Source organism: Mustelus asterias, chromosome 1, assembly GCF_964213995.1.
Source record: "Mustelus asterias chromosome 1, sMusAst1.hap1.1, whole genome shotgun sequence".
NCBI classification, from domain to species: domain Eukaryota; kingdom Metazoa; phylum Chordata; class Chondrichthyes; order Carcharhiniformes; family Triakidae; genus Mustelus; species Mustelus asterias.
The window spans coordinates 157,470,236-157,595,717 of NC_135801.1; the positions used below are offsets into that span (position 1 = coordinate 157,470,236).

At 42.5% G+C, this 125,482-nt stretch overlaps 1 protein-coding gene across 3 annotated transcripts; it reads left to right on the forward strand.

The window, feature by feature from the left end:
- The first annotated feature begins 13,487 nt into the window (after positions 1-13,487).
- Positions 13,488-102,042, forward strand: zfr (zinc finger RNA binding protein). 3 transcript variants are annotated; one of them, XM_078221532.1, is made up of 21 exons: positions 13,488-13,972; positions 14,274-14,363; positions 14,638-14,719; positions 49,909-50,200; positions 51,226-51,349; positions 52,805-53,023; positions 54,616-54,842; positions 59,874-60,062; positions 63,090-63,360; positions 63,804-63,985; positions 66,581-66,700; positions 66,782-66,927; positions 74,694-74,832; positions 75,966-76,168; positions 78,460-78,628; positions 84,852-84,993; positions 90,043-90,140; positions 91,039-91,134; positions 94,417-94,528; positions 95,234-95,331; positions 100,982-102,042. In XM_078221532.1, exons 2-21 carry the CDS (start codon positions 14,327-14,329, stop codon positions 101,165-101,167), a joined length of 3,132 nt encoding a protein of 1,043 aa, XP_078077658.1. In that variant the 5' UTR covers positions 13,488-13,972; positions 14,274-14,326; the 3' UTR covers positions 101,168-102,042. The 3 variants fall into 3 exon arrangements, 2 of the variants coding, with proteins under 2 accessions (XP_078077658.1, XP_078077667.1); XM_078221541.1 differs by having other exon boundaries at positions 78,463-78,628; XR_013498857.1 differs by lacking the exon at positions 90,043-90,140.
- The last annotated feature ends 23,440 nt before the right edge of the window (positions 102,043-125,482 follow it).

Sequence of the window (125,482 nt, forward strand, 5' to 3'; positions counted from 1 at the left end):
CCAGGGAGCGGCACGGGCTTTGAGGGCCGAAGGGCCTGTTCCTGTGCTGTATTGTTCTTTGTTCTTTGACAAATCTCCAGGTCCGGATGAATTGTGCCCCAGTCTGTTTTGGGAGGCAAGGGAGGAAATTTCAGGGGCTCTGACCCAAATTTTTAATTCCTCCTTGGCCACTGGGGAGAGGACTGGAGAACAGCTGATATGGTCCCACTATTTAAGAAAGGTTATTGGGACAAGCCAGGGAACTACAGACCAGTGAGTCTCACCTCTGTATTTGGGAAACTACTGGAGAAAATTCTGAAGTAGAGAATCTATCTCCATTTGGAGAGGCAAGGTTTGATCAGGGATAGTCAGCATGGTTTTGTCAGAGGAAGGTCATGCCTAACAAATTTGATTGAAATTTTTGAGCATGTAATGAAGTGTGTGGATGAGGGTAGTGCGGTTGATGTAGTTTACATGGATTTCAGCAAAGCCTTTGATAAAGTCCCACATGGGAGACTTATTAAGTAGGCTAATGCACATGGGATACAGGCTGATCTAACAAGGTGGATTCATAATTGGCTTAGCGGTAGGAGACAGAGGGTGGTGACAGACGGCTGCTTTAGTGACTGGAGGCCAGTGACCAGTGGCGTATCACAGGGATCCGTGCTGGGCCTCCTTTTGTTCGTCATTTATATAAATGACATAGATGACTATGTGGGGGGCAGGATCAGTAAGTTTGCCGATGACACAAAGATTGGCCGGGTGGTTAACAGTAAGGTTGAGTGTCCTGGGTTACAGGAAGATATAGACGAAATGGTCAAATAGGCGGATAAGTAGCAGATGAAATTTAACTCTGAAAAGTGTGAGGTGATGCACTTTGGAAAGAGTAATTTAACAAGGAAGTGTACTATGAAAGGTCTGGCACTGGGAAGTTCCAAAGAATAAAGGGACCTCGGAGTGTTTGTCCATAGATCTCTAAAGGCAACAAGATGGGTTAATAGGGTGGTGAAAAAGGACATATGATACACTCGCCTTTATAAATCAGAATATAGATTACAAAAATAGAGAGATCGTGATGGAGCTTTATAGAACTTTGGTGAGGTCACAGCTGGAGTACTGTGTGCAGTTCTGGTCACCACATTATAGGAAGGACATGAACACACTGGAGGGGGTGCAGAGGAGATTTACCAGGATGCTGCCTGGGATGGAACATTTAAGTTATAAGAGAGGTTGGATAGGCTTGGGTTGTTTTTGTTGGAGCAGAGAAGACTGAGGGGTGACCTGATTGAGGTTCAAGATTATGAGGGGCACGGACAGGGTGGATAGGGAGCAAAGGCTGAGCGCCAACTCTCAGATACTTCCTCCTACCCCCTCCTGGACTATGACCACACCACTGAACATCAAGCCATTATCTCCAACATCATCACCGACCTCATTTCCTCCGGATGCCTTCTCCCCACAGCTTCCAACCTCATAGTCTCCCAACCCCGGACAGCCCGCTTCCACCTACTTCCAAAATCCATAAAAAGGACTGCCTTGGTAGGCCCATTGTGTCAGCATTTCCTGCCCCACTGAACTTATTTCCTCTTATCGTGACTCCATCCTCATCCTCTGGCCCATTCCCTCCCCACCTGCATCCGGGATTCCTCTGATGCCCTGCGTCATATTGACAGCTTCCAGTTCGCAGGCCCTAACCATCTCCTATTCACCATGGATGTGCAATCTCTCTACACCCCCATCCCACACCAGGACGGCCTGAGAGCTCTTCACTTTTTTCTTAAAAAGAAGCCTGAACAATTCCCATCCACCACCACTCTCCTCCACCTGGCTGAACTCGTCTATCTCTCAACAACTTCTCCTTGAACTCATCCCAGTTTCTCCAAATCAAAGGGGTAGCAATGGGTACCCACATGGGTCCTAGCTACGCTTGTCTTTTTATGGGATATGTGGAACATTCCTTGTTCCAGGCCTACTTGGGTCCCCTCCCACAACTCCTTTGCCGGTACATCAATGACTATTTTGGTGCCGCTTCATGCTCTCGTCCAGACCGCGAAAAATTCATCAACTTTGCTTCCAGTTTCCACCCCTCCATCGCCTTCACCTGGTCTATCTCAGACACCTCCCTTCCCTTCCTTGGCCTTTCTGTCTCCAATAGACTATCTATCAATATCCATTACAAGCCCGCTGGCTCCCACAGCTATCTGGACTACGGGTCTTTGCACCCAACATCCTGTAAGGACTCCATCCCTTTCTCTCAGCTCCTTCACCTCCATCACATTTGCTCCAATGATGCACTTTCCAAAGTGGTGCTTCTAATATGTGCTCCTTTTTCCTCAACCGTGGATTCCCAACAGGTGTTGCCTGGGCCCTCAACAGCGTGCAGTCCATCTCCCGTGCCACGACCCTCATCCTCGTCCTCCCCGCCCAGAACAAGGATAGAGTCCCCCTTGTTCTCACATTTCACACCACCAGCCTCCGCATGCAAAGCATAATCCTCTGCCATTTTCACCAACTTCAGCATGATGCCACCACCAAACACATCTTCCCTTCACTCCCTCTGTCAGCATTCCACAGAGACCATTCCCTCCGAAATAACTTAGTTCACTCCTCCACTATACCCAACACCTCTCCCATCACTCATGGCACCTTCCCATGCAATTGCAGAAGGTGTAACACCTGCCCCTTTACCTCTTCCATGGTTACCATTTATGGTCCAAAACACTCATTCCAGGTTAAGCAGCGTTTCACTTCCACCTCTTTCAATTTGGTTTATTGCATTCGCTGCTCCCAATGTGGTCTCCTCTATATCGGAGAGACCAAACGTAGACTGGGTGATCGCTTTGCTGAGCACCTTCGGTCTGTGCTCAATCAGGACACTGACCTTCCGGTTGCTTGCCATTTTAACACACGATCCTGCTCCCATGCCCACATGTCTATCTTTTGCCTGCTGTAATGTTCCAGTGAAGCTCAACTCAAACTGGAGGAACAGCATCTCACCTCCCGGCTGGGCACTTTACAGCCTTCCCGTCTCAACATCGCATTCAATAACTTCAGATGATTAGCTCTACCCCATCTCGACCCCTTGTTTTCATTTTATTTAATTTTTTACTGTTCTCTACCTTTTATTTATTGTCTTTCTTCATTGTTCTTCCCCCCCACTCTTTCTCCCTACTTTATCCACCCTTTCCTTACATTTTCTCCCCCTTTGCTTCCTCTTTCCCCCTTTTTCTTATTTTACCTCTCTCCCCCCACATCTTCATCTGTCACAGTTTACCCTCTGATTTTAGCTTCTCTGCCGTTTGGCCATTCACACACTTTATTCTCTTTATGGACTGCCATTAGCAGCCTTTTCCCCTGGTTTCTGTGCCTATGACTCATCTTTCATTCCTCACCCTGCAGTATAAATATCTCCCACTTTCTATGCCTTTTAGCTTTGACAAAGAGTCATCTGGACTCGAAACGTCAGCTTTTTTCTCTCCTTACAGATGCTGCCAGACCTGCTGAGATTTTGCAGCATTTTCTCTTTTGGATAGGGAGCAGCTGTTCCCCTTAGTTGAAGGGTCAGTTACGAGGGGACACAAGTTAAAAGTGAGGGGTGGGAGGTTTCGGGGGGATTTGAGGAAAAATGTTTTTACTCAGAGGATGGTGACAGTCTGGAATGCGCTGCCTGGGAGGGTGGTGGAGGTGAGATGCCTCACTTCTCTAAAAAGTACCTGGATGAGTATTTGGCACTCTATAACATTCAAGGTTGTAAGCCAAGTGCTGGCAAGTGGGATTAGGTGGGCAGGTTAGGGCATTTCATGCATTGGTTCAGACTCAATGGGCAGAAGGGCCTCTTCTGTACTGTGGTATTCTGTAATTCTCTGATTTTGGAACACATGGACAAACTCCAAACAGATGCACTCCAAAGGTGACCACATCTTACTTCAACACTGACCAAACACAGTTACCCAAAATGTGATGTCAAAGTAATGGCGAGGCTAGTTATTTATGCACAAATGCCACAGCAACTTCAGGCAAGGGTAGATGCATAATTAAACGCAGAAAGCCATGAGTTGCTGCATCAGATATGCCAATAGGCCATTAGCTTCATGAAAATGTTATGTCACTGTCTAACTTTTTGTTCAAATGCATCGAGTAGTGTAAAATTCCTGTATGCTACAACTGCACAGGGCATTGGTGAGAATGCACTTGGAGTGCTGTGTATAGTTTTGGTTTCCTTAGTCAAAAAAGAATGCACTTGCATTGGAAGAAGTTCAGAGAAGGTTCACTCGACCGATTCCTGGGATGAAGGGGCTGTCTTATGAGGAAAGGTTGAGCCGGTTGGAGTTTAGAAGAATGAGAGGTGACAGTGAAACATTTAAGGATCTGAGTTTCCTTTCAGGGGGAATCTAGGATTTAAAATAAGGGGTCTCCTATTTAAGATGGTGATGAAGAAGAATTTCTAATTCCCTGAGAAGGCCACTACTCTTTGGAATTCTCCTCCACACAGAGCAGAGGAAGCTGGGACATTGAATATATCCAAGTCTGGGTTAGACAGATTTTTGATTGACAATTGGAATGAAGGGTTATAGACGGCAAGCGGGAAAATGGAGTTAAGGCCAAAATCAGATCGGCTAAGATCTTATTGGACGACTCCATGGGCTTCTGCTCCTACAGGTATTTTTTCTGATTTTATTTGGTAGATATGGTACAAACTAAACTCGATGTGGAGATGCCGGTGTTGGACTGGGGTGAACACGGTAAGAAGTCTCACAACACCAGGTTAAAGTCCAACAGGTTTATTTGGTAGCAAATACCATAAGCTTTCGGAGCACTGCTCCTTCGTCAGATGGAGTGGAAATGTCAAACTACAAACTAAACTCGCCATAGAAAGTTAAGTCAAGTTATTTCACATCTTAAGCACCCCTTTAATGATAGAAGTGTCAATTATTTCAATAGAACCATAGAATCCCTACAGTGCAGAAAGAGGCCAATCGGCCCATCAAGTCTGTACCATTAACCTCTCAGACAATCTCTCTGGAAATTAACTATTACAAGTGTGGTAGTTAATTCCTTCAGGCTTTAATTGTAGGAGGGTTTTTCTGACTTGTGTTTTAATTTTTTTGTGCCTTTTTTCTCTCTGTTAATCCAATCTTTCTTTTCCTTCTTTTATTTCTTATTTGTCCATGATTTCACATGATGTGGAGTTGCTGGCGTTGGACTGGGGTAGGCACAGTGAGTAGTCTCACAACACCAGGTTAAAGTCCAACAGGTTTATTTGGTAGCACGAGCTTTCGGAGCGCTGCCCCTTCAACAGATGATGATAAAGAAGCAGCGCTCCAAAAGCTCGTGCTACTAAATAAACCTGCTGGATTTTAACCTGGTGTTGTGAGACTACTTACGATGATTTCACATTGATTAGTCAATTCTAATTCACAATTACTTTAAGACGTTGTACTGTTAATTTTGCAGTATTTAATTTGATTGATTGAGGAGATACATGTGGCCAGGATTCACCCAAAAAAATTCTAAATGCTGAATTCGCGTAAAAACGAGTAAATCCCGCTGTTTTCTCCAGCGGGAGTTTCAAAAAGAATCTCCCACATTCTGTGCATTGCAAAGTGCACTAGCGTGAATCTTGATAAAACTCAGGGCGCGGGGCCTATGCCCGCTGGAGAGGCTGGCAGCATAGCACTGAGCAGGCCACTGTGCATGCGCTGATCTGTCATAGCGGAGATTGGCGGATGCGCAATAGCCTTGCATTGCTGGCCTCTCAATCGCGGGCCAGCTCAATCGCTAGCCAGCCCCGTGACTATTCAACATTGCCCTTCCGACCCCCCCATTCCCCCTGATTGCTGCCCTCCCGGATCCCTGGCCAGCCCCGACCTACCCCCCATCCGTCTGGCCCACCTCAATCTTCCCCCCCACCCCCGGCACTATTGATCTCCCGATGCCCCCCCCCCCCACAACTGGTAAAGCTGACCCCCCCCCCCCCCCGCCCCGGGCAGGCTGACCCCCCTCACCACCCCCACCCAGATGGCTTGCCCCAATCACTGTCCACCCTCTGCCTGCGATCTTGACTGCAGAGTGGCAGCGAGACGCCCCCAACCAATATCCCCCAATAGGCCCCGTCCCCACTGGCCCCGCTCCCCTGATACTGCCCAATGCCCGGTGGGCAGTGCCAAGGTGCTCCCTAGGCATTGCCACTTTGCCCTTTGGGCAGTGCCAGGGGGCCAGGCTAGCACTGCCAGGCTGGCAATGCCTGGGGGAGCACTCTGGGGGGCCTCCATGGCCTCCCTTCACTCCAGCATGGTCGGGCTGCCACCTCCCCATTAGTGGGGTGCTGTTGTAAACCCCGCTGGAGTGAAACATTCCAAGCGGGGTTGGGAGAGGCGAGCAGGACCGGAGACCACAGTCCCGGGGCTGCAATAAAATTTAAATTTGAATTTAAATATTTTAAACAGTCCCACACTGATTTCCAGCGTGGAGCTGACGGTGCCGGAGATGCACAGAGGTCGTGGCGCCCAGCAGAGAGCCCGCTAAATTGCCTCCGCTTGTGTCCCCCGGCCCACTGCGCTGCTGGAGCAGGCTGGGAGAATTGCCCCTACAGTTACTTGTCCTGTTCACTCATATCCCAGGTGCCTATAGGAGGCACTGCAGTATTTCCATCGATCACTTCCAGCAACTTGAAAGGCAAAATATTGTCAACTTGAAATGGGCATGACAAGTCGAAAAGCTGACGCTATTTGTTGCTATGCCACAAGAACTTTTGGCCCGTTATTAAGCTGAGCACTAGATGAAATGTATCAAATATTCCATGCAGCACATTTAACTGACCATCTTTTACTTTATAGTTTGAGACTGTGGACAGAGTTTTCCTTTTGGGGATGAGCAATGGATGTTTGGGCTATTTTCTGGTTCGGACCCCACCCCCAGAGGAAGCAGTTACTGGCACCAATTTTGATGGCAACACCTTCTTAATTGACTTGCAGATGGGTTCAGTGGCCAATTAGTGGCTGTATGGACAGAACTCTGTGGACCCGAATTCTAAACTGGGGCAAAGCCAATTTTGATGTAATTAGACAGGAACTTCGAAAAGTTGATTGGGGGAGTCTGTTGGCAGGCAAAGGGACGTCTGGTAAATGGGAGGCTTTCAAAAGTGTGTTAACCAGGCTTCAGGGTAAGCACATTCCTCTTAGAGTGAAGAGCAAGGCTGGTAGAAGTAGGAAACCCTGGATGACTCAGGATATTGAGACCCTGGTCAAGAAGAAGATGACATGCATAGGCAGCTGGGATCAAGTGGATCCCTTGAAGAGTATAGAGGGTGTAGGAGTAAAGTCAAGAGGGAAATCAGGAGGGTAAAAAGGGGACACTAGATTGCTTTGGCAGATAAGGCAAAGGAGAATCCAAAGAGCTACAAATACATAAAGGGCAAAAGAGTAACTCAGGAGAGTGTAGGACCTCTTAAGGATCAACAAGGTCATCTATATGCAGATCCACAAGAGATGGATGAGATCCTAAATGAATATTTCTCTTCAGCAATTACTGTTGAGAAAGGCATGGATATTAGGGAATTTGGGGAAATAAATAGTGATGTCTTGAGGAGTGTACATATTACAGAGAAAGAGGCGCTGGAAGTCTTAAAGCGCATCAAGGTAGATATATCCCAGGGACTTGATGAAGTGTATCCCAGGACATTGTGGGAGACGAGGGAGGAAATTGCGGGTTCCCAGAGATATTTGAATCATTGACAGCCACAGGTGAGGTGCCTGATGATTGAAGGGTGGCAAATGTTGTGCCTTTGTTTAAGAAGGGCTGCAGGGAAAAGCCTGGGAACTACAGGCCGGTGAGCCTAACATGTCTGGTGGGTAAGCTATAAGAAGGTATTCTGAGAGACAGGATCTATAGACATTTAGAGAGGCAAGGACTGATTAGGGACAGTCAGCATGGCTTTGTGAGTGGAAAATCATGTCTCATGAATTTGATTGAGTTTTTTGAAGGGGTAACCAAGAAGGTAGATGCAATCAATGTTGTCTACATGGGCTTTAGCAAGACCTAGAAATAGTGCAGAAAAGATTCACTAGGATGCTAATGGAACTTGATGGTTTGAGGTTGGATAGACTTTTTTCCCTGGAGCGTGGGAAGCTTAGGAGTTAAAAGTAGTTTAAAGTTTATTAGTCACAAGTAGACATACATTCACACGGCAATGAAGTTACTGTGAAAATCCCCTAGTCGCCACGCTGGCGTCAGTTCAGACACACTGAGGGAGAATCTAGCATGGCCAATGCACCTAACCAGCACATCTTTAGACTGTGGGAGGAAATGGAGCATCCGGAGGAAACCCACACAGTCATAGAGGTTTACAGCATGGAAACAGGCCCTTCGGCCCAACTTGTCCATACCGCCCTTTTTTTTAAAACCCCTAAGCTAATCCCAATTGCCCGCCTTTGGCCCATATCCCTCTATACCATCTTACCCATGTAACTATCTAAATGCTTTTTAAAAGACAAAATTGTACCCGCCTCCACTACTACCTCTGGCAGCTTGTTCCAGGCACTCACCACCCTCTGTGTGAAACAATTGCCCCTCTGGACACCTTTGTATCTCTCCCCTCTCACCTTAAACCTATCCGCTATCTCTGGGAAAAGATATTGACTATCTACCTTACCTATGCCCCTCATTATTTTATAGACCTCAATAAGTTCACCCCTCAGCCTCCTACACTCCAGAGAAAAAAGTCCCAGTCTACCCGGCCTCTCCTTATAACTCAAGCCATCAATTCCTGGTAGCATCCTAGTAAATCTTTTCTGCACTCTTTCTAGTTTAATAATATCCTTTCTATAATAGGGTGACCAGAACTGTACACAGTATTCCAAGTGTGACCTTACCAATGTCTTGTACAACTTCAACAAGACATCCCAACTCCTGTATTCAATGTTCTGACCGATGAAACCAAGCATGCCGAATGCCTTCTTCACCACTCTGTCCACCTGTGACTCCACTTTCAAGGAGCTATGAACATGTACCCCTAGATCTCTTTGTTCTGTAACTCTCCCCAACGCCCTACCATTAATTGAGTAAGTCCTGCCCTGGTTCAATCTACCAAAATGCATAATCTCGCATTTGTCTAAATTAAACGTCATCTGCCATTCATCAGCCCACTGGCCCGATTGATCAAGATCCCATTGCAATCGGAGATAACTTTCTTCACTGTCCACTATTCCATCAAACTTGGTGTCATCTGAAATCTGCAATCTGATTGCATTATCTGCTGCTGGAATAATGTCTTGGTGACATGGGGAGAACATGCAGGGTCTACACAGACAATGACCCAAGCCGAGAACTGAACCCAGGTCCCTGGCACTGTGAGGCAGCAATGCCAACCACTGTGCCATCGTGCCGCCCCACTGTGGTTATCTTATAGAAGTCTATAAAATAATGAGAGGCATAGATCAGCTAGATAGTCAATATCTTTTCCCAAAGGTAGGGGAGTCTAAAGCTAGAGGGCATAGGTTTAAGGTGAGAGGGGAGAGAAACAAAATCGTCCAAAGGGGCAATTTTTTCACACAGAAGGTGGTGAGTGTCTGGAACAAGCTGCTAGAGGCAGTAGTAGAGGCAGCTACAATTTTGTCTTTTAAAAAGTATTTAAACAGTTACATGGGTAAGATGGGTATGGAAGGATATGCGCTAAACGCAGGCAATTGGGACTAGCTTAGTGGTAAAACTGGGCGGCATGAACAAGTTGGGCCAAAGGGCCTGTTTCCATGCTGTAAACCTCTATGACTATGACCCGATTTAAGTAGAGCAAGTCAACCCTTACTGTGGCTGCAATCTGATTGCATTATCTGTTGCTGGAATAATGTCTCAGGAGAGGCAAAGGCCTGGAACTTGGGGCAGGCCCTCTCATTTTGCAGGTGCAGACTTCAGGTCCTCCATCAGGCCGAGTATATGAGTAAGAAGTGAGATCCTGTTCTGGAGGGTGGGAGGTGGAGGCTACTCCCAGTCCAAAAAAGCCTGAATGTCGCAGACATAGTGTGGTGTGCAGAAACTGGGACCAGTGTAGGAAGAGATTCAATTACCTTATTCACACTGGCAAGGGGAGAGTAAAGCCAACATCTTTGACAGATTGGGTATTCACTCTCCAGCTGAGCAGTGTGTGCCCAGGGGACACAGCTAAGAATAGTTCAGAGCCAAAATACTCTTGAGGACCTACCAGCACTGAAACATGTAGTTTCTAATGAAATTGGCAAGAACCATAGAGGACAGAGGGTACCTTATCTCACTCTCCTTTTCACTTTGATTGAGCAACAGCTGATAATTCCTATGAGAAGGCCCAGAAGGGCCTTCACCAAACAACACCAGTGGAGGACCAACACCAATTAACATGGCCAGGGTCACTGGCAAAGCAAGTCAGGCAAAGCGAAATAGGTATCCTGGTGGAGATAGTGATATCGAGAGTGCAAATCCTTCATTAAAGGGTGCATTGCAAATTAAAGTCTGAGATGCCTTGGGAAGCCTCAGCACATGCTTCTGCTCTCCAAGGCGAGTCCTCATGATGTATTTTTGTGTCTCTCAAAGGTGCAATTAGATAGTCCTCACTATCGCTGAACCAAGTGCAGCAACATCATAGCAGAAACTAAGAACAGCCACACCATGCAGGCATAAACAACCTTTACCAACACAAAGCAGATAAAGTCACCTTGGAGGGTCCTTGCACATGGTTAGCTAAGTATCACTGAGTGATTAGTATGACACTAATGGGCAGAAGGAGGCACTTGAGGCAAAGTTGTAGACAGTTTCCCCATTGTAAGATGGAGGACAGAGACAGCCCTGCTCAGTTGAGAACTGACGGGCCTCAGGAATCACAGGAAAGGAGGCTCCATCCAGATCAGCAGCAACAGATGTAATCCCACATGCTGGAATTCCCTGACATAGTATTGTAGGGGGGTATTTTGAAAAGGTGGACAATTTATGTCTAAAAACTTAGAGATTGTATTCAAAAGGCAAAGTCTCTGTTCAAAAGACGTAACAAAATGTATTTAAAACACAAAAATCAAACAAGACAAACAACACATTAACGTATGGCTGTTCGGAGGTCTCCAAAGGATAAACAGCTCAGGTGCAGGGCTGTGAAACTTCTCCAAAGATCTGAGGCACTCAGCCAAAATACAGAACAATTATACCTTTTGTTATCTAAAATATACCTCTTCATTAGCTTAAAATCAATATCATTTAATGTTCACATGTCAGTCCAGTTTTTGACAAGAATTTCGGTCAATTCAATCTGCCACTCAGTACAATGATATCTCATTAATCCATTGAATCCGGTCGTCTTCCCATTTTGGCTAAACCCGCTTACTGGTTGCTATGTAACTACGGATGCTTTCGATTGATGAACCTTTCCCACAGCAACATTGCCAAGACAGAAAAATATGCGATTTCTGGGCTCTACAAATGCATTATCTTATGTCTGGACAATGTATGTTACACCATTTGTCCCAAAAACTTGAAACTTCTAATGCTTATTTTTGCTGACTAATGGATTCCCAGCTTCTAGCTCTAACCTTCTGACCTTACCATTACACTTTGCAGCATTTTCTCTTTTTGACTGAGACGAACAATACATGTTTTTGTTATTAAAATACATTCAATACTTTTATATATACTTTAAAATCATATTAATTTGTTTTAATACTGTTATTGCATTCACATATGAACAAACCATCCATATTAACTTGTTATAAACAATCACTTAACCCCTTTTCGCTATCCTGTCACTAAAAAGACTACATCTGTCTGAATCTCACTAGCTGATTTAAAATTCCCTTCTACAATCCCCTCTCCTGGCCGATTGGCTAAGTCAATACTAGGCCATCAAATAAACTTAAGTCCTAAAGTATATGATTGTTTTTTAATTTTGCCCCTCTCCTCCTTGATTATCTTAACTACCCCTATGTTGATTGTGTGTATTGTGTGTAATGGCATCTGAGTTTTGATTCTCATTGATGCTAAATATCAAAAAGTAATGTCATCTTATGTATGGCATTAGAAAGATGTCTTTAAGTAGATGTTCTCATATGTTGGAGCACTCAGTGGTAGGGGCGTCATAGTCTTTGTTTTTGTGGCCTTGGACAGAGCAGGAGCCATACCAAGCTGCCATCTATGGCGCATCTGTAAGAGCTGGTGAGAGTTGTAGCACATGCCAAATTTCCTTAGCCTCCTGAAAAAGTAGGGGCATTTCTTAACTATAGCATCAGCATGGAGGGACCAGGACAGGTTATTGGTGATCTGGACACCTGGAAACTTGAACTCTCGACCATTTTCACTTCATCCCCATTGATGTAGACAGGGGCATGTCCTTCACTATGCTTCCTGAAGTCAATGACAATCTCCTCTGTTTTGTTGACATTGTGGGAGAGATTATCATCATTGCACCAATTCACCAGCTTCTCTATCTCTTTCCTGTACTCCGACTCATCATTGTTTGAGTTCCGACCCACTATGGTGGTGTCATCAGCAAATTTGAAAATCAAGTTGGAGGGGAATTTGGCCACACAGTCATAGGTGTATAAGGAGGATAGAAAGGGGCTGAGGACACAGCATTGTGGGGCACCAATGTTGAGGATGATTGTGGAGGAGGTGTTGTTGCCTATCCTTACTGATTGTGGTCTTTCGGAGAGTCGGTGAAGACTTGATGGGCTGAATGGCCTCCTTTGCACTGTAGGAATTCTGATTAGAAATAGAAGCAGAGTAGTCCATATAGCCTGTTGAACCTGTTCCGTATTCGATTTGATCATGGCTGATCTTCAGCTTCAACTCCTCTATCCTTTCACCAATCCTCTTTCCAACCCCATGAGACCTTATCTTGCATATTAACCTTATGTATGGCACCTTATTGAATGCCTTTTGGAGATTCAAGTATACCACATTCACAAATTCTGCTTTATCCACCCTACTAGTTACAACCCCAAAAAACTCTAATAAATTTGTCAAACATGATTTCCCATTCATGTTGTCTTTGTCTGATTATAGTATATTTTTCTAAGTGCATTGTTAAGACATAATAATAGATTACACCACTCAACTGTTGATGTCACTCGAATTGGCCTGTAGTTCTGTTTGCTCTCTCTCCTTTTCTCGAATGGGGGTGTTATATTTGCTAACTTCCAATCTGTTCCAGAATGTAGAAAATTGAGGAGATTTACATCATAACCAGTGCATCCACTTTCTCTGCCGTTACCAGTTTCAGAACCCCAGAAGGTCAGGTCCTGGGGAATTTTTGGATTTTGGTATCTTGCGCCTCTCCAATACTTTTTTCTCTTCTAATTACTGTACTTTAATTTCCTCACTCTCGTTAGGGTATCAGTTTCTCAAAAACCACCACCCTTCCAGCGCGTATGCAATTAGTTTTACTCCCGTGAGATGGGCATTGCCGAAATAAGACCAATCAATGAATGTGGTGCTGCTGGCGGGCGGTGCAGGACACATTTTACGCAGTGTTTTCCTGCGGGCGGAATAGACTTCCTGGGATATCTGGTGAGGAAAGATAGGGATTGCGCCGAACTGCCGCAAGGTTGGTTTATTGTCGCAGCGAAAGTGGGACACAAAGTCCTTCGCGCCAGTGTTGTAAGAAGAGCTGTTCACAAGCGTGAGCCTTCTGCATTACACTTGACAGGACTGGATTAAGATTGTTGGGTTGCAGCGCAGACTTGCCAAGGTCAGAGCGTTGGCAGCGCAGAGCCGATGAGAAACGACGCCGTCAAGCAGATTGCAAGTCAACTGAGATGAATCTAGCAGCTGTGAGGTGTTTCTGCTCTTACAGACAGGCGCACAGAAACAAGTGGATCTTTATTTTTTTATAAAAAATAGATAAAAGGAACGGTAGGGTTTGTGAAATCTCTGCTCTTTCTGGGGGAAGGGAATCAGACAGAGCAAGAGCATCGAATGGGAATCTGAGTGTACTGCACCAAACCTCCCTGCTTTCTCCCTGTGTGGTGGACTCGATCTAAAGGTTAGGATTTTAAAAAAACAACCCACAACAAAAATATTTTTTTTACCGCGTCATTAATTAGTATGTCGTTCGTGTGAGGGGGGCGGGGGGGTTGTTTAAATAATGCGCTCCCCCCTTACCTTGTTTTTGCCAGCCCGGCCTACCGTTAATTCTGTTTTAAATATGGAAAGGCAAGTTGTTGTTGTTCTTGTGCGGTTTGAGAGTAAAAGACTACAACTCCCAGGCGGCAGCGCGGCGGGAGGGGGCGCCGCCGCATGCGCAGTGCGCGCCCCCCGGCTGATTGTGACGTCTCTCTCCACAGGTTCCAACACTGGAAAGGTGAAAGGTCGCGGTTGGTGGCTCAAAGAAACCCCCATGATTCCTATATGCCCAGTAGTTTCTTTCACCTACGGTAAGTGTAATTGGTGATTTATATGTTTAAAAGAAACATGCCCTTTTTGTATTTATTTATTTAAAAAAATTGATTGAGAGAGAGGGAGGAAAAAAAAGATGGTGGTGGCGGCCCCGCTCGCGGCCTTGGGAGAATGCTGAAGACTTTGATGTGTAGAGAGAGAGAGAGAAAGGAGAGTATTTGTTTTGAAGCTGAACGATGTGATGTGTGATGATGTTTTACTGGTCTCTCCCTTCTCCCTCTTGTTTGTTTGGGCGCTTCGCGTGGTGCTCAGTGCCCGGCCGGCTAGGCGAAGATGCCAAAATGGCTACCAGTAACTACTTTGGATTCGCCCATGGTGGTGCTGCGCAGTACAGGTACGTGTGTCTCCATCGCGCACATTCCGCGGCCTCTCAACACTTTTCATTCAAATCCCCCACACGCCTTCTCCCTTACTCTCACTCTCTGTGCAATTCACCCACCTTATCCTCTTTCAATGTTTGGGTGGGGGGGGGGGGGAGAAATCTCCCCCCGTACCCTCTCTTCTTCCACTTTATTCCCTTCCTGTCCTTTTCCCTTTTTCTCAAAATCATATAATGTCTAAAGTGAGAAACTCCCCCTTTTTTCCAGTCACAAAATGGCGACACGGTATGCGGTCTCTATTATCGATACGATTTTTATTTTTGTCCCCCGGATTTCATTTCCGATGGATGGGATTTAAACGGTCTCTTTTGTTTTGTTTTGAAAACACGTTCGTCTTCTTTTCCTGCCGACTGTTGTGTTTTGATCTCACACTTCTCCCCCGCCCCCCAATTTATTTTTAAACCGTGTGGATTTGTAACGGTCCCTGCGGGAGGACCTTTCAGGGATCGTCAAACAAGTTATCACTGGGCTCTGGAGCCCTTGGTGCAATAAAGAAGGCAGGAGCTAAGATTCAGTGGCCCCGTTTGTCACTTTTATTTATGTAGCTATGTTTTGTTTTTGTCATTGCCATTTCTTAAAAAGAAAACATATGCTGAATGCCCGATGTGCAATCCATTATGTTTATTGACTTAATTAGTCAAATTTAACATATTTTGTATTTGTATCTTCTCCCTGATGGACCTTCCCCATTATTTCCATTAAACATGCCACAGTATCAGTGGAGTAATGGAACCTGATACTGTGGCGTCACTGTTTGGTACTAGATTATTAATATGCCAAGTTTCCAGTAGTTTGAGTGAAATGAATTGCAATTCAAAGAATCATAGAATCCGAACAGTGCAGGAGGAGGTCATCTGGTCCATCGAGCCTGCACTAACAACAATCCCACCCAGGCCCTATCCCATAACCCTGCATATTTATCCTGCTAATCCCCCGATACCAAGGATCAATTGAGCATGGTCAACCCAGCTAATCTGCACTTCTTTGGACCGTTTGAGATCTCCCAGAAAACAAAATTAATTTTCCTGCACACTGGATATAAGATTTTAATGGGGGAGGGAAATTACACTACATAAGATCTTGCTTCAGACCAAGCTCTGCTGCCTCATTTCAAAGCTTAAGCCATCCACAGTGTCAAATTCAGTAAACCTCTACCATTTATATCACTGACCTGCTGGAGGATTTCTCCATTGGATCTTGTGATATGGTCTGTTGATGAAAGAATGCAATTTTAAAATTTGGAATATGAGCAGCTGGGAACATCTCTGGAATTGTTTTTGAAATAAACCTACTCATGTCAGAATCGAATTGAAGATCTGAAATTTGATCCGTATTGTCTCCTATTGGAAGTCTCATGCATCGTTGTTTCAATTCCAGGTCCGGCTTTTTATGACAGGCTGACAGAACTCCAGCCACACACGCATTCACTCACTCATTCATCATTCTGGCTTGTACAACTCAAAAGTAAAATTAAAGCAAAATACTGTAGATGCTAGAGAGTGGAAATAAAAACAGAGTGCTGGGAAAACTGGAGGCATCTGTGGAGAGAGAAACAAAGTTAATGTTTCAAGTCCAAAAGTTCTTTCTGTCAGAAGTAAATTTATAGCATTTGTATCAGTAGTTACTGTGGTCATGTAAAGCAGTAGCAAACAAATCAGTGTTTTGGAAATATCGATCCCGGATACTGATATTATTGCTTTTCTACCTAGAAAGGTGGTGTAATTATATATTTTATTTATATTATATGCATAACTTCTATAGAGCAGCTAATATTTTATCTCTGGAATCGGCATGGGCTTTGTTACATGAGGCAGAGTCTAATGGGTGCAGGCCATGTCCCAGATGAGACTCAGTAGTGCAGTAAGCGTGTATGATTAATCAGCAACTGCTGTATGGGGAAATCAAAAATAACTTGGATTGACAGGAATAGTCTTAGCAAGGATCAATGAGAAGATGTTACCAGGACTCATTGACTTATGACCAGGGGAGGTGATGGCCTAGTTGTCTTATCGCTGGACTATTAATCCAGAAATTTAGCGAATGTTCTGGGGATCCGGATTTGAATCCCACCATGGCAGATGGTGGAATTTGAATTCAGTTTTTAAAAAAAAATTTGGAAATAAGAATCTACTGAGACCATGAAACCATTGTCGATTGTTGGAACCATCTGGTTCACTAATGTCCTTTAGAGAAGGAAATCTGCTGTCCTTGCCTGGTCTGGCCTACATGTGACCCCAGAGCCACAGCAATGTGGTTGACTCTCAACCGCCCTCCAAGGGCAACTAGGGATGGGCAATAAATGCTGTCCAGCCAGTGATGCCCATATCCCACCAATGAATTTTAAAGAAATGCAAGGAAGTTGCCAAGACCACTAATATTTGATTCCTACAAATTCCTACAAATCACGTGAATTGCTATGAATGGATGGATTGACCCTTTGTAAATGTTTGTTTTCTCAAAACCTTCTGATTTTCATGAAATAACCAAATGTCTACTGCAAGACTGCTTATGACAGCTCATTCCAGCAATTTGTAAGGTTTGCCTGCATTTTAATCCCCCCAAAAAATTGTTTTCTAAAGTATTCATGGTGACTGTTAACAGCAATTTTTAAAGAAACACAATTTCTGCAGTTGCATTTAAGAATAAGGGAAAAAAGTCTGATTTTTAAAAAAAGAATATGCCATTATGGATTTCTGCCAAAAAGGAGGTTAGCTAGAAGCAGACATTGTAACAAGGCTGCATAAGTACTTGAGCAGATTATCTTTCACTTGGACGGGTGATACCTAAATCTGGATTGACCATAGGAGAATTAGGCAATTTGGCCCATCGAGTCTGCTCTGCCATTCAATCATGGCTGATAAGTTTCTGAACCCCATTCTCACGCCTTTTCCCCAATTGATGAGAATACTGCCTGAGTGGGTCAGAAATAATGTTTTAAATGCCATGCTGGGTCAGGTGGAAGGAACTCTTTACAATTCATAAAATTACTTTATTGCTAAACTGATTTGGCCTCTTGAACTGAGCTTATTTAAAACAGACTTCTTTCCCTAATAAAAAATTAAAATTCAGCGGCTGACTGTTATGTGGTGTCATCCATCTAAAAGTGCTGGAAAATGGGATGAGAATAGGTGGGTGCTTGATGGCCAGTACAGACACGATGGGCCATAAGGCTTCTTTCTGCACTGTAAATCTATGACCCTAGATTTTGAATGCCTTTATCAAGCCTCCTCTTAGCCTTTTCCTGTCCAAGGAGTACGGTCCTGACTTCTCCAATCTTTGTTCATAACTGAAATTTTTCATCCCTGGAACTATTTTGTTAAATCTCATCTGTACTCACTCCAATGCATTCACATCCTTCTGGAACTGTACAGAGTACTTGGTTTAGCTCGGTTGGTTGGACAGCTGGTTCATGATGCAGAGCAACAGCACAGGTTTAATTCCCATATCGGTTGAGGTTATTCATGAAGGTCCACCTTCTCAACCTTGCCCCTTGCTTGAGGTGTCAATAATCTCCACTTCTCTGAATGAGTGCTCCAACAATACTCAAGAAGCTTGACACCATCTAGGACAAACTGTCTGCTTGATTGTCACCCCATCCACCACCATCAATGTTGACTTCCTCCAATACCGATGCATAATGGCAGCAGTATGTACAATATGCGAGATCTGCTGCAGCAACTGAACGATGCTCCTTTGACAGCACCTTTCAAACCCACGTGGGAGGACATGGGCAATAGATGAATGGGGACACTGCCATCTGCAAGTTTCCCTCCAAGCTACACATCATCCTGACTTGGAACCACATTATTCCTTCACTTACAGGGTCAAAATCCTGGAAAACTCTTCCTAGTGGCACTGTGGAGGTACCTGTTGACTCCACCACCACCACCTCAACGGCCATTAGGGATGGGCAACAAATGCTGGCAGTGCTGTACAATAGACTTGAAAACAAGGGACAGTAGCAATATAGATACAAAATTGGCTTGAGTGACAGGAAACAAAGTGTAGTGGTTAATGCTGGTTATCCAGAAGACGGAAAAGTGTCTTGGAGTTCCCACATACTGGTGGTACACATCTGCACATTACCTTGATGTTGGTGCACATAATATCCATTCTGCGCATGGGTGAAAAAAATTAGAGTGCTTGCCACCATTTTCTTGAGGAGAATTAGGGATAAACTATGAGAGCTACTTTGCCAGCAGCACCCACATTCTGTGAATGAGTTTTTTAAAAAAATGTAAAATTTGTACACACACTCTACCCATGGTTGCACACGTACCAAGAATGTTATTGTACACTACATTCTGAGTTGTAAAATACACTGTACTATTCCAATGTTGCCTTGCATGCAATGATTTGAGCTCATCTAAAGATCTGATGCTCATATCTTAACTTGCATCAAGTCCTGCTCTCCTATCATTCCAGTGCTTACTGATTTGCATTGACTATTTGAAAAATCCCACTCTTGTTTTTAATTCCTTTATGCCTTCATCCTCATCACTCCCTATCTCTGCCCCTACATTCCTTTCTGATCCTCCAATTCTGCACCCCTGATCTTGATCGTCCCAGTGCAGCCTCCGTAATTTGGAATTTGCTCCTTAAATCTCTTAAAATTGTGGAGGATGATTTAGATGCATTTTGCCTAGTTTTTTTGCAAATGGAGATGGAAGTATGAGAGGTTATAGAAAAACCTGCGTTAAAAAGAGTTGATTCTGAAAATGTCATAGAATCATAGAATGGTTGTAGAATAGGAGAAGGCATTTAGAAATTAGTGGGTCATAGAGTGAGCAAAATGTGATAGTCATTTTATCTCTTCAGCAGGGCCTTTCTTCAAAAAATGATGTGTATGCATTTTTGGAAAGTATTTCTAAGAAAATTCAGGTGTGAGGTACAAGAGGAGTTAGAGCAACATGACTAGAGAATTGGTTGTACAAGAAACAGGATCGCGGTAATTAGATGAATTGGTGTTGCTGAAATTGGATAAGACTGAATTGATGTACCCCATTTTGATGGATCTACTTTCTTTCACTAATAATACATTGGTTTTGTTAGGGGACAAAATAGAGAATTTTTATTTTGGCCCATACTGCATCAAGCTAAGGAATACTCAATGATGCAGCCCATTTCAGCATAACCGCCAAAAATGACTTTATTTTGTAGTTTTTGTTTCTTCGTCCACAGGACATGTTGGCCACTGCTGCCAAAGAATGAAATTTTCACATACTGAAACAAGTTAACACAGACCTCATTTAGCTTCCTTATCTGTATCTAATATAAAAGGTAGTCAGCCTGGAACAAAACTGCTAGTGGGGATCAGCCAGGAGAGCAGGTGTACTCGGGTGTTGCAGAAAGAAAATCAGCCAGGGCTTTTAATCCCTGCTGGAAAATGAGTATCCCAAGTTGGCTATTTACCCCTTAGGTCCAGTAACCTTTTAGTATTTGCTGTTGAGGTTCACAGATTTTAAAAAATGATCATTTGGCTAAAGTGCCAGAAAAATTGTGTTCCAGCAAAATTGACCTTCTCGGGAACAAAGAGGAAATGGTCATAAAGAATGTTTAATAAGCCATTTTTTTAAAAAAAGAAAGGAAGTGGTAATTTGTAGTAATGAGTAGTAGATCTGTAGGAACAAGGAGCCAAATACTATTCATTACCTCTAGTTACTATATAAACAATATCTAATTTTCATGCAGACTGGGTACTCTAATCCTCAGCAGAAAAACTTAGATTCTGTTGATGCGCGCGCTTTAAAGTCACTAATATTGTCATCTTACACAAATGCACAAATAAATGTGAAGGTCTGAACTTGTTACTATTTCAAATAGCATTTCTAGTCGTATCAAGGAAACAAAATATTTATAATAATACGTTACATTGCATGGATAGCACAGAAACAGGTCTTTTGGGCTGACTGCTCTGAGCTTGCATTTATGCTCCATTTTAGTCTCCTCTCACCCTATCAGTATAAACAACTTGTTCCTCCATTATGTATTTATCTAGTTTCCCTTTAAATGCATCTATGTTGTTTGCCTGAACTGCTCCTTGTTCAGCATTCTGATCATTGAGTAAAATTTCTCTTGAAATCCCTATTCAGTTTTATTTTTACATTTATGCCCTCTAGTTTTGTATTCTCCCATTTGTATCTACCCTATAAAACTTTTCAAAATTTTAATGAGCTCAATCAAGCCAACCTCTCCGCTTTGTTATAATGAGAAAAGGTCCAAAATGACAGGGCAGACTAAGAAGGACTCTGTAGAATGCAGAGACCGGTTTAGAATACATGTATATAAATGCACAAAGAGGTGAGCTACAAGCACAAATAGCTGTGTGAGAATCTGATTCGGTAGCAATAATGGAAGCATAGCTTCAGAATGCTGAAAATGGGCACATGGCATTCAAGGTGGGGTGGCAATACTGATTAGGGAAGATAGTTGTACTTTTTTGAAAGAGAGATGCCCTTGAGGGAGCATGGGCAGAAATCTATTTTTTTTTGAGTTAGAAGAAAGATATAATCTCACTGATACATGTATTCTGCAGGCCTCCAAATATGGAGGAGTAGATCTACAGGGAAATATGTGAGAACTATTGAATGGTGATATCGGAGGATTTTAATTATCCAATTGTTACTGAGATAATGTTAGAATAAAGGTTAGGGTGGGAGAAGAATTTCTGAAGTGTGTTCTGGAGAGCTTCCTTGATCAGTATGCTCTTGGTCCAACTGGGAAGAAGGCATCGTGACGTCTGGTTCTGGGGAATGAGGTGGGCCATGTGGACAAAATGTCAGTGGGGGGGAAGAACACTTGGATAAATGGGTTATATCATAAGGTTTAGATTAGTAATGGAGAAGTGCAAGGAACAATCTAAAGTAGATCTAAATTGAAAGAGAGCCAACTTCAGTGACATGAAAGAGGATCTGGCCAGCAGAAAATTAAATCAAAGGTTGACTGGAAAAATTGTAACAGATCAATGGGTGATCTTTAAGGAAAAAGTGTTTCAGCTGTAGGCCAGATATATTCCAGCAAGGGTAATGGGTAGAGGAGCCAAAGCCAGGGCTCCTTGAATGATACGGGTGATAGAAAATACGATGAAACAAAAGAAAGAAGGTGTATGATGGATGTCAAGTGAACTCTTCAAGCATGAACCAGGCCATATACAATAGATTGAAAGGGGAAGCGAAGCGTGAAATAAGACTGTCAAAAAGAGAGAATATAAGAATAGAGTAGCAATTAACATGAAAAGAAACTCAAATCTCTTCCACTGTGCTTGGATAGTAAGAGACGGGATGGATCCTATTACGAGACAAAGAGAAAAATTATGCTTAGCGATGCAGGACAAGGCAAGAATATTTAGCAGTGGTGTTTACTAAGGAAGAGTATGTTGACAAAATATTGGTAGATAGGTAGAGGTAATGGATAGACTGAAAATTAATAAACAGGCCTAGAATTTATAAGTCTTCCATTAATGGTATTATAATTGTGAACAACTGTGGTCCCTGCACTGATACTTTGCCCGACTTAAGTAGTTATCCTTAATTTTTACTGTTTTGAATCCAGCTTGCTATCCATTCTGCTACCTATCCCATGAAACCACAGGGCTTGACTCAGTAAACAGAGGAATATCTCCCTTTGCTGCGCAGAATCTCAGGACAAGGATTTGATCGTTTAAGACTGAGATGGGGAGAAACACTTTCACTTGGAGTTGTGAATCTTTGAAATTCTTGAGGTTGTTAATCTTTGGAATTCTTAGGGCTGTGGATGTTCTGATCCATCAGTGAATATATTTAAGGCTGAGAAAAATTTTTTTGTGCTTTGGGGAGCAGGCAGGAACATTGGTTGGGCAAGCTCCTATTTATTTTGTTTCACTCGGTCTGATCCTGGTCAGTAGTCAATCTTATTAAAGACCATTTGAATAATGAAATACATTTAATCTCCAATTCTTTGCTACTCTTGAGCAATTTCTTTGTGTTGAGTATTCATGGGATGTGGCGTTGCAGACTTTTATTCATTGCTGTGGATCTGGAATCCCAGATTCCTACGTGATCCTAGATGGATTTTTACAACAATCATTTCATTAGATTTTTAATTCCAGATTTTTATTGAATTCAAATTTCACCATCTGCTTGCCCTGGGTCTCTGGATTACTAGTCCAGTGACAGTACCACTACACCACGGCCTCCCCATCCGTCATTAAATGGGTTGAAACCACTAACATATGACTAAAATCTGTTCTGTATGTACATGAATATTCAAGTTATGACTAAACACAGTGGCTTTCTCGGTTTACTCAAACTTAAAATGACTATCTCAGTTCCTTGTAGTCCTTCTTACCCTGCCCTATCATGTTAGGTTCCTTTTTATTTGGGGGGAAAAAACCGATCTGCCTGTTCCCTTAATAAAGTAAAATGTTTTTTATTTCTTGAATCTTGGCATGGAATGTTCTGAAGGACAGGCAGGAACCCTGGCTGATGTTACATGCACCAAATGACTGTATTTCCCTGTTTCCCTCCTCATCTGTTCAGGTAGAATAATGGGTGCATCTTAGTATTTTGCGATTGCATTGGAACAGTTTGTCTGCATAGCTATTTTCTGGATTGTTTTCAAATTGAAATGTTGAGAGCCATTTGTGAGTTTGCACATTAAATGCGTTGCCTTAATGAAAAGCTTTCATCAAACCCTTTCCAAATGAGTGAATTAATAATTCCACGTGTGTTTTATGCACCCAACATGAAGGTAGAACTTTTAAAGCCACCTTACTCCACCTCATTCCACTGCTCAATTTTAGATGCTGCATTGTTGGAACTTGATACAAATTCTTGCTTTGGGGTTATGCCAGAAGATAGATTTGGCCAAATACAAATTAATATTTCAAAATGTATAGAGGCATTGTGTAAAATATATACCATAGCCTCAAGTACGTTTTTGTTTAGCGTAGCGCATATTTTCATATATTTAGGTTGCAGAATTTTATGTAATGCTTTTATTAGCTGATTTACTTCTTTAAAATGCTTTCAACATGCTTTTAAAAATATTCTGAAGTGCTGTTGGCGAGTCCATCTTCCCACTCCTTGTTTAAATCATATTTAACCCGTGGGCAGATTTTATTTTTTAATTCGATTTGCAGAGAAAGAAAGTAAACAATTTTGTTCTGTCCCCACAGGGACATAGGCTGCTGATTTTTCAGTATGTGTGTGTCTTGTGGGAAACATGAACACCCTTTATGTTGACATTTGAACATAGAAAAAATACAGCACAAACAGGCCCTTCGGCCCACAAGTTGCGCCGGTCATGTCCCTACCTACCTAGGCTTATATATAGGCTTGGCTATAACCCTCAATCCTATTAAGTCCCATGTACTCATCCAGAAGTCTCTTAAAAGACTATCGAGTTTGCCTCCACCACCACTGACAGCAGCCGATTCCACTCACCCACCACCCTCTGAGTGAAAAACTTACCCCTGACATTTCCTCTGTACCTACTCCCCAGCACCTTAAACCTGTGTCCTCTCGTAGCAGCCATTTCAGCCCTGGGAAAAAGCCTCCGAGAATCCACCTGATCTATACCTCTCAACATCTTGTACACCTCTATCAGGTCACCACTCATCCTTCGTCTCTCCAAGGAGAAAAGACCGAGCTCCCTCAACCTATCCTCATAAGGCATGCCAACCAATCCAGGCAACATCCTTGTAAATCTTCTCTGCACCCTTTCAATCATTTCCACATCCCTCCTGTAATGAGGCGACCAGAACTGAGCACAGTACTCCAAGTAGGAGGGTCTTATAAAGCTGCACCATTATCTCCCGACTCCTAAACTCAATCCCTCAATTGATAAAGACCAGCACACCATACGCCTTCTTAACCACTTCCTCTACCTGCAAGGCCGATTTTAGAGTCCTATGGACCCGGACCCCAAGGTCCTTCTGATCATCTACACTGCTAAGAGTCTTACCCTTGATATTATATTCCTTCATCCCATTTGACCTGCCAAAATGGACCACTACACATTTATTCGGGTTGAAGTCCATCTGCCACTTCTCCGCCCAGTCTTGCATCCTATCTATGTCACGCTGCAGCTTCTGACATCCTTCCAAACTATCCACAACACCACCAACCTTCGTGTCGTCGACAAACTTACCAACTCATCCCTCCACTTCCTCATCCAGATCATTTATGAAAATGACAAACAGCAAGGGTCCCAGAACAGATCCCTGGGGCACTCCACTGGTGACCGACCTCCATTCAGAAAAAGACCAATCTACAACCACTCTCTGCCTTCTGCAGGCAAGCCAGTTCTGGATCCACAAGGCAACAGCCCCTTGGATCCCATGCCCTCTCACTTTCTCGAGAAGTCTTGCATGGGGGACGCCTTGCTGAAGTCCATGTAAACCACATGGACTTGGGTTGATTTTGTGGGGTATATAGGTGCTGCTGCATTTGGATTGGTTCTACTGTGTATCCTGCTGTTGCTACATTTGGATTGGCTCTTTTGTGTATCCGACTGCTACGAACCTTAAGTCTTATTTGACGTGCACAGAATGGCTTTGATGTTGACCTGTAGTCCAGGTCACAGCAAAGCAACTCAAGCATGCCACTTTCCTATGTTTATATATAAGCAGAACCTGTTTCCATGTAGACACACTACTGTTTTATGCAAATGCAGTGCTAGACAGAAAGAACTTGTTTTCACAATTTAAGGTGTCCCAAATTGCTTTACAGCCAGTTAAGTGCTTCTGCGGTATGGTTCCTGTTGTGAAGTAGGAACAAAACAACCCATTTCCATTTAGCAGGGTCACAGACAGCATTTTCTGTTTTTGTTTTGGATTTCAGCATTTGCTTTTATCTTAATGTGTTAGTGATGTTTGAGGAACAAATATAGGCAGGACACTGGTGAAATTTGAAACGGGCATTATTTGGTGCCATGGCAATTGGCATCTTTTACACTTACCTGAGAGAACAGACATTGCTTCTTTTTGACATCTCACCTGAAAGGCAGCATCTCCAACAGTGCAGCCAGTGTTTAATCCTATTTGTCAAGGATATTTCATAGCCCCTTTTAGCCCTTCTAATTCCTTGTTGGAGTACTCCTGTCATGTCTTACCCCTTCATATTAAACTTTTGAAAATGTAACCAGTAGAGTTGACAAGAGGGAGCCAGTCAATGTGGCATATTTGGATTTTCAGAAAGCGTTTGACAGAAGTCCCGCACAAGAGTTTATCGTGCAAGGTTAAAGCGCATGGGATTGGGGGAAGTGTATTGAGACGGATAGAAAGCTGGTTGGCAGAGAGGAAAGAATGAGTAGGAATTAATACGTGCTTTTCAAATTGGCAGGCAATAACTAGTGGGGTGCCACAGGGATCGGTGCTGGGACCCCAGCTACTCACAATATATATTAATGATTTGGATGAGGGAACAAAATGTAACATCTCAAAGTTTACAGATGATACGAAGTTGGGTGGGAGGGTGAACTGTGATGAGGATGCAGAGATCCTTCAGAATGATCTGGATAGGTTGGGTGAGTGGGCTAATCAATGGCAGATGCAGTATAATTTGGATAAGTGTGAGGTTATTCACTTTGGCAGCAAAAACAAGAAGGCAGATTACTACCTGAATGGCTGTAAATTGGGAGAGTGGAGTGTGCAGCGGGTCCTGGGTGTCCTTGTGCAACAGTCACTGAAGGTAAGCATGCAGGTGCAGCAGGCGGTAAAGAAGGCAAATGGCATGTTGGCCTTCATTGCGAGAGGTTTCGAATACAGGAGCAGGGACGTGTTGTTGCAATTATACAGGGCCTTGGTGAGGCCACACCTAAAGTGTTGTGTGCAGTTTTGGTCTCCTTTTCTGAGGAAGGATGTTCTTGCTCTGAAGGGAGTGCAGTGAATGTTTACCAGGCTGGTTCCAGGGATGGTGGGATTGATGTATGAGGAGAGATTGACCAGGTTAGGATTATTTTCGCTGGAGTTCAGACGAATGAGGGGAATCTCATAGAGACTTATAAAATTCTAACATGACTAGACAGGGCAGATGCAGGGAGGATATTCACGAGGGTGAGGGAGTCCAGAACCAGGGGTCCGAGGCTCCTCAGGGAGGCGAGAGATGCAATTGCTGGACCTGTAACAGAAATCTTTGTCTCTTCACTGGACACAGGTGAGGTCAGTAAGAAGTTTAACAACACCAGGTTAAAGTCCAACAGGTTTATTTGGTAGCAAAAGCCACACAAGCTTTCGGAGCTGCAAGCCCCTTCTTCAGGTGAGTGGGAATTCCCACTCACCTGAAGAAGGGGCTTGCAGCTCCGAAAGCTTGTGTGGCTTTTGCTACCAAATAAACCTGTTGGACTTTAACCTGGTGTTGTTAAACTTCTTACTGTGTTTACCCCAGTCCAACGCCGGCATCTCCACATCACAGGTGAGGTCCCAGAGGATTGGAGGATAGCAAATGTGGTCCTGTTATTTAAGAAGGGTAGCAAGGATAACCCGGGTAATTATAGGCCGGTGAGCTTGACGTCCGTGGTAGGGAAGTTGTTGGAGAAGATTCTTAGAGATAGGATATATGCGCATTTAGAACTGAATAATCTCATTAGCGATAGACAGCATGGGTGGAGAACTGGCTTAGCCATAGAAGTGGAGATGCCGGCGTTGGACTGGGGTGAACACAGTAAGAAGTCTCACAACACCAGGTTAAAGTCCAACAGGTTTATTTGGTAGCAAATACCATAAGCTTTCGGAGCACTGTTCCTTCGTCAGATGGAGTGGAAATGTGCTCTCAAACAGTGCAAACAGACACAAAATCAAGTTGCAGAATACTGATTAGAATGCGTTTCCTACAGCCAGCCAGGTCTTAAAGGTACAGACAATATGGGTGGAGGGAACATTAAACACAGGTTAAAGAGATGTGTATTGTCTCCAGACAGAACAGCTAGTGAGATTCTGCAAGCCCAGGAGACAAACTGTGGGGGTTACTGATAATGTGACATAAATCCAACATCCCGGTTTAGGCCGTCCTCATGTGTGCGGAACTTGGCTATCAGTTTCTGCTCAGCGACTCTGCGCTGTCGTGTGTCGTGAAGGCCGCCTTGGAGAACGCTTACCTGAAGATCCAAGGCTGAATGCCCTTGACTGCTGAAGTGCTCCCCCACAGGAAGAGAACAGTCTTGCCTGGTGATTGTCGAGCGGTGTTCATTCATCCGTTGTCGTAGCGTCTGCACGGTTTCCCCAATGTACCATGCCTCGGGACATCCTTTCCTGCAGCGTATCAGGTAGACAACGTTGGCCGAGTTGCAAGAGTAGGTACCGTGTACCTGGTAGATGGTGTTCTCACGTGAGATGATGGCATCCGTGTCGATGATCCGGCACGTCTTGCAGAGGTTGCTGTGGCAGGGTTGTGTGGTGTCGTGGTCACTGTTCTCCTGAAGGCTGGGTAGTTTGCTGCGGACAATGGTCTGTTTGAGGTTGCGTGGTTGTTTGAAGGCAAGAAGTGGGGGTGTGGGGATGGCCTTGGCGAGATGTTCGCCTTCATCAATGACATGCTGAAGGCTCCGGAGGAGATGCCGTAGCTTCTGCCATGGTGAGCAATGGTGAGTCATGGTGAGCAATCACTGAAACAACTATATGATGACATCAACAAGTTCCATGCCACCATCAGACTCACCATGGACTACTCTCCGGAATCGGTTGCATTCTTGGACACACGCGTCTCCATTAAGGACGGTCACCTCAGCACCTCACTGTATCGCAAGCCCACGGATAACCTCATGATGCTCCACTTCTCCAGCTTCCACCTTAAACACGTTAAAGAAGCCATCCCCTACAGACAAGCCCTCCGAATACACAGGATCTGCTCGGATGAGGAGGATCGCCGCAGACACCTCCAGACGCTGAAAGATGCCCTCATAAGAACAGGATATGGTGCTCGACTCATCGATCAACAGTTCCGACGCGCCACAGTGAAAAACCGCACCGACCTCCTCAGAAGACAAACACTGGACACAGTGGACAGAGTAGCCTTCGTCGTCCAGTACTTCCCCAGAGCGGAGAAGCTACGGCATCTCCTCCGGAGCCTTCAGCATGTCATTGATGAAGACGAACATCTCGCCAAGGCCATCCCCACTTCTTGCCTTCAAACAACCACGCAACCTCAAACAGACCATTGTCCGCAGCAAACTACCCAGCCTTCAGGAGAACAGTGACCACGACACCACACAACCCTGCCACAGCAACCTCTGCAAGACGTGCCGGATCATCGACACGGATGCCATCATCTCACGTGAGAACACCATCTACCAGGTACACGGTACCTACTCTTGCAACTCGGCCAACGTTGTCTACCTGATACGCTGCAGGAAAGGATGTCCCGAGGCATGGTACATTGGGGAAACCGTGCAGACGCTGCGACAACGGATGAATGAACACCGCTCGACAATCACCAGGCAAGACTGTTCTCTTCCTGTGGGGGAGCACTTCAGCAGTCATGGGCATTCAGCGTTGGATCTTCAGGTAAGCGTTCTCCAAGGCGGCCTTCACGACACACGACAGCGCAGAGTCGCTGAGCAGAAACTGATAGCCAAGTTCCGCACACATGAGGACGGCCTAAACCGGGATGTTGGATTTATGTCACATTATCAGTAACCCCCACAGTTTGCCTCCTGGGCTTGCAGAATCTCACTAGCTGTTCTGTCTGGAGACAATACACATCTCTTTAACCTGTGTTTAATGTTCCCTCCACCCACATTGTCTGTACCTTTAAGACCTGGCTGGCTGTAGGAAACGCATTCTAATCAGTATTCTGCAACTTGATTTTGTGTCTGTTTGCACTGTTTGAGAGCACATTTCCACTCCATCTGACGAAGGAGCAGTGCTCCGAAAGCTTATGGTATTTGCTACCAAATAAACCTGTTGGACTTTAACCTGGTGTTGTGAGACTTCTTACTGTGTTAGCCATAGAAGACAGAGGGTAGCAGTGGAGGGGTCTTTTTCCAGTTGGAGGTCTGTGACTAGTGGTGTTCCGCAGGGCTCTGTACTGGGACCTCTGCTGTTTGTGGTATATATAAATGATTTGGAAGAAGATGTATCTGGTGTGATCAGTAAGTTTGCGGACGACACAAAAATTGCTGGAGTTGCGGATAGTGATGAACATTGTCACAGAATACAGCAGGATATAGATCGGCTGGAACATTGGGCAGAGAAATGGCAGATGGAATTTAATCCAGATAAATGCGAAATGATGCATTTTGGTAGATCTAATGTAAGGGGGAGCTATACACTCAATGGCAGAACCATCAGGAATATCGACACAGAGGGACCTAGGTGTACAAGTCAACAGATCCTTAAAGGTGGGAGCACAGGTGGAGAGGGTGGTGAAGGCGGCATATGGCATACTTGCCTTTATTGGATGGGGCATAGAATATAAAAGTTGGCATATGATGCTGCAGTTGTATAGAACGATGGTTGGGCCACATTTGGAATACTGCGTCCAGTTCTGGTCGCCACACTACCAGAAGGACATGGAGGCTTTGGAGAGAGTACAGAGAAGGTTTACCAGGATGTTGCCTGGTATGGAGGGTCTTAGCTATGAGGAGAGATTACGTAAACTGGGGTTGTTCTCCCTGGAAAGACGGAGGATGAGGAGCGACCTAATAGAGGTGTATAAAATTATGAAGGGCATAGATAGAGTGAACAGTGGGAAGCTTTTTCCCAGGTCGGAGGTGATGAACACAAGGGGTTATGGGTTCAAGGTGAGGGGGGAAAGGTTCAACACAGATGTCAGGGGGGCGTATTTTACACAGAGTGTGGTGGGGGCCTGGAATGCATTGCCAAGCAAGGTGATTGAGGCGGACACGCTGGGACCGTTTAAGACTTATCTAGATAGCCACATGAAGAGACTGGGAATAGAGGGATACAAAAGAATGGTCTAGTGGGCACATGAGCGGCGCAGGCTTGGAGGGCCGAAGGGCCTGTTCCTGTGCTGTATTGTTCTTTTTTCTTTGTTCACAGTCTGAGGATTCAGGGGAGACCATTTAGGAGGGAGGTGAGGAGACATTTCTTCACCCAAAGAGTGGTGAGCCTGTGGAATTAATTACCACAGGAAGTAGTTGATGCCAAAACATTGAATATATTTAAGAGGCAGCTGGATATAGCACTTGGGGTGAAAGGGATCAAAGGTTATGGGGAGAAAGCAGGATTAGGCTATTGAGTTGGATGATCAGCCATGATCGTAATGAATGGTGGAGCAGACTTGAAGGGCCAAATGGCCTCCTCCTGCTCCTATCGTCTATATTTCTATGTTTAAGTTCTTTCCTGCTTTCTTTATGTTCCTCGAGGGCCAGATGAAGAGTCATCCAGACTCCATAAGACAAAGGAGCAGAATTAGGCCACTCGGCCCATCGAGTCTGCTCCGCCATTCAATCATGGCTGATATTTTTCTCATTCCCATTCTCCTGCCTTTTACCCATAACCCCTGATCCCCTTATTAACCAAGAACCTATCTATCTCTGTCTTAAAGACACTCAATGACCTGGTTTTCACAGCCTTCTGGCTGAAGAAATTCCTCCTCTCTTTTAAAGGATCGTCCCTTTAGCCTGAGGTTGTGCCCTCTGGTTCTAGTTTTTCCAATAGTGAAAACATCCTCTCCACCTCCATTCTATCCAGGCCTCGCAGTATCCTGTAAGTTTCAGTAAGATTCCCCCCATATCCTTCTAAATTCCAACGATTACAGACCCAGAGTCCTCAACTATTCCTCATACGACAAGCTCTTCATTCCAGGGATCATTCTTGTGAACCTCCTCTGGACCCTTTCCATGGCCATGCTCCCTTGGATAAGGGGCCCAAAACTGCTCACAGTACTCCAAATGGGATCTGACCAGAGCCTTATACAGCCTCAGAATTACATCCCCGCTCTTATATTTTAGCCTTCTCGACATGAATGCTAGCATTGCATTTGTCTTCCTAACTGCCGACTGAACCTGCATATTAACCTGAAGAGAATCTTGAACAAGGACTCCCAAGTCCCTTTGTGTTTCTTATTTCCTAAGCATTTTTCCAATTAGAAAATAGGCTGTGCCTCCAGTCCTTCTTCCAAAGTGCATCACCTCACACTTTTCCACATTGTATTCCATCTGCCGCTTCTTTGCCCACTCTCCTAACCTGTCCAAGTCCTCCTTCAGCCCCCACTGCTTCCCAATACTACCTGTCCCTCTACATATCTTTGTATCATCTGCAAACTTAGCAACAGTGCCTTCTGTTCCTTCTTCCAAATCGTTAATGTATATTGTGAAATGTTGTGGTCCCAGCACTGATCCCTGAGGCACACCACTAGTCACTGGCTGCCATCCTGAAAAAGATCTCTTTATCCCCACTCTCTGCCTTCTGCCAGTCAGCCAATCCTCTATATTCATGCCAGGATCTTACCCTTAACACCATGGGCTCTTAGCGGCACCTTGTCAGAGGCCTTTTGAAAATCTAAATAAATCACGTCCACTGGTTCTCCTTTATCTAACTTCCTTGTTACCTCCTCAAAGAACTCCTAACAGATTTGTCATGTATGACCCCTTGACAAAACCGTGCTGACATGGTCCTATTTTATTATGCACTTCCAAGTACTTCGTGATCTAATCTTTAATAATGGACTCTAAAATCTTGCCAATTAGCGAAATCAGGCTGGCTAGCCAGTCTATAATTTCCTGTCTGCTGCCTCCCTCCCTAGACAGCGGTGTTAAATTAGCTACTTTCCAGTCCTCTGGGACCCTCCGTGCCTCCAGTGATTCCTGAAAGATCACCGCCAATGCCTCCACAATTTCCTCAGCTATCTCTTTTAGAACGCTGGGGTGTAGTCCATCCGGTCCAGGTGATTTATCCACCTTCAGACCTTTCAGTTTCCCCAGAGCCTTCTCCATAGTGATGGCTTGAAACATTGGCTCGATTCTCTCTCCACAACGCTGCCAGACCCACTGATATTCGCCAGCATTCCCTGCCCCTGTTTCAGATTCCAGCATCCATAGTATCTTGATTTTATATGCCTACTGCTATATCATTTTCAATAATAAAATTCATACAAAACATATATATTTACATTTCAGCCATATCCTTCCTTTCAATCCAAACCACAATCTTCATTTTTGCAACCTTTCTTCATACCTGAAATTTGAACCCGTACTTGCAGCAGATACCAGGTTGTTTGCAACATTAGTTTTCTCAACCAAATAAAATATGATTCAATGACAATTGGTATGAATTGAGGAGTTGTTGGGACTTAGAATGTTCCCACCAGGAACAAGGCAGGGATAGAATCCATCATATGTTTCAACTTTTTAAAAAATAGGTAAGTATGTGAAATAGGATGATGTGGATAGTTCTTTCTGAGAGCTGTGCAGTGGTAATGATGGGCCAAATAGCTTCCATCATGCTGTGAAATTCTATGCTTTCCGCATGGAAATCCAGGTATCATCAAGAGTACTGCTACTGATTCAATCCAATACTTCCCAAGAACAAAGAACAATACAGCACAGGAACAGGCCCTTCGGCCCTCCAAGCCCGCGCCGCTCCCCGGTCCAGGATTGAATCCTGAATCCAGGATCCCCGCCCAATTTTCCAGCCTATCTACATCCTAATATCCTATCCACCGAGCTGTCCCTCACAGCTACGATGCTTTGTTCATCACAACCTATTAACTCACCCCCACCCCCCCATTCCAGACCATGTGATCTCCAGGGAGAGGCGAAAACCCAGAGTGAAAACCCCAGGGCCAATATGGGGGAAAAAAAATCTGGGAAATTCCTCTCCGACCCCCTGAGGCGATCGAAACGAGTCCAGGAGATCACGCTGGCCCTGATCAGAAAATGCTTCCCAACCCTATTCATTTCCACTTCTGCTTTACGAACACCATCTGAATTCCCTGCCCCCGAGACAGGTTCCCAACTATCTGCAGTCTCGTTCTGTACTGGCACCAGCAAGATGATCATAGAATGAAGCCTTGAAACGAGAAACAAAGAACAATTAGCCCGCGCCGCTCCCTGGTCCAAACTAGACCACTCTTTTGTATCCCTCCATTCCCACTCCGTTCATATAGCTGTCTAGATAAGTTTTAAACGTTCCCAGTGTGTCCGCCTCACCACCTTGCCTGGCAACACATTCCAGGCCCCCACGACCCTCTGTGTAAAATATGTCCTTCTGATATTTGTGTTAAACCTCCCCCCCTTCACCTTGAACCTATGACCCCTCGTGAACGTCACCACCGACCCGGGGAAAAGCTTCCCACCGTTCACCCTATGCCTTTCATAATTTTATACACCTCTATTAAGTCTCCCCTCATCCTCCGTCTTTCCAAGGAGAACAACCCCAGTTTCCCCAATCTCTCCTCATAACCAAGCCCCTCCATACCAGGCAACATCCTGGTAAACCTCCTCTGTACTCTCTCCAAAGCCTCCACGTCCTTCTGGTAATGTGGCGACCAGAACTGGACGCAGTATTCCAAATGCGGCTGAACCAACGTTCTATACATCTGCAACATCAGACCCCAACTTTTATACTCTATGCCCCGTCCTATAAAGGCAAGCATGCCATATGCCTTCTTCACCACCTTCTCCACCTGTGACGTCACCTTCAAAGATCTGTGGACTTGCACACCCAGGTCCCTCTGCGTCTCTACACCCTTTATGGTTCTTCCATTTATCGTGTAGCTCCTCCCTACATTATTCCCACCAAAATGCATCACTTCGCATTTATCAGGATTGAACTCCATCTGCCATTTCTTTGCCCAAATTTCCAGCCTATCTATATCCTTCTGTAGCCTCTGACAATGTTCCTCACTATCTGCAAGTCCTGCCAGTTTTGTGTCGTCCGCAAACTTACTGATCACCCCAGTTACTCCTTCTTCCAGATCATTTATATAAATCACAAACAGCAGAGGTCCCAATACAGAGCCCTGCGGAACACCACTAGTCACAGGCCTCCAGCCGGAAAAAGACCCTTCCACTACCACCCTCTGTCTTCTATGACCAAGCCAGTTCTCCCTTTATCCCATGAGATCCAAAGAAGGAACGAAATTCTTGCCTGCACCCTCAACTATCTTTTCCCTGCCATACTATCTATTGAATAAGGTAACATTGAGTATGCGGTTGATAATTACTGGCAAACTAGATGACTACCCCTGCATGAAGTTGCTAGAGCAAGTTGAACATGTTTGCTTCAGGAACTTAACTGTGGTACCAAGCAACACGCCCAGCTAGCCAATTCAGTTTATTTTGATGCATAGCACTATATCACATACAAAAGAGAAAATTATGCTATGGACGATTCTTTTTGTTACAAAAACATAAATGCTGGAAAATCTCAGCAGTCTGACAGCATCTGTGGAGAGAGAATAGAGCCACCGTTTCAAGTCAGGATGGCCCTTCGCCAGAGCTGAAGACAAGGAAAATAAGATGAAATTTATACTGTGAGGGAGGAGGTGTGGGGCTGTAATTGATGGGGATGGCAGAATCAAAAAGACAAAGGGAATGTAAATGGTGGTGATAAAGGCTTGGAATGGTGCTGATAGCATCCATTAAGAGATCGGAATATGTAAATGGCAGCACAAAGTTGCAGAGTGTAGGAATTTGGCAGATAACCCTGGTGAGTTTGGGGGGGTGAAACAAGATAGGAAAGTGAGATTTTAGAAATGTAAAAATAAGAATATAACGTAATAAAAATGGATTAACAAGGTGAAAAGAAGAAATAAAATGGGTAGCACGGTGCCAGGGACCTGGGTTTGGTTCCTAACTTGGTCTGCGGAGTCTGCATGTTCTCCCTTTGTCTGCATGAGTTTCCTCCGGCTGCTCCAGTTTCCTCCCACTGTCTGAAAGACGTACTGGTTAGGTGCATTGGCCATGCTAAATTCTCCTTCAGTCTATCTGATCAGGCGCCGAAGTGTGGTGTCTTGGTTACTGTGATTTTCACAGTAACTAATTGCAGTGTTGATGTAAGCCTACTTGTGACACTAATGAATAAACTAAGATAAAATAAATGGAGTGGAGGTGGAGTAGAGTGTTCATGCTGTCAAGTTGTTGAACTCGATGTCCAGTCTTGAAGGCTGTAAAATGCCTAATCGGAAGATTAGGTGCTGCTCCTCCAGTTATTGTTGGGCTTCACTGGAACATTGCAAAAGACCAAAGACGGACGTGGGCAGGAGGGCAGGGTGATGTGTTAAAATGGCAAGTGACTGGAAGTTCTGGGTCCTGCTTGTGGATGAAGCAAAGGTATTCTGCAAAGTGATCAGCCAGTTTGTGTTTGGCTTCTCCGATGTAGAGTAGACCACATTGGGAGTGAGTGAAATAGACCAGATTAAAGGAGTACACGTGAAGCATTACTTCACCTGATAAGAGTGTTTGGGCCCTGAGAAGGTGAGCAGGGAGGAGGTGAAGGGGCAGCAAGGGGAATAAGAAAAGTGATAGGCAGAGAAATCAAGGGCCAGAGTCAGTCAGGGATACAGTAAAAAGAAATAGTATGAATGGGACAAGAAACATTGCTCATTCCTCTTTGGCACAAGAGTGGTAAGGGGACTGTGGCCAAACCATGACTTAAAAGGGAAATTAGTGATAGTATTAGATTCAAAGAAGAAACATACAAATTGGCAAGAAAAAGCAATAGACTTGAGGCTTGGGAGCAGTTTAAAATTCAGCAAAGGAGGTCCAGGGATTGATTAAGAAGGGGAAAATAGAGTATGAAAGGAATCTAGCAGGAACATTAAAAACCGCCTGACTGAAAAAGTTTCTATAGGTATGTAAAGTGAAAATGGTCGACAAAAGTAAATGTACGCCCCTCAGTCAGAAAGTGGGGAACAAAGAAATGGCTGAGGAATTAAATTTGTGCTTTGCTTCTGTCTTCATAAAGGAAAACATGAATAATGTACCAGAAGTTCTGATAGAAACAAATTTTAAGTGAGGGGCTGAAGGAAATCAGTATTGGTAGAGAAATAGTTTTGGAGAAATTGATGGGATTGAAGGTGGATAAATTTCTAGAGCCTGATAATCTTCATTCCGGGGTACTTAAGTTTATTTATTAGTCACAAGTAAGGCTTACATTAACACTGCAATGAAATTAATGTGAAATTCCCTGAGTCGCCACACTCCGGTGCCTGTTCGGGTCAATGCACCTAACCAGCACGTCTTTCGGACTGTGGGGGGGAAACTGGAGCACTCGGAGGAAACCTACGCAGACACGGGGAGAATGTGCAAGCACCACATAGACAGTGACCCGAGGCCGGAATTGAACCTGGATCCCTGGTACTGTGAGGCAACAGTGCTAACCACTGTGTCGCTCAGCGAAGTGGCTCTGGAAATAGTAGATCTATTGGTGGTCATTTTCCAGAATTCTTTGAACTCTGGACTGGTTCCTACAGATTGGAGGGTAGCTATTGTAAGCCCGTTATTCAAATAGGGAGGTAGAGAGAAAATGGGCTATAGACCAGTAAGCCTTAAGTCAATACTGGGGAAGTTGCTAGAGTCCATTATGATGGATTTCATAGCTCAGCATTTGGAAAGCAGTGGTATAATCAGATAAAGTCAGGATGGATTTACATAGAAACATAGAAGATAGGAGAGGAGGAGGCCATTTGGCCCTTCGAGCCTGCTCCGCCATTCATTACAATCATGGCTGATCATCCGAATCAATAGCCTAATCCTGCTTATTCCCCATAACCTTTGATCCCATTCGCCCCAAATGCTGTATCCAGCCGCCTCTTGAATACATTCAATGTTTTGGCACCAACTACTTCCTGTGGTAATGAATTCCACAGGCTCACCACTCTTTGGGGGAAGAAATGTCTCCTCACCTCCGGCAATGGTCTACCCTGAATCCTCAGACTGTGACCCCTGGTTCTGGACTCCCCCACCATCGGGAATATCCTTCATGCATCTACCCTGTCTGGTCCTGTTAGAATTTTATAAGTCTCGATGAGATTTCCCCCTCATTCGTCTGAACTCCAGCGAAAACAATCCTAACCTAGTCAATCTCTCCTCATACGTCAGTCCCGCCATCCCTGGAATCAGCCTGGTAAACCTTCGCTGCACTCCCTCCAGAGCAAGAACATCCTTCCTCAGAAAAGGAGATCAAAACTGCACACAATACTTTAGGTATGGCCTCACCAAGACCCGTACAATTGCAGCAACACATCCCTGCTCCTGTACTCGAAACCTCTCGCAATGAAGGCCAACATGCCATTTGCCTTCTTTACCACCTGCTGCACCTGCATGCTTACCTTCAGTAACTGGTGCATAAGGACACCCAGGTCTCGCTGCATACTTTCCTCTCCCTATTTACAGCCATTTAGGTATTAATCTGCCACCTTGTTTTTGCTTCCAAAGTGAATAACCTCACACTTATCCAAATTATACTGGATCTGCCATTGATTAGCCTACTCACCCAACCTGTCCAGATCATTCTGAAGGATCTCTGCATCCTCATCACAGTTCACTCTCCCATCCAAATTAGTACCATCTGCAAACTTTGATATGTTACATTTTGTTCCCTCATCCAAATCAATATATATTATGAATAGCTGGGGTCCCAGCAATGATCCCTGGGGCATTCCACTAGTTACTGCCTGCCAATTTGAAAAGCACCCATTAATTCCTACTCTTTGTTTCCTCTCTGCCAACCAGTTTTCTACCCATCTCAGTACACTTCCCCCAATCCCATGCACTTTAATTTTGCACGATAATCTCTTGTGCTGGACTTTGTCAAACGCTTTCTGAAAGTCCAAATATACCACATCGACTGGTTCCCCCTTATGAACTCTACCCTTACAAAGGGGAAATCATGCTTGACGAATCTGTTAGAATTCTTTGAGAATGTAACTAATAGAGTTGATCAAGGAAAACCGGTGGTTGTGGTTTATTTAGACTTCCAGAAGGCTTTCAACAAGTCTCACAGATAGACTACTATGTAAAGGTAAAGCATATCGGATTACAGTTAGTGTCATGAGATGGATTTAAAGCTGGCTGGCAGACAGGAAGCAAAGAGTTGGCATATTTGGGTCTTTTTCCAATTAGCAGTGACTAGTTGGGTACCACAGGGATCTGTGCTAAGACACCAACTGTTCATGTTATGTAGTAATGATTTGGAAGAGGGAACTGAATGTATTATCTCCAAATTTGCAGTTGATACAAAGTTGGGTGGGCTGTGAGGAGGATGCAGAGATGCTTCAGCATGATTTGGACAGGCTGTGTGTGGGAAACTGCATGGCAGATGCAGGATAATGTGGAGGTTATCCACTTTGATAGCAGTAATAGGAAGGCAGATTATTATTTGAATGGGTGTAAATAGAGGTGGATACTCAGCGAGACTTTGGTGCCCTTTTGCATTAGTCGCTGAAAGTAAGCGCAGGTACAGCAGACAGTAAAGAAGGCAAATAGTATGTTGGCCGTCATAGCAAGAGGATTTGAATTTAGGAATAGGGATGTTTTACTGCAATTGTACAGGGCATTGGTGAGGTCTACACCTGGAGTATTGTGTGCAGTTTTGGTGTCCTTATCTGAGGAAGGATGTCCTTGCAGTTCAGCAAAATTTTACCAGGCTAATTCCTGGGATGACAGATGTCATATGAGGAGAGACCAAGTTGGTTAGGATTATATTCATTGGATTTTAGAAGAGTAAGAGGGGATCTCATAGAAACTTTAAAGTTTCTAACAGGATTGGACATGGTGGATTCAGAAAATGTTTCCCAATGGTGGGGTGAGTCCAGAGCTCGGGGTCATTGTTTGAGGATACGGGGCAAACCTTTTAGGACTGAGGTGAGGAGAAATTTCTTCACCAGAGAGTGATGAATCTGTGGACTTCACCACCACAGCAAGTAGTGGAGGCCAAAACGCTGTGTGATTTCAAGAAGAAATTAGAGGTTGCTCTTTGGGCTAAAGGGATCAAGGAGTATCGGAGGAAGGTGGGATCGGGCTATTGAATTTGATGATCAGCCATGATCAAGATGATGAAGGGCTGAATGACATGCTTTTATTTTCCTTTTGCTTTCTTTATTCTTAATTGTGCTAAAGTCTTTCATTTTTTGCAACCTAGGATTCACAGTTTGTTCACCTAAAATCAGTTACCCCAAATGTTTAACAAGAATATTCCTGGGTTCTGACCTAGAACTCTGTTCTTGCAGATTTGATAATTGAATCTGAGTAGTCCTTGTTTTTTGAAATTATCAACTTGGAGCTTTGTTTTTCCCTCTGAAGTATTTGAATATCTGGAGCATTCAGATTAATAATTTGCCAGTCTTGTAATTTTGACCATCAGAAACTTGTTTGGCCTCCTTTTTTATTTGTCTGCATCGCATCATAAATCACAGTGAATAAAAAGTAAAACATAGTTATATGAAGATTATTGAAATACTATGATCAGTAATATCCTGGTCATGTCTTCAGATTTTACAATGCTATCAATAGAAATAACATAATATGAATGAAATATGATCATTTGCCTTTGTTTTCCCACTTTTTGCTATGTAATCCTGTACCATGCCTTACATTGAATAAAAAAGGATGCCCGTGGAAATATTCTGTTCTCGAGCTAGAAAAGTTAGTTTATTTTTAGGAGTACTCTAATTGTCTTCCTTGTCCCTACTTACAAACCATAGGATGTTGTAATTAATGAATGGTGCCTCCCATGATATTTGTAATTATAGAGGATGCTGGAAACTTTTATCATAGGAGATTGTGGCAGCGAACCCAAATCCTGTTGTTCTGGGAATGTTTCAGTGCTAAAATGTGTTTAGTTATTCTGGAATGCATTTCTATATACTTTGGCTAATATACTTTTGAATAATAAATTGTGAGCTACTTTGAGTAAGGATGGGTTAGGAAGCAGGTATCCTTGATGTATCCAACCATGTTGTCTTATCTACAGGGTTTTAGGTATGAGAAGAGGTTGGATAAACTCAGATTGTTTTCACTGGAAAGATGGAGGCTGAGGGGTGACCTGATAGAAGTCTACAAAATTATGAGAGGCATAGATAGGGGGGATAGTCAGAGGCTTTTTCCCTGGGTGGAAAAGTCAGCTACAAGAGGGCACAGGTTTAAGGTGAGAAGGGATAAGTTTATAGAGTCATAGAGGTTTACAGCATGGAAACAGGTCCTTTAGCCCAACTTGTCCATGCCGCCCTTTTTTTTTTAAAAACCCCTAAACTAATCCCAATTGCCTGCATTTGGCCCATATCCCTCTATACCCATTGTACCCATGTAACTATCTAAATGCTTTTTAAAAGATCAAATTGTACTGCCTCTACTACTGCCTCTGGCAGCTTTTTCCAGACACACTCCACCCTCTGTGTGAAAAAATTGTCCCTCTGGACACTTTTGTATCTCTCCCCTCTCACCTTAAACCTATGCCCTCTAGTTTTAGACCCCCCTACCTTTGGGAAAAGATATTGACTATCTACCTTGTCTATGCCCCTCATTATTTTATAGACCTCTATAAGGTCACCCCTCAGCCTCCTACGCTCCAGAGAAAAAAGTCCCAGTCTATTCAGCCTCTCCTTATAACTCAAACCATCAAGTCCCGGTAGCATCCTAGTAAATCTTTCCTGCACTCTTTCTAGTTTAATAATATCCTTTCTATAATAGGGTGACCAGAATTGCACACAGTATTCCAAGTGTGGCCGTACCAATGTCTTGTACAACTTTAACAAGACGTCCCAACTCTTGTATTCAATGTTCTGACCGATGAAACCAAGCATGCCGAATGCCTTCTTCACCACTCTGTCCACCTGTGACTCCTCTTTCAAGGAGCTATGAACATGTACCCCTAAATCTCTTTGTTCTGTAACTTTCCCCAACGCCCTACCATTAACTGAGTAAGTCCTGCCCAGGTTCAATCTACCAAAATGCATTACTTCGCATTTGTTTAAATTAAACTCTGTCTGCCATTCGTCAGCCCACTGGCCCAATTGATCAAGATCCCGTTGCAATTGGAGATAACTTTCTTCACTGTCCACTATGCCACCAATCTTGGTGTCATCTGCAAACTTACTAACCATGCCTCCTATATTCTCATCCAAATCATTAATATAAATGAGAAATAACAGTGGGCTCAGCACTGATCCCTGAGGCACACCTCTGGTCACAGGCCTCCAGTTTGAAAAACAACTCTCTACAACCACCCTCTGGCTTCTGTCAAGAAGCCAATTTTTTATCCATTTAGATATCTCACCCTGGATCCCGTGAGATTTAACCTTATGCAACAACCTACCATGCGGTACCTTGTCAAAGGCCTTGCTAAAGTCCATATAGACAACATCAACTGCATTGCCCTCATCTACCTTCTTGGTCACCCCTTCAAAACACTCAATTAAATTTGTAAGACATGATTTTCCACTCAAAGCCATGCTGACTGTCCCTAATCAGTCCATGCATCTCTAAATGCCTGTAGATCCTGTCTCTCAAAATACCTTCCAACAATTTACCCACCACAGATGTGAGGCTCACTGCCCTGTAGTTCCCAGGCTTTTCCCTGCAGCCCTTTCTAACCAAAGGCACAACATTTGCCACTCTCCAATCTTCAGGCACCTCACCCGTGACTATCGATGATTCAAATATCTCTGCTAGGGGACCCGCAATTTCCTCCCTAGCCTCTCTCAACGTCCTGGGATATACCTCATCAGGTCCCGCAGATTTATCTACCTTGATGCGCTTTAAGACTTCCAGCACCACCACCTCTGTAATATGTACACCCCCCAAGACATCAATATTTATTTTAGGGGAGGAAAGTTTTTTACACACAGGGTGGTGGGTGCCTGGAATGCACTGCCAGTCAAGGTGGTAAAAGCAGGCACATTAGGAACGTTCAAGGCATGTCTTGGATAGACACATGAATGGGAAGTAAACAGAGGGATAGAGACAGTGTATCAGTGCAGGCTTGGTGGGTCGAAGGGCCTACTCCTGTGCTGTATTGTTTTTTGTAATAAAGGTTCTAAAATAGTTATTCAGAATTAAAGTTTTGGTGTACAACCCTGAGGATGCCCAGACACTTGTGGTGCAATGCTGAAATTTTGTCTGAATTGGCTGAATTAGTGTGTTTTCTGTGTTCATACAATGCGGTATTAACCATGGGAATCCCAGTTAGCTTGTGGTTTGATTTCAGACATGCAATATCACAGCATGGACCCATTTTGAGAGAAGTGGTGGTGAGATGGAGATCTGTATTGTCATACATGTGAAATTTGACCCCATGCTTAAGGATGCTGGAAGACAAACTTTGATACAAAGTGGTGGAGACCTTGGTCAGATTCTTGAGGCGATTGTGGAACATTATATTAAACAATAGTTTGGCCTAAGCTGGAGTATTGTGTCCAATTCTATGCCAAATGCTAAGAAGGACATGAAGACTTTAGGAGGAGTATGGCCGAGATTTACTAGAATGGTTTCACAGATGAGATATTACAATTACGCGGATAGACTGGAGAATCTGGAACTGTTTTTGGAGCAGAAAAGTTGAAAGACTCGAGACGCTGTTCTTGGAGCAGAGAATGTAAAGAAGAAATTTGATAGGATTGCTTAAAATCATGAAGGGTTTAGATCAAGTAAATAAAGATAAACTGCAATAGTTGAAATGATCAATAACCAGAGTGTATAGATTTAAGATGATTGGCCACATAACTTTTTATATATGATTAGAATATGCTGCCTCATTAGGAAGTGCATAGAGATTTGTTAGTAACTTCCAAGGGAACTGGATAAAAACTGAAAGGAGAAAACATTGCAGGGATACAGGTTTGAAGAATTGAATAGCCTCGTGTGATGTGCTATGTTGAATAGCCTCGTATGATGGGCAGTGGTGCAGATGAAGGAAGAGGCACCATTGTTGTAGATATACTAGCTGTGTTAGGAGGAATCAAATCATTAAAAGTGCACTGCTAGTGTGCTGGATGAAGAAGGATGATCACGCTTGTCTGAAACAGGAAGAAGCTGGGGAGAGCTAAGTTACTGTGGTCGCTAGCTCAGACATTATGATTTTGGCTATTGTAGTTTTGGTGGAAATCAGACTAGAGAGATTTGAATGCGAGAGTTTTGTGAAAGACAGCCACAATGAAGGTAGTCGCTAACTTGGCCAAGGATCATGGAAAGAAATGTTAAGTGATGGGACAATATTTGGAAAGAATAGATGTATGTAGGTTTGAATGTTGGTTTGTTAAGGGCTGTGATGATAGCTGTTTTAAAGGGGAGCAACATAGTGCTTGAAGGAAAAATCCTATGATTGATAAGGTGATATATCAAAGGTTATTGTGGAAAATAAAAGGTCAGGATATGGGGGTAACATATGCATAGGTGATCGGCTGGCAGAGGAAAAATTGTATGCATAATAAGGTATTTTTCTTAATGGTGGGATGTGACGAGTGAAGTAAGGAGGATATAGATAGATTGAGTGCTAAAATCTGGCAGATGGAGTATAATGCGGGAAAGTGTGAAGTTGTTCACTTTGGCAGGAAGAATAAAACGGTGTATTACTTAAATGGAAAATGACTACAGAATTCTGAGGTGAAGGCATCTAGGTGTTCTCGTGCATGAGTCACAAAAAGTTAGTATGCAAGTGTACAGCAAGTAATTGATAAGGCCAATGGAATGCTATACTAAATTTAAAGAGGAATTGAATGTAAAATTGGGGATGTTATAGTGAGACCACATCTTTAATTTGTGCAGTTTTGATCTCTCCTTATTTAAGGAAGGATGTGAATGTGTTGGAGGCAGTTCAGAGGAGGTTTACTAGATTGATACTTGGAATGAGTGGGCTGTCTTGTGAGGAAAGGTTGGAGCGACAAGGCTTATTTCCACTGGTGTTTAGAAGACTGAGGGGTGATTCTGAAGGTGTAAGATCATGAACGGTCTCGACAAGGTGGGCATGGAAAGGATGTCCCTCTTGTGGGTGAATTCAGAACGAGTGGGGCAATATTTTAAAATTAGGGGTCACTCTTTTAGGACAGAGATAAGGACAATAGTTTTCTGAAGGCAACTTTGGAACTCTTTGCCTCAAAACACAGCAGAGGCAGGGTCATCAAATATTTTTTTAAGGTGAAGGTAGAAAGATTGGTGTAGGGTAAACAAGGGAATTAAAGGAGGTAGATGGAAGTGTGGAATTCGAGATGCAAAACCGATCAGCTGTGATCTTATTAAATGGCAGATCAGGTTTGAGGGATTGAATGGCCTACTTCTCCTATTTCATGTGTTTGTATGGCGGGTAGATTGGAGGCAAGAAAGAGGACTTGAGGGGGCTGAGGGAGCAAGTAGTGGTAGTCGTAGGCAAAGTGAGCTTTGAGAGGCAGTGGGAAGATAGTTTTCAAGCATAGGGTTCCTAGGTTCGAGCTGGTGGAGGATAGGCAAGGGGGATAGTTGGTCTGCTTTTCGTTTTCTTATTGTTTTGTGAAGATGTGACCTAATGGAGATAGAAATCCAATTTGAAGGGGTTATAACAGCAATAAGATAGATATTTGTACAAAAATAAGAACTGTGTTTCATATGAGACCATTCATCTGTCTTGCCTGTTTGTATACAAATAGCTGTTGCTTCAAAACAAGTATTTTTTATTTTTCTTCCTCTTTATGTCTCTCTACTTTTCTCTTCCAAAATGTAAGTTAATCAAATTATTGCTGTACTGTAAGCTCTTTTCTGTATTCTGTATTCATCGTGATCGTTGTTAAAACTTAATAAACAGAAATGAAAGGAAGTCACATCACTATACAATAACGTACGGAGATGAGATCAAAACATCATATTGATTTGAGGAATTCATATTAGCTGGTTTTGAATCTTCAGAAAGATGGATCTCGCCATCTAGCTCCTTAGCTCCTTTTGTAATATAAGAAAAACAGGCCAAAATATTTACGGCAAAGTAATAGTATAGCAATTGTATTAATTTTCTATCAAGGTTTTTAGTTAGAATCACATTTAAGAGGTTAAATAAAAATATGGTCTTAATGTTGTAATAGATCCCATGGTTATGACAATTTAAAGGTTTTCACTATATTCTGAACTTGATCTCAATAACGTACTATAAATCTGAGCCAGTGAAGGCATTCAGAATCTAAAATATAGGAAGTGGAGAGAAAAATATCCAAAACCATAACTATCCTATAGAAATCATCCTGATAATTGAGCCTAATGATGGCTAACATAACAGCAAGCACTCCAGCTTTAAAAGCAGTTTACACAAGACCTTTGAGATCTCCTGTAATCTCACGTCTTTTCTATTTGTAAATATTTTAAAAAGAACTAGGAGTGCTTGTTTAGTTCATATCAGTACAACAGCACATTAGTGGACAGTGGTTACATTTCTTTGGCAGCATGCTCTGATTCGTCTTATCTGTAATGATGAGAAAGTTTAAACACTGATTAGGCTTGTGGTGTGTAACATGTGTCTGAGCAATTCAGGTCACCCAGGTATGCACTAGGTGGTTTCTGTGGTCCATGTTTCATACCTTGAACCAAGCTATATGGTGGGCATTTTTATTATTCATTCTTGGGATGTGGGCATCAGGTAGCTAGGCTAATATTTATTGCTCATCCTTAATTGTCCTTGAGGAGGTGGTGAGGTGAATTCTTGAACTGCTGCGGCATGTGTCCAGTTGGAGCCTTATTTGTGAATGAGGTAGGCACGCCTTTGTCAAAGTTCCTCATGGGGAAAGCCCCAGGTATGAGATCTGGGTGAAGTAATTAGCAACTAATATGTCTGATATGTGGCATTAGATTTTAATGTCAAGAGTGTTTAATGAGTTTCCATGTGCACTAAGATGAAATCTGTATGTGTAATTGATTAGGAAACCAAGACGAGGGACAACAGATGCTGGGAGATGTCACCTGTCTGGTGTGAAAACAGTTTGTATGCATGCAAGGTTTAAAGCTATCATTGTTAGGCAGAGGAGAGGGGAAATTAACAGATAGGGAGTGTCGAAGCTCTGCTCGACAGTGATGTATTTTAGTAGAATGAGGTGTAGTGTAATTCCATGTTGTGATCAGAAGGCTGCTGGCAGGTGTTCTATTTTGTACCAAGTTGTGCTTCTCATCATGTTATGAAGAGATTCTAACGTCTACTGTCTACCAGATCACTGGTTTAAACCCTTGCTTCTCAATTATCTGACTAAATAATGTCTGTCTTCTTGGAATGGTGGGAGAAACGTATGTGCAAAGAAACAAAGTTGATGTGGGTGAACAATAGATGTTTGGAACAGAGTGAATATTCTAGTTGAGTTGGTAATGTAAATTTGTAGTTCGGGTTGGGTGGCACAGTGGTTTGCACTGCTGTCTGATAGTGCTAGGAAGGGAATAGATAAGATAGAAGCAGGGAAGTTGTTTCCACTAGCAGGTGAAATTAGAACTAGGGGCATGGCCTCAAAATAAGGGGGAGCAGATTTAGGACTGAGTTGAGGAGGAACTTCACCCAAAGGGTTGTGGATCTGTGGAATTCCCTGCCCAGTGAAGCAATTGAGGCTACCTCATTGAATGTTTTTAAGGCAAGGATAGATAAATTTTTGAACAGTAAAGGAATTGAAGGTTATGATGAGTGGGCGGGTAAGTGGAGCTGAGTCCACGAAAAGATCAGCCATGATCTTATTGAATGGCGGAGCAGACTCGAGGGACCAGGTGGTCTACTCCTGCTCCTAGTTCTTATGTGACGCGGGTTCAATTCCAGTCTCAGGCCATTGTCTGTGTGAAGTTTGCACATTCTCCCCATGTTTGTGTGGGTTTTCTCCGGTGCTCTGGTTTCCTCCCACAGTCCAAAGATGTGCGAGTTAGGTTGATCATGCTAAATTGCCCCTTTCCTAATCCCCCCCGATTTTAGAGTAAATACATGGGGTAGCGGGGTTAGGGCCTGGGTGGGATTGTTGTTGGTGCAGGCTGAGTGGCCTCCTTCTGTACTTTAGGGATTCTATGAGGTACTGTTCAAGATCAACTAACTAGTTTGGGACCTGGAGGTATAGATCCATTACTGGACTAAAATTCTTCTCATTCTGCTCCAGGTAATCATGCAAACCAGTTTGCTAGCAATAAGGTGATCCTAAGGTGAAGATGTAACTAGTAGAGTTGACAAGGGGGAATCAGTCAATGTGGTATATTTGGACTTTCAGAAAGCGTTTGACAAAGTCCCGCATAAGAGATTATCATGCAGTATTAAAGCGCATGGGATTCGGGGAAGTGCGTTGAGATGGATAAAAAAACTGGTTGGCAGAGAGGATGGGTGCTTTTCAAATTGGCAGGCAGTAACTAGTAGGTTGCCACAAGGATCAGTGCTGGGACCCCAGCTATTCACAATATATATTAATGATTTGGATGAGGGAACAAGATGTAACATCTCAAAGTTTGCAGATGATACCAAGTTGGGTGGGAGGGTGAACTGTGCCAAGGATGCAGAGATCCTATGGAATGATCTGGTTGGGTGAGTGGGCAAATCAATGGCAGATGCAGTGTAATTTGAATAAATGTGAGGCTTTTCATTTTGAAAGCAGAAACAAGAGGCAGATAACTACCTGAATGGCTGTAAATTGGGAGAGGGGAGTGTGCAGCGGGACCTGGGTGTCCTTGTGCACCAGTCACTGAAGGTAAGCATGCAGGTGCAGCAGGTGGTAAAGAAGGCAAATGGTATGTTGGCCTTCATTGCGTGAGGTTTCGAGTATAGGAGCAGGGATGTGTTGCTGCAATTATACAGGGCCTTGGTGAGACCACACCTAAAGTATTGTGTGCAGGTTTGGTCTCCTTTTCTCCAGAAGGATGTTCTTGCTCTGGAGGGAGTGCAACGAAGGTTTACCAGGCTGATTCTGGGGATGGCAGGACTGATGTATGAGGAGAGATTGACTAGGTTAGGATTGTTTTCGCTGGAGTTCAGACGAATGAGGGGGAAATCTCATCGAGACTTATAAAATTCTAACAGGACAAGACAAGATAGATGCAGGGAGGATATTCCCGATGGTGGGGGGAGTCCAGAACCAGGAGTCACAGTCTGAGGATTCAGGGTAGACCATTTAGGACGGAGGTGAGGCGACATTTCTTCACCCAAAGAGTGGTGAGTCGATGGAATTCATTACCACAGGAAGTAGTTGATGACAAAACACTGAATGCCTTCAAGAGGTGGCTGGATGTAGCACTTGGGGCAAATGGAATCAAAGGTAATGGGAAGAAAGCAGGATTAGGCTATTGAGTTGGATGATCAGCCATGATGGTAATGAATGGCAGAGCAGGCTCAAAGGGCCGAATGACCTCCTCCTGCTCCTATCTTCTATGTTTGTAACTGAACATGCAGAGGGTACTTACTTACCAATGCTGTTTGTTGGTTTTCCTGGCTTTAGTTAGCTAAGTTCAGATTTTATTTCTGCTCACAATTGGTTTCCTCAACTTTACCTCAATGAACTTAGTCCTTGGGATTTGTATAAGTGGGATATAGACCAACAGGAGAGTGTACAGTTCATATCAGGCATACAGAGTCTACATGTGTAGACTTCAGCTTGATTTATAGACTTAAGTATGATGATTTCCTGTGTAACAGACACAGTGCACCTGTCTTCCATACTTCCCCTGCCATATTAATGGGAGGAAAAAATGTATAAACAAACATGCAAGTGATACTGTTTACCCATAAATGTACCTCTTTCTTTCCCTGTCACTCCTGAGGCAGCAACTAAGGACTATGCACGAGCGCCTATTTTTATCTCTTAGCTTTTCGTGATTGTCAGAAGGCACTTCACTTGAGTGATAGTAAGATTAATCTGTCCCCATCCATTATCTGTCCCCACTTCTTACCCAAAAGGCATCTAGGGGATTTTCATAGCAGTTTCATTGCAGTGTTGGTGTAAGCCTACTTGTGATTAATAAATAAACTTTAAATAAGAGATATCATTACTCACAAACCTCTATAGAAAATTGAGTTCTTTTTGACCTGGAACAAACGTTGCAATTTTTCCAAGTTAAACATTTTAAATGCTGTGAATAATATAAAATTAGAAGTAACTACAAAAAACAAAGTATTTCAGCTAAATGCAGTAAATTTAAAAATGTCTTCTGGAATGGGTTACAATTTTCTAACTTAGAGCATCACCACATACCTATAGTTGCAATAAAAAAAACTTGTGGCTTTGTGATGAACTTGATGCAGCATAGCTATTTGAAGGTTTTTCAGTTTTCTAGAGTTTAAAAATATCTTTGTCTTTTTGACTAGCCAACAGCCGGCCACAGGCATTGCATACTCGCATCCAACCACAGCTGGCAGCTACACAGTCCATCAGGCCCCGGTAGCTGCTCATGCTGTGACAGCAGCTTATGCTCCTGCAGCTGCTGCTACAGCAGCCAGACCTGTTCCTGCTGCTGCTGCTGCTGCTGCAGCAGCAGCTGCTGCCACAGCAGCCTATGGAGGATACCAAACAGCACATACTGCAGCAGATTATGGATACACACAACGGCAGCAAGAAGCCCCTCCACCACCACCACCAGTCACATCGCAAAATTATCAGGTATGACCAAAATAATTGTTCTCATATCAACCATTGTTCAGAATTGTATCTATTTCTTATAGCAATACCTCCCTTTTCTTTCCTACTATTTGTTCCTTTGCCTCCAGGAAAACAAAGCCACATAGGTAGTTGGAGAATGACTGATGAACAGTAGTCACTAACAGTTTTGTAGCAATTCTCATGTAATGAAATACCTTGTGGGTTTACGTGCATCAAAAAACTGTTTGTGTTGGTGTGTTGCATCATGATGCAGTTAAATTACATTCCAATTGTTCCACTACAAAGATACAAAAACAATTCTATCGAAGGCGAGGCAGAAAAGACTAGAGGGGATCTAATGAGGTTTTACAATTGAAAGTTTTTGATAGGATAAATCATTTGTTGTTGGTTGAAGCAGTATAACCAGGGGATATAAATTCATCTGTGAATGAAGAAAGAGGTGCATAGAAAGTTTTGAACAGGAACACAAGGCATGCTTTGGCATAATTGTCACTGAGAGCAAAACTTCATAATTTTGATGGAGAATTGGCTAAATATAAAAAATAAAACAATGAAAAGATATGAGAAAAGAGTAGGGAGAATAGGTGGCTTCAAGTATAGAACTGGTACTACCATACCAATAGTTAGTTTGGGCCAAGTTCCTTTCCATGATAATTCTTAATGTTTCTAAGGCTCCCTGTACTTTATTTCATTTAAAAAATCTCATGTAATGTTTATTTTCTGGGCTACAACTATTTTTTACACCGGGCTCGAAACCAGGATCTAGTGTCCATTAAATTCTCATTTGAACAGCAGCCTTCAGTGTATAATGCAGTTGATTCATAAAGCTGTTTTAAGAATTGTGCAGGGTTTTAATGAATATCACATGTATATTTGTTAACTTGATGTATTCTTTGAATGAACAAGTTGATCCTGTGTATTGTGTTTTGTAATGACACAGCCAAAATTGTTCAGCAATGTGGATCTGGGGCACATAACCTACCTAGATGTTATCCAGCAATTCTAATTGATTCTTTTCAATTTAGGATACCTATACATATGTGCGTTCCACAGCACCAGCTATAGCCTATGACAGTAAACAATACTATCAACAACCTGCTGCTGCAGCTCAGCCACAACCGACTGCAGCAGAAGCCTACTATCAAGCTGGTGAGTCTGATGCTTTGAGGAAATAGTAATCAAAATAAATTATGGTGCGGTCTGTAGTCCACGAAAGCAATACATTTTAAGTGTAGGGTTTGCTGGATGTTCTATATATTGATATTGAATCTAAATTATTAATTACTAATCTTGTCCAATAATGTCAATGAAAATGTTGTCTTCACTAAGCTATTTGTGTAAAAGAAAAGCACACAGTTGTGAGCTATTTGATAATGCAAGTGTTTACCTGATTGGATGAGCGTGGTATTATTGCCATGGTCTAACTTTTCAATGCTTTTATTATGTTTAACATGCCAGTCTGTTTCTCATTCTGCACGGACACATGGTAGAAAGGGGAAGGGCATAATTGGACATGACTCCTGTTGGAAGAGGAGAAACATTGCCCCCTTTTCCCCTTTCCCTCAACTGACCCTCTTCTTCTAGTCCACTCCCAGAATGAGACATGGCAGTTGTTGAAGGGTGAACCATGTGAGGTCATGTTGAGTGATTTTTGGGCTCTCCTGATGCCTTCATGCTTCAAAACTGTTCCCAATTGCTAACCCATGATAAGAGGTTTAAAAAATAAAGATGGTTTATTAGTGCAGATTTTCAAGCAGTGTATCATATCTCTAATCTGCGGTCCAACAATCCACCAAAGTACTTGCTTGCATCTAATTCTGGTCTCTTGAGCATTTCAATTTTAACACTCCACCAATGATGACAGTGCCTTAAACAGTCTAGACCATAAGCACTGGAATTCCCTCTCTAAATCACTCCGCTTCTCTATCTCTTTTTCTTTCTATACTCCTCAAAAGCTACCTCTAATTTGGCTTTTGGCCATTTGCCTTAAATCTTGTGTGATTCTGTATCTGATTTTGCTTTATAATAGTATTGAAGTGACTTGAGATGTTATATAGCATTAGAGGTGCTTTGTAATTATGAATAAGTATGGTGAGCAAAAGGATACTGTGGTTGAAGTGAAGTAGTAGATTTCAACTCTATATATTTAAAACATATCATGATATTTAGAAATTTTAAGGCAACAAGTCTCCCTCCATTAAATCATAGAAACCCTACAGTACAGAAAGAGACCATTCGGCCCATCAAGTCTGCACCGACCACAAACCCACCCAGGCCCTACCCCCATATCCCTACATATTTTACCCGCTAATCCCTCTAATCTACACATCCCAGGATACTAAGGGGCAATTTTAGCATGGCCAATCAACCGAACCCGCACATCTTTGGACTGTGGGAGGAAACCGGAGCACCCGGAGGAAACCCACGCAGACACGAGGAGAATGTGCAAACTCCACACAGACAGTGACCCAAGCCGGGAATCGAACCCAGGTCCCTGGAGCTGTGAAGCAGCAGTGCTAACCACTGTGCTACCGTGCCGTCCTTCTTTAGCATTCTTCTAAATCTGATCTCGAGTTAATAAATAATTTAACATTTTTGTTCCAGCTGCCAAGGCAGGATATAGTCAAGCTGCAACACAATACACACAAGCTCAACAAACTCGACAAGTGACAGCGATAAAACCAGCTACACCAAACCCAACCACTACCTTTACTGTTTACCCGGTGTCCACAACAGTGCAACCGGCTGCTGCAGCAGCTGCCACAGTGGTTCCGTCCTATACTCAAAGTGGTACATACAGCTCGACTGCTGTGACTTACACTGGTAAGGAGTAAAGCATTTCTTAGATCTTGGATTTTAAATATAAATATTCTTGAGAGCTTTTTATTCTTGTTTGCTGTTGTGGTCATATCTTTTTCTCCATGTTTCTGTCTGATAGATTTAACTTTATTGGGCAACGTATATACACACAAAGTACCTTCTGAAGAGTTAATTTTCTCTCTCTGCTGCTTGCTTCTAAACTTCTGCTGATGGAAATTTGAGCGAGTTGGCAGGGGGCACACAGGAATGGTATTGAGATGAGATTTGGATTTTTTTATTGTACACGCACGTATACAAAATTTGGAGAACTCCTGATCTCAGCACATTGGTTTCTCAAAGCAGCATTGCTGTAGTTGGAACCGCAGATGCTATGGTAAATTCAAGCTACATCATCTTCCATTGCGCCATCTTTATTTTGGAAATAATTACTGATTTGTCTACTTTGTCTTTATTAGATGTGGTTCCAAGTTACTTTCACTTGTGCAGAAATCAGTATTTAGTGGATTTATGAAATCTAGAGTTGAAGTGAAGCTTCATTTTTGCAGCAGTTTAAACACACAGGTTGAGATATGGTTTGAACTTTGTGTTTTGATAAACTTACGATGATTAATTCAGAAACCAAATTCGCTTGTTCGTTTGAGTGCTTGCCTTAGACTGATGGAAAAACTGCTTTGCTTGAGTGTGTCAATCTGTAAAGCATGGCTGACTGCAGCTCTAGTCTTTAAGGATAGAGCAAATTGTGAGGTGCATCGCATTTTATGTCTACAGCACAAACACGATTTGATACTTCATGTTAAATCAAATTGTATTTCAAGCTTTTTGATTTATATCTTTATCTCAGTGAATTAAAATGGTGGCAGAAATTAATTTTGCATTGATAAGTTGAAGGCATAATGTTGAGTATGAGTGATAAATACTTAACTTGGCTGGCATGACCCCAAATGGATTGACCAAGTAAACTTACTGAGAAATTCTATAAATCTTGCATGGAAGGAAGAACGTGAAGGGATGTGCTGGATATCTTACAAACTGAAGAGGAAAAAGATTTGTAGGGAATGCATGGCTGTAACTCAGCTACCAAATCATTTCGTTGTCTTGTATTTAAAAATTTTAAAATCAAACTAGAAGATGCTAGTGACTGAATTGGAAATGCGCATTTGCACCTGTGAAATTGGGGAGGCGTAGTGTTAAAATATGTAGAATTATACAGCACAGGAATAGCTTTTTCCACCTTTGGCTCACTCTGACAACATATTCTTCTGTTCCTTTATCCTCCACCGCCTTATCTAGCTTCCCTTTAAACATGTGTACGCTATGTGCCTCAACTGTTTTATGAGTGTTTGCTTCAACCCATAAATTGCAGTGGTTCAGAGGCAGCACACCATCACAATCTCAAGGGCAATTAGGGATGGGCAATAACTGCTGTCCTAGCCAGTGACGCAAATGAACAAAACCAAGTTATGGACTTGTACATTCTTGCTGCTCTCTAAAGAGCATGTTTTATTGGGATGGATGGGGGGGAAAATTCAGCTCGGTGAATTTGTTTGAAAAAAGACTGGACAACAGTGTTTTTCCTTTTTTTTTACTTTTTGTAGGAGCTACATATGCTGGGTATGAAGCTGCAGTGTATTCAGCTGCTTCGTCTTATTACCAACAACAGCAACAACAGCAGCAGCAACAACAAAAACAAGCAGCAGCTTGGGCTGGGACTACTTTCACCAAGAAAGTGCCATTCCAGAATAAACAGAAACCAAAGCAGCCACCTAAACAACCTCAGATCCATTACTGTGATGTTTGCAAGATTAGTTGTGCTGGGCCACAGGTAAGAATGTATTGCATTGTGAATTTTTATTATTAGTTTACAGTTTGTTTTCCATATGGACATAACTGGATTGGTGGACTTTGGATATTACATGAATTAATTAATTTCTACGCTTGCTCCTCCAAGCAATACTGTGTTACATTACTTGTGATGCCCAAAATATTTAGGCAATGAATTCAGTATTAGGAGCACAAGATTCAGCTTAAATTATACGTTGCCACTATAGAGATCTGTATGTTAGCTGCCAGCATGAATAGCAGCTAAATATTCCAGGTTATAGGAACCTTAGAAATGAGACACAATGGAAAGAATGGGTGGAATAGCATTGGGAGACATTGCAGAAAGTAGATTTTAGTAAGCATGCCAGACTCATTAGCAAGTTGTCAACAAACATCTAGATAGCAGTGATGTGGTGTGTAAATGTGGAGATCAGAGAAACATGTAGCAAAAGCAGTGATCAGAATGAGAGATTAGCTTTTCATATTAAATGAGCAAAGCAGTAAAGGCAAATAGAAACATAGAAAATAGGAGCAGGAGTAGGTCATTTGCCCTTTGAGCCTGCTCCACCATTCAATGTGATTATGACTGAGCTTCTATCTCAGCAATATACTCCTGCACTCTCCCCATACTCCTTGGCGTTTTTAGAGTCTAGAAATTTCTTAAATGTATTCAGTGACTTGGCCCCCACAGCCTTCTGTAGTAGAGAATTCCAGAGGTTCGCCACCCTCTGAGTGAAGAAGTTTCTTCTCATCTCAGTCCTAAATGGTCTGCCTTGTATCCTGAGACTATGACCCCTTGTTCTAGCCCTCCAGCCAGAGGAAACAACATCTTTGCATCCAGTCTATCCGGCTCTGTCAGAGTTTTATATGTTTCAATTAGATCCTCTCTCATTCTTCTAAACTCTTGTGAATACAAGGCTAGTCTAACCAATTTCTTCAATCGACAATCCTGCCATCCCAAGAATCAGACGAGTGAACATTTGTTGCACTCCCTCCTTGGCAAGTAGTATGTCCTTTGGTAAAGATAAATCTCAAATATTTTGAAGAACATATTTTGTCACATTAATTTAAAACTTGGTGGAACAGCCCACGCTAGATCTAGTGATGAGTAAAAATGTAGAGTTAGTTAACAATTTTATGATAAGGGAACATCTTGTGAATAGTGACCATAATGTGATTTGAATTAAATTTTAGGTTTGATGGAGAAAGAGGAGTTGCAAATCGAGATTTTAAAAGTTTATGCAGGAATGTGAAATGAAATGACCTACTTTTGAGCTCTTAATGGGTTAACCTGCAGACAGGAGGTGGGAAAGCATTCAAAGGTGTTTATGGTCTGATACAAAACCAGGACATGTCCTCAAAACACACCGTTCCACTGACATAGTTAAGCAATCATGGTCAGCAAATGAGATGATAAACAATGTCAAGCCAAGAGAAAAGTCTATATACATGCAAGATAAAGGGGAGCTATAAAAAGCAGAAAAGGTTATGATATTAATAAAATGCATAAAGAAATGACATGCTCATGCATGGAATATCAAACCAAACAGGAAAGGTTTGTACAAGTATAAAGAGAAGCAGTATCGTGAGGGGCAGTCTGCAGATGCAACTGTAATGGACAGTATGGAAACAGCAGACTTGTTGAATTAATATTTGTGTCCATTCTCAGGAAAGGAAAACGACAAAATACCAGCAGTTACAAGGGAACCTAAAATTAGGCCAGGGAAGGAAATTTATGGATTTATTGTGAGGGGAAAAAAATAAAGTTAATGGAGAAAATACTGACTTAAAATAGGCCAGGTCTGTATATTCAAGAATTGTGCCTTGTGGATTGACTGTTATTCTAACGTTAGAGAAGAAACCAGGTAACAAAAGATCTACTGGTTTAACATCATGATATGGAGATGTCAGTGTTGGATTGGGGTGGGCACGGTAAGATGCCTTACAATACCAGGTTAAAGTCCAACAGGTTTATTTGGTAGCACGAGCTTTCGGAGCGCTGCTCCTTCATCAGGTGAATGGAGAGTTGGGTTCATGAACAGGGCATATATAGACACAGACGTAATTGCAAGATAATGGTTGGAATGCGAGTCTTAACAGGTGCAAACAATGTGAGTGGAGAGAGGGTTAAGCACAGGTTAAAGAGATTTATCAGTTGTGGAAAAGTTACTGGAATCTATTACCCGGGTCACATTCACTGAGCACTTAACCAACAATGAACCGATTGTAGGGTCAGCATGGATTTGTGAGAGTTGTGGATGACTGATTTTAGTTGACTATTCAAGGAGGTCACTAATGTGGTGGATGAGGAGGATCTATGGATGTTGTAAAAAAGACTTGCATTAGGCATTTGATAACGTTCTACACAACTTATTTGCAAAAATGAAAGCCTATGGTATTAAGAGGTAAACTTGTGATGAGGGCTGCTCATTAATTGGGAATGGGGGATGGGCAGTAGAAACAATCTTTAATGGTATGCCACAAAATAATGTTCCCCAGAGACCTGTATCATCTGTTTCCTCAGCTTTTCACCACATACATCATAGTCTTGGATGAAGGATAGAGAAATTTATATCCAAGTTGCAGATAACACAAAGGTAGGCAGCACGGTAAGTTGTGTAAACAGAGAAAATAGGGGCAGGGATAGGCCACCCCTCCCCTTTTCTCTCTCTCCCCTCTCCCCCCCCCCTCTCCCCCCCCCCCTCTCTCCCCCCCCCCCCTCTCCCCCCCCCTCTCCCCCCCCTCTCTCCCCCCCCTCTCTCCCCCCCTCTCTCCCCCCCCTCTCTCCCCCCCCCCCTCTCCCCCCCCCTCTCTCCCCCCCCCTCTCTCCCCCCCCCTCTCTCCCCCCCCCTCTCTCCCCCCCTCCTCTCCCCCCCCCCTCTCCCCCCCCCCTCTCTCCCCCCCCCTCTCTCCCCCCCCTCTCTCCCCCCCCTCTCTCCCCCCCCTCTCTCCCCCCCCTCTCCCCCCCTCTCTCCCCCCCCTCTCCCCCCCCTCTCCCCCCCCTCTCTCCCCCCCTCTCTCCCCCCCCTCTCTCCCCCCCCTCTTTCCCCCCCCTCTCTCCCCCCTCTCTCCCCCCCTCTCTCTCCCCCCCTCTCTCTCCCCCCCCTCTCTCCCCCCCCTCTCTCCCCCCCCCTCTCTCCCCCCCCTCTCTCCCCCCCTCTCCCCCCCCCTCTCCCCCCCTCTCCCCCCCCCTCTCCCCCCCCCTCTCTCCCCCCCTCTCTCCCCCCCTCTCCCCCCCCCCCCCTCTCCCCCCCCCTCTCCCCCCCCCCCTCTCCCCCCCCCCTCCCCCCCCCCCCTCCCCCCCCCCCCCTTCCCCCCCCCCTCTCCCCCCCCCTCTCCCCCCCCCTCCCCCCCTCTCCTCCCCCCCCCCTCCCCCCCCCCCTCCTCCCCCCTCCCTCTCTCCCCCCCCCTCTCTCCCCCCCCTCTCTCCCCCCCCCTCTCTCCCCCCCCCTCTCTCCCCCCCCCTCTCTCCCCCCCCCTCTCTCTCCCCCCTCTCTCCCCCCCCCTCTCTCCCCCCCCTCTCTCCCCCCCCTCTCTCCCCCCCCTCTCTCCCCCCCCCTCTCTCCCCCCCCTCTCTCCCCCCCCTCTCTCCCCCCCCCTCTCTCCCCCCCACTCTCTCCCCCCCCCCTCTCTCTCTCCCCCCCCTCTCTCTCTCCCCCCCCCTCTCTCTCTCCCCCCCCCCCTCTCTCTCTCCCCCCCCTCTCTCTCTCCCCCCCCCTCTCTCTCTCCCCCCCCCTCTCTCTCTCCCCCCCCCTCTCCCCCCCCCCTCTCTCCCCCCCCCCTCTCTCCCCCCCCCTCTCTCCCCCCCCCCTCTCTCTCCCCCCCCCCTCTCTCTCCCCCCCCCCCTCTCTCTCCCCCCCCCCTCTCTCTCCCCCCCCCCTCTCTCTCTCCCCCCCCCCTCTCTCTCCCCCCCGCCCCCCTCTTCCCCCCTCCCCCTCTTTCCCCCCCCCCCCTCCCCATCGAAGAGTTGCTGTGAACTACCTCAAGCACATTTGGTCCGACCTCAACAACCAAAAAAAAAGAAAATGATCTAAAGATCCAGAGGCAAATTATTCTCCACTCAAGAACAGGGTCCCAAAATAAATGGGGAAAAATGCTTAATTAAGATGCACTTGAAGTTAGGTTGGAATCACTTTGCTGACTGAAGTGTGATTTACTGAATTAGGGAACTAACAGACATCTAAAGTATATTCCTCTTGTATGTTTTCTTTTTAAAGTGTGTTTTTTTTTTACAAAGCACTATCTGCTGCCTTTTCATCTTGTGGATTATATGTATTTTGTGGCACATCATGTAATCATTATGTATCACCACTACTGATCTTGCATCCTATTAACTAACAACCCACTAATTTGGTCCAGATTGTTTGTCATTTTACTGAACGAAGCCTTTTTTTAGTCCAGTGCCCTAGTCTTTCTGATCCCTCATCTTTTTACCCTGCATGGGTTTGACTGCCTGGTTACAGAAATGGCAGTACAGCATAGGTTCACCAGGATGATACCAAGGATAAGAAAGTGTAATCAGGGGATGAGACTTGAGGCAATTGAACAATTTTCAGTAGAGCCAAGAAAAGGTGATGGAGAGATTTAAGAGATTTTTTGAAGATTAAATAGGGCTTCCTTCAGGTGAGAGAAGAAGGTGATTCCCTGTAGTTCTGAAGTATCTGATAAGGAATTTTCAATTGAACATTATCAAAATGAGGGGCTTGTAGAAATTTCATTACATATGTCATACTTTTAGACAGACAGTGGTTGAGGCAGAAACCATTGTGTATTTTGAAGACAAAACTGAATAAGTATTTGAGGTAAATGAAGATACAGAACTCTGGGAAAAGATTGTGGGATATTTCCATTAGTTTTGGATCAGCCGCCATCAACCAAACTGTTGTTACATGTACTATAACTTTCTATGACCCTTTTTCATTAGCAGAAAGCATTCTTTGGTGAAAAACCCAGATTTACATTAACCAGTATGAAATGGAAGAGGTTACCCATTGTTGAATATTCATGGGAAAAATTGTTTTTACTTCACTAGACTTATAGGGAACATTTGGAGGGACAGAAGCACAAGAAGAAGGAAGCTGCTCTGAAAACTACTAATCAAAGCAGCAATACTGGCACTGCTCGTGGCATTCAAAATCAGTTGCGTTGTGAGCTTTGTGATGTTTCTTGCACTGGAGCTGATGCTTATGCCGCTCACATTCGTGGAGCAAAGCATCAGAAGGTAACCACCTTTATTGTCTAAATATTTTCAAATCTGGTAAGCAGATTGTTAGTATAACTTGGTGGCTGAGCTTGAGGTCGTTGTCCGGATTGGGGGGGAATTTGTATCCATGCCTTCTTGTTTAATGATCAGGATCTTTGCTTTGCAGTGACTGACTGACTCAAATTAAGAACTTCTGGAATTTATGACTGTTTAGAGCATGATATTTGTGGATTATTGTTTACTGTCATACATCCTCCATTTAAAGTAAAGTTTATTTATTAGTCACAAGTAGGCTTACATTTACAGTCATTGCAGAGCAATAATCCTGATCATTTGACAAGCAGAAGGCATGGTTGCAATCTTTCTTCGAATGTGGACAACTACCTCGAGTTCAACTCCTAATACTTTGTGTCCCTTTTCAAGTGCTTGCTAATGACACCCAGTTTTCCCTCACCACCATTTTTTCTGACCCCTTTAGTATTTCTGAATTGTCTTAACTGCTTGTCTGATGATGAGTACTAGATAAGCAGAAGTAGTCTGTGACTTACGTTGGGAAAAACGAAATCATTGTCTTCTGTTCCTACCACAAACTCTGTTTCCGGGCCACCCACTCCATTCCTCCACCCTGGCAACCATGAGGATGAACTAGACTGTTAGCAAACGTCTTGTTGTACCTGACCCCAAAATGAACTTAGGCCACATATCTGTGCCATCACTAAGACTGCCTATTTTCACCTCTGTAACTTCGTTGACTCCTCCGTGCTTCAGCTCATTGGTTGAAACTCTCATCCATGCCTTTGTTACCTGTGGATTTGTCTGTGCCGATGAACTGGTTAGCCTTCTAACTTCTTTAGACTTGAGACCATCTAAACTTCTGCTGCCCATCTAACTTGCATGAAGTCCCATTATTCTCTGGCCTATATTTGTTCCTTTGTAGCAATACCTTAATTTTAAATTTCTCATCCTTGTTTTAAAATCTCCCCATGGCCTCATCTTCTGCCTGTCTCCATTATCTCCTACAGTCCTCAGAGATATCTGTGCCCCTCTAATTCTGACCTCTTGCACATTCTCAATTTAATCACTCCTGGTGGTTGTGTCGTCAGCTGCTAAGGTCTTAACCTCTGGGGTGATAGTAGTTTTACTATAATTGTGGCAGGTGTGAAAGTAGTAATTGAATTAATTGAGTTCTGAAAACTGGACAGTACAATTTGTATAAACTGTGCTGGTAATGACCAAGCATGCACTTTACAGTAAGGTAATGGGTAGGCACCAGAGCTGATGATTTTCTATGGACTGAGGTGTAACAAAAAGTTGTAGTCATATTATTATCATTGTACCAGTTGAACTTGGGCTACTCTGGTCTAGGCTGAGTTAGTATAATTTTTATTAGAACTTTGTCAGTGACCCTTTGATGGTAGGTTGATAAAATCAGTGCAATCCAAATACTAGATTTTTTCTGTCTATCTTTTTTTTATAGACAATGTTAGTGTCCACTTTTTATGTATCTAAAGCAACACCTTTTAGTTTGTTGAATTTTGTCATCACATCACACCTGTAAAATGCATTTTATTTTTTTTTATTATTAGGTTCCAAATATTCCCTTGATCAAAGTGAAATAATTAGAAGGGATAAGAAGTCGACTGATGTAAAGCATTAAAAAATGGGTTGGGATTGAACAAAGTTAACACACACGACTTGGGTGGTGGGGAGTTGGCTGTGTTTTAGTGAGTTCTTAGTACTGAAGTTAATTAATTCGAACAAACAAGATAAGATTATTAGACCTAAATGTATTCGGTTATTCTTCTAAAAACATCAGAGCTGGAATTGCAATGGTAAAGAATAGCTTTTCCATTTTCGGTATGTGCGCAATCAGGACCCTGACCTTGCAGTTGCTTGCCATTTTAACACATGATCCTGTTCCCAGACCCACATGTCTATCCTTGGCTTGCTGCAATGTTCCAGTGAAGCTCAAAGCAAGGAACAGCATCTCATCTTCCGGCTAGGCACTTTACAGCCTTCTGGTCTCAACATCGAATTCAACAACTTCAGATGATTTGCTCTACCCTACCTCGGCCTCTTGTTTTCATTCTATTTTATTTAATTTTTTTACTCTTCTCTACCTTTTATTTCTTTATTGTCTGTCCATTTTTCTTTCCCCCCCCCCCCCCCGGCCCCACTGCTTCCCCTTCTTTACATACTAGCTCTGTCCCAGCTTACAGTTTCTCTGCTGTTTGGCCGTTCACACCCTTTATTCTCTCTGGTTTCTGTGGCTATGAATCATCTTTCATTCCCTCCCCCTGCAGTATAAATATCTTCCACTTTCTATGGCTTTTAGCTTTGACAAAGGGTCATCTGGACTTAACGTCGGCTCTTTTCTCTCCTTACAGATGCTGCCAGACCTGCTGAGATTTTCCAGCGTTTCCTTTTTTGATTAATGGATTTTTCAAACATAGTCATTCAGGAGAGGACTAGTAGAGATCTTTAAAGAATTATCAAGACCTTGATTTATGGTGTCTTGTACGGGCTGAAATGTGAACGTTGTAAAAAGTGGACACCCAAAAACTAGAAAGTTGGCAAAGGTTTGAGTGGGTCAGTTGGAGAAAGCACAAGAGCAATTACGTTTTCAGGATGGTGGAAGAGGAAAAGTCAGTGACTAACATGAGGCAAAGGCAACAAGGTTGGATTGGCCATATTTTAAGACATAGAGGAATGTAGACCAGGAGGGTGAAAGAGAATAATGATGTTGGACAATTTGAAATTGAAAATGGGAGGCTCCTATAGACAACTGAAGAGAAAGCACAAGACTACAGGATGTGGAGAAATGGAAGGCCCTTCCTCTAGGCTGATTGTTATTACTACTACTGTTTATGGTAATATACTTGGGATAGAGCTTTTATTTGATTTTAGCAGATGGTTAGTATGTTTCATGATTAGCATGAATTTTTCAAAACACAGTAGTTTTGTCAAATCTATTAATTTATAAACTAATTTTATTGCCACTGTTGAACAGCTAAGTAATTTTTTTTAAAAAACGATTTCATCTAGGTAGTCAAGTTACATACCAAACTTGGCAAGCCCATTCCCTCGACGGAACCTAGCATGGTGAGTCAGACAACAACTACGACTACAGCTGGAACCTCAGTCAAGCCAACTACTCCAAACCCACCCACAGGATCGAGCAGTGGTGTGGCTGCTGCAACTGCTACTGTCTCTACTGCTGTAAGGTCAAATCCAGTGGCTGCTGTATCTGTCAATAATGTTGCTAACAAACTACTTGCTGCAAAAAAAGCACCAACCCCGAAGATAACGTTTGTTGGTAAGTACTAAAATTAAATTACTTCTATGTTTTTAAATTAACAAGATGTTCAGCAGAAAATAGAACTCCTATTGGCGAACGTGTTGAGCACCACCAAGAAGTGGTAACTGAAGAGCACTATCTGACTACCCAATTACTGCATTTGAGATTGAAGGGAATGGAAAGCAGAACCCTAATTGATACAAGATGGTTTTACCTAAGGAGACTCCAAGCCATGAGTGTTGGCAAAATCTATTGCACTGAATGTCAATACTGTCAGTTTACTTGAGTAAATCTGGACTGAAAAATGTTACTATGATCGGTGATATTGATATAATAGGTATTACATTTTTTACGTTTTAATGCATTTAATCCCATTTATAATATAAAATTGCAGCAATTAGCTACTGCTCATGTATGAATTGCTTGACTTCCGGTGGTTGAAGTATTGAATTATTTTCTAGGTGGTAACAAGTTGCAGACTACAGGAACAACTAATATAATTGAGGAAGTCAAAACACCTGAAGTTAAAGTGGCAACACCACCTGTTCAAGAGATCAAATCCGAGGCAGTGGTGGAATCCATGACAACACTTGCTGCATTGCAGAGTGATGTTCAGCCTGTTGGTCATGATTATGTGGAAGAGGTAATTTCATGGAGAGCTGTTGGCAATGTTGGTTTCCACTTTTTACATTTCACATTTACTACGTTTGGAGGGCATGAAGTGCTTATAAAAAGTAAGGGGGAAACATTGCAAGATTCTCTCAATTTTATCCAGAATAATGAAACTCTTCCATGTATTGCAATGTGAAAATATTAAATGGGGGTAAAATGTGTATTGAAAGCCATTTTTGGTCTTTTTGCATATGTACAGGGTAAATTGTTGAGATGTGAACTGTATCACATTTCTGAATTTGATTCCAGGAAGATGACCTTTTCCAGACCTAGCTGCTCTTTTCTGTGTGCCTTTGATTATTTAATATGTATACATTTTAATTTGACTTGTATGTTTCGGTACAGATTGCCCCCTTGGTCTATCGTAGACCCTACTCTCTCCCTGATTATCCTCTTCCCTTAATATATGGATTCTTCCTGACCCTACCCGCTAGTGCTTTCTTAAGTGCTTTCTCTTTTATCTCCTAATTTCTTTCTTAAGTTCCCCCCTGCACTTTTCACAGTAATTTCATTACAGTTTAAGCCCACTTGTGACACTAATTTTAAAAAAAACTTTCTATACTCCACTAAGGCCTCTGGTGATTTACTCTCTTTGTACCTGCTAAAAGCCTCTCTTTTCTTTCTTATCGAATCTTGAATATTCCTAGATATCCAGGGTTGTCTGTGCTTGTTGCTGCTGCATTTCACCCTAAAGGTCAGACCCTGCCTTATTCTAATAAAATCTGCCTCCACAACCCCCTAGATAGGTTTTTTGCAGACCATCTTTTTCCTCTTCCATAACAAACTTAAATCGTATTTCACCCCCCCCCCCCACTGCTACATCGAGCACCTGTCCGGCTTCCGTTGGATCCACCATTGCGCTGTCCCTCGGTGGACTTTTTACAAATTTACATAAGCTCTCCTCAATACATTTCAAGAAATCCACCCCTTCTAAACCCCTTACACTGTGACTATCCCAATTTCTGTTGGGGAAGTTGAAGTTCTTTATTATTATTATTATTTGTACGTATCTCAGTGAATTGTCCACATTTGATCTGTTTAGTTAATCTTTTGAGTAGCTGAGCAGTACAGAGTCGAAAGGTCCCAATCTTGATCCTTTGCAGAATTAGCTAATCCGGACTAATGGAGTGGTGGGGATATTGCACTCCATTGCTGCTCAAGGTTCACAACCAATGCTAGAGGTGAGGTATGAATAGCTTTGGATTTCACTGAGATTTTTCAAACCAACTCTGTCAAATCTACTACATGAGTAATGTACTTGTAGTATCGGAGTCATGGCGCACACACCTCTGAATCAAAGTTGTGTGTTCAAATCTCGTTCTTGGAGTTAAGCACATATTTTCAGATAATACTTTATATTGCTATATCGTTTGAGGTGCCATTTTTTAAATGTGACCGAAAACCGAGTTCTTGTTCAGGTGAACATTAAAGCCATTGGTATTTTCAAATGACAGCACGAAATGCTTTTAGTTTTCTGTCACCCTGTAACCAAAATTAATTTAATTTTTTTTCCATTTACTGTTTTTGGGACCTAACTGAATGTATCTGTCTCTTTTTGTTGCTTTTATACTTTCTCACTTGCTCTCTCTGAGTGAGGTACCAGAATCTGTGTTTTTTCATCATACTGAAAGATTAGCACCTGTGGGTAGAGGGGATAAGGAGACAAAATTGGTGGGAGTAAGAAATTTGCCTCTTATAGGAGCACTGAGATAAGTTTCTCCCCCTTTTCTTCCATTTTCATTTTCTGAAAATCAAACTGTCTTCAAAAGCCAGTCAACCCACAAACTGTTGGAAAATTTGGAATTGGTAGTTATTTGAAGGAGTTTGAAGCTGAAACATGGAGTTATTTTCCTTGTGTCCAGACTGAACAGAGTATGAACAGTATGATCAAATGAGGACTGAAAACCACTGCCAGGCTGAAACCTATGGTTTTGACCTTGGACTTTTCAAATATGTTGTTTAATATAACACGTAAGCTTCCTCCCTGCTGTATTTAAGTTCGTGCTACCTGAGCAAGCAAACAGGACCTCCGTTTAGTATCTCATCCAAAAGTAGCTCAGTACCTCACTGAAGTGTCAACCAAGAATGCATACTTATGTTGAGATCGGACTTAAACTTTACAATTCATTGCATGCAATTCCTGCCACAATGTTTATTGGTCTTTGAATTTACTGAGCGGTATTTTGTAACATGTTTTTCCAAAGTGGTGCAATTGGGAGTATAATGTCCTGTTATAATGTTGCACAGGTGGATTGCTAAATGGATTAATTATGACTAACTGGGTTGGATTTTATTCTGTTGGCAGATTTTGTGTGCAGGTGTAGTTTGTTGATCTAAAACCAACCCTGTGTCCTTCCTGTCAAAAGAATTTGAGTTAATTTAGGATTAGCATTAGGTTGTTCCCTTTTCAGCAGCCCAATGCATAAGTGACAAAGATGCTGGAAACTTGGACACTATGCGCTTTCATGCAGGAACCTTGAGCTCCCTCTAGCCAGAGCAGCCTCTAGCAAAAATATCAAGAGTTATTTCATAAATTAATGTTTCATATAAATTTCCCTTTTGAAAGGTTCGAAACGACGAAGGCAAAGTGATTCGTTTCCACTGTAAGTTGTGTGAATGTAGTTTCAATGACCCTAATGCAAAGGAAATGCATTTGAAAGGGAGAAGACACAGACTGCAATATAAAGTGAGTATCAAGTCAATAAAAATGATTGGTCATTAACTATGTGTCAACAACGGTGTGAAATATTTCTTCCTTCCTTCTAAGAAAAAAGTAAATCCTGAATTACAAGTTGAAGTAAAGCCAAGCATCCGAGCAAGAAAAATCCAAGAAGAAAAAATGAGAAAACAAATGCAGAAGGAAGAATACTGGAGACGGAGAGAAGAAGAGGAGCGCTGGCGCATGGAAATGAGGTAATCGGAGTGAATGATCTGCCACTCTGAATTTCTACATTTATGATCAGTCATGCCAAGTGCCTTAAAAGTTATGAAATTTAAGATTTAATTTCTGAAACCTCTTAAAATTCTCAAATGGCACATAGGTGTTCTTTGTTTCATTATATACTAAAATGTTTATGGTTTGGCTTCAATTTTAGGATTCAGATATTTAGTTTATTATTGTCACAAGTAGGCTTAGATTAACACTGCAATTAAGTTGCTGTGAAAATTCCATAGTCACCTCACTCCGGCTCCTGTTCAGGCACACTGAGGGAGAATTTAGCATGGTCAATGCACCTAAGCAGCACGTTTTTTGGACTGAGAGGGGAAACTGGAGCACCCGGAGGAAACTATGTCAGACTCCTATTTGTTGACTATAGCTCAGCCTTCAACACTATTATTCTCATGAAACCCATCTCCAAACTCCCTGGCCTGGGCCTCGGCACCTTCCTCTGTGACTGGATCTTGAACTTCTTAACTCACAGACCACATCAGTAAGGATAGGCAACAACACCACCTCCACGATCATCCTCAACACCGGTGCCACACAAGGCTGTGATCTCAGCCCCGTACTATACTCCTTATAGATCTTTGACTGTGTGGCCAAATTCCCCTCCAATTCGATTTTCAAGTTTGCTGACGACACCAGTGTGGTGGGTCGGATCTCAAACAATGATGAGACAGAGTACAGGAATGAGATAGAGAATCTGGTGCGGCAACAATAATCTCTCCCTCAGTGTCAACAAAACAAAGGAGATTGTCATCAATTTCAGGAAGCGTAAAGGAGAACATGCCCCTGTCTACATCAATGGGGACAAAGTAGAAAGGGTTGAGAGCTTCATGTTTTTAGGTGTCCAGATCACCAACAACCTGTCCTGGTCCCCCCATGCTGACACTATAGTTAAGAAAGCCCACCAATGCTTCTACTTTCTCAGAAGACTCAGGAAATTTGGCATGTCAGCTACGATTGTCACCAACTTTTACAGATGCACCATAGAAAGCATCCTTTCTGGTTGTGTCACAACTTGGTATGGCTCCTGCTCTGCCCAAGACTGCAAGGAACTACAAAAGGTCGTGAATGTAGCCCAATCCATCAGGCAAACCAGCCTCCCATCCAGAGACCCGGTCTACACTTCCCGCTGCCTCGGCAAAGCAGCCAGCATAATTAAGGACCCCACGCACCCCAGACACACTCTCTTCCTCCACCTTCCTTCGGGAAAAAGATACAAAAGTCTGAGATCACTTATCCACCGACTCAAGAACAGCTTCTTCCCTGCCGCTGTCAGACTTTTGAATGGACTTACCTTGCATTAAGTTGAGCTTACTCTACACCCTAGCTATGACTGTAACACTACATTCTGCACTCGCTCGTTTCCTTCTCTATGAACGTTATGTTTTGTCTATATAGCGCGCAAGAAATAATACTTTTCACTGTATGTTAATACACGTGACAATAATAAATCAAATCAAAAACCCAGGCAGACATGGGGAGAACTTGCAGACTGCACAGATAGTGACCCAAGCCGGGAATTGAATCTGGGTCGCTGGTGCTGCGAGACAGCAGTGCTAGCCACTGTGCTACCGTGCTACCATTATAAAATGTTATGGTTAATGGTCAGTATGGTAAGTCAGAGACCTGTACTGATGATCTGGAGGCATAAGTTCAAATCCCACCACAGCAACTAGTGAATTTAAATTTAGTTAATTAACCAGACATGGAATTAAAAGCAGTATCAGTAATCACGATCATGAAACTATTGGTACTTTTTCGGTACTTTAATTCTAATCAATAAAACCAATTCAAATTAAGTCCAATCATGGTCCTCTCATGAGAGACAAATAAGATCCAAGCTGCCAAGAACAGACATTGCTTCCCATCTTGGGCTTGATCAAACAAGGCCCAAGCTGACAGGATGAGACATTGCACCCCCTCCCAAACACTTCATCTTAGCCAAAAGGCCAGGATGGCTTTGAAAAAATTGCATCAGGTAAAGCCTCTCAGTTTAATCTTGTTGGCTGCCCTGATCCTTTACTCTACCCTAGCTTAGGCAAACCACAATCACAGGCATCCGCACACCCAAGTGCAGTGGGCTAGCCTCGTCCCCAGGCTGATCACTGAATCACCCCTACCAGGTCCTTTTTGGGGGGGGGGTGAGCAAATTTGATTTTCTTAACTGGCCTCGCTTAAACATGATTTCAGAATAAGGACAACATGGTTGACTTTTAATTTCTCTTGGGAAATTGAAACCCAATTGTTTCTCCTGAAAAGATTCATAGGACTTAAGAACCTGCTCTGCCATTCAATAAGATCATGGCCAATCTGGTTGTGGTCTCAACTCCACTTTGCTGTCTGTCCTGCAAAACCCATGATTCCCTTGTCTGCCAAAAATTTACCTAACAATTACTTGAATAAATTCAATGACCCAACCTCCCCTCCTTTCTGGAGAATAGAATTTCATGTACTGATGGACCTTTGAGAGAAAACATTTCTCCTAATCTCCATCTTAAAAGGTAGACCTCTTATTCTTAATCTGTGTCCCTTGGTTCTAGTAGAAACATCCTCCCAGTATCTACCTATCAAAATCCTCAAAATAATAATACTCAATATTAAAAGAGAATAAACGCTCTTTCCTTGAAATCTGCCTGTTATAATTTCAGCACGTATCATCAAAGGAAACAATTCCGTCTTTTTTTGGGATTCAAGTTTTGTGGCAGCATTACAGCCGCTTCTTTCTTGAATCTAAATTTCCATGGTGGCATGCCCATTGGAGTTGTGTAGACATCCTCGCAATTCTACGGTTGTGTTCCAAAAACTAGATGAACCACACCTGTGCAGCATCTTGCTGTGTTTGTTTAATCTTCTGATTTTTGGGCATTGTTTATTTTAAATGGTTGTTTAACACTAAATGTTATACTTGGAACAAAGCCACCAGAATATACATATTATTTAAGAATTCTCTTTCTAAAAGCGTGGATGTACCTACATCGCAAATGCTGCGAACGGTCCAAGACTGTGGCTCAGCACCACCTTCTCGAGTGCTATTAGGGATGGGTAACAAACGCTGCCCTAGCCAGTGATGTCCATGTCCCATGAAATAATAAATTAAAATTTAAAATTCTGGAGAGCATAGTGTTATTATTCTCATCTATACAATCGCTGCCGATATGTTCCTGATGGATTTCTAAAACTTTGTCATTCAAGTCCAGTTTGCTGCACTTAACCAATTCCATTATATCATTCCCTCTCTCCAATGCCATTTCATCCTTCCTATGTCATTCCCATCCCATTCTTTCATCTAATGTCCTTACCTGGTCTGGCCTACTTGTGACTCCAGACCCACAGCAATGTGGTTGACTCTTAGAACAAACAAAAAAGTACAGCACAGGAACAGGCCCTTCAGCCCTCCTAGCCTGTGCCGATCATGATGTCCTAACTAAACATTAAAAAAAACCTTCTGCCCTCGCTCGGTCCATATTCCTTTCTTCCCTCTCGATTCATGTCCCCATCTAGATGCCTCTTAAATGTTGCTAATGTGCCTGCTTCCACCACCACCTCTGGAAGCGTGTTCCAGGCACCCTCCACTCTCTTGTGAAAAACTTTCCCCTGTGCATTTCCTTTAAACATTCCCCCTCTCACCTTGAACCTTTGCCCCCTTGTAATTGACACTTACGCCCTGGGAAAAAGCCTCTGACTATCCACTCTGTCTGTGCCTCTCAATTTTGTAGACCTCTATCAGGTCTCCCTCTCAGTCTCTGTCTTTCTCGTGAAAACAATTCTGTTTTATTCAACCTTTCCTCATAGTCCATACCCTTGAGACCAGGCAACATCCTGGTAAACCTTCTTTGCATGCTCTCCAAAGCTTCCAAGTCCTTCTGGTAGTGTGGTGACCAGAACTGTGCACAATATTCCAAATGTGGCCTAACCAAGGTTTTGTATAGTTGCAACGTGATTTCCCAACTTCTGTATTCAATGCCCCGGCTGATGAAGGCAAGCATGCCATATGCTTTCTTAATCACCTTGGCCACCTGTGTTGCCACTTTTAGGGAACTGTGGACCTGCACACCCAGATCCCTCTGTATGTTAATGTTCTTGAGGGTTCTGCCATTTACAGTATATTTCACACCTAAATTTGATCCTCCAAAATGCATTACCTCGCATTTGTCTGGATTAAATACCTTTTGAAATAGCCAAGCAAGCCACTCTGTTGTATCACTACAAAGTCTACAAAAAGGAAAGAAACCAGATGAAACAGCCTAGATAGTAGAAACTAAAACATCAAACCCAGTCCTGTTAACTTTGCAAAGTCCTCCTTATGAACACCAGGGGGCCTGTGGTAAATTGGGAGAGCTGTCCCTCAGACTAGTCAAGCAGCAGTCTGGCATAGTTGTACTCATAGAATCGTACTTTATATAACATGCTGCAGACAGCACCACCACCAACCCTGGGTATGTCCTGTCCTACTGACACGACAGGCCCACAGAGGTGGTGGTATGCAGTGAGGAAAGAGTTGTCCTGAGTGTTCTGAACATGGCTCTGAACATGACATAGAGTCATAAAGGTTTACAGCATGGAAACAGACCCTTTCAGCCCAACTTGTCCATGCTGCCCTTTTTTTTTAAACCACTATGCTAGTCCCAATTGCTTGAGTTTGACCCATATCCCTCTATCCCCATCTTCCCCATGTAACTGTCTAAATGCTTTTTAAAAGACAAAATTGTACACGCCTCTACTACTACTCATGGAATCAGGTCAAACATGGGCAAGGAAAGACATGCTGCTGATTACCACTTACCATCCTCCCCATAGCTGATGAATCCGTCTTTCTCCATGTTGAACACCACTTAAAAGAAACACTGAGGGTGGCATGGGCAAAGAATCTATTCTGTGGGGGCTTCAACGTCACTATCATCCAAGAGTAGTTCAGTAGCACTACTACTGACTGAAGACTGAGTCCTAAAGAACATAGCTGCAAGACCAGCTCTGCGGCAGGTGGCGAGGGGACCAACAAGAGGGAAAAGCCTACTTTATCCTCACCAATCTACCTTTCACAGATGCATCTGTCCATGAAAGTATTGGTAGGAGTGACCACACAGTCCTTGTGGAGTCAGTCTGTCTCAGTATTGTGCCTCCATTGTGTTGTATTGCATTAAGTGTGCCGAGATTTTGAGCAGATCTACCAACTCAGACTTGGCATGAGAATTGAATGCAATCACAATCTACAACCTCATGGTCCAGCATATCCCCACTTTAGCATTATCATACAGCTGAGAGATCTACTTGGTTCAATGAAAAGTACAGGAGGGTGTGCCAGGAACTGCACCAGGCATATCTTAAAAAAAAAGAGGTGTAATTTGCTGCGCTCCTAGTCTAGCTGTTCCAGTAGAATCATAGAATAGAATGCCAGCACGGCTACAGAACTGACTTCTGCCCAGCAATATGGGAAACTGCCTAGGTATGTGCTGCCACAACAAGCAGGAAGATCCAACCTTGATTTATTATTGTCACATATATTGGTATACAGTGAAAAGTATTGTTTCTTGTGCGCTATACAGCAAAACATACCATACCTAGAGAAGGAAACGAGAGAGTGCAGAATGTAGTGTTACAGTCATAGCTAGGGTGTAGAGCAAGATCAACTTAATGCGAGGTAGGTCCATTCAAAAGTCTGGTCACTCACTGCTCCAACACTCTCATGTTTCAGCAAAGTGATGCAAGGGACCATCAACTGTGCTATCAAGTGGCACTTACTCAGCAATAACCAGTTCACTGATGCCTAGTTCCTGTTCTACCAGGGCCTCCCAACTCCTGACCTTTCAAGCCTTAACAGAAGAGCTGAGTGAGTGTGACTGCTACTTCATCAATGACCTTCCTTCCATCATAAGGTCAGGAGTGGGAATGTTTGATGATCACTGATTGCACAATGTTCAGCATCATTCACAACTCTGACACTGAAGCAGTCAGTGCCCATATGCAGAAAAACCTGAACAACATTCAAGGTTGGGCTGATGGGTGACAAGTAACATTTATGCCATACAAGTGCCAAGCATCGTCCCTCTCCAACAAGAGAAAACCCAACCATTTCTCCGTGACATTCAACAGCATTACCATGGCTGAATCCTTCACTATCAACATCCTGATGGTTACCTTGACCAGAAGCTGAATTGGACCAGCCTTATAAATACTGTGACTACAAGAGCAGGTCAGATGCTGGAAATTCTCTGGAGCAAAACTCATCTCCTGACTCCTCAAAGCTTGTCCACCAATGATGAGGCATGACTCAGGAGTGTGATGGCATACTCTTCACTTGCCTGGATGAGTGAGTGCAGCTCTTAAAAACACAAGAAGCCTGACATCATCCAGCACAGAGTAGGCTGCTTAATTGGTGCCCATTCACCAATTAAAATATTCACTCTCTCCATCACTGGTGTGTGTACCATCTACAAAATGCACTGCAGCAACTCACCAAGACTCCATTGTCACCACAATTTAAACCCATGACCTCTCCCACCTAGAAGGAAAAGGGCAGCAGCTGCATAGAAACATCACCACTTGTAAGTTCCCCTCCAAGAGACACCATCCTTCAATTTTTTTACCGGTCCTTCAGTGCCAGTGGGTCAAAATCCCTGACTGCACTGTGGGTGTACATACAAGAAATTCACCTCAGCAGTTCAAGAAGGCATCTCACCACCAACTTCTCATGGACAATTGAGGATGGGCAACAGCAGGCAACATCCATGTCCATTGAAATAATTTTTTTTAAAACCTCACTCTTGCAGGCACCACCGCTATCCGCCCCCACCCTGCAGGCGCCAAGGCTACTTCAACAGCACTCTCCAAACCTTTGACAGGATATGGGCAGCAAACACATTGAAGCACGGGGCTACTGGGTCAAGTGCAAATGGTCCTACCTCTCCCCTGGCACCATTGCCGTTGTGGAACATGCAGAGATCTCAGTGCGGATCCAGGAGAATGAGGAGCATGTACCAACATTTTGGATGGTGGGGAAGAGAGCAAAAGTGAAACCAAAAGTTTTAGAATAGGGGAAATAGCTCTTTCATTGATTCAGCCCCAGCTAGTAACCTTGCATATGGTTATGTTTGCAATTACTTTATAATGGGACAGGTAGAATTTGAAACAAAACTACTTTATTTGGAACTACTTAAAATCAGGTGTAGTTGTTTATGACCATTCCTTCCCTTTTGCTGGGTGGAAAACCTGCAATTTCCTTTCAAACAGAACTTTGCACCTATAGCCGGAGGACTGCAGTGGCTCACCATCACCACAAGGGCAGTTAGAGATGGGCACAAAATGCTGGCCTTGGCAGCGTTCACATCCCAGGAACAAATTTATTTTAAAGCATGCCACGCACTTCATCCTTCTTCACTCGTACTTCTGTGTGCGCCAGGCACCACCAACTTAAACTGACCAATCCAAACAGTCCTGACAGACAGAACCTTGGTTATTATCATAGATACCTTGAATGAATTTCGTTCCTTGCCGAAGTGTGCCTGAAAATGAATATATTTTGAGAACAACCTCACCCCCTCCTAGTGTAGCTATTCTCAAAATTATTATGTAGCACATTAATTGACTTTAGTTTAAGATATCTTCTATAGAATGAATGTATTTCAAATGATTGGAATATTTGGGATGAATGTCTTCCATAGCTTTTTACTTCCATAGCTTTTATATGTTTTTTTTTTGAAGGATGATTAAAGAGCAAGATTTTTGTTTTCTTCAGGAGATATGAGGAGGACATCTACTGGAGGAGGATGGAAGAGGAACATCATTACTGGGATGACCGTCGCAGAATGGCTGATGGATATCCACCCGGTCTACTTGGTGTTCGACCAGGAATGATGCAGCCCCAGGGTCCATTGGTATGTTGGCTTTCATGAAGATTAAACTCATTTGATAAGATAAAAAATATTACATTTGAGGACTGAGATGAGTTGGAGTTTACTGAATTAGAAGGACAGATTTCATAATCTGTGTATATTATCTGGGACTGGTTATCCATATTGAAATATATCCTTCCTGCCTTTGCATGCAAGTTTTGAACTTCTACTGAGGTGAAGGAAGATCAATCAGTTTTGCATCTTTTGCTCACTGCTTCTGCAGCTATAGAATAAGTTGATACTTGTAGCAATTGTTTTTTGGTAAAGATAGATTGTGGTTTAGATATTCGATGGTGTTACCATCACTGAATCCCCCACTGTCAACAACCTTGGGGTTACCTTTGACCAGAAATTCAACTGGACTCGCCACATAAAGACAATAGCTACAAGAGCAGGTCACAGGCGAGGAATACTGCAGCAAGTAACTCACCTCCTGACTCCCCAAAGCCTGTCCACCATCTACAAGGCACAAGTCAGGAGTGTGATGGAATATTCCCAACTTGCAGTTCCAACAACACTCAAGAAGCTTGACACCATCCAGACAGAGCAGCCTGCTTGATTGGCACCACATTCACTCCCTCCACCACCGACGCTCAGTAGCAGCAGTGTGTACTATCCACAAGATGCACTGCAGCAATTCACCAAAGATCCTTAGACAGCACCTTCCAAACTCCAACCACTTCCATCTAGAAGGACAAGGGCAGCAGATTGATGGGAAAGCCACCACCTGCAAGTTCCTCTCCCAAGCCCCTCACCATCCTGACATGGAAATAAATCACCGTTCCTTTGCAGTTGCTGGGTCAAAATCTTGGAATTCCCTCCCTAGCGGCATTGTGGGTCAACCCACAGTACATGAACTGCAGCAGAGGTGGCTCAGCACCATCTTAAGGGCAACTAGGGATGGGCAATAAATGCTGGTCAGCCAGCGACACCCATGTCCCACGAGTGGGGGAAAAAAAGATACTTGAAAGGGAGAAAATAAAGGTTAAAGTATATTTATTGACCGCTAGCTGGTAAAATCTGGCTGTTGTAATAGAATGCGGCACTTGTAACAGACTGGCATATGCTGCATAGGAAATGTTTTATTTTGGCACTGATCTTCCACCTCTGCTTAGCCTCCCAGACGTCCAGACTCATCGGATGATCGCTATGTTATGACAAAGCATGCTGCTATCTATCCAACCGAGGAGGAACTGCAGGCCGTCCAGAAGATAGTTTCACATACTGAACGTGCTCTTAAACTCGTGTCCGACTGCATCACAGAACAAGATAAACCAAAGAACAAAGAGGATGAGAAGAAAGATGCAATTAAAGATCGGTATGGCAATTTATTGTTGCACCTTTTGATATCTGCACACCTCTTTGAAGAATGTGAGAACTTTGATACCACGTTCAATTATCATGACATATGCAAACTTTATATCCTGTAACCATTAATAACCAGTCCAAAGATATGCAAGGTAGATGGATTGACCATGCTAAATTGGCCCATTGTGTACCAAGATGTGTAGGTTAGATGGATTAGCCATAGGAAATATATGGGGTTATAGGTATAGGGCAGGGGACAGGGTCTGGGTAAGATGCTCTGTCAGTGAGTCAGTACAGACTGTACTGGGCAGAATGGCCACTTCTGCATTATAGAGATTCTATGATTGGTTGGGATGTGGTATTTTCCAATATAAAATGATGTACAAAGAACAGTTATCTGCCAGATTTACTTTGAATTGTTAGTCTAAAACCTAAAGTGTTAATTATTAATGCACCTAATGTTCCTTCATTGTCACTGGTTCAAAATCCCTGAGCTTCCTAACAGTTTGGTGGGAGTATCTACACTAAAGAGATTGCTATGATTCAAGAAGGTGATTTGTGCTCGCGTCCCATGAACATATAGGAAAAAAAGTATAGGGAATAATTTAATATATTGCTGAAAAAAGACACATTTGTCGGAAGCTTTTTGTCTTGCATATATCAGGGTAATAGCAAGAATACCATTGTAAAGGAAAACAAATTTAGACTGTATGAGTGTTGATTTGTTGGCAAGTGGGTGCTGGTAGAGGCATTGCCATGGAGAATGCATGAGTTGATGGCGACTAACAGTTAACTGCCAAGCATTACTCGAAATTTAAACCAGGCACTGCCGAGAATGGCTGTCATTTATTCTGTTTCGCTGAAACAAGTGCAATGTGTATATACGTTCTTTCTGTCAGCAAAGAGCAGAGTCGTATGTATGTAGCTTCCAGTACGCACAAATGCTCTACACTGTTGTTCCGACTGATTATAAAATGATGTCAGCGTAATTCTTAGCATACTGGGGATTATTTAGCATATAGTGCCCAATCACCGCATCATAATGTTGGACGCTGTTTGAATTTTGGAAGCATGGGCTGTTTGGGTACGATCTGTACCATGTCCATTACAAACAGCAGACGAAACATGCTGTTTGATATCATCCCCAAGTCTTTGATGTACGGCCTACATATCTAGCATCACATCAGCACTGAAATCCATATATCACATTACTCATTTGTGTGATAGGCAGAAATCATTTTTGGCTTGATGGCAGCATCCTGTTAGTAGCTAGTACCCTGCATAGCAACATGAAAAAGCTAACTTCACCTGTTGTTCAAGTTTTTGAGATGTTTTAGCCTTCCAGGGTAAGTGTCCACGTGCTAACCAGTTAGCACTCTCTTCTCATATAGTATCAATTTGTTGTTTTCCCTTGCCATTGCTGTTCTTGCGATTGTCCTGATGAGTGCAAGATGGAAAGGTTCGACAAAATGTCTAATTTTTCAGCAACACTCAAGTTTTTTACCACAAATGATTGTCAATTTAATCATTGATTGTGATTTCACTTTATTTACCCTTATTTATTAGTATATTTTCTGATTAAAATCATTTGATATTAAACTTTTTAATTTGTGACTGCTAGGCCTTTCTGTAATTACTTTGCCCTATTTGCTTTTTGAGCTGATGGCATTTTGATATGTTCTCTCAAAGCATACTGGTTGTTGCTCATAGTGGAATAATAGACAATATCAATTTTTATAACGGCCTCTGAAAATAAATGGTTTGCAGTGAATGATTCAATGATTTGTTTTTGATTGTGCTTTCTCTCTCCCCCCCCCCCGTAAAAAAAAACTCCAAATTTTCATCAATCCACTGCATGCAAATCTATTAATAATTCCAGGAGAAGTAATTGTTTCTATAAAACCATGGGTTCAATTTGTTGACAGTGGTTGACTCTTAACTGCCGTATATAGTGACCTAGCAAGCCCACTCTGTTCAGGGCAATTAAAGATGGGTAACAGATGCTGGCCTAGCCAGCAATGCCTGCACCCCAAGAAAGAAATTTTAAAAAAGTTTCCAGTCCCATCAGAAAATCTACACCTTGTAGTTCTTACCAAGGTTTTCTGGAAAAGGTGGAGATTCATTGTTGTGGAGAGGAACATATAAAGTTTTTGGGGTAAAATGTATAATCTGCAGGAAAATATGATTTGACACCTAGTCTTGAACTTGATCATAACTTTTGCTAAGTTACTAGTGACTGTGAAATACAATATAGAAATTTGATTCGCATTTTTTTCTCTCTCCTACTCACACTTTCTACAGAAGAGATGATAGCCAGAGAGCTTTGAAAGGTGTAATGCGAGTTGGTGTGCTTGCCAAAGGGTTGCTGTTACGTGGGGACAAAAATGTGAACCTTGTTCTGCTCTGTGCAGAGAAACCGACTGGAACACTGTTAAATCGAATTGCAGAGAACTTGCCAAAGCAGCTTGCGGTATGGTACTTTTACTCAAAACAAAACTGGTCATTGGTTAAAAAATGCCTTTATCACCATTTGAATCCTAAATATTGAAGCAACTGGACTGGGTTAGACTGGCAGATAATACATATTTCACTATGAAATTGGCAGACAGCTGTGGCTTACTAGCAGTAATTCTGAGCACAGCAAATAAACCAATTGATAAATTTTCAATGTTAATAGGCTGATATTTTCGCAGAATGGGGTATAGAAAAGTTCTCATTTTCAACTGTAATGTAAAAAGTGCCACTCCTACAAAAACTTGGTAGCTCTTGTTTTGTCTCCTTTCATAAAAGGAAATGATGGATGTGATAATTACGAGGCTCTACAATTACTAGGCAGATGAAAGTAATTGAATAATTTATTCAAAGCAAACTATATACAAAAGGGGATAACAAAGATCTCCATAATCTTCAACCACTGAGGTTCAACTGTCAGAGCTCAACCACCGCTTGGACTTGCGCTCCACCGCTGTTCCTCACACCTGAATTCACGCTCAACTGCCGCATATCACGCTGTGCTGTGCCACCGCATCTCTCTCTCCCTTTAAGTTCTTTACAAACTAATTTATGAACAGGCAGTTATTTACAGAATAGACAAAATTATTTTAAAAATGTTTGGGGTAACACAGTCTATCGGGAGATTTCTTAATTCTCCGAGAACATCTTGGCTCTCTGGCCGGATCTGCCTCAGTTGAAGTAGCAATGTCTTGAGTAACAATCGGTTGTTTTGCAGTTTCCGGATGTGCGCTAGTGCAGACATCTGTTCCAGGTCCCATGGGAACAACACAAGTGTCTTCCTCTGAATTAAGTGGTCCTCTTGAACTTGGCACTATTGAAGGAATATTGATAGATACTTCTGGATTATTCTTCTCTATTTGTATTATGTTAGTTTCTCTTTTCCTTATGTGGTCTACATATTTCCTTACTTTTCTTTCTTGGAGGACAATCAGATAGGAAACCAGGTTTGTTTTTGTTACGTTTTCCCCAGGGACCCAGACTGGACTAAATTTAAAGTTCCTGACGAATACTAAGTCATTTACCTCGCGTAACCTATCACCCTTGACAGAATAGGGATATCCCTTTTGTACACCTTGTTTCATGTCCACCTTCTCCGCTAAATTTGCAAATACCAAGTCAATCTTGCATGGAGGCATCTCCCCATTAGTAGCTCTGTGGGGGATATTCCCATAGTAACGTGTGGTGTTGCCCTGGAAGTGAGGAGGAATCTAGCAAGATTCAATTGTAACGGTTCGTCCAGTTGTTCATTCATTACAGACTTGAAAGTCTGGACAATTCTTTCTGCTAAGCCATTTGAGGCTGGATAATAGGGTGCTGTGCACATACATTTTATTATGTTATTTTTCATAAACTACTGAAACTCTGCTCCGGTAAAGGCAGTGCCATTATCAGAGACCAATGTTTCTGGCAGGCAATGCGTAGCGAAGGTTTGTTGTAGTTTTTTGATCGTTGTGGATGGTGTTGTTGTCATTCCATCAATATCAAGCCACTTGGAATGGGTATCAACAATAATTAGGAACATAGTGCCAATAAAAGGACCTTTGAAATCCACAGGTAACTGTGCCCAAGGTCAACCAGGCTACTCCTGGTTGCAAGTGAGCCAAAGGAGGCAGTATTTGTTGCTCTTGGCATTGATCACAATGCTTTACTAGATTTTTCAATATCAATGCCTGGCCACCTGGCTTTCCTGCAAGTATCTTCATTTTATTTTGACCTGGGTGAGCATTGGGGTAACATTCCTCTTGCTGGGCCAGGAGCTAGTACTCTAGACCCCCACAGTAGCACTCCGTCCTCACAGCTCAGTTCGTCTTTGCGGAACTGGAAAGGTTTGAATTGCTCAGACATGTCGAGGTGCCATCCATGGAACACTATCTGCTTTACTCTGGACAGGACTGGGTCTTCAATTCCCCATTTGCCTTGCTTATCAAAGAAGTTGAGAACTAACACTATTTCTTGCCAACTGGTGAAGCATCAGATGTTAGGATTACTTCTCATTTTGGATTGAAATGGACTAGTAAATCTGAAGATTGTAAAGCAAATTTAACTTTCTCGAAAGCTTCTTTTTGTGATTCATTCCAATACCATCATTGATTTTTTTTTTAAGGCAGGTGTAATGGTGCCAGTATGTTTTTCTAGGTGCAGGTGCTTCTTTTATAGCTTTTACTTTCTCTTCAAGGGGCTGTAGCCCTTTGGTATGGACTTTAAATCCAAGGTAAGTGACCTTGTGGGCTGAAAGGTACACTTCTCCTTTTTGAGTTGCACCCCCAACTCTGAATCTCTTGAGCACTTCAAGGTTTGCCAAATTCTCTTCTGAGGAATCTCCTGTTATTAAAACATCATGAAGTATATCACTACTTTGGATATGTCTTGCAATAAACTTTCTATGATGAGTTGAAAAATAGCACATGCTGAGGACACACCAAAAGAGTGCATTGAAATAAGCCTTTGTGGGTGTTGATTGTTACAAATTTTCTTGAATCCTCATCTAATTCTAATTGTTAATAGGCATGGCTCATGCCTAGTTTTGTAAATGATGGGCCTCCCACGAGCTTTGCATGAAGATATTCAGTTTTTGGAATTCGATATCTGTCCAGCTTGTCTTCCCCCTCCCTCCCCCCATCCCCCGATGTGGACAGTCCTGTCTGATTTTGGTACGGGTAAGATGGGGGCAGCCCATTCAGAAGACTGTATTGGCCAAATCATTCCTAATTCTTCCAAATGTTTAAGTTTTGTCTAGACTTTTTGATATAAGGCACTGGGCGAACTCTAAAAGATTTTGGGGTAGCATCCAATTAATGTAAATTTTAGCCTTGACGCCCCAAATTCTGCCTAATTAATTTTGAACAACCTTTGGGTATTTTTTAGAACCTCTTGTAAACTACCATCAGATATACTGAAGATATCTAGCCAATTTAGCTTTATTTGACATAATCAATCTCATCCCATGATACTAGGCCCCCAGTCTTTTGCGACAGTGATCAGTAGTTGAGTAGACTGGTGCTGATAAGTCACTGGTGCACATGTAGTTCCCAAATCTTTAGGGTTTCCCCCTGTATATGTGACCAATATAGCTTTTAAATTAAACTTAAGGGGTTGAGCTTCACCTTGAAGGTATTTAAAGGTCTGCTCCCCAATGATGGTAACAGAAGCATCGATGTCTACTTGCATGCTTAGTGGCTGCTTGTTTACCAAAGGTACTATTACTATATTCAATTGATATATAGAACATAGAACATTACAGCGCAGTACAGGCCCTTTGGCCCTCGATGTTGCGCTGACCAGTGGAACCAATCTAAAGCCCCTCTAATCTACACTATTCCAATATCATCCATATGTTTATCCAATAACCATTTGAATGCTCTTAATGTTGACGAGTCCACTACTGCTGCAGGCAGGGCATTCCACGTCCTTACTACTCTCTGAGTAAAGAACCTACCTCTAACATCTGTCCTATATCTCTCACCCCTCAATTTAAAGCTATGTCCCCTCGTGCTAGCCATCACCATCCGAGGAAAAAGGCTGTCATTATCCACCCTATCTAATCCTCTGATCATCTTGTATGCCTCTATTAAGTCACCTCTTAACCTTCTTCTCTCTAACGAAAACAACCTCAAGCCCCTCAGCCTTTCCTCATACGATTTTCCCACCATACCAGGCAACATCCTGGTAAATCTCCTCTGCACCCTTTCCAATACTTCCACATCTTTCCTATAATACGGCGACCAGAACTGTACGCAATACTCCAAATGCAGCCGCACCAAAGTTTTGTACAGTTGCAGCATGACCTCCTGGCTCCGAAACTCAATCCCTCTACCAATAAAAGCTAACACACCGTACGCCTTCTTAACAACCCTATCAACCTGGGTGCCAACTTTCAGGGATCTATGCACATGGACACCCAGATCCCTCTGTTCATCCACAGTACCAAGTATCTTACCATTAGCCCAGTACTCTGTATTCCTGTTACTCCTTCCAAGGTGAATCACCTCACACTTATCCGCATTAAACTCCATTTGCCACCTCTCAGCCCAGCTCTGCAGCTTATCTATGTCCCTCTGTAACCTGCCACTTCCCTCCACACTGTCTACAACTCCACCGACTTTAGTGTCATCCGCAAATTTACTAATCCATCCTTCCACGCCCTCATCCAGGTCATTAATAAAAATGACAAACAGCAGCGACCCCAAAACAGATCCTTGCGGTACACCACTAGTAACTGAACTCCAGGATGAATATTTCCCATCAACCACCACCCTCTGTTTTCTTACAGCTAGCCAATTCCTGATCCAAACCACTAAATCACCCTCAATCCCATGTGTCCGTATTTTCTGCAAAAGCTTACCGTGGGGAACCTTATCAGACGCTTTGCTGAAATCCATATACATCACATCAACCGCTTTACCCTCATCCACCTCTTTGGTCACCTTACCAAAGAACTCTAAGGTTTGTGAGGCACGACCTACCTTTCACAAAACCGTGCTGACTATCCCTAATCAAATTATTCCTTTCTAGGGGATTATAAATCCTATCTCTTATAATCCTTTCCAATACTTTGCCCACAACAGAAGTAAGGCTCACCGGTCTATAATTACCAGGGTTGTCCCTACTCCCCTTCTTGAACAAGGGGACAACATTTGCTATCCTCCAGTCTTCTGGCACTGTTCCTGTAGACAATGACGACACAAAGATCAAAGCAAAGGTTCTGCAATCTCCCCTCTAGCCTCCCAGAGAATCCTAGGATAAATCCCGTCCGGCCCAGTGGACTTATCTATTTTTACCCTTTCCAGAATTGCTAACACCTCCTCCTTATGAACATCAATCCCATCCAGTCCAACAGCCTGCATCTCAGTACTCCCCTCGACAACACTGTCCCTCTCCAGTGTGAATACCGACGAAAAATATTCATTTAGCGCCTCTCCTATCTTTTCAGACTCCACGCACAACTTCCCACTACTGTCCTTGACTGGCCCTAATCTTACCCTAGTCATTCTTTTACTCCTGACATACCTATAGAATATCTCCGATTCCTCTTCTAAATTGTACACTGGAGTCCAGGTTTCTTTCTTTGTTTAATCCAGTTATAATCTGTTTGACTTGACACTTAATTCGGATGTGGCTTCTCCAACTGCAACTGAAACAGATAGAATCCCAGAACTTATACTTATGACATTCGTCAGAATTTCTGGTTTGTTGACCCATTTTGTTTTTCTTCTGCCACCTGCCTTGCTCATTGGAATTCTGTTCTGTCTCTTCTGCTTGTCTTCTCGACTTGCCAGAATTTTGCACTATAGCTGATTCACCTCGCCTGTGTGCACGCACTGTAAATCGACTTGCCTCTTTCCACACTCCCAATCACCTGAGCTATTTCCATGGTTTCTTCTACCAGTAATTTTTTTTGTGTATGTTTGTAAGTTATTTATAGCGCAAACTAACCTGTCTTGCATCGTGTCACTTAGCGAAGGTTCAAATTTGCATGGCTCAGCCAATTTTCTCAGTCTTGCCGTACATGTCACATTTGACACTCCTGGGTCACTTACATCAGAGTTAAACTTAAAACGCTGCGTGATGATAGAAATGGACAGTCTGGAGTTATAATGATTCTAAACCAAAGCTACGAGCTGGTGAAAAGACCGGAGTTTCTGGGGAAGTTAATTTCAAATAAGATTTTGCTCATCTTCTCCTGTAATTTCATTAGCAGTGAAGAAGTAGCAGTCTTTCAATATATCTAGTGTTCAGTCTCTGGGTCAAAAGTCAAAAAGGGGCATTTTTCTTAACTTGCTGTTGCTCAACTGTCGGAGCTCAACCGCCGCCCTGGAACCACTGTAATATGAGATTGGACTCGCATTCCATCTCTGCAGAACATGAGTTTGGACTCATTCAGCCACTGCTTCGTGCTCTCGACCTGACACTGCATGCTCCCAAACTCTCGCTCAACTGCCATGTATCGTGCTCTGCTGCACTACCACAATGGAAAAATTAGAAATGCTGGGAATGTCAAACAGAAGTTTCCTAGAAATTAGCAAATTTCAGCATCTGTAAAGAATAAAAACATTCATTTGGTTTCTCTTTATAGATCCTGATTGTGTATTTCCTGCATTTTATATTTCTGTTTTGAATGTAATGCTGGACTTTATGGCAGGGCAGCATTTTCTAGCTAATTTTTAAAAATCTAATTACAGGCAACCACTCCTGAGAAATATGAAGTGAAGTGCTGTGTACCTGACTCGGCCATAATTCTTACTTCGTATACGGAACCAAAAATGCAAGTCACCATCACACTTACATCCCCGGTCATTAGAGAGGAGAACATGAGGGATGGAGGTTGGAAGTCTAAGATTCTTTACTTGTCTGCTTCTCTCTTCTGTTTTCTTCCTGCTATCTTCAGATGCCAATGGGCCCTAGGAGTTACTCTATGACACTTTTCAGTATATAAGAGACTTGAAAGAAAGTGGAATTCAAAGCATGTTAGCGTGTGCAAAATGTGAAGTTGCCTGTGTGATAGTAAAGGAAAGTGTTGTAGAACTCACTATTCTGAGGTCCCTTGGTATTCAACATATAGCTCCCCTGAGTGCAAGCTGAATCCTGTATTCTTAAGAATATTTTGTAATGTAATTTCCAAGTGTGCTGGTGTTCATATTTTTAAACTTTTTTGACATTCATAAGATTCCTTAAAACAGAACAGGGCTCTTAAATTCAGATTTGCTGTCTGGAAAATCTTACTAGATGTGACAAACACTTTATATCCTACAATGTTCAAACCAAGATGTTAAATAACTGGTAAATGGCCTGTGGAGTACTAATTAACTCTATAATTATTTGCTGAAGCATCTTATTATTTTTGAGTTGCTGACATACATACAACTGTAAAGCTGAATGTTTCTCTCTTGAAAACATAAACCAAAGCTTTAACAGTAATAAATACTGCTTAAAAATATTTAATTTGGAGCAAAAGGTAAAACCCAGGCACTGAAGTAATGTCTTGTATAAAAACACTTAAATGACTCAATAACAAATTTTATGTTGATTCTGATTTGGAAAAACAGCTCAAGATTCTTGAGTTTAATCGAATTTTAGAGCCCATGTGATGTAAAATGCCAGATTTCATTTTAAGCTTTCAGAAAATCCTTGGGGGAGTTACTAAACTACTACTAATGAAGGCTTTGCGAGAGGAATCTCTGATGGATGAGGGAAATGGGTGTAATGAAAAAAATCCCATAATTGTTAGACTGCCGCCAGTTTGAGTCTGCGTGTTTTGCTGGTGTTGACTCTGCAATAACTTACTTGTGACCTTTGTTGGGATATAGATTTCCAGCAAGATGGTTGTTTTTATCTATCCATAGCTCATGGATTCAGTCCAAAGCCTTCTAGCATCAACAGCAAGAATCGAATCCTCTCAGGGGCTGCTGCCACGTCATCGGAAGGATTTTTGACCAAGGTTTTTGTAAGAGCTTAGCCACACCTGCCACACAGTTGTTGGATGGACTGGGGCCACTCCAGCCTTGCTTATATATAAAATGTATCTAGAGATCGAACAATGCCACTTAGTGTTGGTATCCGATGTTTTTGCTTTCATTAAAATGAAGTAAATTGCTTTCACAATGCCCTTTCCAACAAAATTGCATTTAATTGAAGTTCTAATGTAAGAATTCAATTTCTATAATTGTATAGATTCCAAACTAAAGGCATCCAAATTACTTTCAGAGGTTTGTTTATAAGGAAATGTCTGGTATGTTATGCCAGCATTACATATACTGCCAGATATGTGGTATCGGTCTATCTCTTAAGTGTTCTTGCAGAATTCCATTTCCTTTCCTGCTTTCTTTGACTTAGTTTGACGCTGCTTAAATACAAATGATAATTGTTTCTATGAAACTTTAGCGGGGCCACAAAAATTCATTTTTAAAAGCAGTTCAGCAATCATCAATTATTCCTGCTGGTAAAATTTCAGTTTCCAAATACTGGTTTGTAACACCTCCAAGTTGGAGTATCACTTTCTTCCCCTTGCCTAGTAGCATGAAAATAATATTAAATGCCAGTCATTTAAACAAATAACACAAGTTTGCACATAAAGCATAGCTGCAAGAGCGTTGGGGTAAAATCACTGTCATTTCATTTGAACTGAGGATCAAAGTCATCTCATAAAACTACCATAATCTGCCTCTCTGGACTTCCAAGAGTCCTTAATTACTGATCCAGATTTTCAGTATATTCATGAACAATTTCTGTTTAAATTGACTAATTAGTGAAATTTTTGCCAGATGTGCTTTAGAACAATAAGGCATACACTCATTCCATCACTCAATTCCAAAATGTTAATTTTGCAGATTCCCTTTTTAATAATTCAAGTATTATGTATTTAAATGTGGTAAATTATGCTGCATTAAATGTTGACTATGCAATTTACCTAAATGGCTTACAACCTCTATTGATGACTTTATGGCTCTCCTAAGTATATGATTTAAACTAAAACTGTTAATAAACTGAAGAGGCTTAATCTAATTTTCCAATCAACTGGCAAAAAAAAATCAGTAAATCTTACAGTTGAAACTGCTTTTGGATCTGAGGCCATAAATCATAAGATAATTAGTTTGGAAACAAAGTTAAGCTGACTTGGTAGGTTGTTCTCTTTCAATGCCAGTTAATATGGACATGCCTCTGCATTATATCCAATAATGACAGTACATACCCCCATCTCGTGTGCTGTATTTGTCGGGTTAGTTTTTTTCTCTCATTTTGATCCTTCACTTTACCCTGAATGCAAGATATTTTAGGGAAGTTTTTTAAAATCAAGAGTATTGACAGGGCTGACTGTAATTTTTTTTCAACTTGAGATATTTATTTTCACATACAACAAATATATAGTATATCATGAGAAAGCTAGCTGGAAATATAATGACCAGTCAGAGGAGTAGCTAGAATTACCATTGGTCCCTTAGTGGGTGAGACTGGGAATTTAATAATGGTGAAACAAGGAAATAGTGGAAGTGTTGAACAGATATTTTACATCAGTTTACGTTGTAGAAGACACAAAGTATCTCAAGAATAATAGAAAATCAAGAGGGAAAGAAGAGAGGAATGTAAAACACAAATGAGGGAAATGGTACTGGGTAAACTATTGGGACTAAAATCTGACAAATCCCTTGGTCCTGATGGCCTTCATCCTATGGTCTTAAAACAAGTGGCTGCAGAGATGAATTGTTGTAATCTTAGAAAATACCCCAGAAATGTTTGAGGGTTAGAAAACCACATACATGTGAACATTTTTATTCAAAAAAGGAAGGAGAAACTAGAGGCCAGTTAGCCGAATGGATGTCATGGGGAAAATGCTTGAATCCATTAATGAGGTTGTAGCAAAATGTTTAGAAATTCATAATACTATCAGACAGAGTCAACATGTTTTTGTGAAAGGGAAATTGTATTTGACTAATTTGTTTGAGTTCTTTGAGGATATAACAAGCATGATGAATAAAGAGGAACCAGTAGTTGTAGTGTATTTGAAATTACAAAAGATATTCAATAAGGCAGCACATAAAAGGTTATTAGAGAGAATAAGAACTTGTGATGTTGGAGTCACATATTAGCATGAATATGGAATTGGTTAGTTAACAGGAAGCAGAGAGTTGGGATAAATGAGTTGCTTTTGGGTTGATAAGCTAACTAGTGGAGTGCTGCAGGGATTAGTGCTGGAATCTCATCTGTTTAAAGCCTACATTAATGACTTGGGTTAAGCTAAATTTGCTGATGACATAACAATAGGTTGGAAAGCAAGTTGAGGAGGATACAAAGTCTGCAAAGGGATATAGATGGGTTAAGTGAGTAGGCAAAAACTTGGTAGATGGAGCATAATGTGGGAAATTGTAAGCTTGTCCACTTTGACAGGAAGAAAAGCAGAATATTACTTAAATGGAGCGAGACTGCAGAAGTCTGTGGTATGGAGGGATTTATGTGTCCCTGTATGTGCATCACAGAAAACTAGCATACAGATGCAGCAAGTGATTGGGAAGACATGGAATGCTGGCATTAATTGCAAGGGGAATGGAATATGGGAAGTCTTGCCACAGTTTGAGCATTTGAAGTACTCTGTACAGCTTTGGTCTCACTTGAGGGATATAATTACATTGGAAGCAGTTTAGAGAAGGTTCACTTGGCTGATTCCTGGGATGAAGGGGTTGTCTTATGAGAAGTGGTTGAGTATGTTAAGCCTATACTCAGTGGAGTTCAGAAGACTGAGAGGTGATCTTAGTGAAACATGTAAGATTCTGAAGTATCTGACAAATCCCTTGGTCCTGATGGCCATCATCCTATGGTCTTAAAACAAGTGGCTGCAGAGATGAATTGTTGTAATCTTAGAAAATACCCCAGAAATGTCTGAGGGTTAGAAAACCACATACATGTGAACATTTTTATTCAAAAAAAGGAGAAACTAGAGGCCAGTTAGCCTGGCAAGTTGTTGCCCCATGTGGGGGAATTTAGAACTGGGGAGCGTAGTTTAAAATTAAGGAGTCTCCCTTTTAAGACAGAGATGTGGATTTTTTTTTAGGGTTTTTAGTCTTTGGCATTCTCTTCTCTAGAGAGCAGTGGAGGTGGGGCCATTGAATATAGTTGAGGCTGAGTTAGACAGATTTTTGATCAACAAAGGAGTTGAGGGTTATGGGGCAGGCAGGGAAGTGGTTAAGACCACAAATCAGACCAGCCATGACCTTAATGTTTGGAGGTGCAGGCTAGAAGTTCGAATAGCCCACTATTCCTATTTCTTAGTTACCTAGTTATTTTTCTAGTCCATCATGTACTGCATGATTATTGTAATATATGGTAACTGGCATTGAACGGAAACTCCAGTTTAGGTGCAATTTTAAACATTTATGTACAATGGCTTTAAAGTAAATTCCTTCCAGCAAAGCAATAAAGATGAAATGCGCGTGAACTAATTAAAATATATACCTTGTCAATTGACCATTTCAAGTTCACAAGATTCTTCCATTCTTAATTCTCTACATGGATTTCTGGAGGCCCTTCTATTATATGTTCTGAATTGGCTGGTGAAGTGTGGCTACTAGTCCTCCTTTGTACTTTAGGACAAACTAATAATCGAAGCAGAGTCTTTCTTTGTATGGTTACACTGGCCGTTTTTAAATATGTCTTTAAAAATCAAACTTCATGCTTGTTGAGTTACTTGAGACATCAAAAAAACTCAAGTATAATAATGCATTTAATTGGAATTCATTGGATTCTTAAAAGTATCAATAATTCCCTCATGAAAGGTCAGTTTTGGGTAGTATGTGTGGCAGTATGGCTATGTTTCTGAAATGACATGCCTACCTGGTCAAACACCCATTCCTCACTGCACTTTGCCAATTCGATCCATTTTAGATGTAACCTCGGTTATGGTGAAAGATCCACCGGACGTCTTGGACAGGCAAAAATGCCTTGACGCTCTGGCTGCTCTACGCCACGCTAAGTGGTTCCAGGTTCGGAACATCATTTTACTTTCTTCTTGTAGCCTTATGAGAGATAATTGAGTTTATGACTTTTCCATGAAAATGAGCTACTACATAGTAAACCTAATATTCCCAAGGCTGCCTACATTGATCGTGCCTTTGCCTAAAAGTGACCAGGAAAAATATTTTTGATTTATACTTTTTTCAGTTTTTAAAAAAATTTTCTTTTCTATTGTTTAAAGTTTTTAAATTGTTCATTAACTTTTTTTCTGGTCATTGACTGTAGCATGAGGCATCCTTGTGTCGCTTTACATAATGTTTGCACTTTATCAGTATTGTGTTGATGTAATTGTTCCATAAGGCTGCAGTTTTAACCCGCTTTTAAAAGGGAATTTGTAATGCTTTATGCTTAGCTTTTATAAACTTTTCTTCACTTTCTCCATTTATAATTTTATTTTGGAAATTTAATGTTTGTGTTGTTGCGTGGGAGGCAGAGTAGTTGCTCTAACTTACTGTGAGTTTGCAGCGTGGCAAATACGCAGTAAGAACACGCAACCTACTCTGTGTTCCGTGATTTATATTGATCCTTTTAATTTAACTTCTGTGTAATTGTGGACTTTTCAGTATAAATTCTGTGTTCTTTTGACATACAAAGGAGGGACAAGAAGTTCTCAAGAGGCCAGGAAGATGAGCTAGGCCAGCTTCTTCCTGTTTCTGCTGTGTACTTTGACCCCCGTTTCTTCCACAGAACAGAAAAATTCTGCTGTAGAGAGTAGGCTCATGAGTAAAGTGCTGGATATATTTTTTCAATTAATCCACCATCTTTACAAGATTTTGTTTTGAAGCAGCAGTGTTTTTCCCATTATCTTGTCTCTAGCCTGGAGACTTGTTAATGTTCACGTGACTTAGATTCTTGTTTCTGCTCTAGGCTAGGGCCAATGGCTTGCAATCTTGTGTGATTATTATTCGCATCCTTCGTGATCTCTGCCAGCGTGTACCAACCTGGGGAGAATTGCCGAGCTGGGTGAGTGCCGCTATCATTTGTTTAGTTAAATGCATAAAAGTACTTCATGTGACCCTGCTTGACTTTGATAGGGTTAAGGGAAAATACTAATAACACAGAATAGCATCCATTTGTAGCAATAAAAGAATGTCATAAAATACTTACAAGAACGACCTGGTTGGTTATCCTAATATAGGATATCTTTAGCTGGCAGTTATAATTTTGAAAATCTAAATATGGCCTAATTAAACTAAAAGTTTCTTTGTAGCTGACAAACACCAGAACACGTTTATGCAGATTTGCATTTCAAATAGTGACATCCCATGAAAAAATAATAAAAATAGAATTTCTCTGGAACATGCAGTGCCATAAATTTCTTCAGCCTTATTCAGGTGTACCCAGAATTAATTCCATTCCATTCAGGGTGATGAAACAGCTCTATATTACATGGAAAAACTTTGCTCTCAGCATGTAGAGGGGAAGGAGCTCAAGGGTTAAAATAAAAACTTGCGTTTTAACAGACCATTGGACATCTGAAAGTGCTTTTCAGTCCAGTGAAGTACTTTTGAAATGTAGTCATTAATTTATGATGTGGAGATGCTGGCGCTGGACTGGGTTAAGGACAGTAAGAAGTCTCATACCACCAGGTTAAAGTCCAACAGGTTTATTTGGCAGCACTAGCTTTCGCAGTCTCAGGCTCTTTCATCACCTGATGAAGGAGCCTGAGACTCTGAAAGCTAGTGCTGCCAAATAAACCTGTTGGACTTTAACCTGGTGTTGTGAGATTTCTTGCTTTCATTAATTTACAAAAACCCAGTCTGCAGGTGCAACAGGTGATCAAGAAGGCAAATGGGATGTTGGCCTATATCGCAAGGGGGATAGAATATAAAAGCAGAGATGTCTTGCTGCATCTGTACAGGGCATTGATGAGGCCGCAGCTGGAATACTGTGTGCAGTATTGGTCCCCTTATTTGCGGAAGGATATATTGGCCTTGGAGGGAGTGCAGAGAAGGTTCACCAGGTTGATACCAGAGATGAGGGGTGTTGACTATGAGGAGAGACTGAGCAGATTGGGTTTGTATTCGTTGGAATTTAGAAGGCTGAGGGGGGGATCTTATAGAGACCTATAAGATAATGAAGGGGCTGGATAGGGTAGAGATGGAGAGATTCTTCCCACTTAGAAAGGAAACTAGAACTAGAGGGCACAGCCTCAAAATAAAGGGGGGTCAGTTTAGGACAGAGTTGAGGAGGAACTTCTTCTCTCAGAGGGTGGTGAATCTCTGGAATTCTCTGCCCACTGAAGTGGTGGAGGCTACCTCGTTGAATATGTTTAAATCACGGATAGATGGATTCCTGATCGGTAAGGGAATTAGGGGTTATGGGGATCAGGCGGGTAAGTGGAACTGATCCACTTCAGATCAGCTATGATCTTATTGAATGGCGGGGCAGGCTCGAGGGGTTAGATGGCCTACTCCTGCTCCTATTTCTTATGTTCTTGCACAGAGCAAACTCCCATTTATCAATTGAGGCATAGATTGAAGTTTATAAGCTTACTTGTGATCAATAAATAAACTTTATATTAACATTGCAGTGAAATTACTGTGAAAATCCCCTCGTCGCCACATTCCAGCGCCTGTTCCAAGTATACTGAGGGAGACTGTAGTATGGCCAATGCACCAAACCAGTATGTCTTTCAGACTGTGGGAGGAAACTGGAGCACCCGGAGGAAACCAAAGCAGATTCGGGGAGAACGTGCAGACTCTGCACAGACAGTGACCCAAGCTGGGAATTGAACCCGGGTCCCTGGCGCTGTGAGGCAGCAGTGCTAACCACTGAGCCATCCAAAAAGCAAGGAGGTCATGTTGGAGTCATATATAACTTTGATGAGGCACAGCTGGAGTATTGTGTGCAGTTCTGGTCGCCACATAGGAAAGATGTGATTGCACTGGAGGTGGTGCAGAAGGGATTCACCAGGATGTTGCCTGGGATGAAACATTCAAGTTACGGAGAGAGGTTTGGTTGACTTGTTTTTGTTGAAGCAGAGAAGACTGAGGGGTGATCTGATCGAGGTGTACAAGATTATGAGGAGTATGGATAGGGAGCAGTGGTTCCCCTTAGTTGAAGGCTCAGTCACGAGAGGACACAAGTTCAAGTGAGGGTCAGGTGCTTTATCTACAGATGTGAGGAAAAACCTTTTACCCAGAGGGTGCTGACATACTGAAATGCGCTGCCTGGGAGGGTGGTTGAGGCAAGTTCCCTCACATCCTTTTAAAAAGTACTTGGATGAGCACTTGGCATGTCATAACATTCAAGGCTGTGGGCCAAGTGCTGGTAAATAGGATTAGGTAGGTGGTAGGTGAGGGGGTTCTCGTATGTTGGTGCATGCTTGATGGGCCAAAGGGCCTCTTCTGCTGTCTGAGATTTTGTGATACTTTGAAAAAGTGGGTGAGGTTGGGGGGACATTGTTTTTCTCTCCCTTAGCTGAGAATGCCATTTCACAACATTCCAAGCTACCTATGGTTGAATGTAACTTTGAATTGTGAAAGGAGTATATCCTGTTAGAGGTATGATTAAAAATTTCAAAAGCCAAACACTGCTATCTCAAATATCAGTTTCTCTTTCCTCATTGATCTCACCTATTGCCTTTACTAATTCTATTTAATTTGGGTCTTTCCTATACAAGTGCCACATACCCATTACTATGTTCTCGTGAATTGCCTTCAAAAGTATAACATTTGCAGATTCTTCCACAAACCTGGCCCTATCCTATTGAGAAACCTTCTCCAGCTTTATGCCCCCAACCTGAACCCTTCCGATCCTCTGATTTCACTTCAGTGTAATCTCAGGTTGTTCTTCCAGCTACTGGTCTCCTATGGAGCACTTTTTAAAAATAACCACCATTGCTTGTTAAAATAGATGCAGCATACTGCTAATGCTGGAAATCTAACTGAGAAAAGAAAGTGCTGGATATAATCAACAACCTAAACGCAATAAGTGATATTCAACTCAACAGTTGTCTCTGATTCTCTATCTAGAGATACTGCCAGGCCTGCTGACTGTTTCCAGCACTTTCTGTTTTTATCACCGTGTCTTACTACCTTTTCAGAGCCTCTCTTTAAAACCCATCAATTCATCTACATGTTTGATCTTTTCTTTCCTCTTCAAGTTATTTTGCTTCATGCTCAAGAACATCTCCACCCACTCCCCTTGTAAAATGCGCTGAGACGGTATTTTATGTGAGTAGACCAATATGAATGAGTTATCTTGTACTATTCTCTGTTAATCCTTGTGCAATTTACATAGGCCATGGAGTTGCTGGTGGAAAAGGTAATCAGCAGTGCTTCTGGACCACTTAGTCCTGGTGATGCCATGAGGAGAGTTTTTGAATGCGTCTCTTCTGGAATACTGTTACCAGGTGAGTTCTGTGTGGGTTCCTTTTATAAATTAAAAACTTCAGAAAGTCATCCCCCCCCCTCCCCCTGATGCTCTGGTTTATTAGACAGTTCAGTGGCTATTAGAACAAATGTCTCTGCCAATTCTCAACCCAACTGCCAGGCCCTTTTCCCAGAGCCTTCCGTCTTCACCTGCATATATTTATCTGTTCCTTACAATCGACAATGGTTTCAGCCTCAACCACTTCTTGTGGCATAACATTCCATACTCCAGTCAGCCTTTTGAATAAAGACGTTTAAATCATGAACATTTAATTCTGGTGCTTTATAAACCTTATAGAAGTACCTGGAGGTGGGTGGGGGAAGGGGTGCTGTGGGTGTATCATAATACTGAAACAAACAACACAAATTTAAAACTAATTTCCTATCTTGACCATGTAACCAAATACTTCAATACACAATTTCCATAGATCTTTGTCTTAACTATCAAAAGATCTTTTGGAGTTTGAATGATTTCATGGAATTCCGAATTAAATCCTGTTTACAGTAGTTACACTTTGCCATTATTGCCCACCTGTACTTATCAAGTAGCATTGAGCTAGTTTTGATTTCAGTTTAATAAATGCCATTCAGTAAATGGTTGTCCTACAAAATGCTGAAGCTGCAAAGGATTTTTGGGAATAGTTCTAAATGGTAAAAAGATGCTAATTTTCTTAACTGTCTTTTAGGTGGTCCTGGACTATATGATCCTTGTGAAAAGAACCCTAATGATACACTGAATTCAGTGACTGGACAACAACGGGAAGATATCACAGCTAGTGCACAGGTATGATTCTCGTAATCTGGTAGTCCAGTTATGTGGTATAAGAAACAAAAAATTCAAAAGAAATATTTGTGGAAACCTGTATTTGACCATAAATAACTAAATTCTTGTCTGCCCATGTGGTGAGGATGTTTACTTCATTCTACAATTGATTTAAAGTGTGTTTCTAACTTGTGTGGTCACCCTACTTTGTGCTATTTAATGGAGACTGTATCAGAGTTAAACAGTTTTTTTTCTCATTTGTCCCTCCTCTATGTAGGACTGTATGGCGTCATCCAAGTAAGGAAAATCATAGATCACTTAACCCTTTAATATGTCAGAGCTTTGAAAACCATGTAATGGTAACCATGATTCTGAGAATTTTCATTTGAGAGTTGAATCGAAAAATCTGATTGCTTTGATTGAGGTTGAAGGAATGGTTTCAAAGGTTGACACCCGTTGATGTCAGTGGTTAGATTTGAGCATCTTCGCTATTTATTTAGTGTAACTAACCTCTGGTGAGTGCTTGAGATCACTTGTATTTAATAGCTGTGTGTAATCAGCATGATGAAACCACTTTCAAGCATTTCTGGGAACAATTTAACTGCTGGGGAATGATCCTGCAGGAAATAATTGATATTGATCAGTCCTCAATTTTCTTTTTTCAATCTGTGGAGCCCAGTTTATTTTCAAAACACAGCTTTCAGTCCAAGAATCAAGAAATGATTGGGCTGAATCTTCTCAGGAGTGGCAATCACCATCAGATCTGCACTCCTTTTTTTTACACTGCACTGGATCTCTGATTTCTGTCATGGACATCCGAACTGTGGTTTTACTGAAATACAAAGTGTACCTGTCTGGGTATCCGTCCTCAGAGGGCAGGATTGTCAGGGAAAGGCTAGCCACGCACCCTTTTTATGGCATTAGTTGCCGTACTTCGGTAAGTCTTCATTTACTAATATGGTGAAAAGCTTTTGGACATTTAAATAGCTTTTCACTATGTTAGTAAGTAAATGTGAGTGAGGTAAGTGGGTCAGGGGCCAGATGGATAGGGTACCAGGGTGGTGGGATTGAGGGGGTGGTGTCATTCAGTGGGGAGTTGGTGGGGAGTGTAGAAAACAACTCTGGTAAATGAGTTGAATTCTCTACTACACAAGAGGGTTGTGGATGCTTCATTGTTCAATATATTCAAATCTGGGATAGATAGATAGATTTTTGATATCTAAGGGAGTGCAGAGGTGGCCAGGAAAGTGGAGTTGAGGTAGAAGTGGTCTCTTTCTGCACCTAGTTATATTAATGGAACAAGTAAAGAAACAAAAGTTATATTCAGATGTCAATAGCAGGATCATGTATAATGGCTGTCCAAAAGCCAAAGAAAGGGTAAAAGAGAGAAACCAGACGGAATAAAACAAGCCAACAATGGAAAATAAATCTCAATGCACACAGAGATCACAATCTTACATTGTTGAACACAATGTTGAGTTCATAAGACTGTAAAGTTCCCAGGTGAAAGATGAAACAATGTTTTCTCAAGCTTGTGTTGAGCTTTATTGTAACACTGCAGGAGGTTGAGGGTAGAAAGGGCAGTGAGACCAAGGTGGAGGAGAAATAAAATAACAGGCAACTGAAAGCTCACAGTCACACTTGTGGGGTGGGATTCTCCCAAAAAAGTTCTAAGTGCCAAATTTGCGTAAAAACCGGAGTAAATCCCGCAGCTTTTCTCAGCGGGACTTTCGAAATGAATCTCCCATACTCTGTGCACTAGCATGAATCATGCTGGCAGCATAGTGCTGAGCGGGCCACTGTGCATGCACTGATCTGTCAGAGCGGAGTTCGGTGCATGTGCAGCAGCCCGCACTAACGGCCTCCTGATCGCTGGACAGCTCTGCGACCTCTGCATCACTACCCCATTGACTCTTCCCCCTCTTCCCCACCAGTCCCAATCGCTGGCCTCCTCTCTCTGTCACCAAGCCCAAGTGCAGAGTGGTAGCAGGACCCTCCCACCCCTACTGATCTCTTTCTCTCCACCCCCCCCCCCCCCCCCCCCCCAGAGGTCCCGCCCCTTTGGCACTGCTTGATTCCTGGTGGGCAGTGCCAAGATGCTCCCTTGGGTCAGGCAGGCACTGCCAGGCTGGCAACACCCAGGGAACACTCCCCACCCTCCTTACCCCTGGCCCCCTTCACTCCAGCGGGGTCAGGTCACCAGCATCCCATGAGTGGGGAGCTTTTGTAAACCTTGCTGGAGTGAAACACTCCTGCTGAAGTGGGGGAAGGAGAGACTAGTGGGCCCAGAGACCTCAGTCCCAGGCCCGCTAATAAGATGCAAATTCTAATTTAAATTAATTATACAGCTCCGTGCTGATTTCTGGTGCGGAGCTGATGGCGCTGGAAATCCGGCATCCAGTGACTTGCAGAGGCCGTGACGCCCAGCTCGGGGAGCCCACTTGAGTTTCCACTTGGGCTGGGAGAATTGCCCCTGTGGACTGAATGCATACGTTCCACAAAGTAATCACCCAGTTGACATTAGGTATGCCTAGTAGAGAGGAAATCACTGTGCAAAGTGAATAAGGTGTAGTAAATTGCTATTTTATATGTAAGGAATACTTGGGGCCTTGAATGGTGAAAACAGAGGAGGTAAAACATTTGGAATATTACAGTATTGGATTTTTCACATCTGGAGTATTGTGTACTGCAATATTGGTCTCCTTATTTAAGGAAAGATGTAAATGCTTTAGAAGCAGTTCAGAGAAGGTTTACTGGACTCGTACCAAGAATGGATGGTCTTATGAGGAAAGATTGGACAGGTTTGTACCCATTGTAGCTTAGAAGAGTAAGAGTCAACTTGATTGAAACCTGTTAAGATCCTGTGGTGCATTGACAGGGTGGATGTGGAAAAGATATTTCCTCTTGTCAGAGAATCTGGAACTAGGGGTCACTGTTAAAAGATAAGATTGCTCATTTAAGACCAAGATGAGGAGCGATCTTTTCCCTTGAGGGTCATGAGTCTGGAATTCTGAATATTTTTAAGGCTAAACTAAATAGGTTCTGATAAACAAGGGGTGAAAGGTTATTGGGGGTAGGCAGGAATATGTGATTGAGGTTACAGTCAGATCAGCCGTGATCTTATTTAACGGTGGAGCATGCTCAAGGGGCTAAGTGGCCTTTTTTGGAGAAGGTGGGTTCCTGGAACCAGAACAGGATTTGTGCTGTTACCCTATCCTACTAGTTCTGGCAGTTTTAACAGTTGGTTTTTACAGTTGTAGAATTTGAATGTACTGTCCTAAACACATGCAGAATTCTATTTGCAGCTTATATTTACAGCTCCTGAATTGAAGGTGTCAGCTGTCCTTGTGATGAGGAATGCAAACGTCTTGTGAAAGTGTTTCAAATAAACCTCTGGTCCCCAGAGTGCACCTGTCTCAGGACAGAGAATTATAGTTGGAAGCAGCTATTCTACAATCTTAACAAAGTGCCCTCCTCACTGCCGAAGATTCTTTACTGAATTTTAATTTTGTATCAAGGACAGTAGTGCTCAGCTCTGCTGTCATATCAACAGACATAAATAAGTGCAACATCTTTTTATATCTGCAAGTGGGAGCTGCAACTCTCATTACAAACTAACCTGTCACTGACAAAAATGAGCAATCCCAATGAACATTGTCTTTTCAGTCAGGCGATGTTAATGACCATGTAATTTGCACTCCAGTTGCCTTATCTGTACTGTAGTCGATCATTCATTATTAGATCAATTTTATATTTAATGATAGGGTTCGTTCCCTTTTCGATTTATCCAAAACTGACTACTTTGTTTTCATTTTAGATTGATCAGACTTTATTTGCATGCCTTCAATGCACAGATTTTTATTTTATTTTTTTCCATGCAGTGGCTGAATCACTGCATCATTTTCTTCATGCTATTTGTTGAAGTCATGGATATCTTGTTTTTATATCTTAAAATACAATTTCTCCATATCTCCTAAATCTTAATTGATATACCTTACCTTTAAGCACAAATTAAAATTCTACACAATTTAACATAATGGGTCTCACTATATATCTTCTTTTAGAGCTCAATTGGCATTCTCGCCCTTTCCGTCTTGAAGTTTAATTTCATCTTTCATCTGGAGCACTACTATTTGGTTTTAACTACCAAGAAAGCCCAAGTTTCCAAGATTTGAGTATTGCACCCATATTTGGAAAGGCTTGAAAATCTGAATAGGCGACCAAAAGAAGTGATTTTTCCTGTAGCTAAGCAGTCGGAAGACCAAAGTGGCTATGTTTGTCCACCATCATTTACTTTATCTGCCTCCATGACCACTGCTATGGGCTAAACCTGACTGTCCATAACGTCTGTTTTTCCATTGAGCTTCCAACTCCATATCTTCTGAATCTCAAACTCAATACTTCACTTGTAATATTGCCTATCCCTACCTTAGTCCATCTGATGTTGAAACACTGATCAATCATTTAGTCAACTCCTAGACCTATGTTCCGGTAACCATTCTCCCAGAACTCTGATCCTGTATCCTGTCCTGCACCCATTTCTACTCTTCCATTTCCACCAACTTCATAGATATTTATTCCCTGCCCCAACCCCATTTTCCTTAAGTATGTCAAAAATCAGTTCTCCACTGATTTATCCATCTTCTGTGCTGTAATATTCTTGTTTTCTTATTAAACTTATCTTTAGTCCTTCCATCTTGAATTCATAGTATAACTTCACTGTTCTCCATGACATCAGAATGTTTAAAATTTATTTATTAGTGTCACAAGTAGGCTTACATTAACACTACAATAAAGTTACTGTGAAAATCCCCAAATCGGGTAACTGATGATCATGAAAAAGTGGCTGTTTTGTGCAGCTTATGGACTTCTCAGATGCATTATTAAATTACTCTGGATTATTGTCGACATGGTGCAAGAGAATGGTGGAGTGACATTTAAATATTCCAAAATAATGAATTCTTTGGGCTTCCACATTTGTTCAATCTGTGGACTAAAAACAAAGTGCATGGAATCTGATGATCCAAATCTGCAATTGGAAACACTTCAAGGTGTATCATTTAGAATTTTTATATTAGGATAGATGGTTAGTAAGAAACTTAGTGTCATTGCCCAAAGAAGAACTGCATGTAGTACTACAGAACCTGTTCTGTATGCTCACTGATGCCCCTCATTGATCACTGAATCTTCTGCATCAGCTGTTCTCGTGAAAGCACGTGGCTGATGGCCTCCTTGCTATTTTGGTGAATACGAACAAACCAGGACGCCTCTACTGCTTTATCCACATTTTTTTTCTAGTGAGAAAGAACATGCTCTCTTTATAGACCATGGCTCAAGGTGTAGTTCATTGAGTGAACCTTAATTCCCGCTGCTCCAAGTTGCTTTGCCATCATACCATTTTTCTGCTCAAGAATGTTGAAATCTTCTTTGATTTTAAACAAGTTTGCACAATGTGTTTCATGAATTTTACTCCTAATATTGTTTCCTTTTGCCTTGCTGTTATTTTGTTTTTATGAAAGCTTCTTGGAGTGTTTTTCTACATTTGAAGACATTACATAAATAGAAGTTGATGAATTCATATCTTGTACTATGGTTTTCACAGTAGATATAAAATTTTACATTAAATATGAATAGACCAAAGCCTTAATTTTTTTTTTGTTCCATCCTACAGTTTGCATTGAGATTAGTAGCATTCCGTCAGATTCATAAGGTCCTGGGAATGGATCCATTACCTCAGATGAATCCACGTTTCAATGTACGTAACCGAAAGAGGAGGAGGGACAACAGTGATGGCACTGATGGATTGGAAGCAGAAGGAAAGAAGGATAAAAAAGATTTTGACAGTGGAGAATTTTAAATCGTCATTCAGAGTCCCCCAGATTGTTAATACAATGTTGACTTTCTGTGGACTTAACAGAAAGCAATGTCTGATTTCTAAGTTTTCAAGTTATTTTAAATATAGTTATGGTAAATGTAAATAAAGTACTCACCTGCTTTACACTCAAATGGCATGTCGTCTAAGCATATTTAAAACCGATTGTTAATGGTCCCATTTGTGACATTTATCCAGAACTACTAAACCTTTACATTTCTTTTGTTTAATCATTAACACAAAATCAGTTTTATAAACTTAGAGATTCTAATGTAAACAGATATTGCTTTCAACTTGCATCCAGTTCAGTTAAAAGTGGGATGGAGGGCCTTGTAGATTCTACAACATACCATAGATAGCAGTGTTTCTAAGGACTTGCAACTCAATACTGTGACAGTTCAACTAAATGTGTGCTTTTGCAGAACCTGTGACTTGTCTGTCAAGTATAATGATGAATGTGAATAAGAAATGGTTTCTTTGGTTTATACAAAGTTAGTTCATTGTCAGCTGTGCATCAGCAAAGAAAGCAATTCTATGTATGGGCTTGCCAGCAATTTTAATGCAGTGCTTTTACAGTCATTCCTAGTAAATCTGCTTGCATGACTGAGCTATAGCCTTGGAGGTTTGTGTTGTAGAAATGCTTTTATAAAACTAACAGTTTCTATGTTTTTTTTTGTTTTGTTTTCAGTGGTAAGGATGATGCGTAGTTTGTTTTATATGGTTTACATATGTAGTAATTATAAGCTTGTATGCAGTTGATGTGTTGAACAGTTCTGTTGTAATTGAAGTTGAACTGTCCCCCTGGTGTATACTTTGTCACTTCATACCACCACAATAAAACTTAGAGGATATGATATTTTCATGTATTGTGTTGCTTAAGTTTTTCATTTTTACATTTTCTGGATTTTGCATCATCCAGCACTGCTACTACATTGAATGTGTGAAATCTGAGTATCTTGTGTGTCTCAATGTTTAAAAGTCAAAAGACAAGTGTAGCAAAATATATATATTTATTAATTCCCCCTGTATCTTGCAATGTGCCATGCCTAACATAAAAGGATATGATTAACTTGTAAACAGGTAGGTGTGAGGTGTCACACATAGAGGTAACCAAAAGGAAGGATGAGTGCAGTGCAGTAGATGTTGCCTATATGGACTGAGCAAAGCCTTTGACAAGGTCCCACATGGCAGGCTAACCTGGAAGGTAGGTCGCTTGGGATCCAGGGACTCCTAGCTGATTGGCTTGATGATAGGAAGCAGAGGGTGATGGTCAAAGGTTGTTTCTCACTGGAGGCCTGTGACTAGTTGTGTGCCTCAGGGGTTGATGTTGGGACCCTTGTTATTCATTTATATAAATGAATTGGATGTGAATGTGCAAGGCATGGTTAGTAAGTTTGCGAATGATACTAAATTAGAAGGTATCGTTGATAGCAAAGAAGGTTATCAAAAATTACAGGGGCATCTTGATCAGTTAGGTCAGTGCAGTGTCGCATTTTAGAAAATCAAACCAGGTTGCGACTTATACAGCGAATAGTAAGGCCCTGGGGATTGTTGAGGAACCGAGGAGTAAAAGTACATAGTTCGTTGAAAGCGGTGTCACAGGTAGATGGGATGGTGAAGGAGTTTAGCACACTGGCCTTCATCAGTCAGGCATTGAGTATTGGAGTAGAGACATTATGTTACAGTTGTATAAGTCATTGGTGAGACCGCACTTGAGTATTGTGTACAGTTGTGGTCACCCTTTTACAGGAAAGACATTGATAAACTGGAAAGAGTGCATTGAGGATTTATGAGGATGTGGCCAGGACTAGTGGGCCTGATTTAGAGGGAGAGGTTGGCCAGGCTAGGACTATATTTCTTGAAATGTAAGTGATGGGTGACCTTGTGTATAAAGTCATGAGAGACATAGATTGGGTGAACGCAGTCTGTTTTTCGAGGGAAGGGAAATTTGAAAACTAGAGGGCATAGGTTTAAAGTGAGAGGGGAAAGATTTAAAAGGGAACCTGAGGGGGAATTTCTTCACACAGCGGGTGGTGCTCATATGGAATACGCTGCCAGAGAAAATGGTGCAGGTACAAGAGCAACATTTAAAAGATTTGGAGAGTATATGGATAGGAGAAGATTAGAGGGATACAGGGGCAATTGGGACTAGCTGGGAGGGCACCATGCTCGCCATGGACCATGCTGTATTGCTCTATGACTCTATAAAGTCCTCTGTTAAATTTCTGGGGGGGTTTTCCTTCCTACTTTCAGTTGCCAACCTTGGAAGGAAAACTTAAGTTTTGAGGAGTAGTCACTGTTGTAAAATAGGAAATAGTGTCAGTAATTTGTACTTGACGGATTGTATTCATGCTGGAGGAATCCAATCCGGCAATTTACATTTCAGTTAAGTTTTTCTAAATTGAGATAAGGGTAGGTCTCACTAAGGAAAACAATCTTGGGTGCCATAAAATCAATAGTCAATAATCATAAGCATTGTATTTAGTATTTAATCTAGGGAGAAGGGATGTTGGATCTTGTATTAATTACAATTGATTTATTAGCAAATGTTATATTTGGAGGGGGTGGGGGGAAGAGAGGTTCTAAACAGTAGCTCAAACCGACAACAATTTAACTTGCTGTTAATTTTTCAAAAATGACTTTTGATTGCTAACAATTACTGATGAGATGTATCAGCTGTGGCTGTCTGCTTTGTGAACACTCAGGTACACCAAAACTGACAGGAATTATCACAAGATTAGCAAAATGTATGCTGGATAATCTTGCACATTGCATTTGTCCATTGGGTGTCCCACTTGAATAAAAACAAAATCATGATTTTCTCTAATAGTTCTGAATAAATATAACAAGGAAACCTTTTGCTCCATAGAGATTTTTAAAATAATTAATGAGAACAAGAAATTTGTAGTTTAAAGTTTATTCGTGTCACAAGTAGGCTTACATTAACACTGCAATAAAGTTATTGTGAAAATCCCCTAGTCGGCACAGTCCAGCGCCTGTTCGGGTCAATGCACCTAACCAGCACATCTTTCAGAATGTGGGAGGAAACCCACGCAGAGACGGGGAGAATGTGCAAACTCCACATAGACAGTGACCCAAGCCCACAATCGAACCTGGCTGTGAGGCATCAGTGCTAGCCACTGTGTCACCGTGCTGCCCATGGAATAGATAACTTCAATTATCTGAATTGTATAATTTAGCAAAGGTGGTGACTGGTAACCCAGAGACCCCAGGCTAATGCTCTGGAGAACCCAGGTTCGAATTCCACCACAGCAGATGGTGAAATTTGAATTCAATAAAAGTCTTGAGGTTGATCATGAAACCATTGTTGATTATTGTGAAGATCCATTGTGGTAATGTCACTGGTTTAGTAAATCCAGAGGCCCAGGTTAATACCCTTGGGACAGCTTTAACTCACAACATATGAATTAGGAATCACTCGCCCCCTCAAGCCTACTCCGCCATTCAATAAGATCATGGCTGATATGATTGTAACCATATTCCCAATAACCTTTTGCCCAACCTCCTTGCTTAGCAAGAATTTATCTTGTACCTTAAAAATATTCAAAGACTCTGCTTCCATCGGCTTCTGAGGAAGTGTCCAAAGACACTCAATCCTCAAGAGAAAAAGTTCTCGTCTCTGTTTTAAATGGGCACCATTCATTTTTAAACAGTGACCCCTAGTTCTAGATTCTCCCACACAAGGAAACAGCCTCTCCACATCCACCTTGTCAAGACCTCTCAGGAGTAGATATGTTTGTCAAGTTGCATCTTCCAGTGGATACAATCCACTCATTCCAGGTATTAGCCTGGTAAATCTCTGAACAGCTCCAAAGCACTTACATCCTTTCTTAAATAAGGAGACTAATACTGTACTCTCACCAATGCCCTGTAAAACTGAAATATAACCCCTCTACTTTTCAATTCCCCTCACAATACATGATGACATTCTATCTGCAAGTTCCCCTCCAAGTCAATACCATTTTATTTCCATTTAGTGACCAATCTTCTATCCATGCCAATGTGTTACTCCTACACCATGAGCTTTTATTTTATGTAATAACCTTTGATTGTGGCACCTTATCAAATGTCTTCTGGAAGGTGCAGTACATCCACCAGTTCCCCTTTCATCCACAGCACATTACTTCAAAGAACTCCAATAAATTGGTTAAATATAATTTCCCTCAAAATCATGTTGACTTTGATTACCTTGAACTTATCTAAGTGCTTTGCAAGAATGTCTTTGATAATAACTTCTAACATTTTCCCTATGACAGATGTTAAGACTGTAGTTTCCCACATTCTGTCTCCCTTTTTGAATAATGGAGTTACATTTGCTATTTTCAACCCTTGAACACCTAGACAACAAGGACACCTATGTCAGACTCCTATTTATTGACTACAGCTCAGCCTTCAACACTATTATTCCCACAAAACTCATCTCCAAACTTTGTGGCCTGGGCCTCGGCACCTCCCTCTGCGACTGATTCCTGAACTTCCTAACTCTCAGACCACAACCAGTAAAGATAGGCAAAAACACCTCCTCCACAATCATCCTCAACACCAGTGCCCCACAAGGCTGTGTTCTCAGCCTGCTACTATACTCCTTATACACCTAAGACTGCGGCCAAATTCCCCTCCAATTTGATTTTCAAGTTTGCTGACGACACCACTGTAGTGAGTCAGATCTCAAACAATTGACGAGACAGAGTACAGGGATGAGATAGAGAATCTGGTGAACTGGTGTGGTAACAATAATCTCTCCCTCAATGTCAACAAAATGAAGGAGATTGTCATCGACTTCAGGAAGCGTAAAGGAGAACATGTCCCTGTCTACATCAGTGGGGACAAAGTAGAAAGGGTCGAGAGCTTCACGTTTTTAGGTGTCCAGATCACCAACAACCTGTCCTGGTCCCCCCATGCTGACACGATAGTTAAGAAAGCCCACCAACACCTCTACTTTCTCAAGACTAAGGAAGTTTGGCATGTCAGCTACGACTCTCACCAACTTTTACAGATGCATCATAGAAAGCATTCTTTCTGGTTGTATCACAGCTTGGTATGGCTCCTGCGCTGCCCAAGACCGCAAGGAACTACAAAAGGTTGTGAATGTAGCCCAATCCATCATGCAAACCAGCCTCCCATCCATTGACTCTGTCTCCACTTCCCGCTGCCTCGGCAAAGCAGCCAGCATAATTAAGGACCCCATGCACCCCGGACATTCTCTCTTCCACCCTCTTCCGTCAAGAAAAAGAGTCAAAAGTCAGATCACGTACCAACCGACTCAAGAACAGCTTCTTCCCTGCTGCCGTCAGACTTTTGAATGGACCTATCTTGCATTAAGTTGATCTTTCTCTACACCCTAGCTATGACTGTAACACTATATTCTGTACTCTCCTGTTTCTTTCTCTCTGAATGGTATGTTTTGTACAGCGCACAATAAACAATACTTTTCACTATGTTAATACATGTGACAATAATAAAATCTGAAATAATAAATTCCAATCTGATGGAACCCAAATTAGGGAATTTTGGAAAATTAAAATCAATGTGACAAATATCTTACTAGCCACTTCTTTCAAGGTCTTAGGATGAAGTCCATCAGGACCCAGGAACATTTCAGCTCAAAAGAGAAAACACTGGAAAATCTCAGCAGGTCTGGCAGCATCTGTAAGGAGAGAAAAGAGTTGACGTTTTGAGTTCAGATGTCCCTTTGTCAAAGCATTTCAGCCCTCTGCTCTAACATTTGTTCAATACCACTTCCCTGGTGATTGTAGTTTTCTTCAATTCTTCCATCCTATCCATTTCCTGATTTACTGCTATTTTTGGGATGTTGCTTTTATTCTCTATGGTGATGACTGATGCCAGATATCAAGGAACAGCTGAAGACACTGGATACTATATAGGTTATTGGCCCTGACAACATTCCAGCAGTAGTACTGACGACTTGTGCTCCAGAATTAACTGATCCTAGCCAAGCTATTTCAGTACAGCTCCAACACTAGCATGTACCCAGTGGTATGGAAAATTGCCCAGATATGTCCTGTATCCAAAAAGGATAAATTCAACCTGCCGATTACTGCCTCATCAGTCATCTCTCAACCATGGGACAGGTTAGAAGAGTGGACAAAAGTGGCAGATGGAAAACACTGTGGGAAAGTGTGAGGTTATGCACTATTTTCTAAATGGGGAGAGAATTCAGAAGCGCAAAGGGACTTGGGAGTCTTAGTTCAGGATTCTCATGGTTAACTTATAGGTTGAATTGGTAGTTAGGAAAGCAAATGCAATGTTAGCATTCATTTTGAGAGGACTAGAATACAAAGGCAGAGATGTACTGCTAAGGCTTTATAAGGCTCTGGTGAGACCACGTTTAGAATATTGCATGCAATTTTGGGCCCCTATCTAAGAAGGGATGCGCTGGCCTTGGAGACGGTCCAGAAGGAGGTTCACCAGGATGATCCCAGGAATGAAAAACTTGATGTATGAGATGTGCCTGAGGACTCTGGGTTTGTACCTGATGGAGTATAGAAGGATGTGGGGAAATGGGAGGGGAATCTCATTGAAGCTTACAGAATAATGAAAGGCCTGGATAGAGTGGATGGGGGGGAGGGGCTAGCCTCAGGGTAAAGAGATGACCCTTTAGAACTGAGATGAGGAGGAATTTCTTCAGCCAGAGGGTGGTGAATCTATGGAATTCATTGCCACTGAAGGCTGTGGAGGCCAGGTCATTAAGTTCATTTAAGACAGAGATAGATAGGTTCTTGATTGATAAAGGGAATGACTTGCTCACTGACGCTAAATTTGGGTTCTGCCATGAGCTCCTGACCCATTACAGCCTTGGTCAAAACATGGACAGAAGAGATGCACTCGAGAAACAAGGTGAGAGTGACTGATCTTGACATCCAAATAGTATCAAGGAGGCCTAGCAAAACTGAAGTCAAAGGAAATTGATGAAACTCCACTGGTTGGAGCTACACCTAGCATAAAGGAAGATGGTTGTTGGAGATCAATCATCTCAGTCCCAGGACATCTGCAGGAGTTCCTCGGGGTAGTGTCCTACACCCAATCATCTTCAGCTGCTTCAGCAATGACCTTTGCTCATCATAAGGTCAAAGGTGGGGTTGTTGTTCACTGATAATTACACAATGTACAGTACCCCATTTGTAACTCCTCAGCAATTGAAGCTGTCCAGGTCCAAATCCAGCAAGACCGAGACAACATTCAGCTTTGGGCTGATAGCCATATCAGTGCCAGGCAATCACTACCTTCAACAAGAGGGAATCCAACCAATCGCCCTATGACAAAAGGGCATCCCATTGCTGGAACCCCCACAATCAACATCATGGGGGTTACATTGCCATATAAATACTGTGGCTAAAAGAGCAGGTCAGAGGCTAGGACTTCTGAGGTGATAATTCACTTCCTTACTTCTCAAAACCTGTCCACCATCTACAAGAACACAAGTCAGGAATGTAATGGAATACTCTCCACTTGCCTAGTGAGTGCAGCTCCAACAACACTCAAGAATCTTGACACCATCCAGGACAAGGCAGCCGGCTTCAGTGACATCACATCCACCATCTTCAATATTCTCTCCCCCCATCACTGACTCACAGTGGCAGCAATCCATACCACGTTCAAGATGCACTGCAGTAACTTACCAAGCCTCCTTCAAAAGTACCTTCCAAACCCTCAAACTCGTATCGCTTAGGATAAGGGAAGAAGATGCATGGGAACACCATCAGCTGTAATTCCCCTCCAAGTCATGTACCATTCTGACTAGGAATTATATCACCTTCCCTTCACTGTTGTTGGGTCAAAATCCTGCGACTTCTTCCCTAACAACACTGTGGATGTAGGGTACTCACCACCACCTTCTAAAAGGCAATTAGGGATGGGCAACAAATGGGATGGGATGTTGCCTAGCCAGCAATATCCCATCCTGAAAGATTTTTTTAAAATCCCTACTTTCTTTCAATTAGATATAATCCATATGCATATCAACCATTTATTCACTGCTGGACACCAATCTATCTTTCTGGCATATTCCCTCCCTTTTCCTGGATCTCTATTTGCTTAAAAGCCATTAATTACTAATACTTTTCACTTCTGATGAAAGATCATTTTCAGCATAAATGGAGGAAATTTGCCCCATCGAGTCTATGCCAGATCCCTGCAGGGCAATCCGGTTAGTCCTACTCCCCCACTTGATCTGCAGAGCTCTGCAAGTTTATTTCCTTCAAATATCCATGCAATTTCATTTTGAGATCATTGATTGTTTCTACTAACATCACCTCTTTGGGCAGCAAGTTCAGGGTCATTACCAACTGCTGCATAAAAAGTTGTAGCTCACATTCCCCGAGCATCTTCTACCCAAAATCTTATATCCGTTTCCCATCCCCCTTGTACCATCAGCTAATAGAAAGAGTTTTTCCTTGTCTACCTTTATTGAAGCCTATCTTAATCATGTAAACCTCTATCAAATCTTTCCTCAATCTCCTTCGCTCCAAGGAGAAGAAGCCCAGCTTCTCCAACTGAACCTTGTAAATGAACCACCCCATCCCTGGAACCATTCTGGTTAATTTTGTGTTCTCACTTTCAAATCTTTCCTAAAGTGTTGGGACCAGACCGAGAGTCACACTCTAGTTTTGGTCTAATCCTATCTTTATATAGCATATCTTTATAAGCATAACTTCCCTGCTTTTGCACATGTTGTCTTTATTTATGAACAGTAAGAAGTCTCACAACACCAGGTTAAAGTCCAACAGGTTTATTTGGTAGCAAATACCATAAGCTTTCGGAGCACTGCTCCTTCGTCAGATGGAGTGGTCTCTGTTCTCAAACAGTGCACAGACACAGAAATCAAGTTACAGAATACTAATTAGAATGCGAATCTCTACAGCCAGCCAGGTCTTAAAGGTACAGACAATGTGGGTGGAGGGAGCATTCAACACAGGTTAAAGAGATGTGTATTGTCTCCAGACAGAACAGCTAGTGAGATTCTGCAAGATCAGGGGGAAAGCTGTGGGGGTTACTGATAATGTGACATAAATCCAACATCCCGATTTAGGCCGTCCTCATGTGTGCGGAACTTGGCTATCAGTTTCTGCTCAGCGACTCTGCGCTGTCGTGTGTCGTGAAGGCCGCCTTGGAGAACGCTTACCTGAAGATCCAAGGCTGAATGCCCGTGACTGCTGAAGTGCTCCCCCACAGGAAGAGAACAGTCTTGCCTGGTGATTGTCGAGCGGTGTTCATTCATCCGTTGTCGTAGCATCTGCATGGTTTCCCCAATGTACCATGCCTCGGGACATCCTTTCCTGCAGCGTATCAGGTAGACAACGTTGGCCGAGTTGCAAGAGTAGGTACCGTGTACCTGGTAGATGGTGTTCTCACGTGAGATGATGGCATCCGTGTCGATGATCCGGCACGTCATGCAGAGGTTGCTGTGGCAGAGTTGTGTGGTGTCGTGGACACTGTTCTCCTGAACAGAATTTTATTTATGAAGCCCAAAATCCCACATGCTTTGCTAACCCATATCTTGACATGTCCTGATATCATCAAAGATCGTTGCCAATGCACCCCTAGGTCCCTCTTTTCTGCATGCACTCTGTTTTTAAGTCTATGTTGCCACTCTCTCATGTCAAAATGCATTACTTCTCGCTTTTCTGCATTGCATTCCATCTGCCACTATTATATGTGCTGCTGCAGGTGATTTGTATCATCCTCACTGTATGCTACTCCTCCAAGTTTGGTATCGTCATCAAATTTTGAAATTTTACTCCCAATTCTAAGATCCAAGTATATAGCTAAAAAAAGCAGTGGACCCTTGGGGAACACCACTGTCTACCACGCTCACTGAAAAACAAACAAACATTTGGCATTTCAGCCATGACTCTCACCAACGTTTACAGATGCAAGATTCCTCTTCCACCTTCTTCCGTTGGGAAAAAGATACAAACGTCTGAGGTCACGTACCAACCCACTCAAGAACAGCTTCTTCCCTGCTGTTATCAAACTTTTGAATGAATCTACCTTGCATTAAGTTGATCTTTCTCCACACCCTAGCTATGACTATAACACTAGATTCTGCACTCTCTTGTTTCCTTCTCTATGAACGGTATGCTCTGTCTGTATAGTGCGCAAGAAACAATACTTTTCACTGTATGGAAATACATGTGACAATAATAAATCAAGTCAAATCAAATCAAACAAACTTCTACTCCAACTTTCTCCTTTCTGAACTAAGCCATTTTTTAAAATCCAACTACACACCAAACCTTCTATTCCATAAGTCTCAATTTTATTAACTAGCTTTTTATATGGTACATTTTTAATTCATTTTATGGGATGTGGGTGTCATTGGCTATGCCAGCATTTATTGTCCACCCTAGTTGCCCTTGAGAAGGTGGTGACGAGCTGCCTTCTTGAACTGCTGCCGTCCTGGAGGTTTAGGTACACCCACAGTGTAAGGAAGGGTATTACTTGATTTTGACTCAGTGACAGTGAAGGAATAACAATATATTTCCATGTCAGGATGGTGAGTGACTTGGAGGGGAACCTCCAGGTGGTGGCATTCTCTGGTGTCTGCTTCCCTTCTTCTTCTAGATGGTAGCGGTCATGGGTTTTGAAGGTGTTGCCCTGTGGAGCCTTGGTGAGTTAGACCATAAGACATAGGAGCAGAATTAGGCCACTCGGCCCATCGAGTCTGCTTCGCCATTCAATCATTGCTGATATTTTTCTCATTCCCATTCTCCTGCCTTTTCCCCATAACCCCTGATCCCCTCATTAATCAAGAACCTATCTATCGCTGTCTGAAAGACACTCAATGACCTGGCCTCCACAGCCTTCTGAGGCAAAGAGTTCCACAGATTCACCATTCCCTAGCTGAAGAAATTCTTCCTCATCTTTGTTACAAAGGATCATCCCTTTAGTCTGAGGTTGTGCCCTCTGGCTCTAGTTTTTCCGACTAGTGGAAACATCCTCTCCACATCCACTCTATCCAGGCCTCGCAGAATCCTGTAAGTTTCAATAAGACCCCCACTCATCCTTCTAAACTCCAATGAGTACAGACCCAGCGTCCTCAACTGTTCCTCATATGACAAGCTCTTCATTCCAGGGATCATTCTTGTGAACCTCCTCTGGACCCTTTCCAAGGTCAGCACATCCTTCCTTAGGTACGGGGCCCAAAACTGCTCACAATACTCCAAATGGTGTCTGACCAGAGTCTTGTACAGCCACAGAAGTACATCCCAGCTCTTGTATTCTAGCCCTCTCAACATGAATGCTACCATTGTATTTGCCTTCCTAACATTGTCAACTCAACCTAGAACATAGAACATTACAGCGCAGTACAGGCCCTTCGGCCCTCTAAAGCCCATCTAACCTACACTATTCCAATATCATCCATATGTTTATCCAATGACCATTTAAATGCCCTTAATGTTGGCGAGTCCACTACTGCTGCAGGCAGGGCATTCCACGTCCTTACTACTCTCTGAGTGAAGAACCTACCTCTGATATCTGTCCTATATCTATCACCCCTTAACTTAAAGCTATGTCCCCTCGTGCTAGCTATTACCATCCGAGGAAAAAGGCTCTCACTATCCACCCTATCTAATCCTCTGATCATCTTGTATGCCTCTATTAAGTCACCTCTTAACCTTCTTCTCTCTAACGAAAACAACCTCAAGTCCCTCAGCCTTTCCTCATAAGACCTTCCCACCAGCCCAGGCAACATCCTAGTAAATCTCCTCTGAACCCTTTCCAATGCATCCACATCCTTCCTATAATGCGGTGACCAGAACTGTACGCAATACTCCAAGTGCAGCCGCACCAGAGTTTTGTACAGCTGCAACATGACCTCCTGGCTCCAAAACTCAATCCCTCTACCAATAAAAGTTAACACTCCGCACGCCTTCTTAACAACCCTATCAATCTGGATGCCAACTTTCAGGGATCTATGCACATGGACACCGAGATCTCTCTGTTCATCCACACTACCAAGTATCTTACCATTAGCCCAGTACTCTGTAATCCTGTTACTCCTTCCAAAGTGAATCACCTCACACTTTTCCGCATTGAACTCCATTTGCCACCTCTCAGCCCAGCACTGCAGCTTATCTTTGTCCCTCTGTAACCTGCAACAACCTTCCGCACTGTCCACAACTCCACCGACTTTAGTGTCATCCGCAAATTTACTAACCCATCCTTCTACGCCCTCATCCAGGTCATTCATAAAAATGACAAACAGCAGTGGCCCCAAAACAGATCCTTGCGGTACACCACTAGTAACTGAACTCCAGGATGAACATTTCCCATCAACCGCCACCCTCTGTCTTCTTACAGCTAGCCAATTCCTGATCCAAACCGCTAAATCACCCTCAATCCCATGCCTCCGTATCTTCTGCAATAGCTTACCGTGGGGAACCTTATCAAACCTGCACGTTAACCGTTAGAGAATCTTGAACAATGACTCCCAAGTCCCTTTGTGTTTCTGATTTCCTAAGCATTTTCTCCTTTAGAAAATAGTCTATGCCTCCATTCCTCTTTCCAAAGTGCCTGCACAGAGATCCTGCTGTGCATCTTGAAGATGGTACATACTGCTGCCACCCACTGTTTGGTGGTGGAGAGAGTGAATGTTTGTGAAAGGGATACCAATCAAGCGGATTGCTTTGTCCTGGATGGTGTCGAGCTTCTTGATTGTTGTTGGAGCTGCACTCTTCCAGGCAAATGGAGAGTATTCCATTACACTCCAAACTTCTGCTTGCAGGTGGTGGACAGGTTTTGGAAGGTGCTGCAGGATTCCCAGCCTTTAACCTACTCTTGTCCCCACAGCATTTATATGGCTAGTCCTATTCAGCTTCTGGTCAATGGTTATCCCCAGGATGTTGATGTTGTCAAACACTTTCCTAAAATCCATATAGACAACATCCACCCCATTCCCTTCAATCTTTTAAATTAGTCATTTACAAATCTATGCTGGCTCTACTTAATTCCAAATGCTTGTTGATTTTTTTCCCTGATTGCAGATTTCCGAACCTTACCAATGATGTTAACCAAACCTGCCTGTGTATATACCGTTTCTTGAATAAAGGTGTCATATTTGCCACTCTGGTACCTCCTCCACATCTAGGGAAGATTAAAAGATTAAGGCAAGCCCATCTGTCACCTCCATCCCCATTTCCTTTAGCAATCTGTGATGCAAGCCATCCGGACCAGATGACTTATCTAACCTAAGCATACCAGCCTTTCCAGTACTTCCTCCTTTAAATTCTCCTGTTATCCATTGCCTCCACTTTATTCTGTTAGATTCCTCCTCCTTTGTAAACACCGATACAAAAAACTTAAGTATTCTAACCTTGCCCTATGTCTCTAAGCATATATCACCCTCTTCGTCCCTAACAGAATGCACTCCACCTTCTTATCACTGTTCACAATAGATTTTGTTCAAAAAAAACTGCCAGGTACAGCCTATTTATCTGGCATCACACTGGCAACTAAATTAATATACCACGTTACTCATCGGTGTTCTTTCATGCTTGTGTAATACCACAAAGTAGCAGAGTAACTGACAGATTGTATTAACAGCAACGACTTCAGCTGTTTGCAACAGGCAGAGAGAGAGAGTACTGACCGTACTCAACCAGCCAGTGTTTGCAAAACTCAGAACATAATCCTAATGCTGGATATGGTTCTGCGATTGGATAGCACATGCTGAATAAGCCCAAGTGTGCTAAGAATTACAACGACAACCAATTTAACATTATTAATCAGATTTGCAGTGTAGCTCACTTACACTTGCTCGGAACTGCACTGCATGAATTCATATGCAGGGACCTTTCTTCTGCAGGCAAAAGGAACACGACCAGGCATCGCACTTTTTTGACTTAAACAAAACCAATGGAGATAATAGTACCCTGATGTTTTCTCCATGGCAGTGCCTCGACCAGAGTTGACTTGTCAACCAATCAGCATCCTTTTTCATGTGATATAAATTGATGTTCTCTTTGAAATTTGGCACTCTTGTGTCTGCCCTGATGAATGCAAGGTGAAAAGTTTAATAGCATGTCTCTTTTTCTCAGCAGTACCAAAATGTAATCAATGCCACACAGGACAAATGCTAATTGATTGTTGTAATCAAAAAGTCATGGGAGATACAAAAGTTTAAAGCATAAAAAGATAACTTTGGGCGGCACGGTGGCATAGTAGTTAACACTGCTGCCTCATAGTGCCAGGGACTCGGGTTAAATTCCAGCCTCGGGTCACTGTCTGTGTGGAGTTTGCTCGTTCTCCCCGTATCTGCGTGGGCTTCCACCGGGTGCTCCGGTTTCCTCCCACAGTCCAGAGATGTGCAGGTTAGGTGGACTGGCTATGCTAAATTGGTCCTTAGTGACCCAAGATAAGTAGGTTAACGATATTAGCTGCGGTAAAGACGTGGGTTTGTGGGGATAGGGTTGGGGTGGGTAAGATGCTCTTTGAGAATCGATGCAGACTTGATGGGCCAAAATGGCCTCCTTCTGCGCTGCAGGGATTCTATAGATTTAGTCAATCACAGTAAACCTCTCCACAGAAACATGAAAGACGACTTCAAAAGTACATCGTTATCTGTAAGACTTTGAGGTGTGGTCAGGAAATGTGTTTCTTTTTCACATATAAACTACTCAGTATGATAATTAATGAACTTCTCACAAAAGTTAGTGCATAGTAAATGAAACAACCTGCCCACCTTCACACAAACAGATTTCCTATGAATTTATGCAGAGACATTATTGGAGTTGAAATGTTCCACAATTTGCTGATCTATTTTCCTAGATTGCTGACAGTGATATGACATCAGGACTACAGCAACCACTGGCTGTGTTCATTAAATAGTTTTGTCTGGAAATGTTGGTATTCAGTGAGGTTTAGAATAACATCCTACACTTGATTTATTTTAGACAACTAAAATTGTGTGTTTCTTTCAGATTTCTGTATAAACCTAACAGCAACGTAGGTTCAAAAATATAATGAGTTAATCCCCAGAGACAAGTACACCACTGCCTATTTGATATTTCTATCTGTACCCGGATTATCAACAAGCTGAAACATTGGCTGAAACCTCTTTAAAAAAAAGGAGGGATCGGGGGGTGGGGCGGGGGCAATTCTCCCAGACTGCTGCTTTGCTCTAGCAAGAATCAGCGTGAAGCTGATTTCAATATTTAAATTAATATTTGCATCCGATTAGCAGGCCTGGGATTGAAGTCTCTGGGCCCGCTTGCGTTCCCCCAAATCCCGCCCCCTCCCCGCCACCAAGAATGGTTCAATCCAGCAGGTTTACCACTGCTCCCCACTAACAGGGAACAGGCAGCTGATCCCACTGGAGAGAACCTTACCCTACAGGAGGTCAGGGGGGTGCCGGGCAATGCCAGCCTGGCCCCCAGCATTGCCCAAGGGACACTTGGCACTGTCCACCAGGCATTGGGCGGTGAAAAGGGGGCAGGGCCTGCTGCCACTCTGCATTTTCTATTTCTCGTAGAATTCTGTAGTCTGAGATGCTTCCACCGGATCGACATTAACAGGAACAGCAATAGCAGGTACCTCTCCTGGCACAGGCAGTTCATCACTACTGGCTTCCACAGAGACGCCAGTTATGTTTGTAACAGGTTGATCAAGTACTTCAGTGCCTACAGGTTCAAAAACATTTCTTGACAGCAACACTGACTGCTGGAGCGTCTCTCTGCTTTTCCATATGCTTACAAATGATCTGTGCCTCCATGGCTGCATAGGAAAATGCATCATCACATTGGCAACGAGGATAGAATGGATTATTGATAACACTGCCTGTTGGCCCGACACCTGTGAATATCCTGTTTTAATCAAAGTTTGAAGCAAAGAAATGCTCACCTGAATGCCTGTCTATGGGTGAATAGACCCAGTGAGGTGTTGCCAGACTTTGAGGGACAGGCACAGAGCAAACCTGAATTATCTGGTGCAGTCAGAAGTTTAGAAATGCATAGAGAAGAAATAAGAGAAAATAACCCGCAGAAGCCAGAATTCTACTGCCTTGCCCTTGGAGCAGGCGAGGGGCGGGCAACAGAAATCTCCATTAACCTTGGGTACACCAGGAGTCCAGTGAGCGAGACAATAATTCCAGTGATATAACTTGAATCGCTACCAAAGTTTCATATTTTGACACCATGATCAATGCACCTGACCCGCACATCTTTGGATCAATGCAAATAATTCAAAGGATTAGACATCACAAGGCCAAAGCTAAGGGAGCCAAAAATAGGTGTCTTTGGAATGGTGAGGGAGATAGACAGTATGATGGAATAAAAAAAGTACCATGGGTTTTTATTGTTGCAGTGGCGATGGTTCTTTGATGAGGTCTTGAGATTTGTACATTTTTAAACATAAACACCTTTATTGGTGAGTTTTAACTATGTACGGTTCCAAATATGATCTAGCATGGAACTCTTCCATGCAGGCTTGCTGCTGTTCCATTCGCGTGACCATTTCAGCAATCTTGTTCCGGCATGTAATCTCAGTTTCTCTGTCTGAATTGCTGATTCTGTTGTCAATTTCACTGTTTTTACTTCTTCAGTTAATTTCTCATTGTCAAGTTTCCTTTCTTCAAGCTCCTAGTCTCCTGACTCAATTCTTTACTGGACTTGTTCTTATATTCTGGTTGCACTTTCAAGAGGTTCAGCTTATTCTGTCTCATTTTTTTAAACTCCATTTTGTAAATGTTTGCTTTTTTTCCCCCAAGTTTGCTGTCGGTCATTTCATCTTGTTGTTTTAATGTCTTCTCTGGAGCTTTAATTCTTTTTGTTGATTCCTCTTTATGTTCAATGGTGCCTGGTTTCTTTTGAAGACTTTAATTTCTGAGTTTCTTCCGAAGGAAATCCTTCATGTTCTTATTGGACATTGACATTTCACAAATGGAATCTTAATTTCTAGTCGTCTTAACTTCAGCTTTTGGCTTCACTGTTGATGGGGTCTATCTCCGATGAAGTATTGACTTGTTTCCAATCTGCAATTCTCTCTTTCTTCATTTGGTCATCTAGTCTTTCATTTACCTTTTTCTGGTGTCTTTCGGTGCCCTCCTTCTGGGGCCTTTTGTTGCTCTCCTTCTGAGCTCTTTCAATGCCTCCCCTGAGGTCTTCCTTTGTCTCTTCCTTGCAGTTTTCATTACTTATGGACCTTTTTTTGAGAATTGCTTTGTTTCTGGGATCTTCTCCAATTTTCCTGTCCATTGTCCACTATTTCTTCTTGTGGTTGCCATTTTAAATTGAGTTTAAAAATTGGCAAGTCATGTTGCAGCTTTATAGAACCTTAGTTCGACCGCACTTGGAATATAGTGTTCAATTCTGATCACCACACTACCAGAAGGATGTGGAGGCTTTGGAGAGGGTACAGAAAAGATTTACCAGGATGTTGCCTGGTATGGAGGGCATTAGCCATGAGGAGAGGTTGGAGAAACTTGGTTTGTTCTCACTGGAATGATGGAGGTTGAGGGGTGACCTGATAGAAGTCTACAAGATTATGAGGGGCATGGACAGAGTGGATAGTCAGGAGCTTTTTCCCAGGATAGAAGAGTCAATTACTAGGGGGTATGGGTTTAAGGTGCGAGGGGCAAGGTTTAAAGGAGACGTATGAGGCAGATTTTTTACACAGAGAGCACTGGGTGCCTGGAATTCGCTGCTGGGGGAGGTAGTGGAAGCAGAACGATAGTGACTTTTAAGGGGCATCTTGACAAATACATGAATAGGATGGGAATGGAGGGATATGTCCCCGGAAGGCTAGGGGGTTTTAGTTCAGTCGGACAGCATGGCCGAAGGACCTGTTCCTGTGCTGTAATTTTCTTTGTTCTTTGTTTGTTCTAAATGCATTGCCACATTAAATGCATTACCTCTTTAAGACTGTGTAGTAATCTTCCCCCCCACACACAGGCTGTTGTTGTTGCTCAGATAAAGTTGGCTTCCCTTTGCAGGTGTATTTTGCAACAAACATTTCAATGCAGGTGCAGAGTGTCAGAGTGCTCAGGTTGTTCCTATTTTTTTAAACTCTGAAAGCTGCAGCACTGCTTCCTAGTACCAGCCTCTTTTTAGCTTTTGAACTTGTTTAACTGCAGCAAGTCTCCTAAATTTGAAACCACAGCCTTTGTAGCTGCCAACTCCCTGGGGCATTCCTTCTACTTCATTTAAAACACAGCTTTCTGTGTTCTCTTTTCTTTAAAAAAAAACTTGCAGCAAATCTGTTTATCCTCAACCCAAGTTCTATTTTCTTAAACTCAAAGTCACAGGGTGAGAGTTTACAGCCTCGCTCGAGTGAGACCAGAAATTCCTACCCAAGGTTAATGGAGATTTCTGTTGCCCGCCCCTCGCCTGCTCCAAGGGCAAGGCAGTAGAATTCTGGCTTCTGCGGGTTATTTTCTCTTATTTCTTCTCTATGCATTTCTAAACTTCTGACTGCACCAGATAATTCAGGTTTGCTCTGTGCCTGTCCCTCAAAGTCTGGCAACACCTCACTGGGTCTATTCACCCATAGACAGGCATTCAGGTGAGCATTTCTTTGCTTCAAACTTTGATTAAAACAGGATATTCACAGGTGTCGGGCCAACAGGCTGTGTCATCAATAATCCATTCTATCCTCGTTGCCAATGTGATGATGCATTTTCAGACATTGTCAGGACCACAAAAGGTATTTATTGAGAAAAAACCGGGGCGGCACGGTAGCACAGTGGTTAGCACTGCTGCTTCACAGCTCCAGGGACCTGGGTTCGATTCCCGGCTTGGGGTCACTGTCTGTGTGGAGTTTGCTCATTCTTCTCATGTCTGCGTGGGTTTCCTCCGGGTGCTCCGGTTTCCTCCCACAGTCCAAAGATGTGCGGGTTAGGTTGATTGGCTATGCTAAAATTGCCCCTTAGTGTCCTGAGATGCATAGGTTAGAGGGATCAGCGGGTAAATATGTAGGGATAAGAGGGTAGGGCCTCGGTGGGATTGTGGTCGGTGCAGACTCGATGGGCCAGGTGGCCTCTTTCTGCACTGTAGGGTTTCGATGATTTCTATGAAAAACTGTACAAAGGCCAGCATCCCTTGGCTGCACTGGAGTCCCCCCCCCCCCCCCCCCCCCAGGCTACCCCAGTCCCTGTCTTCTGCCTAAGAGAAGTCTCCACCTCCTTGGTCCCAATTACCCTCTCGGTTCCTGAAACCAAGTAACTCTCTTCTGCTGTGTTGCTCTTAAAGGGACAATCACAACGTACTTTTTAAATTCTATCATACTGTCTATCTCCCTCACCCTTCCAAGGACACTTATTTTTGGCTCCCTTAGCTTTGCCCCTTGTTGGAATGTACCTAGCCTGTTTGTGATGCCTCTCTTCCTCAGAGCTCATCTATTGTGATGTCTAATTTTTAAAATTATTTGTATTGATCCGAAGATGTGCAGGTCAGGTGCATTGACCATGCTAAATTGTCCCTTAGTGTTCCAAGATGTGTAGGTTGGAAGGATTAATGGGGTAAATACATGGGGATACAGTGTTAGGGCCAGGGTGGGATGCCCTGTTGGGGAGTTGGTACAGACTCAATATGCCAAATGGCCTCCTTCTGCACGATAGGGATTCTATAATAATTTGTTAGTTTGTAGTTCCAAACTGTGGCCAGTACTTCAGTCTTTATACAACTGTTAGGAATTTTGGTCTGGAATTTACAGTTAATGGCAAACAAATGAAACTCGCTGCTGACTTCTAACATAGCTGCCCACATAGATCAACGGAGCTTTAGAGTGTAGAGTTCCAGTTTTCAGTTTCAATTTGGTGCTTTCTACAGGGGGGTCTGTGGTATCCAGCATCAGGGCAGACAGCAGGCAGGTTGATGGTCCGGTTAGACTAAACAATTCTCAGACAGCAAAACAGGATTTAAAAAGCAGGAAATATAAATCACAATTAAATCACGTACAGAAAGTAAAATAAATATTAAGGCATACATATGGATTTGAGTGCTGAAAAAAGACATGTCGAAGCTCTTCAGCTTGCACTCATCAGGACAATTTGCAAGAATACCAAATTGAAAGGAGAACCATAATTTATACTGCATGAGAAGAGTGTGCTGATTGGTTGGTACGTGAATTCTGATTAGTGGAGGCATTCCCATGGAGAACACATCAGTTAACTGATAGTTGTCTACTAAGCCTTGTTTAATTCAAACCAAGCGGATTGACTCTAATTGGTCAAGACTTAGCCATGGGGAATGAACCAAGGAATGGCTGTCACCTATTTTGTTTGGTTAAAAATGCACACTCACCTACACATGCTGGAAGCCACATATATTATTGTGCAGAACCCTGTTTTTGGAAATGATTTTTTCCATCCCTGCATAATAATATATGTGGCTTCTAGCATGTGTAGGTGAGTGACTTTGCAACCAATCTTAAATTGGTTGTCAGCGTAATTCTTAGCACACAAGATTTTTTAACAAATGTCATCCAATTATAGAACCACATCTAATGTTGGACATTTTTCAGTTTTGCAAGCATGGGTACCTTGCCTGTTGTGAATTGTGGTAGGAACAAGCTGTTTGATATGAACTGCCTGTCTTTCGGACCTACCTATTTGGCATCACACTGGCACTGAAAGTTATATAGCACATTACTCATTTGTGTGATCAGCAGAAAACCTTTTAGCTTCACAGCAGCATTCTGTTGGTGGCAAAGACCACTTATGTTGCCATTGCATAAGAGCAGTGTGTAATGGCTAGCTTCCCCTGTTGCTCAGATTTTTGAGATAACTAATCTGACATAGCCTGGGTACTTGTCAGGACCGAAAGTGAGAGCCTTGGCCTTATGTGACATATAGTGAGCAATGATCTGATCACAGGATGTCTTTGACGCACCCTATTTCAGCACCAAGTTTGCATGATGAGGTAATGGCTCAGCCCCTATTTACAAGTTGCCAATAAGGCCAATCTTATAGTGTGTGAATCGTAGGAGTCACAACATGAATATTGACCAGTGAAGTTAGGCTTATGGAAGACAGAGCACCCACTGGCAGATCGACAAAAGAGAGCTCATTTGACGGCTCCATTTCAAAGGTGAATTTGAGTGCAGGATGGAGTCCATTAAAGTATGCAATTGCAGATTCAAATAAAGCAAATGTATTATCGACACATTGGAAATATGCAAGTGGTAGAAGGTTAGGTAACAATCCATCAAAAACAAAGCTTGGCAGTTAACTGGTGCATTCTCCATGGCAATGTCTCTACTAGAGTCCATATACCAACCAAGGGATCTGGGTGTACAGGTACACAGGTCACTGAAAGAGGCAATGCAGGTGGAGAAGATAGCCAAGAAGGCATACGGCATGCTTGCCTTCATCAGCCGGGGTATTGAGTTTAAAAATTGGCAAGTCATGTTGCAGCTTTATAGAACCTTAGTTAGGCCGCACTTGGAATATAGTGTTCAATTCTGGTCGCCACACTACCAGAAGGATGTGGAGGCTTTGGAGAGGGTATAGAAAAGATTTACCAGGATGTTGCCTGGTATGGAGAGCATTAGCTATGAAGAGAGGTTGGAGAGACTTGGTTTGTTCTCACTGGAGCGACGGAGGCTGAGGGGAGACCTGATAGAAGTCTACAAGATTATGAGAGGCATGGACAGAATGGATAGTCAGAAGCTTTTTCCCAGGGTGGAAGAGTCAATTACTAGGGGGCATAGGTTTAAGGTGCGAGGGGCAAGGTTTAAAGGAGATGTATGAGGCAGATTTTTTACACAAAGAGTAGTGGGTGCCTGGAACTCGTTGCCGGGGGAGGTAGTCAAAGCAGATGCGGTAGTGACTTTTAAGGGGCGTCTTGTCAAGTACATGAATAGGATGGGAATAGAGGGATATGGTCCCCAGAAGGGTAGGGGGTTTTAGTTAAGTCGGGCAGCATGGTTGGTGCAGGCTTGGAGGGCCTGTTCCTGTGCTGTAATTTCTTTGTTCGATCTTCTCACGCAGTATAAAATGCTGTTCCATTGACAATGTAGTGTTCTTGCGAATTTTCCTGATGAATGCAAGATGAAAAGCTATGATAACACGGGTCTTTTTTCAGCAATACTCAAATTCTGTACTACCACAAGACTATCTACCCGAGTTAAGGGAGAAACAAATATCAGAAAACCTTAAAACATTTTTAAAATTAAAATCCTACAATATTTAAATGTTATTCTGAGAGAATAAATTTTGATCCTGTAATTTTTTTTTAAGGGCCAGAGAGGTTATGCAGTAACTATGTTAAAAATTCAACTAATCCTGATTGTGGTGGCATTGGAGAGAATGTAGAAAAGAGTCACAAGAATGGCTCCAAAAATGAGCAACCTCAGTGATGTAGATATATTGAAATAGTTGGGACTGTTTTCCTTGACATTTTTTTAAAGTTTATTTATTAGTCACAAGTAAGGCTTACATTAACACTGCAATGAAGTTACTGTGAAATTCCCCCAGAGGAGAATTGTTGGAGGTATCTAAAAGCACGAGGGACCTGAACAAGGTAGAAAGGGGGAAATTGTTTCATTGGTGGAAGGAGGGCACAGATTTAAGATGTTGGCAAAAGAAGCAATGGCAACATGAGAAACAAACATCTTCACATAGCAAAAGGTTAGGATCTGGAATTCACGGCATGAAAGTTGAGGCTGGATCAATCAACGTGTTCAAGAGGATATTAATTTTCCTGAAAAGGAAGAACATACAAGGCTGCAGGAAGGCAGCAAGGGAGGTGCACTAAGTGGATTGTTCTTTCAGAATGTTGGCACAGACACAATGGGTCAAATGACATCCTTCTGCATTTTAACCATTCTAGGACTGGACAAGATTGAATGTTTCAATTGCTTTTTTTCTCCCCCCAGTGAGAAAAGTGTGAAATGAAAGCAATGTTCACGACAAATGGATTAGAATCCTTCGACAAAAACGCCAACAGCAATCCACATTTTGAAAGCAGGATTATCACTGATAATTTACAGATTTCTGCAATTTAAAAAGTTTATTAGTCACAAGTAAGGTTTACATTAACACTGCAATGAAGTTACTGTGAAATTCCCCCAGTCACCACAGTCCGGCACCTGTTTGGGTCAATGCACCTAACCAGCACGTCTTTTAGGGAAAGACGTGCTGGTTAGGTGCATTTAACAGGGGAGATATGGAAACCAGAAATATTAAAGACAAGTACTGACCCTTTTTTTTGGTTATTTCCACCAGAAGTAATGGAATTAGGGCAGAACATCTGAATCAAGGTTTTAGCATTGTATTCATGCAGATCAACTTCCTGGTTTCCTTCCCTCGACCTTAATTTCACAACAACCTCCCTCCTCGTCTGAAAGACATGCTGATTAGGTACACGGGGGGGACAATTTAGCATGGCCAGTCTACCCAAACAGGCCCCGGAGTGTGGCCACTAGGGGATTTTCACAGTAACTTCATTGCAGTGTTAATGTAAGCCTTACTTGTGACAATAATAAATAAACTTTAAACTTAGACCTTTCAGCTTGCATTTCAGCCCAATTGTAAACTTTAGTCTCAGAAGCAAATAATAGACAGTGAGGTAATGGGGGTGGCGATGGGGGGGGGGGGGGGGGGGGGGAAGGGTGGCTAGTCAAACAAATATTTAAAATTAAATTTTAGCCAAAGAAAGAAGTAGATTGCACATCATGATGTGAGAGTGTTCAACACATCCACATTCTTGTACATAAACTTCCGGCCAAAATGTTTCCCTTAAACAACAGCACCAAAACATCTCTGACAAAAGATGTGCATGATGTGGAGATGCCGGCGTTGGACTGGGGTAAACACAGTAAGAAGGTTAACAACACCAGGTTAAAGTCCAACAGGTTTATTTGGTAGCAAGTCGATATGCGCGATCTTCTTGGAGATCCTCTCCACTTGGAGCCGGCAGTTTGCGGTGTTGATGGTAGTCATGATGTGGAGATGCCAGCGTTGGACTGGGGTAAGATGTGCACTCAGATGAACAGAGATGTTCATTCACCTGATGAAGGGGAAACGCTCCGAAAGCTCGTGCTACCAAATAAACTTGTTGGACTTTAACCTGGTGTTGTGAGACTACCTACTATCTCTGACAAAAGGTCATCCTGACTCAAAATGCGAACTCCATTCTTTCTCCACAGATGCTGTCAGACCTGCTGAGATTGTATCAGATTCTGCAGTAATTTGCCTTTATCACCAAAACATCTGGTCACTATCATATTGCTGTTTGTGGGAGCTTGCTGTGCACAAATTGGCTGCTGCATTTAGAAATATAGAAGATAGGAGCATGAGGCCATTTGGCCCTTCGAGCCTGA

What these genes read in the sequence shown, in the direction of transcription:
- zfr (XM_078221532.1), top strand. Translation starts at nt 14,327, where the DNA reads ATGATTCCTATATGCCCAGTAGTTTCTTTCACCTACG. An exon ending in GACACAGACTGCAATATAAA is followed by an intron (nt 66,701 to 66,781) that starts GTGAGTATCAAG and finishes CTTCCTTCTAAG; the next exon opens with AAAAAAGTAAATCCTGAATT. An exon ending in ACTTGCCAAAGCAGCTTGCG is followed by an intron (nt 78,629 to 84,851) that starts GTATGGTACTTT and finishes ATCTAATTACAG; the next exon opens with GCAACCACTCCTGAGAAATA.